We start from the raw sequence: 144,179 nt of genomic DNA on the forward strand, positions 1-144,179 counted from the left end.
ATTTTGATGAAACTCATTCAATATTCAAAGCTATAGAGATTTACTGCAAAATAATTTATGTTTTTATTCACACTTTTCTCCTGTTTCTCTTGAGTTTGTGACTGTATATGCTGAAAACTTAATAGGTTCAAAATAGTTTATTATGTGCCATACTACTGTGTGTCATCTGTGTTAAAAGTCATCAACAGGATTTCACAGTAGTTTACAGCTTTTGACCTCTAGTGTTGCATTACACGTCTGCTTTACACGCATAGAGAAGCTCATGATGTGAATATTCAGAAAGGGATTAAAAAATGTTTGAAGTAGGCATGCGCCTGTTCATTTGCAAACACAATACAATTGATTTATACAGGAGCACATTATTCATTATTAAAGATAAAACAACTCTGCCTCTTGTCTTTGTGTTTTTGCCTCTTGTTACAAAGGTTACACATATGACCTTTAATCTGCTGTCTGTTCTCTGTAAGTTTGTCTACTGTGTATGAATAAATTACATGTTAAGAAAAAGAAAGTGTACAATACAAAATACAATACAACCTATGTCCCAGAAGGGGTAATAGGCGTAAGTAAGTACAATACAATATCAGTTGCATACAGGATGAATAATTTATAAAATGGTTACATACAAAAAAGCAGCTTTTCTAAATCCTAATCTGCTTTTACATTACCATGTTTTATTCAGGTTTTGAATGTTCTTGTGATGGATCAAATAGTTACTGTATTTAAATTGAAGGATCCCATATTATTATGACAGAAAATACAAAATCTGAAAGGGCTTTCAGAAATTCACCCAATATTTCTCATCTACCGAGGTTGCAGTCCCATGGCAGGAGAACATTATTTGATGTTACAATATATGAATAACCAAAGAATAAACGAATCTGTAATATACTACAACAACAACGTATTACATTTTAATTTTACAACTTGTCTCATTACCTTATTTTCAAATTCAAAAATACACTTTTTAATTAAAACATGACAAAAAGTAAATAAAAAACAATAACGCAATAAAGTTTAGACTAAGGATATGAGTTAGACAATCCCCTCTGTCTCCACTGACTAACCCGCAACCCCCTCCCCACCTTACTCAAACTCACCTTTATAAAGAATTTGCTCGATTTTTATTTACACTTCTGTTTTTTTCTGCAGAGGAAGTCTTTTAAATGTTTCAACGAGCTCATGAAATAGAGTTTATTGTAGTCTTGAGGTTTCCTCAAGTCACTCAGAATGCTCTGCTGGAATTTAGAGAGGTTTGGCTCTGTGCTTCTCCTTCTATTTTCAACTGTGGGACATCTAGAGACCAAGGTGGCAGGTGTAGGACGCATAGTCCCGCAGAGAGAGCCCCTTTTGGTGCGGAAACATCCCAAAACTGGAACGAGAGTCAGCAGAGAGGCAACCCCACCACTGTGGGTCTCCTGAGTACATTGTCTGCTGGGTTCAGTATTGACGGGTTCGTACTGTCAGGGATTTGGACGAGGATGAACCCAAGTGCGGACACGGAGTACGGAAAACAGGAATTTATTAAATAACAGAAACAAAAACCCACGAGGGGGCAAACAAACAGAACAATCACTAATCAACACAGAACTACACTAATCATAACATATTAACAAAACACTAAACTTGAACTAGAACACACTACACTTAACTGGAATTGGAAACATAGACTGGTATGAAACACGTAGTAACACAGACAATCCCGTACTGGACAACAAAAACAAGGACTCTTAAATTATTACATACACATGAAAAGAATCACAAGTAAGGTGTCACAGGTCGGAGAAGCGGACCGCCCCTGTCGCGGGTCATGCTCCTCCTAGTTCCACCCCGAGGAGGTCCCAAAACACCCCAATGACCAGACAGACAAAGTATTAAAATTTGACAACTTTTATTAAATATTAAAAGGTAATAGGGGGATTTAAATATTAAAAAAAGAACATCCCAGTCCTCGGGCCTTCATAGCAGGGGGGGCAATTGTTTCTGTGTTCGTGGTTTCTCCCTCAGGTTCGTGCTGTAAGCAAAGATAAGTGTTACAAGTGTTAAGTGTTAAGTGTTAAGGTAAGTGTTACACAAGACTGGACTGTCTCCTCTTCTAGGTTCGTGCAAGTGTTTTGACTTACGGCCTCCAAGGACAGGGGGAAAAGTTGTCGAAAACAGCAGTGTAGAGCCGAATGCTTCCCTGGTTCTTCCTCCACTCACGGCGTCGGACGTATAGAACAGGGGCGAACCTTTGAAGAGGCTCCACACAAGGGTAAGTCTTTCCCACAGCCGTCAGCCCCACAGTCTCTTGGCACAAGTATTGATCGTAACTTGGTCTACTCACTTCAACCATCCAGATGCTTCACCACTGTCCTTCCACTCGTCGAGGGAAAGGGTTTCGATAACACACACTTCAGGGGATCTCTTTATAAGTGGCCTCAATCCACACTCCACCGTTCTCTACAGCTGAATTTTCCTTACGACTCCTCTGGTCTCGAAATGACTTCTATCAATTTAGACACAGCACAACACTGCAAGCTGTCAAGTGTACACAAATGAAGACAAAGACTCACCCACAGCACTGCACACACACTTCGTGGTTTACGGATGAAGCCAAACTCGACCCGGGCCCGCCATGTGGCTGGCTGAGCAATATTTCTTGGTGGAGGGGACGAGATGAAATCGACAAAGAACACGGGACCCCCCGGTGGCGACTCCGATGCTCCCCGGCAGGGACGGACTGGGGCTAAAAAACAGCCCTGGACTTTTTCCCAAATAGGCCCATCATCCGGCCATTCGCCCCTAGCCTTGCGCAGCAGACACAAGGATGTCCTGATACTATGCCACAATACTGTCAGACTATTAGACAATGATATTTAATATTTTGTCCATGTCATATTAAACTTTGATGTATAATAAGGCTGTGAAATAATGAAAATAGCTAGGCCTATTAATTTTGTCTGTACAGCTTTCACAAACAACCACCAGGTCTTTGCCAATTCCACAATACTAAACACAAATATGAAAGACTAGGAAAAACTGCACTCTGATGGAAGACAGACAGAAAGTGCAAGCAAGGATTTTTTTGGTTAAACTAATATTTGGTCAATTATTTAGCCCACTTTCTTAATAGCACGTTTAGAGTGGTTGCAATGCATGCCTGATATTTACCTGTTTAATTCAATACCTTAGTCTTCATTGTAGCAGAAAATGTGAGCTCACTACAACCTCTCATATACAATAAAGTCAACGAAAGAAATGAAAACCAATGCAATACGATGAATGTCCACCCACAGACTGTTTTTAAACGGGGTTGGATAAATATTTTTTGCTTTGATGTGTGTGATGTGTGGGACAGTTGTAGGTTACAGTTTGACAAGAGTTTACAGTTTGACAAAAGCAAAATGTTTTGTTTTATTGCGACTGTATACAAATATAAGCAAACACTTTGCCGTTTGAATTATGTCCCATATGAACAAAATAACGGAGTATGTATTGTTTTTATGTTTCAACTGTTCAATCGCGCCCGCGCCTCTCTCTCTCACACACACACACACATGCGCGCGCGTGCGCACACACTCACATCACGTCTTTCTCTAACACTAGTTGCGCATTACGTTAATTTTCACGCGAGGTTTATTTATTTTTATATCGTGTATATTATATTATAATGTCACGTGTCCTGCTACTACTGGCACTTAGCTCTTGCTGATGTGAAGTTAACTTGGTCTGTCCCTCATCATGACCTGTGGATGCTCAGGCTCGCAAACATAGACGCTCGCGAATTCCGGGAATCCGTGGACCAATCACGGCTAGTAGGCCGACTCTTCTTCCTTGTTTTTTACACGTAGCAGCATATAAGTGATCGTATTAGTGCCTCTGCTGTTGGCTGTTCATATTGCGTTATTAGACTTTTTTTTTGCCATCGGCCGGGCGACGGCCCTCCGTTGAACGGCCGTTCTGGACTTTTCCAGAACGCACAGATTGCCAATCCGTCCCTGCTCCCCGGCTCGCCCACGCCTCTCTCTTCCGTGGGGCCGCGACACTTCGTGACACTCACAACACAAGATCAGGTACTGCTTTAATATCCGCAAAGCATGTCACAAGCTGTAATACTACTCACATATAAGCTTTACTTCCAGGATGGCTCCTTCGGCTCGCCCACGTTCTTCTCTTCAATGGGGCCGTGACGCTTCGTAACACTTACAACACAGGATCAGGTAACACTTTAATATCCACAATGCACATCACAGGCTTTAATACTACTCACGTATAAGCTTTACTTCCAGGATGTCTCCTTCGGCTCGCCCACGCCTCTTTCTCTCTCCGGTGGGGCTGTAATGCTACGTGGCTACTCACAACACAAGATTAGGTGATCCCTTTGTACTCACAATACACACCACAGACTGCAATTGTTACTCACGTATATGCTTTGCTTCCAGAATGGTTCCTTCGGCTCGCCCACGTCTCTCCCTCTCTCCAGTGGGGCCGTAATGCTACGTGGCTACTCGCAACACAAGATTAAGTGATCCCTTTGTATTCACAATACACACCACAGACTGTAATTGTTACTCATAGGGCTGCACGATTAACCGTTTTTTAAACCGAAATCGCGATGTGATTCAAAACTATTAAATATAACAATCAACTAGTACCCAGTTTTTGACAGTTCGCTTCATGCGCATTTTACGTTTGACCAATAAACCAATAGAGTGCATTAACACTGAGGTGCTGACTACACGTCAGATAACACCATTTGGAAAACATGAACAAGCAGCAGTTCAACTCCTCAACAAAGTGTACGGCCATATGATTTCCGCGATGCGGAAAACACGGACAGAATCGCGAAATACATACAAATGGAATTAACTGCACAACGCAGAATGTCATGACGTTGGCAGATTTTGGATTCAGTCATTTTAAAAACCCATTATAACTCATTAACCGGCAAATAAAAGGACAGAAATGCTTGAAAACATTTCCCTTTTGTGTAATGTTGGACTTAAAAAAAAGGTGTATACACGTCCGTTTCTCGTCATGCATCGCAAACAATGACAAGCGCCTCATCAGACTATAAGCAGGTTTCATTAAAGCCCGGAACACAGTAGACGAAAGAGGTACATTATACTTTCTTGCACGTGCACATCTGCACCGCTTTGAATATTTACAGGCACGAGGGTTCATGAAGCGCGCACACAGAGAGCAGTCAGCACACGCGTGATCACTAAACTTAAGTTTTCTTTCTTGTCTAAGTGAACATAAACAGCTGGATGTTTATTATAAGTATATTGAAGCAGAGCAGTTTTAAAGCTGTCTTGTGTCTTAAAGTGACAGTAACCTGGGGCTTTCTGTGTCAGAAATGTTTATTACACACCAAAAATTAAAATCACTCCTTACTCTTTTATATGAACAAGCTTCTGCAGCTCCACATTTAAAATCCTACAGTGAGGACTGTGCAGTGTTTTATTTGTATTTTTTGCTTATGTTAAATCATAGATTTTAATAACTAAAATATTTACATTTATTACAGATGCCTGAAAAGTAAAACAAGATGAGTATAGTCTTTTGATTAAAAGAAAAAACTAAACATTTGCTTGTCAGAAGCATGTTGTAGTGACAGCCAAAATACATTGGCCTATATGTTATTTTAAATAAAACTTTTAATCCATTTTTGTTGAATTGGATTTTTTTTAATGTTCTTAGATTAAAAAAGAAGTTTGTCTGCAGAAGAGCAAAGTCCTGCAGACAACTTGGCACAATGTTTAAGAGGTTTCAAATAAACAGTAGCACAGCATCTTTCTTTGGTGCTATTAAAACCACCACAACAATCCTGGATGTAGCTCTTTTATTATATACTAACGAATCACACTTTAAATCGTAAATCGCAATTTTGATCAGAAAAATCGCAATTAGATTTTTTCTCCGAATCGTGCAGCCCTAGTTACTCACGTATGTGCTTTGCTTCCAGAATGGTTCATTTGGCTCGCCCACGTCTCTCTCTATCTCCAGTGGGGCTGTAATGCTACGTGGCTACTCACAACACAGGATTAAGTGATTCCTTTGCATTCTCAATACACACCACAGACTGCAATTGTTACTCACCTATGCTTTGCTTCCAGAATGGTTCCTTCGGCTCGCCCACATCTCTCTCTCTCTCCAGTGGGGCCTTAATGCAGCGTGGCTACTCACAGCGCAAGATCAGGTAATACTTTCAATGGTTAGGTTTGTTTACTCACACTTTCTGAGGTTTCCCAGCTATCCGTAGCGCAAACAGCAGCCGCCTTCCTTAGCTGTCCAAAAATGACTCGTTTCAGCAATAATCCTTCGCCTAGTCCTTCGTCTCCAAATCCTCTGTGGTAACCACCGTAAACTAGCACAGCACAAGATCGCCAGCAGAACACAGCGCGCTAGTACAGCAACCAAGCACACGTTCTCTTTCCTTTGGGGCTCTGCTATACAATACAGCCACCACTCCTTCCTTTACTGCCTCTCTTGGGCTCGCACTCTTTCCGTCCACTCTTAGAGCGATCCCCGGATCAACGGCGCCCTCGGCGCTTCACAGGAAGTGTATGTTGGTGGTCCGCCTTTGGCGGAGCAGAGCTCGCCCCGGAAATCAACTCTCTTCTCAACCGCGCTCCATCCTGTGTTTCTAAAGTTCCTTTTATCCTCCTCAGAGGGATAACATAGGTTTTATAGCAACTGGAAGCATTTTTGGAGGAGACCTGACCTGCTAAAGGTCAAGGAATTGCTATACTCAATGGCATATTTACCCACCACACAAACCACGCAACTGCATGAAGTCCCGCAGGCTTTGCCACAACTTAATTCATGATTTCTTTACATAGATACATGGAAAAAAATTCCTTTTAAGACCCAAAAATAAATCACTCATATTTGTGTGAGCGAGAGATGTGCGAGTATGCACGCAGAATAATATTTGCTCACGGAAAAGCATCCTGGTGAGGGAGCATATATAAGCTAGTTCGCAAGCGAAAAAGACTCCACGCTAAAGCGCATCTCTGTTTAGCGTGCACAAACGTAGTCACACATCTCATATTTAGTGTATGTCTAGTCTATATGCTTGTTGTATCTCACAGTAAGTTTGTTTCTGCAATATAAACATGAGTTATGTGATTCTTATCGATAAATCCAAGCAATAACCAACTTACAACGTTGTTTTGCTGGTGTTTGTTAGTTCAGTTTGTTAGATCAGTCTGAATCATAATCGAATGCTTTTTCCTCATTTAGAGAACACTGAAGTTGCTGTACTGTATTTATTATATTGTTTTAAATCCTATAAGGACTTTTCAAGCAAAGGATAAATCTGAGAGGGGCTTAAAACAAAAAGGAGGACCGGTGGAAAAAGTTTTGGAACCACTGGCTTAAGGTAACCAAGACCTTTATTATTTCAGAATAATTTTGAATAAGACAATGGGCACTATTTTTTTTAAACCAAGAATTTATGTCTTATTCCACAATGTAACAATTCTGTGTTGTCAGAATCCTGCCGGATCCTGTTGGTATTTAGATCTAGTTTAGCATGGCAGGGTTCTGACAGTACATATGTTCTATGTGGGAAATGTGTGGTTGTAGTATTGGTTTATTCTGACCACGCATTTCCCGGGTCTCGTCACTTTTTCCCCGATCCCTTACTCGTGATTATTTTCCAGGTGTATGTAATTTACTTTGTCCCTATTTATTGTCCTTGTGTTTGCTGTTCGTTGCACGTTCGTCTTGTCACATCTTGTCTCATGCCCTGTCGATTCCTGTAAGTTTATATTATATCCAAGTCTAGATCTGTTTTGTTTTTAAGAAGTTTATTGTGCGCAGCCAGCGCAACCCCAGCCGTGTGCGCAGCCAGCGCAACCCCAGCCAGATTTTGCCATTTTTTGCCATGAACCTTCCAGAACTCTCCCCAAGTTTACCCAGACTCCTTTCCAACCCTCCCACCCTGGACCACCCCCTATGAACTTTTGTGTTCCCCCTCGAAGGCGTCTAGTAGCCGCCTTTTGGAGGGGGGCGTACTGTCAGAATCCTGCCGGATCCTGTTGGTATTTAGATCTAGTTTAGCATGGCAGGGTTCTGACAGTACATATGTTCTATGTGGGAAGTGTGTGGTTGTAGTATTGGTTTATTCTGACCACGCATTTCCCGGGTCTCGTCACTACTGTCAGAATCCTGCCGGATCCTGTTGGTATTTAGATCTAGTTTAGCAGGGCAGGGTTCTGACAGTACATATGTTCTATGTGGGAAATGTGTGGTTGTAGTATTAGTTTATTCTGACCACGCATTTCCCGGGTCCCAACCTCCCACCCTGGACCACCCCCTATGAACTTTTGTGTTCCCCCACCCCCCCCCTCCCTTGTTTATTATTTTTATTGTCTCACCCCAACCCCACTGTTGTTATTGCCTGTTTGCCCTTGTTAGTCTTTGTTTTGTTTTCATGGATCATGTCTTGTATGCAGTCTGTCTTGTCCCATGTTTAGTGTTCCCCCTCGAAGGCGTCTAGTAGCCGCCTTTTGGAGGGGGGCGTACTGTCAGAATCCTGCCGGATCCTGTTGGTATTTAGATCTAGTTTAGCATGGCAGGGTTCTGACAGTACATATGTTCTATGTGGGAAATGTGTGGTTGTAGTATTGGTTTATTCTGACCACGCATTTCCCGGGTCTCGTCACTTTTTCCCCGATCCCTTACTCGTGATTATTTTCCAGGTGTATGTAATTTACTTTGTCCCTATTTATTGTCCTTGTGTTTGCTGTTCGTTGCACGTTCGTCTTGTCACATCTTGTCTCATGCCCTGTCGATTCCTGTAAGTTTTATTATATCCAAGTCTAGATCTGTTTTGTGTTTAAGAAGTTTATTGTTAGTATTGTTAAAGTTTAGTGTCAGTTTAGTGTAGTGTTGTTTCCCTTGTCTTGTTTTGCCCCCTCGTGGGTTTTGTTTTCCTGTTTTTCCCCTGTGTTTATAATAAATCCCTTTGTTGTTAACGTCCGCATCTGGGTTCGTGTTCTGTGTTCCCCAATTCCTGACATGTGTATGTTAAACAGTACAAAATAAATTAAATCTGATTTAGATATGTCTAACCTAATTCTATATACACAATATTACTGTTTGCAATGCAAATGAAAAACCTAAGGTATGTTGGGGCATGGGCACATCCTAGCAGATCATAACAACAAACAGCTTTCGGTCATCCTAGCTCCTACAGTATCTACAGAGCACTGGGCCACCACACAGACTTTCTTAATGAATTTGCAGAGTTTCTGACTGAGCTAGTAGTCACATAGGTAAAGCTTTTTATCATTGGTGACTTTAATATCCACATCGATAACCCAGAAGATACGTTAGGACTAGCTTTTATAGATATCCTTAACTCTCTTGGTATTAGACAAAATGTGACAGGGCCCACACATATCCATAAATGTCACAGGTAGGGGTGGACCCAGATGTTAATAAGGTCACGCCCCTTTCTCCACCTCGAGGAGGTTCCCAAAGCCACCCCAATGACCAGACACACACAGTAAGCATAATATTAAAATACTCTTTATTTAAATTACTTAAAATAAAATAAATAGGGGAGAGAGGGAGGGGAACTTAAAATAACGGCCTCTTCAGGCTCTCGTTATCTCCCTGGCAGGGTTTCACACAGTTCCTTTTTCAGGTCGTTCACTCGCACTCTTTCTTCTCTTTCCACAGGCATTGTCTTGGACACAAAAGCACAGTTACTCTGCTTTGGACGGTTCTCGCCTCTTGGCTGGGCTCAGCGTACCGTAAGTACAGGCTTCCTTGATTTCTCCTCAGATTATTCACTCTCTCTCCTCTTCTCTCCACAGGTATCGACTTGGACACAAAAGCACAGTTATTTTGCTTTGAATGGCTCTCACCTCTCGGCTGGACACAGCGTACCGTAAGTACAGGTCTCTTTGCTCTCTCCTCAGGTTATTCACTCTCTCTGCTCTTCTCTCCACAGGTATCGACTTGGACACAAAAGCACAGTTATTTTGCTTTGAATGGCTCTCACCTCTCGGCGGGACACAGCGTACCGTAAGTACAGGTTTCTTTGCTCTCTCCTCAGGTTATTCACTCTCTCTGCTCTTCTCTCCACAGGTATCGTAGCAAATTGGCGAAGCGTCCGCTGGGGTAAGTAGTCCCTACGTGCCGTCGGGGGCGAACCCTCTCGACTGCTGGGTGATGGCAGGGGGGTGGGATGGCAGGGGGGTGGGATAGCACAACGTCTCACCGGGCCGAGCGCTGCCCTTTCCTCGCTGCCGTCAGGCGTTCAAACTCTGGACAGGGGCGCCCCTTTGTAGAGGCCACGGGACGATGGAATCGCTTCACCTCTCTCTCTGCAACACCAATACTCATGCAATTTAAAGTGTCAATGATAATAGCCCCGAATCGTACTCACACCGCTGCTGTTTCCTCAGCTCTTCACCGCCACTCTTCACATCCGCCCAATGGCTAGACGGGGGAAAATCGTTTCTGGGCACCGTACTATTTCTGGAGGCCCGAAGCACGCTCACAACGTATGCTGTACTGAACTAACTACGCCAGCAGCCTCTTTGTCTTCCCTTGACGAAGTGCGTGAAGGCGGGGGTTAATCTGACAAAACATACAGCAAACCACAGCAACCCACAGCAATATACAGCACCACGTCAAAAATAAGGGTTTCCACAGCACAAAGACTCACCCACCACTCCAATTGTACGAAAAAGACACCCGTCTTCCCTCACTTCGCTTAGTTCAGTTTTGGCGATGGGAATATGCGGCCCAGCTAGTGGTGTCGTTATTGTGTCTGCTCCGGTAAGTATTTCCTCGGCTCACCCACCACGCTCCATGAGGGGTAGGGCCGTCCTCCTTCTCCTGGAAGGAGTTAACATAAGCCAGGTTAATACACAAGTCACTTTCAGCTTGATCTAGTACTCACAGCGATGCCGTTTTAAATCCCCTTTTTCACTTCGTCTCAATCCGTCATGTGTTCGTTCTCCTCACAACCTTTAAGGTTCGCGATGACCTCACAATCGACAATTCCAGCCTGTGAGAGAGAGAGAGTTAAACAGCCACAAACAGCGTACCAGCGGGCACAACACAGTGCTTCCACACACACCCAAAAGGTTCTTGGGGTGCTCCTTTAAAAAGATCCACGACTAGCCTTTCTTTCGCCTCCTGTGGCTCTGTCCTCTTTCCGCTGGCTTTCCTAGCACAGCCCGGATCAACAGAGCCTTCGGGCTCTTCAAAAGGTGCGTGTCTTTGTTCTGCCTTTGGCAAAGGAGCTTTCCCCGTGTCAATCGCCTCTCGTGTCTGACTCTCCCTTCTTTGTGTTTCAGCAGAGCTATTTATTTCACACTGCCTCCAATCACATTTCGCTTGCTTAATTCCTCTCACCTGTGGCTCGTAAAGCCCTGATTACGTTGTCCTGGAAACCAGGAAGTGAGAAGGTCCGTCCTCGAATGCAGCCCGGTGGGAAACCTTCCGGGCGGAACCAAACTTCCCTAACTTTGGTTCCGCCCTTAAAAAGATCGTCACCTTGTGACATAAACACAAACTAGATTTAATTCTGTCACTAGGGCTCAATATTAATGTCGAAGAAATATCACCTTAGAACAGTGCTATCTCAGACCATTGCCTTGTCTCATACACGGTACTTCTAGATAGGATCGATTGTCCCACACTATGCTATCCGTTAAGCAGAACAATAATTTCTACTACTAAAGATAGCTTTTTTATTAATCTCTCAGACCTGTCTCAAAAGAAACTTGTAGCAGATAACCGTGAAGACCTGGAGGCTGTGATAGAAACCTTGAACAAAGTTTGTTCCAGCACGCTGGAAGCTGTTGCTCCCATTAGATTAGAACATATGTGTGTTTGTTAGCATAAGTAAGTGGGTTTATTAGCTTCTGTCAACTGTTTGTACTGCTTGTCTGTGTTGCATATTATTAGTTTTGCACTTAAAATGTAGTTTCGATATGGGTGTCTGTGACGTAATTTAGCCTTTTGTTGTGCTAATTGTAAAGCTTTTTCCAGCTGTTTTGAATCAGCTATTGTAAATACACACCGCGTCAGCAGTAGAGCCATCTCTCGTGTGAAGACCCACAAATGCAAAGACCAGTGACTCTCCCTGCACAAATCCACCAAGCAAGGACATCTACAAGGCACTTGAGAATTTGTTTACTTTATTTCATTCTAACTTTATTTAAGTTTTCTAATTTCAGCTAACAATGTGTTTCCAGTAAATCTCTCCTCATCTGACAGGCCAAGGTGCACGCACAGGTTTGCTTGTTACCAATAGCTGGAAGTACACTCCACTTACTGCACTATGCACAAATAGCACTTTTGAATATCATGCTGTTAACATCACATCTCCTACTCAACTTCATGTTATTGTAGTTTACCTGCTCGATTTTGTTGACTTCAAGTAAAATAATAGAAAGTTTTCAAAAGATCCCCTGGGGTCAATGTGTTAGCATGACAGAAGCTTGAGTGGCTTACGTTTCTTCTAGGGTGACCATACGTGCCATTCTTCCCGGACTCATCCCGTCCAGGATTTCGGTGCATCTTCTGGAAGTCGTATTTGTTGACCTCATACGCCATTCAGTTTAAAACATAAGATATACAATCGTAGTTTCATTCTTACCTTAAAATGTAACGGCTGCTTTTCTGTAATAATAATAATAGTCCTCTATGACGTATGCGGTCGACAAATACGACTTCCGGAAGACGAACATAAAATCCTGGACGGGATGCTTCCGAGAAGAATGGTCACCCTAGTTTCTTCCCCACCACAGAAAACCACCACAGGTTTATCAATGCCATCAAAAGGATTATTTTGTTTTTGTTTGTTTGTTTGTTAATCATGAAATACAAAGGTTAGATGAGGAAAACTAGGATTCCGTGTGTATTCAACGCGCCACCATTGTTGTTTACAATGTGTGGAATGGTGCTGTCACGGTTTACAAATGCATTGTTTCCTTCTCGTCTAGTGTTTGTGTTGTGACATGTGCGTGTGTGTTTGTGGGCGTGTGTGTGTTCAACCACGCTGTCATCAGCTTACCAGCCACAGCTGATTCCACTCATCATCACCACCTGCAGCCGATCAACTCTCCCTTTATAAGCTCACTCATTTCTCATCTCCATTGTCAGATCGTTGTGTTGGTGTCTCCGTGCGTGAGCTGAGGCTGTGTTTCCCGTTCGGTGTTGGATTCCTGTGTGTCGTGTTCCGGTTCATTGTTCTGTGGATATTTTATCGTCTGGCTGTTTTTCATCTCTTCTCTGCTGACCATTGAAGCCCCTGCACCACCAGCCTGTTTTTTGACTTTCATATTTATTCATTTCTGTGTTTAATAAACTATCATTACTCGCACTTGCTTTCGCCTGTGTTTTCATGACAGAACGATCTGACCACGTCATGGAAGCAGCGAGTAATCAACCGTCTTCATTGGAGGAATTCCTTTGCAACAGTATTCACCGTATGGACTCTCAGGAGAGAAATCTCAGCGAGACGGGTCGCGCTTTACAGCTTGGTGGTGCAGGTGTCCGAGCTTACCCAGCAATAACAACTTCTGGGAGCTCCCGCTGCGCCGCCCGCGGTTCCTCCCACACCACCGGAAGTCCTTTCCCAGTCGGAACCTCGTCTGCCTGTGCCCGAGTCATATTCTGTTGAGCCAAATTTCTGCAGAGCCTTCCTGACGCGATGTTCTATCCATTTCTCTTATCAGCCCAGGACATTCAACAAGGAGCAGTCCAAAGTGGCTTTTGTATTGACTCTGTTAACTGGGAAAGTGGGACTCTGGGGAACAGCGGTGTGGGAGAACCAGGATCCATGCTGCTCGTCGTTCCAGACACTCTGAGACGTGTGTTCGATCGTGCCGTGGCGGGTAGAGAAGCGGCTCGACTGCTGGCTGAACTAAAGCAAGGAGATGGATTGTGTTGGACTACTCTATTCAGTTTCGGACCCTGGTGGCGGAGTGTCAGTGGAACGAGGAGGCGCAGTGGGACATGTTCCTGCATCGGTTGGCTGACCGTGTTCATCTGGAAATCTACACCATGGATCTTCCAACTTTTCTGAATGGGCTGATCGAACTGGCACTACGCGTTGATGCACGACTGGCCCGAGTGGAGAGACGAGTCATGACCGCTCACGCAGTGGTGGGAGCGGAGGGTCCACGCGCCAACGGCGGAGACACGGTCAGCCCCACTCACGACCACGAACCCATGCAGGTAGGGCGAGCTCGGCTTTCTCGGGAGGAGAAGGAGAGGCAGAGATCCCAGGGCCTTTGCCTGTACTGTGGGAAGGCTGGCCACTTCGCTTACAACTGCCCGGTAAAAGGCCAAGCCCGATAGTAAGCATGAGGCTACTATCGGGTGGGATTTCCGCCGAAAAGACCTCATCCAACGCTACGCTGCTCCCGGTAAGGCTGAAATGGTCCGTTTTCAACCACAACTGCAAAGCACTGTTGGACTCCGGGGCCGAAGGTAACTTCATGGATCAGTCACTAGCCCACAGACTTCAGATTTCCCTCAGATTACTCATACATAAGATTGCAGTGCACGCACTTCATGGCCAGGAACTACCCAACATCTCACTCACCACTGAAAAGATCACACTCGTCACGTCTGGCAATCACTCAGAGAACATCTCATTCTACATCATAGACTCACCCCTCACACCCATAGTTCTCGGACACCCTTGGTTTACCCGTCACAACCCTAAAGTGGACTGGTGCCATGAGACTATTCTGTCATCGAGTGATGAATGTTATATGTCTTTTCTTGTGTCTGCCTGTTCTTCTGTGTCTCAGTCTGTGTTTCAGGAGGCAGTGGATTTGTCTAACGTGCCCGGGGTGTACCACGACCTGAAGGAAGTGGTCAGTAAGTCTCGTGCTGCTTCTCTCACTCCGCATCGTCCCTATGACTGTGCAATAGAGTTAATGTCAGGTAAGACTCCGCCTAGAGGCAAGTTATATTCACTTTCTGCTCCAGAAAGGGAGGCTATGGAGAAATATATTTCTGATTCTCTAGCAACGGGGTTCATCCGTCCTTCCTCTTCTCCAGTGGGGGGGTTCTTTTTTGTGGGGAAGAAGGACGGATCGCTGCGACCTTGTATTGACTACCGGGGACTGAACAGCATCACGGTAAAGAATACTTATTCTTTGCCGTTGATGTCTTCAGCCTTCGAGAGGTTGCAGGGAGCGTCCATCTTCACGAAATTGGATTTACGTAACGCTTATCATTTGGTCCGCATAAGGGAGGGGGCTGAATGGAAAACTGCTTTTAACATTTTGAGTACTGCGTCATGCCTTTCGGACTATCTAACTCGCCAGCAGTTTTCCAAGCACTTGTCAATGATGTGCTGCGAGATATGGTTGACCAGATCATATATGTCTACCTGGATGACATATTGATTTTTTCTTCATCTATCCAGGAACATGTGCAGCATGTCAGATGAGTGCTTCAGAGGTTGCTCTAGAGGTTGCATGAATGCACTTTTCACGCACAGTCTGTCCCTTTTTTGGGGTACATCATTTCGACTGAGGGGGAGCGTATGGATCCTGAAAGGGTTAAGGGTGTGGTAGATTGGCCAAGTCCAGATTCTTGTAAGGCCCTACAGAGGTTTCTGGGATTCGCCAATTTTTACCTATGTTTTTTTCGTAATTTCAGCCAACTAGCCGCGCCTCTGACCGCTTTGACTTCCCCCAAGACTGTGTTCAGGTGGTCAGACACAGCTGAGGTTGTGTTTACCAAACTGAAAGGCTGCTTTGTTTCAGCCCCCATCCTAATTGCCCCTGATCTTTCACGTCAGTTCGTGGTGGAGGTCGACGCGTCAGAGGTGGGGGTAGGTGCAGTGTTATCCCAACGCTCAACCTCAGACGACAAGATGCACCCTTGCGCGTTTTATTCTCATCGTTTATCTCCTGCAGAACGTAATTATGACATTGGTAACAGAGAGTTGTTGGCAGTCAAGCTAGCTTTGGAAGAATGGCGCCATTGGTTAGAAGGGTCGGGGGTACCTTTTTAGTCTGGACCGATCACAAGAGTCTGGAATACATCAGAACCGTTAAACCGGTGGGCACTTTTTTCCGGTCGTTTTGATTTTACATCATCGTACCGCCCGGGTTCCAAGAACATCAAACCCAATTCTTTATCGCGCATTTTTGACCGTTCCGAACGCCCGTCTACTCCCAAGGGCATTTTACCCGAGACCTTAATTGTCGCCACACTCACATGGGGTCAAGACAGCCCTAGAAGGGGTAACGTCTCCGTCCGGGTGTCCACCGAATCGCTTATTTGTGCCGGAGGGATTACGGTCCGACGTCATTCGATGGGGTCATTGTTCCAATGTGGCTTGCCATCCAGGGGTAAACCATGTTAAGTTCATGGTTAAGCAACGATTTTGGTGGCCACTTATGGCTCGCGACATCCACAGTTTTGTTTTGGCTTGGTCGGTCTGCGCCATTGGTAAGACTTCCAATTGACCACCTGTTGGGTTACTTCAGCTGCTGCCGGTCCCTTCGAGACCCTGGTCCCATATTGCGCTAGATTTTATCACCGCCCTCCCGCCCTCTCAGGGCAACACAGTATTTTTGACTGTGGTGGACCGATTCTCGCAGGCGGCCCATTTCATTCCGTTGCCCAAATTACCCTCAGCCAAGGAAACAGCAGTGACTGTCGTAGATCACGTCTTTCGCTTACATGGCCTCCCGACAGACGTGGTCTCCGACAGGGGTCCCCAGTTCGTGTCCAAATTCTGGCGAGAGTTTTGTAAATTATTGGGGGCGAATGTCAGTCTGTCCTCTGGGTTTCATCCCCAGAGCAATGGTCAAACCGAGCGAGCCAACCAAGATTTGGAGAGAGTGTTGCGATGTTTGGTCTCCAAGAATCCTTCGTCTTGGAGTCAACAACTGTCTATGGTGGAGTAAGCCCACAATGCCTTACCAGTGTCATCTACGGGCCTATCTCCGTTTGAATGTAGTTTAGGGTACCAGCCACCTGTTTTTTCCAGTCTGGAATCCGAAGTCGCAGTCCCCTCCGCTCACGCTTTCATCCAGAGGTGCCACCGCACTTGGACTAGAGCCCGAGAGCGCACTAAGGGCCAATCTCATTTCTCTGTCTTACCCCTTCCCCTTTGTCTTCGTCTTCCCCTTGCCCCTCGAAACCGAGTGAAGGGGAAGGGGCAAGACAGATAGTTCGTCTAAAAAATGAGACACCACTCGATTACCGTTTGCGTCACCACCCCTTGCCGCTAACTGGCTGCTACGTAAACAGACAAGCGTTTACACAAACAAAGAAGATGCCGTCGTCTCAGGTTGTGGTATGAGCTGAGCTCACCAAATAGCGCATAACGTAGCTGCTAGCTAGCGCCTTAACTAGCGATTTAAATAAAAACATTACAATTAAAACCGCTTGAAACTTTTATTAAAAGTGTCATAAAACATGAGTGTCATAATATAATCTCAATTAAACTGCTGAAAAATAACGTTACTTTCATTTGTGCGACTCCTTGACAATTCAACGTTCAGCCGTAAAACATCTAGATGCCGGCTCTCCTGAGAAATTCCTACGTTAACGTTTACCCCTCTCTTTCAAGTGTGGTCCTTATCACACTTCGTTTCAAGGGCTATGTATCCCTACGCCTTGGCCCTAGCCCTTGATTAAATTGAGAATTGAGACGCCACTTCGCCTCACATGAACGCGCAAAACCGAGGGGTAGGGGTAAGGGGTAAGACAGAGAAATGGGACACACCCTAAGGCCAAGGCCGATTGCCACCGGTCGAAGCCTCCTGTATACGTTGTCAGTCAAAAAGTGTGGCTTTCTACCAAGAACATTTCGCTTCGTTCCGTTTCGAATAAGCTTGCTCCCAAATTCATTGGCCCATTGGCAGTCACTAAAATCATTAATCCAGTGACTGTCCGCCTTAATGTTCCTCCAGCGTACAGGAGAATTCATTCCATCTTCCACATATCCAAAATTAAACCTGTTTTTCGTTCACGCCTTAATCCGCCTGCCCCGGTTCCCCCCGACTCGACGTCTCTGTTTTTCATCTCTTCTCTGCTGACCATTGAAGCCCCTGCACCACCAGCATTTATTGGATTCGCAGAGGAGGACTGGAATTTATTGCGTTTTGGGAAAAAAGGGAGAAAAGATGACAGAATAACATGGCGGATATCAGACTTTACGTAAAATTAAGAATTAACTTTTTAACACTGACCAGATTCAATACTGATTTTGGTGGTACCTAATTTTTTTAAAATGTCATTTATGGTGTAACGGATCGCAGTTGATCCGTACAGATCACGACCCACGGTTCGGCTCGCATGCGATTCGCAGATTATTACGCAAATTCAAATAGGGTGAAAGTTGATCATTTGGACGTGCTTCAAAATCTTGCAAAGGTTAAGACATAAGTGATTTAAACAATTTAACCGCTAAAAGACACTGAAGTGAGCAAATTTTTGTACACACATGCGGTTGAATGTGTCCGGTCCAACTCCGCCCTTCAAAGATCAGAACTCTTGATGTTTTAACTTGAGAGAGAGTTGCGCTACTGTGTCTCATACTGTAGTCCGGCCATTCCCAAACTGTGGTCCGCGGACCACTAGTGGTCCGTGAGGGTACTGCAGGTGGTCCATGTAAAGGCAAAATAAAATATAAAATAATATTTTTTTTAAGAAAAAAATATATTTTTTAAGAATATGTTTTAAGAATCTGTAGTACTGATGTGATGACCAGTTATAGTTTTAGTGCTAGTAAGCCTATTTAGAGGTGCAGATAAATTCAGGACTTTGTGTAGACATATTTTATTATGAGTATGATAAGGTGGTCCACGAAAATTCTTGATTACAAATAGTGGTCCACACACACAAAAAGTTTGAAAACCCCTGCTGTAGTCCATTAAAATACATATGGCGAATAAAGCACTGAAAAACAACGTAATTTTCATTTTATGTGGAGTGACTGTTTATGCTGCCTCTTCTTCCCGAAGCGCCGTTTGGAATTCGTCCTCCATCTGTGTGTGTGTGCACGTGTTTAAGTGCACTCAATAAATGTAGGCATGTCAGAATTACAGTTATGCTGCTTACACAATGTAGCCTTTTTTAATTTTTGATGACAAGATAGAGACTTAAGCAAAATATTGTAGACTAATAATTTTATGTTTTTTAATGTTTTATGTCCTAATGATCAGCCTACTTATTTGTATGTCCCACAGCTGACATGGAACATTATTAACCGGTTCGGGAACTTTATTTTTTGTTCTAACCGGTCCAGGAACGTCAATTTTACGGTTGAACCGAAAACCGGAAATGTTAAAATACTGTTTCTGTTCGGAACGAATCAACTGGGAAAAAATTCTGGTTCACAGCCCTGGAAGACGGAGCTGCTTGTATTTCCAGCAAAACCCAAGATGAAGCATACTCTATCCATTCAACTGGGCAACACAACCAAACCTCTGTGTAATTTTTAAAGACCAACTGTCTTTCATTGAGTAAGAATGACACAGTTGGTGGGGGCTACGACGTGTGGGCAGCCTTGAAATACCAATCGTCAAGGCGGGACGTTTTGGGTGGGGGAGGTTGAGTCCAAGCTGAGATAGGACAGTTTGGGTGGGGGAAGTTGAGTCCACACCAAGCCAACCGCCGCTGCTGCCCAAGCAAGCATGGCCGCCAACAGGAGGAAGCAAATACGATTCAGCGTCCGAAATAAACGCCCTCCCCCCCGATGTTACGATGCCACGTTCCCATTAAAAAAATATTTATTTGGGCTTTTTACTCCCACAAGCTGTCTTCATCTGAACATAACTATGACGTGGGTGACCGGGAATTATTAGTGATGAAGACGACATTCAAAGAGTAGCGGCATTGGCAGGAAGGGGCTCACCATCCATGTTCTTTACCCAATTTCAATTTACCTACAGACCTGAATCAAAGAATATGAAAGCTGACGCACTCTCCCATCTCCACATTGATGTCAATCTACTTAAATCCACGGAAAGCATCATACCCGAAACACCGTCCAATGAGACATCATGACAGAGATAGAACAGGCAAATGCTCATTCTCTCCCTCCAGAGGCTTCCCACTGGACAAAACGTTTGTGCCCGAACTCTTACGCCAGAAATCCTTCGAACAGCTCCACACATCACCCAGCTCAGGTCATCTCACTATCACAGGTACGCTGTATTTAGTGCAAAATACATTTTGGTGAACCACTATGTCAAACGATACAACAAATTTTGTAAAAGACTGCTCCATATGTAATAGAACCACATCATCTCACCAACATCCAGCCAGTCTATTACAACCACTCCCCACCCCTCAACGCCCTTGATCCCACATTGCCATTGATTTCATAACAGATCTTCCCAAATCTAACAATAACACGGTAATTATCACCGTTGTGGATCGATTCTCAAAGGCCTGCTGTCTTATTCCCATGCCCAAGCTACCCACACCTTTTGAAACAGATGAAGCTTTATGTATTTACGTATTCAGATTTTATGATCTTCCTGAGGATATTGTGTCAGACAGAGGTTCACAGTTTACTTCCAGAGTTTGGTTGCATTCTTCTAACATCTCATTGTCAACATCAGTTTAACTTCAGGATTCCATCTACAGTCCAATAGACAAATGGCAAGACTCAACCAAAAACTTGTTTCTTGCATTCATTCTGTCACCAAAACCAAGCAGACTGGAGCAGATATCTCATGTGGGCGGAATATGCTCAAAACTCTAATCAAACCCTCCACTGGTCTCACCCCATTTAAATGCATACTAGGATTCCAACCACCATTCTTCCTGTGGTCTGGCAAACCCTCGGACCTACCTGTTGTTAATGACTGGTTTCTAAGAAGTGAGAAACTTGTAACTTAGCTCACTACCACCTTCAAAGAGCCATCAGAAAACAAAAGGAACAGGCTGATCCTCATCGCAGAACTCACCCTGAATATAACCCCTGAGAATGGGTCTGGATCTCCACCCAAGACATTTGCTTCAGACTGCCATGCAAGAAACTTAGTCACGGGTACTTTTGATCGGGCGTGAGGGGGCACAATGTCCTTGACTCCAGATGCCAGGGAGATAATCTTCAATCTTTAATATGTGGTCGATTGGGGGAGTACGGTCCAGAGGAACACTCTTGGGTGAGGGCGGGAGACATCCTCGACCCTTCCCTCATCACAGAGTTCCACAGAAAGCATCCAGATAAGTTGACCCCTCGACCCGCGGAATACTGGTGTCACACACTTCCTCGTGTCGTCATCCACTCGCAGGGGGGGCTCTGTCATAAATGAGGCTCCTGCTCCACTTCCTGATCACCACTAGAGGGAGCCATAACCTGATTATTGACTTTCGTTTTGGACTTAATTTCCCATTGGCTGTCATTTCTCAGCGTTTACCATTCCAGTGTTTTTGATTTTGATCTGTTATTTGCCTAGTCTATATCACTGTGTTTGCAGATGTTTGACCTTGCCTGCTGGATTTTGATTGTGTTTAACAAAAATCTGCAAATGGATCCTCAGCCTCAAGGTGCTTCATTACATTATTGCTGGTAACATACATTATTTTATTAAACTATAATAGATAGATAGATAATTGAGTTCAGAGTCTGCACCAGCTGGGGCCCGTCTCATCCCTCTCCATGGTTCTTTTTGTGAGTTTAGTACATTTCACCACCATTCAATCAGTCATCCATGATGCGCCTTTATCACCTTGTATTTTTTATATTTTTTTTACTCTGTAACAGATATTATTTAAAATGTAGCGAGTACAATACTTTAAACAAAACATACGTAAGTAAAAGTGAAAGTACAGTTTTTAAAAACTACTTAAAAAGTAGAAGTACACAAAAAACGACTAAATTACAGTAACATGAGATGATGTTTTATATAAACAAGGTTTGGGAGGAGCTGATCAGTCAATGAACACGGCTGGCTCTCGATCATTAATCAATGAACACGGCTGGCTCTTAATCATTAATCAATGAACACGGCTGGCTCTCAATCACCAATCAATGAACACGGCTTGCTCTCAATGATTAAGCAATGAACACGGCTGGTTATCAATCACTAATCAACACAATAACTTAGTACCTAAATAATCATAGAGTCCTTACCCTCATTCTACGGAATTATCGCAAACCCACCTCCACCCCTTCGCCTCACTACATACATTTAGCTCAGCACCGGGGATAACCCGGGTCAGGGCACGCCCCAGTGTTGTGTCCTTACTCATGTTACCGAACGTGACACTAACAAGAAACACTACTGTACTTACAAATGAATGTACAATATAAGTATTTAGTACTTTCAGGCAAGTGTGGGTTAATGACATGTACTTATATTATACATATATGATAACTAATAACAAACACTACTGATGTGCAATTTTTGTACTCCGTATTTTTGTCCTTTAATGTACCATTTAAACACAAGCATTAAATAAGGTACGCAGTAATTACTGGGTACATTCACTAGTATGTCCATAGTAACTGCATAAAAACAGGACTATAAAATAAAGTGCTGCATTTCTCACAGTTATTATACAAGACCTAAGATATAGTATACATATGCCACTGTGAGTTATACTAACTAGTAAGACCATAAAATAAGATGCATTGTTGTGGAGAGCTGGTAAGAATTGACATACTGTTTAAAGTGGATTGAACATTCTCACTAAAATGTTTGTTGACATAATATGTTATCAGGTTAGGGCTGTAAAATTATTAATTGTAAATGTTCAATCCACTTCCACAGTCTGTCACTGCTGTTTCTAAATTCAAAATGTGTTATGTAACAACAATTAAAGAGCACCAATTATGCTAATAAATTGGCACGTTAGCACGTTATTGTAATATCCCATAGTACATACATGTTATTAAAACTTGAACTAATGCACTGTGAGTCGTATAAATTGCTTACATACCTTTACCGATTTCTGCATGTCTGGAAGACGCTCGGATTTAGTTCCTGTCTCCGCCTCCCAAAATGTCTAGTGTATTCGGATTGGTCAGATGACTACTCAACTGTTATTGGTCAACTGGGTTCGGCGTGTGTTTGAAAGGTTACGCCCCTGACTACGCGTGGGTTTTCCGGTTCTGACTGAGAGTCACAGGCAACGTAAACAAGCGCTATATTTCTCTATAAAACGATGGTGTCTGTACTGCCTTACCACTTCAAGCTCGATCCAGAGAGTTCAGACGGCCGTTACGATATAAACGATCTCCGTCAATGAACGCGATTGGATTTAACTTTTTTAGGTGTCCTTAGCTCTGCCAGAATGCTAAACGAAGACGAAAATGTGTTGCAAAGACATCCAAAAGGTAATTATAACGTACTACATTACTTTGCAAACTATATGGAAACACCAAATGTAGCACATAGAAAGTATTTTTTGAAATGATTATAAAACTATTTCACTTGTTAACATTATTTTACTATAGTAAACTTTATTATAAAAGCCTGCTTACATACTATATTACTGTGCAAACTATATGGAAACACCAAATGTAGCACATAAAGTATTTGTTGAAATGATTATAAAACTATTTCACTTATTAACATTATTTTACTATAGTAAACTTTATTATAAAAGCCTGCTTACATACTATATTACTGTGCAAACTATATGGAAACACCAAATGTAGCACATAGAAAGTATTTGTTGAAATGATTATAAAACTATTTCATTTGTTAACATTATTTTACTATAGTAAACTTTATTATAAAAGACTGTTACATACTATATCACTGCACAGTAAAACTCCCAGTGTTAATTTAACACTGCTGGGAGCATATATGGTCCCACTCTAAAAAGTGTTAAATTTACACTGAATCAGTGTTAAAGTTAATGAGATAATGAAGTGATGATTAAGACATTAATGGTGAACACCTGCTGGTCATTTCATGTCAAATCAACTTAATTTTAGAATTGTTCCTGTCTCTAAGTTTTTATTTTCTTTTTCTGGAGAAAGTAATACTAACATGATAAAAAAGGTCAAAATATTAAATGCAAAAGATATATAAAAACTGCTGTGTGTATATATGATTCTATCTTACAGAGTTTTAAAAAGTTACACTGAAGCAGAGCCATCTTTAACTTTTGCCTCTCTATCATCATCTCTGTTTGAAACTTAAAGTTACAACTTGCTTGTAGAATTACATGGATGATAAGTTTAATCTTTATACAACAGCTGTATTTCTGGTTAATAAAGTGAGTCACCATTTTCCCGATTAGTGTTTCCATTAGTTGGGCACTTGAGTCTTGAAGATTAGAGTTGGCCTTCTTTTGTTTATTGTGTTTATTAAACACATTTGTTGGAGCAGAGGGAGGTGACACAGATGAAGTTATAAACTGTTGGTGTGCTACAGTAGTTGTTGAATATTGTGATTAACTGATCTCAAACAAAAAAAAAACACTAAATGTAAGTTACATTTTTTTTATGTTCAGTCAAACCTGTGATGTTCCTATGCTGTAAATCCATACCCTTAAGAGTTAATTTTTTTACACAAATCTAATCTGTGGTTTCAGTCGGACACCCTGAGACATCAACAATCACCCTATAAAACACAATCATGGTGACAATCAACAACAAAGGTTCATGACATCAACAATCAGCCTATAAAACACAATCATGGTGACAATCAACAACAAAGCTTCATGCCGCAATGCATGCTGGGTACCAGGATTGTAGAAAACTCTTTCATAACTCCCATCATGCATTGCAACATGACACAATTGTGCAACTTTCTTACCATTTACTCTCACCATTGTTGAGATTTGTATCCGAAGTCATGAAGTCTCTCTGAACAACAAAAAAAAATAAAACTAGAATCAAAGCACCCTTATCCTAAACTGTGCCATTTGCATAGAGAAACATTTTTATGCTTTTTTCTTTACCTTTCTCATATCATATTATATATTAATATTTTTAAAACAAGCAATTTTAGATGGGTTGATAGGATTTTTTCTACATCAAGCAACAAACAAGTGCTTTTATTGAAACACTGTTGCAATTGCTAATATTGGAGAGTTAGTTTAGTGAAGGTTAAGAGACAAACGCCTAACTAAAGGAAACACTAATCACAATAATGGTGACTTCAAATCTAAAACACAAACTGGAGATTTATTGTGATAATTTTTGTGATAAATATCCATTTGACTTGTGATTACATTTTATCAGAAAGAAGATTTGTCTACTAAGTCACATGTGTGGATGCTGGAATGCTGGAGCACTTTTATTTTTTTCTGACAACAGTTGTTTAGAAGTTAAACTTATCATCTTCTACAAAATAACTCTACAAGCAAGTTGTAATTTTAGGTTTGAAACAGAGATGATGGTAGAGAGGCAAAAGTGAAAGTTGGCAGCTTTTTACTCTGCTTCAGTGTAACTTTTTAAAACTCTGTAAGATAGAATCATATATACACACAGCAGTTTTTATATATCTATTGCATTTAATATTTTGACCTTTTTCATCATTTTGGTATTACTTTCTCCAGAAAAAGAAAATAAAAACTTAGAGACAGGAACAATTCTAAAATTAAGTTGATTTGACACGAAATGACCAGCAGGTGTTCACCATTAATGTCTTAATCATCACTTCATTATCTCATTAACTTTAACACTGATTCAGTGTAAATTTAACACTCTGTAGAGTGGGACCATATATGCTCCCAGCAGTGTTAATTTAACACTGGGAGTTTTACTGTGTGTGCAAACTATATGGAAACACCAAATGTAGCACAAAGAAAGTATTTGTTGAAATGAATGTTCTACATTATTTCACTATGGTAAACTTTTTTTATGAAAGACTGCTTACTTATAAGTCCTATGTTTTTACTTATTAGGTTTTAAGGAGAATGCAACATGTTCCAGGGCCTCTTACCTGCGTGATTCATCATCCAGGTTTTGCACAAATTGTCTAAATCCCTACACACAGAACATTTATTGTACCGACTATAAGCCTTTGAGGTGCAGGACTAGAGTAAGTTTTATTACATTTTTAAACCAATAACACTAAAGTATCATTATAGTAACAAAGTACCCAAAAGAACAAAAGATGTAACTTTAAAGAAAATATAATAGTCAGTCAAAAGTTTTTATTTATTTATTACAAATATATATTTAAATGTTAAACAATATACAAATAAACATACTTTAGTAACCATATTGTGCTCTTGTTTCAAAAATTGTTCAATTCATTTCTTACAGCTATCTATTCAGATAAATGGCATATCAAAGCTTTGTCAGCTGGTGCTATTTAAGACGACACTATAAGGTTATCATCCTGTCGTGTGTTGTTCTCCAGATACGCTTGGAGCTTCCTGATCAGATCAGTCACAATTTTGGCTTTCGACGACCCCTGCACTGAAGATGGCATGCAATCACGTCCTCCTTTGAAGGTCTCTCAAACTGTGATGCCAGGTCCATTGGAATCGGGGTTTCCTTCAGCTTATCTTCAAATACCTCATCAAACACAAGCCTGATCACATCATCCACATAACTGTAGAAATATTGCAGTCAATAAATCTTTTGTTTTGATCATTTATTTCCCTGCTTCATACATTAAGTTTTTAATTATGAATGTATTTGAAATAAAACATTACTGCTTACGGTATGTCACTTGTGTGTTTTGGGAACATAGCCTTGTACTTTCCCTCTCCTGCTTTTGTTACGGCTTGGTGACATTGTAATGGATGGCTGCAAGGTACAAATAGCTGTAAAATATAAACAAGCAATTAATTTATTGTAAAAGTAAATACTACTTTATTTAACAAAGTTACTAAAATACTTAAATACCTGCACAGCATTCCAATAAATGAGAAAATCAAAATTTTTTTGCTGCAAATCTGAAATCTCAGGCTACGGACGGCAAAGGCATCCACTGATGATGGTGATGGAAACATTGTGAAAAGATGCTACTGCGTGGGTTCCTATGATTATGCAGAGAAAAAAAACTTTGTCATCATCAGTTATACATTTAAGACTGGTAGTGGTTTCACTAGCTAAATACATCATATGTGTTACACACCTTTGCTCCTCATATGCCAGTCTGACTCCTTGTACTGTGTGTTATGATGTTGCATGTTTGCATACAGTGTAGAAGGATGTGTCCAGCTGCGAATCTAAGATATAGACAAATAAAACAAACATGTATTCAGTCAAAAAGACATATTATAACAATAGAGTACCATGACTATAAATCGTTAGACTATTCATTAAAACGTTAATGTATTACATATTACATGGCCCAACATTAGCAACACACATTACGTGTTTACTTCGTTTCAAAATCTAAGAAAGCTTCAAGTAAATACAACAGTAAAATACATATAACTTTAAACAAATCATCTGTACTTAGAGTTTCTTGAGTTTGATCATGAGAACAAATCTTACTGGTAACAGTTTAGCTGGCATTTGTATTTGTATTTAGCTTAGCAACTTAGCAAGTTTGTAAACATGTCTAAACCAACATCGATAAAAAAAACGATAGTCTGCATAATTCAACATACACGTGTGAAAATATGGTACGTTGTTTATGAAATACAGTATTACAACACAAAACAATTAGCTTGCAAGCTTAGCTCTACACGCACATTATGTTAATCTCCGGTTACCGGTTACGTAACGTACAGTAAAAGGCAAATAATAAACGTGAATACTTACAGCCTGTGATCCAGAAGTGCACAGTAATCCAACTTTCAGGAGGAGACGTCCAGCTTCGGTTCATGAGAAGCAGTTATTGTGAAAACTCCGTGAACAACTTCTGACTGGATTTTTCCGGAACCGTATTAAACATGATGTCCTCTGTGGAAGTCCATAAAGTGCTATTTTTCCCTCGCATCTAAAGAGACAGCGTCTACTCGAGAGATTTAATCGCTTAAACAATGAAACAGGAGTTTGCAAACAGAGTCAAAGCAGGGACTCACAACCTCCGCCATTTTAGCTCTCTTCTGACTCGGCGCTCCCCACCCTCGTCTTTGAGGGCGTACCCAAGCAAAGCAGAGAGGGCTGAACTATGATAATGTTGGTCTTATCTACGTCACTAATCCCAGGAAGTAAACTGTTGCCTACAATCCGAGTGTTTTTTGTAGTCCTCGAACGTTAGAGACGATAACTCGCGTCATCGTTTTCTTTGAGGTATGTACTTTTTGAATATCGTTAGCATGTACTAATGCACACTTACACACAAAAGGATGTTTAAAAACGTGTATCCCATAATAGGTGCTCTTTAATTATTTCCAGTTCTCCACAACAATGCATATTATTTTATGGTCTTACTAGTTAATAGTATTATTATGCTATAACTTAGTTATTACACAGGACCTAGAACCTGTGTAAAATGCAGCACTTTTTCAGTCCTGTTTCCATGTAGTTAATATGTACAATATGCAATGCTTGGGTTTAAAGCGTACAATAAAGGACAAAAAAAACTATCTACCAGAAGTCAACGACTGGCTTCTGAGAAGCAAAACGGTCTGGGAACAAGCTCACCATCATCTGCAACGTGCCATCAGAACACAGAAGGCACAAGCCAATCTTCATCGCAGACCCAGCCCCGAATTCCAAACAGGACAGTGGGTTTGGTTATCTTCCCGAGATCTGCGTCTCCGATTGCCTTGCAAGAAACTTACTTCAAGGTATGTGGATCCATTCAAGATTTCTACGAAAAAGAGAGCAGGAGGAGACAACCAGAATCCAGATCCCACCACCCCTGCTGATTGGCGGTGATCTCATCGATTCCAGACGCCGGGGAAACAATCTACATTACCTGGTCGATTGGGAAGGCTACGGCTCAGGGGAGCGCTCATGGGTTGAGGCGAAGGACATCCTCGACCCTTAAGAAATCCACAAAGCTCATCCAGAGAAGCCGCCCCCCGACCTCGTGGAAGACCCCGGCGTAACTTCCTCGTGTCAGTAGCCGCTTGCAGGGGGATCTGTCACGAATGTGACTTCCACTCCTCTCCCTAATCACCACCAGAGGGAACCATCAGCCTGATATTAAGACTGGTCATGAACTCTATTTCCCATAATCCCACATACCTGGACACTGATTCATGCTCCACCTGATCATCATTACACACACCATATAGTCCCGCGTTCTCATCATTCAGTGCAAAGTCTTGATTTGTCCCTACAGTCACTACTGAGCGTTTGTATATCTCTTTGTTTACCTGGGTTTGACCTGGATTCGTATTAGCCTTTGCCTGTTATCTGCCTGCCCCGATCTACTGTCTGTCTTATCATTCTGAGTTTGCCTAGCCCGTATTGGATTGTTTATTGGTGTTTGAACATTGCCTGTCTGACTACGATTGTGTTAATAAACTCTGCACATGGATCCCCATTCTATGAGTGCTTCACTACAGTACCACTGGTAAGTACAGTAATGATACCATTTATTTACCATGTAGATACTTAAACATTAGTAACACACATTTGTGTGTAAATACAACATATTTACCATATATGTATAAGGTAAGTACACATACTGTAAAATAAAGTGCTACCGAATATTTTTTGTTGTTTAATTGCTTTGGTAATATATAATATAATGATAAGTTTAATAAATGGACGGAAATATAAGTTAAAATTTAAAACATTGTCTTTTCAACTTTAAATAAAATTTAGAAGAGCTGATATCTTTATGTACACTTCACTTAATTTATTAAGTAAACTTAATTCAACCGGGCTTTCGCTCCTTTTCGTTTTTTTTTTTCATTACATGACACAATATAACATTTAACGCTGAAATTAACAAGTTTTACCTTAAAAGAACATGAGTTTATAATGTATATTAGTGGAACTGGATTAAGGGCTGGATTAAACATGAAACGCATCAGAACTCTGGAGCTGCTTTCAAAACGCTCTCGCAGTACTTTGATACCAAACATCAAACATGCCTTCAGGGCCAGCTCAAATCGGGCAAAATTTCTAACCGTCATGCACTGCTAAAAGTCAGGGCCGACTGGTCGGCACAACGTCGCATTAAGTCGAACACAGTCGAATCTTGTGAAAGGTCAGGAGCTGATCAGAGTCTAACACTTTTCATGCATCTTTCAACAATTTTTGACAAGGTTGTTAATAATATTTTGTATTGTTGTTATTGGCAGCAATAGTAACATATTTTGTTCATTATAATTTTTACTTTCACAATTATTTTCACTATGTCCAGGTCCCCAGAGCACAAAACTCCCAGTTTACACCACAGAAGTCTAAATAAAAAATGATTTTAAAATGATGTCATTACCTGTTTTAAATAATAAAGGTTTATGTTTATATTATTGTTACACAATTAATAATACAGACCCAGTAAACTTTTTATTTTTATTTCCTTTTTCTCTTAGAAATAAACTTATTTCCCATTTTTTACAGCAGCCATGACCACAGACATGAGCACTACACAACTGTGAGTATCAACAACAATCAATAATAGTATTTTTATTTTCTTGGGACCTTTAACAGTTCTGTCTTTCACAGGACTATAGTTGACTAGTGGATGGTTGTGTCTAGAAAAAATAATCCAGAATAAATAATCTTTCACTGAAGTACAGTATCACTAGAGACATTCTTCTCTCATTTCTCTCAGTTTTATGACTGAAAATTATAAAAACTTAGTTTCTTTTATTCTTTCTTTGGTGATTGTTTAAAGCTTATGTTTTCTACTGTACATCCCTGTTTTCACCATTTGCATTACGACAGATCATTACACTTGAATTCTGACTCTTGTCCTTGTGTTTTTGCCTCCCTTGTTACCAAAGTAAAGTGCACAAATAACATTTAATCTGCTGTCTGTTCTACCAAAAAGTGAGGCAAAAGCATAGTAGCAAATTGTGTTGTGTGTCAAAAAATATTAACATTATTTTAATTGACATAATACATAATTTACATGTTCCCATATCAAATAATACAGAATCATATTAAAATCTGGTGAGGATGTCTGCTCTCGCCTGTATTGCTGTCTCTACATGTTTTGACCACAAACACATGACCCCCGTATCTATCACTCTGTATTTTGTAGGGCCAAAGGGCAACTACATGTAGTGTTAACTTGTACGAGGAACTGTAAGCTACCAACCACAAACAGCAGGAAATAATTCTTATTAAAATTTAAAACAGTTTAGATCAAATGAAAATGTAAGATTTACCTGAAAGTAGCATCATAAAAGGTTTGCGTTTCTTAATAATGTCAAATTAATATTTATATCAAATAAATTCATATTAAAGTCTGGTGATGATGTCTACCGTTGCCTGTTTTACTGAGTCTACATGTGTGACTGCAAGCATACAACCATTATCTGCCTCACTTTGTCTTTTGTAGGACAAAAGGCAAAATCTGTATGTAGTGTTAACTCAAACAAGGAGCTGCACGCTACCAACCACAAACAGCAGGAAACTGTGTCAAAATCTTTTATTTTTTCATGAGGTGAAATAATTCTCATTAAAAATAAAAATGCATTACATTAAAATTTAAATAAAATCCTATAAGGTTCGCTATTCTTAATACATTTTTTTAAATTCATTTTGGTACTATTATCGCAAGTATGTGGTAAAACCTTACAACTGTTAGTGTAAAACTCTTAGCAGATCAACAAAAAGTCATGTAATTCCATGTTCAATTGACTAAGTACAACAAACAAAATGACACATTTACCTTTTCACCACAACTAATTAGTGTGTCATCAAAGAAATACCTTTCATTTGAAATAATTGTCTTTCACAATAAAATGCTCACAATACCTTTGATATGCTTCTCATCTGATTTGCGTAATCCAACTGATCTTAATGGTTAATCACTGAACCATTTGGTAAACCTTTTCCACAATATACAGTATATGGATTTTGAGAACTACAGAAATAAAATGTGTTTGTAGGAACATATAAATTACGTGTAACTAGGCTTGGGCGGTAATACGGTAATATGGTATACCGCGGGATCTAAAAATAGCAAAGGTATCAATTTCTATACCGCCATACCGGCCTTTAAAAAAAACCAATGAACTTATATAGCAGACAAGGATTAAATATTAAATTAGGGATGGCGAAAACTAAACATTTTCTTCACCGACCACCGAGCCATTAACTGATTAGTTTAAAACAAGTTACGCTGTTTGAAATAACAGCCATTTCGAGCCGCGCCTGCAATTTCGCAACTCTGTCGCATCTCTCTGCTGCTCTGCCTCCGGCTCATGCGAAACATGATTCCCGCAAACGCGTCGCCGAGGAGCTTGTATGCTGCTTGTATGTAATCAGAGGACAAATGACTCCTTAGTTTCAAAAGGGTTTTGGTAAGGTGATCGCGTGGAAAATAAAGGCGTTTGTCTTATTAGAAGCTCATTTGAAACACTGCCACGGCTTATTTAAGAAAATGACAGCTCCGAAGAGACGGCGCTTAAGTTTGAGGTAGTGCTCAAAATAATAAAGAAAGATGATGATCATCATCATCTTATCAGTTAGCACTAAAATGTAGATGTAATGTAATTCCAAATCTAAACCCATCTTATGCGGAATGTTGCCTTATAGACTGCAACATGATAAAACTGGCACCTTCAGAATGCATTAAAGACGCACCGCCAAGGCAGGTCTAACTGCCTTCTAATAACGACTAGAACAACTCTTTTGTATAATTATTATTAATTATTACTTTTTTAGTGTTAACTTCTGTTAAGTGCAACATGGACGATGCAATGCTTTGCTGATGCAAGCCACGAGAAAGCCCTTGTCTGTTTTAGAAAAATGCAGCAAAGATATTAAAAAGTTTCATTCATTTATGATGAGGTCCGTGCGTTCTAGTTAACAATGCAATGCAAGCGAACGCGCCGTGCCGGCGCCTCCATGTCACGGTTATTATATTATCTATTTGCTTTTAACTTATTAAATACGTGCAATTGGTTGATAAAACATTTATTAAAATTAAGACACAATTTATACAAAACGAAATTAACTTTAAAGAAAGGCTTTCTACAAAGCAAAACCTAATTAAGTGGTAAAAATGTCTAATGATTTACAAAAACAAAACTTAATCTGCACTTTACTGTTAAAAGACGTGAATGTTAATAATTCTGAATACCATCAGGAAAGACTTTTGTTTTAATTATTTTATTGCTGGATTTTACAAAAATATTTTTATTTTATATGCTGGAATATGCAAAAATAAAAGTTAACAGAAAGAGGACTTTATTTCATTAAAATATGGTGGAATGTGCAGAAATAGGTTTAAATGTTCAGCAATTTTCTTCAAGTCTGAGACTGTTGCTTTGATTAAATTTTAGCTTGATGCAACGCGAGTCCATGAAACGATGTGACCTTGCGCCAGAACCCAAATGCCATGACCTTGCGACAAATGTTTTTATTGGTTTATAGGTACAGGCGAGTTGTGAAAAATTGAGTGTGAGGGATTTGTTCACTTCACACAAAAAATCCTGGAAATTGGAATGAGATGGCTAACTGTAGTCGCGTTTAGTCCACTGTCTATAATAGCCTAATTTAGAGATCACTTTTTTAACCGACAACTGGTTCATTCTGTTTGACCTTTGTATTTAACATTTTTATAAACTGCTAGTTGTTGCTAATAAAATTTGTTAATATTGTTGTGCATGTTATTATTGCTATTGTTTCAGTATTAGTGTTTGGTATTCAGTTTCTAAAGGGTTTAGGCACAAGCCAACATTATAGTGACGCCGTCTGATTACGTCATATTTTTTTATTATTTTATACGGTAATACCGTATACCGGGGTAAAACAGAGAGGCGGTTTGATGGTATCAAAATTTGGATACCGCCCAAGCCTACGTGTAACCACACATGATAAAATACTCATTATTGCACTTAAATTGATTACACATAGTGGTTACCACAGTTGGTCATTAGACATACAGTATGTGTGTGGACAAGTGGGTCTGTAAACACTGGCAATTTCTTTCAACGTGGAGCAAGATAGACAGCAAGGAATAGGAAGAGCTTGTGGACAAGGGATCCATCAAAGAGGTGGGCATGGGCAGCAAGAGAGAGGTCAAAGAGGTGGGAATGGGCACCAACAGAGAGATCAGAGAGGTGGGCAGCAAGAGAGAGGTGAGAGAGGTGGGCATGGGCACCAACAGAGAGATTAAAGAGGTAGGCATGGGGCCCATCAAATGGTTGGTCATCAGAGAGAGGGAGGCAGAACGGTTGTCTCTGACGAAGTCCGGGCCATCATTGTTGATCATGTGGTTAACCGAGGCCTAACTATGGCAGAAGCTGCCAGTTTAGTGATCCAAATTTAAAAAGATCAAGTGTCAATTCTATCATCCGAACCTTTCGCCAAGAAAACCAGTAAGTGTAGAGGATGTTATTATTACATTTACAGTAAATTTTAATGCATGAAAATTAATCAGACATGTTACAGTATTCGTACAATGTGATCTATTGACAGTATATTCTGTTTTATGCTTAGAATTGACAGGAAACCCCATAGCCGTGGCCATGTGCTGACTGAAATTGTGAGGGTCAGGAATGATATAAAGCAGGCAATTGAGGAGAACAATGACACTTTTGCCAATGTGGCATCCATCAGCCTAGCAACAGTAGCCCGCCTTTTAAAAAAGCAGGTATCAAGAAACACATTAACCTGGTGCTTTTTGAGAGAAACAATGACCAGGTTAAACAACTAAGGGCTGAGTATGTTCAGGTACAGCACTATATTGTATTACTGTTACTATTTAATGCATCACCTATGTTGTATGCATATTGGAACACCACTGTAAAAAGAACTAACCAAAATATATTTTTTAGAGGGTTTTGCGGCTTGACGTTGATGTGAACAATTACAAGTAAATTTTTGTCGATGAAGCAGGCTTTAACCTGGCCAAAACTCGTCGCCGTGGACGGAACATCATCGGGCAACTGGCCACTTGCCTGGACAACGTGAAGGAAACATCTCCATGTACGCAGCTATCTCTGAAGAGGGTGTCGTAGGATGTAGGCCATTACCTGGCTCCTATAATGCTGCACATATTATTGAGTTTCTCATGAAATTGTGCCGCCATGTTAAGGTGAAGGGGTCACCTATGTAATTGTGTGGGACAATATTAGGTTCCACCACGCAGAGGTGGTTCAAGCATGGTTTTATGCCCATTTCCGAAAACATCAGTTTTATATTTGTCCTTTTTAAGTAGCGTTAAGCCATTAAAGAAACTGCAAGCCACCAGCCACAGAAAGCAGGGAATTATATTTTTGATGTAAAAACTGATGATGTTGCCAAACAATTACATGTCTATAGAAGTGAAAATGATACAACTTTTAATCATCCTGTATAAAAACTTCTCACAAGCAACTCTTAATGTGACATACAGGAAGTATGAGATGCTATAAAAATCTGACATACATCCTTTATAATGACAGATGACCTCCTTTAGTTGTACCTGTCTCCTTCAGTTTCATGTTTCAATTAAAAACTTTTGTTTCCTAAAACAAGTGATTGTTTCTGTTAAGCAGGAAAAGTGCACATGGACATAATGAAGATATGGAGAAAGGAAACATCACAGCTGTTTGACATGCAGACAATCAGATTGAAGTTCATTTTTGTTATTCTTTGTCTTATTACAGGTATGTGTTTGATTCAGTTCACTGATACTTGTTGTTGACGTCCTGTGTTGTGACCTGCTGTTTGTGTTTGTCTACTTTTAACAACATTATGCTAATCTATGCATACATATATTATCACCTCAATAAGAAACCAAAATGTGTAACTGCCGGAAAAAATGTATTTGTCAGACTGCAGAAAAAAAATAAAAATAAACTTGTTAAGGCAAAATGGTTCAAATGGTGTAAACAAAACAAAAATACTTTTTTTTAAATCCTATAATATACTGCATATTTCTTATCATTTTGTTAATAAAATTGGCAGTTATACTGTATTAAATACTAGAATTTTGGGAATCTAAAAAACTAACGTTTGATCATCAAACTTGACAATAAACTTGTTGAGGTAAAATTGTAACAGTAGTTTTATGATTTCTAGGTGATAAGTGCAGGACAGTAACTGTTCAGACTGGTGGATCTGTAATTATTCCATGTCATTATGAAAGTAAATACACACAACACAAGAAATACTGGTGTTATGATGCAAGAGCAGCTTACAATTACTGCTCTATTCTGGCATATGCAAATGAAACCAAAGGAGATGTGTCAGTAATTGATCATCCTGATCAGAGTTTATTTACTGTCACTATGAGAGACCTGCAGGAGAAAAACACTGGATATTACTGGTGTGCTGTGGAAATTTACATTTTCACGGATGTGGCAGAGTGGTTTTATCTCAAAATTCAATCAGGTATGAGATTTCTTTTACACTTAAACATTAGATTGCTTTTGTTTCTGATAAATGTCAATGACAAATATCATCTGTCTGTGATGACAGTTCCAGATCTCTCTGTGATGTCCAGCAATGTAACTGTAGATGAAGGTGGTAATATCAGTCTACAGTGTCTCTACACTTCTACATATAAGAATGAAAGCAAACAGTGGTGCAGATATAAAGACAAGAGATGTTACACAGTGGGAAGATCTGACACATCCCAGAATGCATCAGTTAAGATCAGTGATGATGGGAGAGAATCTTTGACTGTGATGATGTCTGGACTGATGAAGAGTGATTCTGGCTGGTATTTCTGTTCTGTGGGAGATCTACAGGCTCCTGTTCAACTCACAGTCACTGGTAAAACCCATTCAATTATCAACTGTTCCTGTTATATAAAAAAGTATTTTCATTATATCTGTGTTTAGTTGCTGTAAGAGATCTACAGGCGTCTGTTGAATTCACTGTTACAGAAGCAACATCAGGTAAAACAGACTTCATGTATACAAATGATTTAAATCTAGTTAGAGATTATTTACTGATAACTGTAATAAAGCATTTAATTGAATAACTTATTGTCTGCATTTCTGTTTGACAGCAGTGACTTCAGACAGCAGTTCAACAAGAGACATGTTAGTAGTCAATCTATCTTGCCTTGTAGTTTAATAATCAGATGTATTGTTGTGGTTTATTTTTTCTGTTCTTTGTTTCTTTGCAGACATAAATCTCTATCTACATTAATATCAATTCCCAATAACAGAGTTCAAGCACCAAGCGGTGAAGGGCAACAAAATAAGTATTGCATAAAGACGTTTATTGCTTCTTTGTAAAATCAAAACATATAATTTTATTACAAATTCTGCATATTTTCATAATTATCTTAAAATTATCTCAATATGCTCAGTAAAGTCTTTCTGTATGATTTATGGTAACATGAAGCATTGTTATTTATTATGACAGACAGTATGATCATCTAAAGATGTGGCTTCTACCCATCGTTCTGCTGCTGATTCTGGTTACTGTGACATCTGTAATACTGAGAAACAAACACAGTCAGTATTACATTCATGCGACCTACAGTGCATTTTGTATCAGTATTTCAGTTGATATTTATTGATTTCCATCTGGTTTTATGACTCATTTCTATGTTTCAACAGATTGTATTGATATATTAATACTGTTAAACTCAGAGCAACTGAAAATGTCTTCTTTTACTAACAGAAAGAAAAAACAATCACATTTCACATGAGAAAAAAGATGAAGTCAGTGATGAAGTGAGTATTTATTTGAGTATTTATTTGTTTATTTACTAGATGTTTAAATCCAAAGTCAGTTCAGTTGTGACTATTGTAACAAGATATTCATCCTATGTGGAGGCGATCACATCAGAAGTGATGTAGTGGTTACACAAGAGGCTGAAAAGTTTTGTGTGTGACAATAAAGTGAGAGACTGAAACAGATGTGTGTTTATTGACAGGACGGCGACGTTAATTCATCCTCAGTAAATCCTGAATGTGATGTGATTTACAGTTCTGTCAATAAACTTCCCAAGACTGACGCAGTAAGTGAATTCATAAGAATAAACACAAACACAATGAATCTCTGATCTCGGTACAGCGTTTTAGTTTATGTTACAGTAACATTTGTGTTATTGTCAATATGACTTTATATGATGTATTATATTTTCAGTGTGGATCAGCAGATGTAGAGGAAACTGTGATCTACAGCTCTGTGTGTGAATAGGTGAGATGTTACTTTTGGTTTATTTACAATAGACACACAATGTTGTACACACTGTAAATACTGGAAAGATCACTTTTCATTTGATCACACAGGTGTTTGATCTGGATTAAATACTGAACAAAATATGAACACAGATGCAAGAGCTTGCAAGTCACCAACACAGATAAAGTTGTTTTGAAAAGATGACATTATGAAATATTTCATTATATGAGATATCCGCCTCTAGATTCTCTACAGTACAATACAGTCTAAATAGATTTGGGGTTGTTTTGCATGTGCAAAAAGTGTTTGCCTGTAGTGACTGAAGTGTTTCCGAGTTGCCCAGTATTTGTGTCTGTGTGTGTTCATGACTTGCTGTGGGTGGGTAAAATGCAGAGACGATCATGTCTCTTTCACTTTTTCAAAATTGGTCACTTTGTGTTTGATCATAATAATCTGAGGAAAATCTGTAAAATAACAGTATTTGGGTGCAGAACTTTTAAAGAAAAAAACCTGTAAAAAATAGTGTTTTTGGACGTTATTGGAATTAAGAAATTTTACTTCAATTTTACAGTTTTTGTACACCCACTGCTGCCAGTCATTTAATTTTTTTACGATTTTTCTTCAGCATCATGTAATATTCACATCAGTGTTTTACTATATTAATAACATAGTAGATTGAGTAACTGTAATAAACAGAAGAGTTATATTTGGCTCTTAAAGCAAAATGTTGAATTCTCCCTATTTTGTAAGTTGGGTAAAGTTTCTGCAAATGAATAAATGTAAATGTATTTGGGTGTGGGGCAGCAATTCTGCCAAATATTTAATGACTTTGTAAAAAAAGGAAATAAAATCTTTTGAAGAACAAATATCTTATCTATACTGCAAATTATCTGCAACCAATAATATATTTATGAATTGACTTAAATCATTATTATGTTTTGAGACTTAAAAGACTTCTTGAGTACATCTAAGAAAAAGATTAAAGGAGTCATATGACATGATTTCATGTTTTTCTTTGTTTTTAAAGTGTTAAATGATGTCTGTGCACATAAAAGATCCTACCCAGTCTCATGTAGATGCGTATAAATAGCACGAAGTGTTAAAATCGTGCAATACATACGCCAAATTCCACTTTGGCGTGCATATGATATGCCAGTCCTTCCCATTCACTTAAATGGCGCATCTTTTTTGTCGTTTTATTTATTGGTTTCTCAAATTTTTTTTCAGTTTTTTAAACAATTTTCGCTTGGGTTTAGGGTTAGATATCAGATTTGCTTAAGGAGGTTTTTTAATATACAGGTTTTTCCATGTTTTTGTCTATATTTAAGCCATGATCGCTTGGAGTTGGGGTTAGAACTGGGGTTTGGGTTAGGATGTCATTTTTATATATTAAAAAGTTGTTCTAACCCTAAACCCAAGCGAAAATGGTAAAAAAGCAAAAAAATTACCGTAGAAACCAATAAATAAAATTACAAAAAAAGATGCGCTATTTAAGTGAATGGAAAGGACTGGTGTATCATATGCATGCCAAAGTGGAATTTGGCGTATGTATTGCCCATTTTACACTTCATGCTATTTATACACAACTAGGTGAGACTGGGCTCAAAGATCTGTAAAGTTGCAAAAATTAAAGTTTAAAATCCGAAGAGATCTTCTTGTTAAAAGTTAAGCCTCATCCACGCCTACCACAAACTGCTCGTTCAAACACGCCCATGCAGTTTGACTTCATACTGGTTTGAACATTTAAATAACACCGCCCTAATGTACACGCAAAGATAGAGGTTGGAACTTTCAATCACACTGTAGTATTGTTGCTGCCGCCATATGATGGAGACGCTGTGTTTTCCCCTGAGAAAGGGAAAACGACCTTGTTTGGCCTTCCAATAGAGTAAATATCAAGAAACCAGTGGTTAGGTTTTATTTACAACACTGTAAATAAACAAAATAAAGAGACATTGAAAAGAGCAGTGGGAAATCATTGTCATTTTGATGAAACTCATTCAATATTCAAAGTTTTAGAGTTTTACTGCAAAATAATTAATGTTTTTATGCCATACTACTGTGTGTCATCTGTGTTAAAAGTCATCAACAGGATCTCACAGTGGTTTACAGCTTTTGACCTCTACTGTTGCATTACACGTCTGCCTTAACACGCATAGAGAAGTTCATAATGTGAATATTCTAGCCTGACGTTGTCATACTCAATTCTAGTCAGAATTTGAGTCTGATACCGCTCCATTGAGCTAAAATTATGAGGCGTGTCTCAACCGAAAAATGCCTCTCCACTCAATTGGATAGACCTATGACCAATCAGAGCAACGGAGTGTGTGACGTATGTTGAAATGTCATCTTTTGCAGCCTGACCGAACTGCTAGTAATTTCGCTACAATGATACTAACATCATTGTGATTATACTAAGTCTGAGTTAGCGAACGTACATCAACACCTACTATGTTTACAACATTTAATTTATAACACAACATTAAGTATTTACTAAGTTATACAGTAAGACTATCTCTTACCATTTGTACGTTAGGTGAACTTCATCCACGACAATAGCTACCCATTACATTGGCTTGAAAAATATCGGAGCCTAGCATGTCCCTCCACTTATTCAGCAGTCACGATTCCGGGCTACCGAAAAGAAGCTGGCATTGACCGCTAATTATATCCATCTCGTCGTGCACGCCGAGTTGCATCGCCGTGAAACCCATTTCAGTTGCTTCTTTAACTTTGTCCTCCATAAGTGCGACCAACTTTTGCCGAATCCCGTAGGAAGGACGGCGAAAACATAAACAAATGCCTATCGCGTTTCTCTGTTCCTCTTTTTAAATCAATGCTCTGTTGATATCTTTTAGAACAGACTCAATGTCAGATTCCACACATATGAATTCTCCAGCGGCAGCCATTTCATTGTAAACAGATTGAACACACGCGCTCTTTGGTGACGTGGTTGATATGTTACTGTTGATCATCTGTCCATCATCGTATAAAGCCCGCCCTCACAATTTGATTCTTCGGCCAGTTTTGGGACTCGCATAGTAGCTCCTCAACGGAAAAACGCCAGACCCATCTTGCCGTTTTTCAAAATGTGGTGGGCGGGGCTAAGATCGGCTGGCACCCAGGCTATGAATATTCAGAAAGGGATTTAAAAATGTTTGAAGTAGGCATGCACCCAATATTAAAACATGACTTGTAACATATCTGCCTGTTCATCTGCAAACACAGATTTTTGAGTAGCAACTTACTGCAGCAGCGCGGCGCCAGATCAGGCACAATTGCTGATCAGTGTTGATTGAGTTCACATGCTCAGTCATCACAGCTTATTACTAGCACAGTGTGTCTGTTTCTCAATATGCGTTCTTCAGTGATCTTGCGTCTTTGTGTCCTCGCTCTACGTCATCATTAACCGGCAAAGGTCAATTCCAATTCTCAAGAACGCAAGTACAGAGGACGCATGAAAATATCCAGATGTGTTCTTGATATCGAGGATGCATCGAGTGCAGACTTGCACGTTGAAATCTGGGGAGGTCAGGTGACCAACTGGAAGATCGCACACATCTCAATTCTCCCAGGTGCGTTCTGTGTCCTCACGACCTTCTGAGTTCGGTCTTCCAAGGTCGCCTGGCAAGACCAATCTTCACGAGAACGCAAGTCTGTTCTTTGCGTTCTTGGAATTGAGAAACAGCCTGGTTCTCAGTTCCAGTCCTCGCCCCCCCCCCAGAATGTTTTAGATGTCTTCATATATAAAATACCTGATTCCACTCATTGGCTTGTTAGTGTGTTAATTAAGGAAACCTTTCAAACATTCTGGAAGGAGCCTGATGAGTGGGATCAGGTGTTTTATATAAGGAGACATCTAAAACATTCTGGTAGCGGGGGCCCGAGCATTGGAGTTGAGAACCACTGACTTAGCACATAGTTCCCACTCACCATCATATAGTTATTCAACATACACGTAGACTATGAAGAACTCTTTTATTGAAAAGGCATTATAAAACATGTCTCTTAAACAGAACTTAAATACTTGGGACATTATTAAAAAAATAAAGAATCAACAAATGGCATACTGTATAAAAATACTGTATAAATAACAGAAAAAAACAAATGACTTTCTATGTCTTTTAAACAGACATTAGACTTTATAATTAACTGAAAACTGCTATGTCACTTGGACTGATATCAAATAACAAATTAAATAAAATAAAAGCACTATCCGATTGAATAGTACTTGATATGAAAGTGAGTCAACACTCTTATTTTGGAGTTTTTTGCATGAAGACAGGGGCGCTCATATTGTTAGAAATGTAAGTGCCATGGAAAAGACTGAAAGCTCTATAATATAATTCGTTTGATGTATGTGTATGCACAAATTTCTGTGAACTGTGCACACTCTGCCCCCTTAAAAAAAAATTGGTGCATGACGCCCCTGGTAATCACAGACTCAGGTTTACAGAACGAAAGCAATATTTTTTGAAGTTGCAGTTCTAAAGTTGGAAGCAGGATATGTATACATGGCTCCTCTTTCTAAAGCATTTTGTTGCCAATATCAAAAATAGGTATGGCCCTCTGCAGAAAAAGTGCATAGACCTTTGACACAGGGTTGATGAGGAACTGAAGTACCTTTTCAGGTTTTGTTATATTCCTTTTCTCTTCTTTCTTGGTTTTTTCAGACTTGGACTTTTCTTTTTCTTTTGCAGCTCTCTTACCAAATTCCTTTTGCTTGAAGAGGAAAGTTGTCAAGTCAAACTGTGGCGCAATGTGTGCACGAGCCTTAACTTTTGGTTTAAACTACACAGTCTCACCCCATGGCGTCAATATTTGACGACACTTGAACATGCGTCAATATGTTGACGCGGAGGGTATACCTTTCGCGTCATTTTTTGACGAACTGGGGACTTCAATACTATTACGTCCTTTGCATTCTCTTTCCTATTTTCTTACCATTTTCGCGTCGGTTTAGGGTTAGATTACGCAAAATTAAACAGTGTACGCGAAATTACACAGTTGTCACCTTGCGTTGGGGTTAGAGTTAGGTTTGGGTAGGGATGTCATTATGTAAATCTAACCCTAAACCGACGCGAAAATGGTAAGAAAATAGGAAAGAGAATGCAACGGACGTAATAGTATTGAAGTCCCCAGTTCGTCAAAAAATGACGCGAAAGGTATACCCTCCGCGTCAACATATTGACGCATGGTCAAGTGTCGTCAAATATTGACGCCATGGGGTGAGACTGGGTTGGTTTAAAAGGCTGTGTTGCTTTAGACCTCTTGGCCGGAACAGGAGAGGATGTGGCAGCATAGGTAGGGTGGAAGAGAACAGCTTGAGCTGCACTGTTGCAGGATAACAGGTGGAGGGTGTGGCCTTGGGCATCTGGGCAGGACCAGGAGAGGATGTGGGCAGCATAGGTAGAGTGGCAGAGAACAGCTTGGGCTGGACTGTTGCAGGTAAACTGGTGGAGGATTTTGCTTTGGGCATCTGGGCAAGACCAGGAGAGGATGTGGGCAGCGTAGGTTGGGTGGCAGAGAACAGCTTGGACTGGACTGTTGCAGGATAACTGGTGGAGGGTGTGGCCTTGGACATCTGGGCAGGACCAGGAGAGGATGTGGGCAGCATAGGTTGGGTGGCAGAGAACAGCTTGGGCTGCGCTGTTGCAGGTAAACTGGTGGAGGGTGTGGTTTTGGATTTTTATCAGGACCAGCAGCAGACTTTGGCATGTTGGAGGAAACGTAGGTCTTCTTTTTCTTCCCTGCATTCACCTCATTTTCAAAGAAAACTGTGAGAGCATCCCACTGTTGCAAAAGACGGTTCACACACTGCCCCAAAGAGAGCCTTCTGGTTGAAGCCATCTTGAGGATCTTCCTAACCTCTGTATTACACATGACCTGAACATGAAGGAGATTTGACTTACTCTTGCTGCTTTTATCCAGATAGTAGTAAATGGTGATGAGGAGGTCTTCCACATTCACACAAAGCTCCCTGGATGCCCTTTCTGCAGCTAGGTGTATCAGGTGACAGGTACAACCCATTAAATAGATGCGCGGATAGTGAATATTTAGAACACCTGAATAAAAATTATTTTTTGTTTCTACAATATTTATTGAATGTTATGTGTGCTCATACAAACTGATAACCACACTTACAGTAAATTGCACATCCTATAATATAGCCTTAATGTTATATTTACAGAAACATATAGGGGACATTATAAAAACAACATGGTCATTTATGATAAGCAGCTGCAGCTTATATAGGCACACATAATGGCCTAATTTTGGGAAAAAAAGAATGGCCTAGGTATAGAAAAAGCATGTCTATGTAAGTAATATTATTATCTGTAGCTCCTTGATTACTAACGTCAAAATCATAATTGCACACTGTGCAAAACGCATGATTAGGTAGTTTAGGGGGCGGAGGCATGGCCATTGATCTTAATACTTTGTCAAGAACTTCTGAGGGGCATAGACTCGCTTCTTTTTAGATTTGCTTCCCTCTCTCTCTGTCAGTATTCTCATCTGACATCATGTGTATTATTAACTGCAAGGCACACACATACGTAAAACTTAAACTTGAGGCACAACACAGGACACTTGGGGACATGCCCCAGTAAAAGGGGTCTACGTCTCTGGTTAAAATGGATGCAATACACAATTCTTATACCCTGGTCATTTACCTTTGAAACGATGTTAAGAAACGCCCTCACTTGTACAAAACAGTCACTGTATGAAAAATCTTGAAGATGAACAGAGAGGGATGAAAACAAATTTCGTTTTGACGGATCTCCGCTTGTAACGTTGAAGAGTTTAAAACTAGCGCTATGATTGGTCGAATTATTTTTTTCCCAACAGGTTGCTGTCCAATGTGGTTACACCCATAGACAAGTTGCCTAGTGCGCAAATGCACAGACAGTTGAAATCAAATTCATCAAACGCTTTTTGCGTATTTTGAAGTGACAAATTGTAGCAGTGTAGTTTGATGTCTAAATGCGTATCTAGTACGCAAAATGCGTAAAGGTCGGCAGGTCTGCAAACACAATACAACTGATTTATACAAAAGCACATTCATTATTAAGAGTTTATAAACAGATAAAAAAATAAACATAGAATGAAACTTTTTCCTCATGTTGTTTGTTTGTTCATGACGTCAGGTGACCAAAATTCAATGTCAGAACAATGTCTACTCTAAACGTCAGTTTGATGTAGAATATGACGACAGATGATGTTAATATTTTGTTTGTATTAAGTCAGGATTGTAAGCAACCAATACCTATCTTCTGCTAAACGTCATAAGACTAACGTCCAAATAATGTCAAATTCTAATATCATTAAACGTTGATAAGCCAGGGTGGTGCCGGCAGAGTCAGAGTCCAGGGAGAAACTGGAAGCCAGGGTGGTGCTGATGGCAAAAGGAATCAGGGCAGAAGCAGAGGAGAGAGGCCATCTTGGCCAGGTTAAAGAGCACAGGAATTTCGGGAATAGCCATCTTGGGCCATCTGTGTAACATTGATGTAGAAATACAAAACACTGTGTTTGTTTATAAAGAAAGAAATGAAAAGTAAATATAATGATTTGTGGAAATCAAAAACTAGATATTAAAATAATAACTGAATAATAAATGACAAAATACATTTCTTTTAAAAAATCAGCAAAGAAACATGCAGCCATGATTGAAATAGCAAAAATGTATACTGGCCATTATAAGTTGTGCATTAAAAGGGTTGTTTTACAATTTTTTTTACAAAAAATAAGAAAGGAAAAAATAAAAATAAGGATGATACAATGAATTTTCTAGCAAAGATAAAGAAAATTAAAACTGTGTTGAGTTACTTTTGACCAATGTTGTGCATCAAAGGGTTAATTAAAGTCTGTTGTTGCCTGTATTGTTGTGCCTGTATACTTGATCACAAACAGCCAACTACTGTACAGTGACTTACCACTTAAAGGTTTATTTTTGTCCATTTGATAAGCAGTGTAAACCCATGAAAGATAATGCAAGCTATCTAAGCAGGAATTATTTTTGTTAAAACTGATTGTGTTGCCAAAAATTTGCACGAGGTAAAAACTTTGTAATTATTATAAGTTTATGCTATGTTTATAGACCTGAAGGCTGAGGCCACAAGCGACTTTAGGGAAGAGGAAGTGAGAGATGCCATAAAAATCTAACAATCACTATAATAACAGATTATCTCATATAGTTCTGTATCTCTGTTTCATGTTTCAATTGAAAACTTTTGTTACATTACACAAGTTACTGTTTCTGTTAAGCAGTAAAAGTGCACATGGACATGATGAAGATATTGAGAAATAAAACATCACTGCTGTTTGACATGCGGACAGTCAGTCTGAAGATCATTTTGGTTATTCTTTGGCTTACTACAGGTAGGTTTTTAACTTGACTCACTGGAGCTGATTAATTTTGTGATATTTGGCTCAAAAGGAGTCATAGCACAATGAAGTTGTGACTGTAAGTCTGTTAGACGCATACAAAGCTGTGACTTGATGCACGACTTTGCCGAAAATGTCTGTTCGCAAATGTATGTGGATCCAAATACGGAAAGAACTTTTAAATTATTCATCTGAGGTTCTGTCCAGGGATGTTACGCCACATGTCTGTAATGAGGATCCTTGCGGCACTGTGTATGTTATGGATGGGACGGTATGAAAATTTCATATCATGATTATAGTGACCGAAGTTATCACGGTTATCAGTATTATCATGGTTTTGTTAAAATGAGATGGAAATGTTAAAAAAGAACTGATATACACACTGAAAACATTAAAAAAAGTTTTATTTTGAAAATCACAAATTAATATTTAATGTCCCTGAAATTATTTCTGTGGTAAAAAAATTTATAAATATGTCTAATAAGTTAATTGTGAATGAATACAATACATTATTCCTTAAATGCCTTCTTGTGCAAAAAACTATGTATGTGCGCGCCTGCGTCAAACTGGTTCTGGCTGGACAGGATTCACCGTGAACTTTCAAAATCACGGTAATCAAATCCGGTTGTAATGATAATTAAATTTTAAACAAAAATACTTAACGTCAGGATATTTTATCATTGTTAATCGTGAAACTGGTAATCATCCCATCCCTAGTTTACACTAGAGGCTGACATTTTTTCGGGATCGGGAACAAAATCACTATTAATCACGGGATTGGGACGGGACAGGAAAAAATGTCAGCGGGAGTGGACGGGACCGGGATCGTAATAAAACTATGATACCCAACTTTATACACAAATATGCAGTTTCTATAAATAAACTTAGTTAATATATTGTTTGCGTGCGTGCCTGTGTGTGTGTTTGCATGTGTAAGAAAGGTTGCATGAATGTTCACGAATGCATCTCCCTGGTGCATAAGTGCTCCAACGCAGCCTGAGCGCTTATGAGAAAAGGGAACAGCAGCAAAGAGTATAGCGGCTCTGATCAAACGGAGAGATAAGTGTGTGACAAGAGTTGTGTTGCGAAGAGATTTCCTGCTGTTTGGATAGTTTCTGTGCTTTATTGTGTGCGTCAGTGCCGAATAGTTAGTTTTTTCTAGTTGTCTTTAAATTAGCAGCAAGATTACCGCGTCTTTTATGTTATATTGTCAGTTATCATTCATAATGTAAATGAAGCTGTTAGATAGCGCGAATCTTCTCATTAATAGTCATGGTACCCAGTTTATATTTGTGTTAGTTTATCTTGTACATATTTATTCAGTATTTTTCCTTATATTGGAGATTGTATAGTTCTAATACTTATACATAGGGGTGGGAATCGCTTGGACCCTCATGAATCGATTCAGAATCGATTCTTAGGGTCCCGATTCGATTCAGAATCGATTCTTGACGTACTAATTTGCATATCTGTGACGTCATTACGTCGCATTTGCTTTCAAAGCCAGGTTAATGTTTGCGCTTTTGCTAGTCTCTGAACTGTCATATACTGTACTTTAATGCAACTAGGGATAAATAATGTCATTCTTATATACATACATGTCCTGTTTCTGTTGTAAGACATTAAAACCAGTAAAAATATTAATTTAACGTGACATATTAATTCTATGTTAACCGGCATTAACTTCCACGAACGTTAAGCGTCTAATCATCATCATTATACACAGTGATTGGCAGTATTACTGTATTTATATAATGCAGCGCACCCAGAGACTGAATAACAAACTATGTGCATATTTTTACAGAAGTATATTCATGTTATATCTAAACAGTCTGCGGATGGTTTAGGGCAGGGGTGTCCAAAACGTCGATCGCAAAGGCAATGCCGGTAGATCGCACAACTGCTGCTCCACGCGCAAAATTGTCATTATGGTCTTTTGGAGTAATTGTGAAACACGCAGGTCTTTTTGAGTTGCTGCGCCTTTCTTCTCAAATGTGTTTTGCCATGCCACTGCAGCTCAGTCGTCTTTAACTTCCAAAATTCACATGGATGCGCATTCTTGCCTCACGCAGTTCCTGATTCACACGCACGGTGTGTGTGAGCGAGCAAACGAGAGGGAGAGAGAGGCAGCGTAGCGCTGATTTGTATGCTTCTGATACTGTTTGTTTCACTAAACCGCATCTCCGCTATTTTAAGGAGTACTCGACATGTACTCAAGGATTTTTTTTAAAACTCCTCAAAAAGAATAGAGTAATGGTGACAGCCCTAAATTCAATGTAGAGATACATGCAGTATAGTCCTACAAGCATTTAAAGTGTTCTTTCTCTTCTGCTCTTGTAAGCTCCGCTATGCGCTCTTGCAGGGCGCGCTCTCTTAAGTTGTCCGTGTGCATCACCGCTCCCCCAGTTGAGTTCCGCCTTTTGGTTCTGATAACGTGACGTTATTTTGTAAACTAACATTTAAGAATCGATTCTTGACATTTGTGAATCGATTCAGAATCGTCCCACGTCCGAATCGCGATTCATCTAAGAATCTATTTTTTTGCCCACCCCTACTTATACAGTTATTTAACAATTCTAACAAATATAGTTATTTACTGTATGTGTTATCTGATACATGTGCTAGTCACATTTTAGAACATATGACACCATTTCGTGGTATCTTGTATATTTTTGCATATTTTGAACTTAATTACAGCTGTTAATGCTGGTTATTTAAACAAATGTATATTAATGTTCTTTCATAAGGCTTTTATTCTTGTTTATTATTTGTTGTTGCAGAACCACACAAACACAGATACTTAAGTGCATATCAATGGAAGGTTTTATGCATACTGCAACTGTGAATTAAACACCCATAATCCAATTATTCGTCTGGTTCTTGTGTTCTGGACTCCAGACTTTGGGGTTATTAAACTATTGTAGACATGGAGTGAACTATGTATTGTTTTTCTTTAATTTGCTGTATTCCATTTCCTGGAGAAAATCTAGAAACCGGCTCAGCAGCTGGTCCAAAACAGGATGGAGAGCAGATTAAATCAAATTCTTTGTATGAACTTAACACTAGTTGAAGAAAAAAATATATGGGAGCGATACAGGAGCGGGAGTCAGTTTAAACAGGAGCGGGATGGGAGTGGGAGTCAATTTACCAGGAGCGGGATGGGATGGGATTATTTTTTAAACTTTGGTCTGGGAGTGGGACGGGACAAGATTTATTTCTATGGGAGTGGGACGGGACAGAAGTGAAAATCCACTCCCGTGTCATCCTCTAGTGTACGCGTGTCTTCTTCCCTGAACATCCATTAGTTCATCTTCCAGTAGCTGGCAGGGCAAACCGAAGCATGCAGCCAAGTCTTTGATTTTTTCCACAGGATAAGTGAATGGCTCTCTGATTAACTGTCCAGCACACTTACGTTTCTCGGAAAAACGAGCAATGAATTTCTCTTGCATTTGGCTGACTGTTGCAACAAATCTTTCTCTTTGTTTCGTATCTAACACATCCTCGCTCATATCATGTAGTAGTGGAAAGTTATTTTTTTAATGAGGGTGGCATATGCTGAGCCGTGCCTACATGTGGCTCGTGGGTTGAGAACCACTGGGCAAAATTGACCCTGATCTTTGCAAGAAATTAATTTTAGAATGCAGTGTTCAAGGTATTCCTCGATGAACTTGTTTTTGATTATCAAAGAATTTTTTTTTGTAACATTACCCTACATTTACCCTACTTCTCATACAAAGAAGTCTGGTTTCGAACGCTCTCGTGGTACTATGATGTCATTCTCCTGTCGGTTCCTGGACAGGGATTAGCTTAAACCAGGACTAGGCCTTAGTTTAATTGGGTAATATAACTAGTTTGAACAAACATGCCTTACTAAAAACATTACTTGTGTGAATTTTAAGGCAAAACAGAGGGCACTGATGTATTTAAAGATATGTCAGAGCAAGTTGTTTTCAGTTTGGACAGCTCTTACATTTATTTTAGTCTAGGACTTGTCTAATCCCTGTCCGGGAAACCACCCCAATATATCTCACTTACTGGGCTACACGCAATTATGCGTAATTTCAAATGCTCTGTGGCGTCTATGAAGGGAATTTAATATCGCATTAACCTTATGGAGCAATCCTGCTGTGCACCTTAAAACAGGAAGCAAAGGATGACGTGGCAGCATCGTGTGGTGAAATTTAAACTTACTGTTGTCTATTTTAGCAGGGCATCACCCACAGTTCAAAAAAATTTAAAGACCCCAGCATTCCGATCGCTGAGGGCAAATTATTGGACCCATCCACTTCACTCAATTCTTATTTAAATCGGTCTCTGTCCTGTGTGCAGTATTCTAATAAAGTGAAGATGTTCAGCTAAAATTGTCAACAAAACGCACTGCATTAATAAGGACGCTCTGTGCCACCCAAGCTATAAGACTTTTTATGATGCCCTTTTCTTGGGTTTAGGGTTAGAACTACTTTTTGTTATGTAAAAATGACATCCTAACCTAAACCCCAATTCTAACCCCAACTCCAAGCGACCATGGCTAACAATAGACAAAACATGGAGAAACCTGTATATTAAAAAAACTCCTTAAGCAAATCTGAAATCTAACCCTAAACCCATGACCAATGAAATGGTTTAAAAAAAAAAACAAAAAAAATTGAGAAACCAATAAATTAAATGACAAAATGATTTGGTTTCAAAAGGTTTTCAAACTTTGTGCTATTTATACACATCTACATGAGACTGGGTAGGAAATGACGCGATTAGATTAATGGCATCAGTTTTAAGAAGGTTGCGGTCATGACAGTGTTGCCCTTAAGAATAAATTGGCTTTTTTATTTGTCTACCAATCAAGCCCCTTGTCATAAATGAGTAAAAAAATGAACAAATAAATAATAAGGGTGCAAACTATTGTCCCACCCCTCAATGCTGCAGTGATAGCCCTCCCGGACAAACTGCCAAATTTTGCTCCCTCCATCTCAAGACATACATGAGAATGTTCCCTGTTTGACTGCCAGCGGGACCTACCCATCTGATACCATGAGCATCCCAGCTAAAATCCTCTTTGGATGCTGCAATGGTCTTCCCAGTCGAGGGCCTGTTTTCCCTCTTTAAAAATCTCACCTTTCACATGAGCACTTCCCGCTTGACTGGTGGGTTTCCTTCTGATGCTGTGAGCATCTCAGCCAAAGGAGAGCCCTCCCGGCCAATTTGCCTAACTCGCCCAATCCCAATTTCAAACTGTACTATATGCTAGTGTGCTCCCTGTTTGACTGTTGGCAGATCAGCTAAAGCCCCCGTTGGATGCTGAGAGGGCCGTCCCAGTTAAATCAGTAGTTTCTTACCATTTTCCGTAGTTTTTTTTTGGCACTCATACTTATTTGGGATGTTCTTCTGGCTGCTGTCTGTCATTTATGTGGTATTGTTTGGGAAGTTTTTTGGGTACCCTATTGATTACATGTTAATTTGTGAAATGAAGTTTATTTAACTAAATTCAGGAGGAGCAGGGTTATGTATTCCAACCAAGCAGTGTTAAGATCTACAAGCGTCATTAAAAATGTATAATTTCTTCAACAATTTATATACTCCGTTTTATTAATTCATTCATTACATTTATATAGCACTTTTCTGCAGACCTCAAAGCGCTTTACATATGAATGGGGGAATCTGCTCGACCACCACTAATGTACAGCATCCACCTGGATGATGCGACGGCAGCCATATTGCGCCAGAACTCCCACCACACAGGCTTATTAGTGGAGAGGAGACATATAGCCAATTAGTAGATATGGGGATGATTAGTAGGCCAATGGGCAAGTTTGGCCAGGATGCCGGGGCACACCCCTACTCTTTTTCGAATGACATCCTGGGATTTTTAATGACCACAGAAAGTCAGGACCTCAGTTTAATGTCTCATCCAAAAGACGGTGCTTTTTGACAGTATAGTGTCCCCGTCACTATACTGGGGTGTTAGGACCCACACAGACCGAGCACCCCCTGCTGGTCTCACTAACACCACTACCAGCAGCAACCTGGTTTTCCCAGGTGGTCTCCCATCCAAGTACTGACCAGGCTCAGCCCTGCTTAGCTTCAGTGGGCAAGCTGTCTTGGGCTACAGGGTGATATGGCTGCTGATTTTATCCATTTTTGATACAAATGGCAAATAAACTGTGTAGAATACAAACATAATAGGTTTAGATTTATAATTTGACCATCAGTTGTGACAAAAACCTGTTTAGCTAAAATTGTAAGAGTTGTTTTGTTTATGATTTATAGGTGATGAGTGTCGCACATTAACTGTTCAGACTGGTGGATCTGTTATTATTCCATGTCATTATGAAAGTAAATACACCCAACACAAGAAATACTGGTGCTATCATCCATTAGGATCTTACAGTTCCTGCTCTTTTCTGGCATATGCAAATGAAACTAAAAGAAACGTGTCAGTAATTGATCATCCTGATCAGAGTTTATTTACTGTCACTATGAGAAACCTGCAGGAGCAAAACACTGGAACTTACTGGTGTGCTGTGGAAATTAATAGAGACTGCGATGTGACAGAAAGGTTTTACCTCAAAATCCAATCAGGTATGAGATTTATTTTACACTTCATCATCAGATTGCTCTTGTTTCTGATAAATGTCAATGACAAATATCATCTGTCTGTGTGATGACAGCTCCCGATGTCTCTGTGATGTCCAGCAGTGTAACTGCAGATGAAGGTGGTAATATCAGTGTTCAGTGTCTCTACACTTCAACATATAAGAATAAACACAAACAGTGGTGCAGATATAAAGACAAGAGATGTTACACAGTGGGAAGATCTGACACATCCCAGAATGCATCAGTTAAGATCAGTGATGATTGGAGAGGATCTTTGACTCTGGTGATGTCTGGACTGATGAAGAGTGATTCTGGCTGGTATTACTGTTCTGTAGGAGATCTACAGGCTCCTGTTCAACTCACAGTCACTGGTAAAACTAAGTAAAATAACTTGAAATGTTGTGTTCAGTTGCTAAAATCTCTGTAGAAGATTTACATACTCCTGTCGAATTTACTGTTACTGATGCAACAACAGGTGATACAGACAATTACTTAAGGTAGAAAATACAAATGACTTACAGTGACCTGCTGGTCAAGATTAAATAAAAATTTTAAATGATCACTTGTTTTACACATTAAAATAAAATTTATAAAATATATATGAATATAAATTGTATTATTTTTATTTTTACAGCAGTTGTGACCACAGACCTGAACACTGCACAACAGCTGTTAGTATATCAATATATTTTCTCTCTTTTTTTATTAGGTTACAACTTCCAAAAATCCTTTTTGTTCTTCAAGTGTGGGTTTGATTATTTTTTTAAAAATATGAATGTGGCGTAAATTTCATCAATGCTGATATCTGACTTGACAATATGAAATAATTTTAAATATTTGTATAATATTTATTTTTAAACAACAATAATACATGCATACATACAGTACATCTGAACATAAATAATGATAAATTATAAATAATTTGTCATTTAATTGTTTGATTTTCTAGATGGGACCGAAAACAGTTCTGTCTTTCACAGAGATGACCTAAAAGATGTTGTGTCAAGAACATTCACTGAAGTATGACTTTAAACACTCCTCTCCTGTTTCTCTTTACAATATAGTTTAAAAAATGTGTCATACTCTGTTTAAAGTCATCATGAATGTGAAAATTCAGAAAAAAATATATAATGTGCAAGCAAAATAAAGATGCATGCCAAATGAAAACATGTTAGATTCTGTATTGCATTTTTTAAACAAATGTCCTTTAATTCTTTATCTGTTCTTGCCGATCTAAGAGCCTTTTGGCTTCTGTGCCTGAACAATATGAAGACATGACAATGGAAGTGTATAAGTTATTCCAGTCACAGTAAAAACGGGAAGATAAAGTAGAAAATATTTTGTAAAGCAGCTCTTTTCTACCCTAACCCTTCTTTGGTTTTGTGTCATTTTGAGTGTTTGAAGCTTGTGTTTTCTGCATCCCTCTTTCCCCATTTTGTATTATTAAAGATGACTTTTGCACTTGAATTCTGTCTCTTGCTCTTTTTTTTTGCATGTTGGAATGAAAGATAACAGGAAGAGTACATTATTGAAACATATACACTCCTATACTCTAATATGATTTTGGCTCATTTTAGCAGATTGTTGTGCTATTACAGATATTATCTGATCCTAGAGTTTTATGTAAATAATGCTGTAAGGCAGGGTTCCCCAAATCTTACCCTGAAGGGCCGGAGCACTACAGAGTTTAGCTCCAACCCTAATCAAATTTACCCACCTGTGATTTTCTAGTGATCATGAAGACCTTGATTAGCTTGCTCAGGTGTGTTTTATCAGGGTTGGAGCTAAACTCTGCAGTGCTCTGGCCCTCCAGGGTAAGATTTGGGGAACCTTGCTGTAAGGTATAAAATGCTGTGCTGTATCATGAATAAGTCTGAAGAGTAGGGTCAGATTGCGCCTGCAGCTGTTTCACCATACAGAAGCCTCGAGTACCTTATTGCTTTTATAAAATCGTTACTAAACAATACAAATATTAAAGCAACACAACTATTAGAATCAATTTTAACTAACCATTTTATGAGTTAAAATATGATAATTTAAAATAGTCTCTAAGAGTGTGTTTTTTTTGTTTTTTTTTTGTTTATTTGGTCCGCACCTAAAGATAGTGAACCTTAATGCGTAAAAATAATGTCCCTGCCTGAAGGGTCGGCTTTGATGACCAATTTTATCACCAACTTCAGTGGTTTTGGTTCACTTGTTTAGTGCACACCAAAGTTGTAGTGGCAGCATTCACATTTACTCAAATGAACCTGCATGGGTCCATTTTTGGAGACCCGCTCCCGCCCGTACCCGCAAAGTTCAGCACCAGATCCGACCCCTCACCCGTGATAATATCAAAATTAAATCCACCCGTTTAAGACACTTATATGCGCATACCCGCGAATACCCGACCCGTTGCAGGACTCTGATTGCACCAGAGTTTGTTTAAATCTAACCAAATATGACATATATGAACACATCCTTACTGTGGACTCTGAGTGGTGTTAATTCATGGTGTATTTTAAGTAATTTCATTTTTTTTTACAGAGCATGAAGCACAACTGTACAGTACATACTGTTTTTGTTGAAAATCATTCCATCATTCTGGTTCTATCTGCCTCCTCATTGTCCTCTTGTTTGAAACATTAAAATATGTTCACCCTAAAGGGTCATTCACATTATAATGTTAACTATAACGATAACTATATTAGCGTCCACATTATAACGATAACTTTATGCTAATTCGCTCACGTGTGGGGCATTCGCGCAAATACTTGCCTTTCATGACATTAACTTGTATTGGATATTTGCAATTGTTTACATGTCACTGAATATGTAAATATGCTGTTCTTGTAGCATTTACACAGCGAGTAACCCAACAGATGTCCTCAACACGCTGCATTTCATGTCTAAACAGTGAATCTAGTTTGTGTAATCTAAGTTAATATCTTACCTTTTGGCGTAGTCAATGTGGTAGGAAAAAAGCATTACATAGTTAATTTCACAGCAACTGCATCAGCGCTGGATACCTGAGGTAATTATATGTTATCCCTGCTGAAAAAAACAGCATCAAACCAGCATGGACCAGCATGGTAATTATGCTGGTCTATGCTGGTTTAGCTGGTGGTCACCAGCATACCAGCACCAAAACACAACATATGCTGGTATGACCAGCATGGGATGCTGGTGCTAATGCTGGTTTAGCTGGTGCTAATGCTGGTTTGATGCTGGTTTAGCTGGTGTTCACTAGCAAACCAGCACCAAAACACAACATATGCTGGTCTTGCTGGTATGCTGGTTTTTTCAGCAGGGATAGACTTCCGCATTGATCTTTTCCACTGTCATTTGCATGTGCACTTGAAGTCCAAATAGATTTGATTGGCTGTCAATGGTTTATTGTTCATCAGGTGGGGAAAAAGCGCTCAGAAAGTGATCCCAACTGAATTGTTTGTTGTATCTTTATCGTTATAGTTATGGTGTGAACTCAACTCTTGTCTATCATATAAAATGATTCTCAAAACTATATATTTTTTTATAGTTATCATTATAATGTCCCAGGTGAAAAAGAAATATATTTAAATAGTATTTTTTGGGACATACTTAATATATTTAAAAGCTACTATACTAAATGCATATTAAATGTATTATATTGAACCCACTTCAAATATATTAAATGCATTTCAAGATATATTTAAAGTCAATTTTAATCTATTTGCATTATATTTAATATATTGAAATTGTGTTAAATTGGAACAACTTCAAATATATTTAGTGCAATTTAAGTGTACTTCTTTAAAATTCATTTGAAATGCACTTCTCATACACTTAAAAATACAGTTAGAATACATTTAAAGCTTAATTTAACTGTGCTTTAAGAACACTTTAATAGTACTTCAGCATATTAGAAATATACTAGCATTACATTAATAGAAATGTATTAGCATTACACTACTATTTTATTATAAAGCTGTTTTTAATATTTAAAATGTTATATTAAAATCATTAAATATTAAGACACATACACAGATTTTGAATACAGAACAATTTAATATACTTGATATTGTGATGTGTACATTACAAAAATATCTAAAGTAAATTAATCAAGCACAGAGACATACATAATCTCTTGACCAAAGAGAAACAATAGACCCTTTGCACGTGACGTCACGGTCTACTTGCGCGAATTATGGACGCCATGACGGACGGCGGAAGTGCTATATTGTAGACGGACGGCAAGCCGAACAAGTACGTGTTTGTGTTCGTTAGGGTCATAAAATGGTTATTTCGTGTTGCTATGATGCACCTACCATTACAGAAAAGTGGCATAAATACATTATTTTTACATGAATGTTATTGTTTAATGCTGCAGTGACACCATAAATCATAGCTGCTAACTCCCACGCATCGCAATTGACCCCATTCTCACGCCACACATCCATATTCACGATGTAAGTAGCTAAACCAGTGCTCGCAGTACTGACACTTTTATATTTAAGCGTACCTTCACTGTCTTTTGCGTGCCACCACTTCTCATGTTGCTGGTACTTTGCTGCAAAGAGCATTTCACTTTATGTGGCGCTGCGCAGGAAGTTCGGCAGCGAGGACATCAGAGTACTGCGAGAGCAAGTCGAAATGTTACAAAAGGGTCCGCCTTTACCTTTGCTCTCGCGTTACTCTGATGTCATACGCCGATCAGTCAGCTCCGCACCAGTCGAACACACAAAGCGTCAAGGTCTGGATGAAAAGCAGAGACCTGCCCGGATTCCACGCACGCAGATACCCTCAGAAAACAGCAATTTTAAGCAACCATCACTTGCGTGTGCATGTTTGCAAGCAGTACAAGCCTGCGTGATGTTTGCGGTGACAGGTTTTAATAAAAAAAGTCAATTGATATTTGACATCTATAAACAATAATATATACGAAATATAATTATATGGTCTTGACATACACATTATCTGTTGCTTTAGTTTAATATAAACTACTCATTTGGTTTATTTGATTTTGACAGTCCCTCTATCACAAATCATCACTTTACGCTTCTCTTTCTCAGTGGATAAACTGAATCAAAGCTGCTGTTATCTGCAGTTATACATTTTACAGAGACCAGTAGCCCATTCATTAGATTTTATCAGAAGAAAAGCATAATAGAAGTGTATAAAATAATAGTAAAGACTCTAATCTCAGGCATTTAAACTCAGTAAAAGCTTTTATTTCAATTTAATTTCTAAAATATGATTCGATTTGTACTGTGAACCATTTTACCGCAGTCTTTTCCAACTATTTAACACAGAAATAGCTAAAATCCACACTATTATCAATTGGCAAATGGTTAGGACTCAGAAGTTGGCAGCTCTGCAGACTTTTAAAAGCCTTAAGATCAGCACCAGTCTATGAGGATATCCCGTTTACCACATAGTGGTACAAATCATGTGGGCTGAAGTCGGGCAGATTCGGCGATTTAATGAGGTCCGTGAAAATTGAAGGAGGAAGAAGGTAAGGGTCGGTATCCAGTCCCGCTATCTCTAACTTCTCTAAATAGCGCTTTTTGTGAGGACCTACCAAATGCCCTACCTCGACCGATAACGGAACAACAACTTCCTTAATATAAGAAGCCATGTATTTTAGTGTAATATATATTTAAACTGTTTAAAACTAATCAAAAATCCCGCTCGTCTATTACTAATCAACCTAGTGCGCCAGTGATTTTGCCGTCCAGCATGGCGTCGTCACGTGGTCTAGGTCACGTGTTTGCAAAGGGTCTATATAAAACAAATATCAGAGAAATGCAATTACAGAGCTACTTCTATCAAATTGTACAACATTAACATTAAATGTATTAATGAAAAGTACACTATGAATATGCAATCACTAAATATTCATAAGCAATGATTATATAATAATCATAATGTAATTCTCTGCATAAAAAGTTACTGAAAAAAAAAAATGTTTTAAGTGCAATTTAAAGACGGAGTGCACAATGTTTGAAAAACGCTTTGGAAAAGGAAATTGGGCCGACTACCAACCTATGTCTACTAACCGACATCCTTGCCGGGGTTGCGTATGTGTGTGGTGGATCCATCAAAAGAAGGTCCAGATTCTATTGGGTAGTTTGTTTAGGTAATTTCAAATGTTAACATTGGCTTTCAAAAATACTGCACTCCGCCTTTAACCAACTTAAGATAAACCTATAAAAAGCTGAACTAAAACACAAAACAGTTTAGATATCACATGTTTAAGTGGAGGGTGACTTCTTGCAATTCAGACACCGTAGTAATTGAAGACTGCTTTATCACAAGGTCTGTGAAAAGGAAACAAAATATACCAATCAACCAATAATGAATGAACATTTGGCTATCCATGTTTAAAATAAATTGGCATAGATATGCATGTATGGAAGTTTTGTTAACTTCTCAGTTTACCTTTTAAAGCTTTGACTGTGTCCCCATCAAGTGTGTCAGTTTTATCTGTCAGAGCACTCTACAAGTGGGAATGAAGATAGGATTAGAACAGGCTCATGAAATAAAGCAACCTGTGTGTATTACAGGATATGTTTTACATTGATAATTGTGTTTTAGATCATTTTCCATTGTTTGTCTATTGTGGTCTTGCAAACTTAAGGTTCACCTCTGTTTAAGGAGATTTAAGGAAATCAGAAATGATGCCAAACAGGGCTCCAGACTGCTATCAAATGGTGGCCACCAAAATTTGAGAGTGTGCCACTGAATTTTACATCCGGTCGCACATGTGTGACCAGCAAATGTGACCTTTTTTTGTGATTTGACACTGAATTTGAAAAAGTACATTGTACTTTCTGAATCTATAATAAAAAGTATTTATTAGTAGTACAGTATAAATTAGTAGACATGTAAATATTTGGTTAACATGTTGTTTTACCGTGTGTGCCCCTTAATTTTCTGGTTGCGCCCCTAAAATTTTCAGTTGGGGGCCACTGTGCTCCTAGTAAAAAAAGTTAGTCTGGTGCCCTGCCAAATGGTATATGCAAGGATGACTAGGCCAAGTCCCTTACAGCTTTACAATAAAAACAAACGGTTTTTACAAGAATAATTCAAAAGGAATTAGCCACCTGTAATGGATGTGTTGCAAATGTTTTTCTTCCAAATCACTCCACAATTGTCCCAATTCAAAAATGTCAATAGCAGTTGATCTGAAAAACAACAGGCAGGTAAATGATGATTAATGATATGTTTTCGTTTTAAGAATTATTTACCCCGAGTACAATATATTTAAGACAATATAATATAATCAAACCCAGCCTCGGCAGTTTTACAATCTCTAATAAAAGTATCCCTTCTTACAATGTCATTTTTGTGTCCATATGTAATTAGAAATACATTTAAAAATAAACAAAAAGACAATAAGGTTGTCAAGATTGAACTGATATAAACATTAGCCATTGAACATTACTGGAGTTATAATAACCATATGGTCATATCATGGTATTTTCAGGTAAGACAGCTCAAACATTTATTTTAAACTAACGTTAGCGTTGCAAGAGAAACATTAGAAAAACTTAAACGTGAAAACAAATAGCAACAACAAACTTACCACCAAGAATAAGTCTTTCTATGCGCTATATCTTCATTTTTTCCTGTCTACTTGGGATCTGGTTGGTCATATTTATGTCGCTGTGCTAAAAAAAAAGAAAGGTTTTAATGATTTCTGAAATGCTTAAGAGAAATGCCGAACGTTAGTCAGAAAATAAAGATGTTCAAAATACCACACGCAATACAGACATAACGTTACATAAAAAAGCTGGGTTAAATGTAATGTAATGTTTACTTATTTAATAGTTAACTTAATAAAGAAATGCGAAAATCTGTCATCACTTACCCTCGTGTTGTCTCGTTCATCTCCAAACAAAAAGCGAAATACTTTTTCCCTCAACGTCAGATCCACTAAAACTGCTCACATTTTAAATCGAGTTGTTTTATCTTAGTCCTCTCGTGAAATACGATCGCCGATTAATTAAATAAATACGTTTAATGCAGAGTCGCCATCTAATTTAACAGTTTATACGTTTAACGCAAGCAACCGCATGCAACTCGTGAACTAAACTCACTGAACAACTACAGCTTTCAAATAGCACCGTGACGTGTTACTATGACAACAACCAATCAGGTTTAGTCACGTGTGTCACGTGTGTTGTTTAAAAATATACACTAGCAAACGTAAGATTTTAAGCAAATCTTTGAAAAAATAGTTTATTATGCAATCGGAATGATATAATGTTGAAATGCTTGAGGAAAGTTCAATGTTAGCTTATTACAATTAATGAATCATGTTTTGAAAAAAGTATGTTTTATCCAAATATACTAAAACTTCACTAGAAGTACATTTATGTTAAGCATATTTCTTAAAAGTGTAATGATGCATATATTTATTACCAGCATACTTCTAGTACACTTAATATAAATACATTAAAAATATTCTTAAGTTTAGCATATTTCTTAAAAATGTAATTATGCATATATTTATTACCAGCATACGTAGTACACTTAATATAAATACGTTAAAAATATTCTTAAGTTTAGCATATTTCTTAAAAATGTAATAAAGCATATATTTATTACCAATGTACTTCTAATACACTTAATACAAATACATTAAAAATATTCTTAAGTTTAGCATATTTCTTAAAAATGTAATAAAGCATATATTTATTACCAATGTACTTCTAGTACACTTAATATAAATACATTTAAAATATTCTTAAGTTTAGCATATTTCTTAAAAATGTACTTAAGTATATATTTATTACAAGTGTACTTCTAGTATACTTTTAAAAAATACGTTTAAATGCAATTTAACGTATTTTTAATACACTTCAAATAAGTATGTTGGAAATACAAATGTATTATAAACATACTATTTGTATTTTAAGTATATTTTTAATACATTAAATACTACGTCTTTTTGACCTGGGGTGAACGGCCCTTAAGTAAGGAGCAGTGCAAGATGCTAGTGGCAAAACAACGTTGTTGGCAAACCACCATTTAGTGTGAAGCAACACTTAGGCTTCTGTATTTACACTAAATTGGAAACGATATTTTTTTTTAAATACAATGAAGCACAAGGCTTTAGAAAACAGTTCACTATTGCTTACTTATATACTGAGTATTTATTTTAATATAGTCAGTGGTGAACTAAAGTGTGAATTAAATAAGGTATGAAACGCCAGGGCTGAAAATAAGCCCCGCTCCGGCTACCAGCCACAAACAGCATAAAACATGCTTTTGCAAAAAATGCAGAAGGTGAAATGATTCTCATTAAAAATTAATGATATTGCAAAAAGTGCATAAAGTAAAAATATAAGATTATGACTTTGTAAGATATTGTGCATTATGTTTATCAGCCTGTTTGGAAACTATTGTTACAAGCAACTAAAGATGAGAGATGCAGGAAGCGAGAGGTGTTATTAATATCTAACACATTTTGAGTAGACAATGTAATGACAGATGACCTCCTTCAGTTCTGTCTTCTTTAGTTTCATTTTTTCATTTATAATTTTTATACACAAGTGATTCTGGTGAATTAACAACAAACTAATGAAAATCCACACTGACATGACGAAGACACTGAGAAATGAAACATCACAGATGTTTGGTATGCGGACAGTCAGTTTGAAGTTTATTCTGGTCATTCTTTGGTTATTACAGGCACAGTAGGTGTTTAATGTGATTAACTCATATGTGTTGTCGAAATTTTTCCTGTGGTGTGAGCTGCTATCAGTGCCAGTGCCAGCCGAGCGCTGATTGGGGGGGATAACATGAATGCATCTCATTTTCCCAGCTAGAAAGTACATATAGCTGTGGTACGTTCCTTAAGTTTAAAAGCGTTATAAACAAACATCTCTGTAATACAACCTCAAAAACTGCAGCAATAATGAGCAACGTACAGAGCTCTGAAAAATCGTACTATATACAACTACAAAGAAAATGCACACCTACATTAGCACAACACTGGAGCTCAGACCCAGAGGTAATGGCAGTTGCATTAGTTTCTTTTATTTTAATCCATCTTCGAATGTCAATGTTGAAATTAGTTTAAAAAAATACAACTTTGAAATCATGTAATGTTTGTAGCTTTCGTGTTTGCTTTCCATAGTGCAAGACATTTTACGTAATTTTATTAGGGTGGGGGAGCACGCTTAGTCAAGCGGTCCTGAAGTGCCAATGTCCTGCAGAGTTTAGCTCCATCTCTAAACAAGCACACCTGAACAACTAATCAAAGAGTTACCTGAAAACTACTGGTAGGCTCGGTTGTATCAGTGTTGGAGCTAAAATCTGCAGGACATCGGGACTCCAGGACCAACGTTGCCTATCCCTGCACTAGGCAAATGTGATTTTTAATAGCACATTTTATCATTAAAATCCCATTCAGCATTAATGGTGATCTGAGGGGGCGGGATAGTGCCGGTGAGGGGACGACATTTTATGCTTATTTTGTGTTGTAACAAACTGATTTGTAGTTAATGTGTTTAAAACTGTGTATCAAGGGTTTTTAGAGACCATATCAGCATTTTCTGCAGTAATTTGTATAAAGAATCAGCGCAAAACCGCCAGTGTTAAATTAAACCAGCAGGCACACAACGTCATTAGACATTGCAATTTGATGGAATATAGGTTCTGACGTAAGGTGACCACAATTCAATGTCAGGACAATGTCTAATGTAAACTTCAGTTTGATTTAGAATATGATGACACATGATGTTAATATTTTGTTGGTAGGAAGTCAGGCCACCAACAGCCACCAACACCCATAATGTCAAATCTTTATCTTTACATCTTTAACAACTTTACCAACATCTTCATACACTGATATTTTGGTTGGCTTTAAGTCATGTTTTTACGTAACCAAAACCCAATGCCCCCAAATGTCATAAGATTGACATCAAATCAACATCAACACTACTGTGGCTTCCTCTTCTGGCCACTAGAAGCTTTTCTCCACATTACCTCAGGACTCCATTACAGTGATTACTACCACACATGTTACTCATTACCTGGACTATTTAAACCCTATTCACACACAAACTCTTTGCAAAGTATCGTAAGTTAAAACATATCAAGTGTTTATTCCTGTTTACTATGTTTTCAGGTTTATGATCAGTGCCTGTGTTTTGGACTATTCTGAGCTTGTGTTTTTCCCTGTCATTTCTTGTGACCGTTGGGTGTCCAATTTGTCATTTTTGGTTTGAATAGGGTGGTCATGGGTCACAGCAGACTTCTTTCCGACATTACATCATGAAAGTGCGGACTAGTAAGACATGAGGTTTTTGGGTGGTTTTCATTTCACCACTGCAGATGCAATTTCTTCATTATTTCACTCCAAACTATGCTCTTACCCTATGATTTGGAGAACTTCAACATTTGAAAAATTTCAACATTTTCTTTTTAGCAGCATTTTTGCTAGTGTCTCCTTTCTCATTACCCAGGATACCCAAATGAACATGAATGCAATATTATTCCTTTCCCTGACTGGTGCTGTATCATTAAATAAAATATCATAAAGCAGGCCCTGATCATTTCATTTCAACTGTGCCTGTTTTAATGCTCGCAAGAGCAGATATAGAATCACTACATATTACATAAAATGTTTGGCACTGTTTTCTACAATCAATTCGTGCAAAGATGGCACAAAACTCTACAGCATGGATACTTAAATAGTCAGAAGTTCCTAGGCACAGTCACTCCTAAGCAAATGGTTATGACAGGAAAATCGGAGAACACAGGCTCAGCTTCCATTCCCATGACAGAAAGCTCTGGGTACTCGGGTTCATCATTGCTGGATTTGATTGTTGATAATTTTTCTTATTTGTCTTTATGCTATTTGAAAAGTTTTAATGTCCATCCATAAGCTTTTTATTTTTCAATCTATTTTATTAAAGTGCCGATCTTTTGACTGATTTTCCACAAGTTAAATAGGTGTATGAGTTCCATAAAACATGTTTCAGCAGTTGTTTGCTCGAACTAGCTTGTAGGAAAAGATTGTTACCCATCTCTAGTAGCCTCTGTTTCAGTGCATTTCAGATTATGCCGTTTTGAGGTGATCCTTACATATTTATAAGCTGCTGCTCCTTTGGCCACCCCACTACTAACGTCATGTGCGCATGCGCAATGGTATTGCGAGCAGTACAGACTGTATTATTGTTTTTATGTATTATTATTATAAACGAGTTATTTATGTATTGCCAACAGACAAATCCAGCAAAAAAGTATCACTAATAAGTACATTCCAGGAGAAGAAACTCATGACACACAATGATTCCAGAGTAAATTGTGATGTGATATACTGTAGCACTCTCAACAATACACTTGTTTTGCCCTGGACAACGCTAACATATTCCCATTTTCAAACATATTTACTCACAAATTACAGAAATTAAGACACAGCAGGGGATGTATACTGCTTGTGGACAGCATGCTAATTGCTAGAAGCTACCGGGAGGTCCGCTGTATCTTGGGAAAGTGATAGAGACTTGGGGGTACGTTAGGCTTGTCGAAAAAGCTGGGTCGGTAATGACCGGTCTTGGTTAGTTTGGCAAAACACTTTTAGTTTGGCAAAACACTATTACTTAGTAAGTTTTGTCGGAACAATGAGATTACACTTTAGTTTCCAGTAAACACATAAACACGTGTTAAAACTTTTTTTAAAGTAGGGCGGGAGTATAATACATAATATCCAAATAGCGCTGTTATTTCCGTGAGACATGATGACAATGTAGGATATCAACGATGATAACGGTAAGGTATGGAGTGTTTTTGCGAGTGACTGCTCTCTGTAGCTACCTGGTGGGTGGAGACCTGGGTAGTGGGCGGGAAAATTCAAACGGAATGTGACGACAAGGCTAGTTACATCACAACAGAGCTGATTTTGAAACATTCAGAAACCTGTATCTCACTAAAACAACATGGATCGATTTTTTCCAAGTTTGTAGGTGTGTGGAAGCACCAGAGACACAAAAGAACACCACAAAACCCAGAAAAAGTGAGTTTTTCATAATATAGGCACTTTAAGATACAAACAGAAAATACAGGGGCCGGCTGCATAAACTTCTAAGACTAGTCTTAAAAGTAAGTCATTAATTTTTTTCTTCAAGACTGATCATAACTGTTTTAAGTATGTTACATAGGAGGGTAGATTGGTCTCATTTAAATCCAAATAATAATCTTGATTAATCCTAACTAACTGCTAGTTAGTCAGAATCATTCTTAAGACGCAGTCTTAACATCACGGCTATGTTTATGCAAACGGCCACAGGAAATATGTACAAAAAAATTTCTTCTAAAGGCATTGTAAGTGTTTAGTGTGACCTCTCTTTGGTGCGAAAAATCATAAACAAAAATCTGTAAATACATCAATATTTTTTATTTCTTTTTTGGCGGGGGTGTCGGATGTTCTATATACAGTTCAAATTCACATTTTTGCATTTAAAAATACAACCATTTATATCAGTGTTCTTCACTCCCAACCCTGGAGAGCCGGTGCCCTGCAGAGTTTAGCTCCAACCTTAATCAAACACACCTGCAAGCTAATCAATTACTTCATGATCACTAGAAAATCACAGGTAGGTGTGTTTGATTAAGGTTGGAACTAAACTCTGCAGGGCACCAGCTCTCCAGGATTGGAAGTGAAGAATACTGATTTATATTTATTTTTTATCTTTGATTTATAAAGGAAAAACGCAAATGGACGAATGGACACAAAAGTACACGGACCTAACATACATTTAAAATGAAACTTTACATTTTAATTTTGTAACTTTTATTGCTTGGGAATGAACAAAAAGCCTTTTAATAAAAAAAAGTTTTCAAGTTTGCCTTTTATTTTTAATACTGGCAGTCTTGCCTTGAGATTGTATTGAAAATAACATTTCAAATCATCAATTGCATTTTATTTTTCAATTTGGCAGGAAAAATGCTTAAGCATCCTTATCACCTATTTTATTTTTCATTTTATTAATTAATTTAAAATTGGCTGAAATTAACTTATATCAGACATTGAAGATGCAGGGTTTTATATTCTGCTTTTTAGGTTGTTATAAACAAACAAAACAGCATTTAATTGTTTTAAAAGAGACTTAAAGTACTTCAATCCTTGACATGAATAATAAATATATCAAGATTTTTACAGAATATTTTGCATTATGTAGTGTGATTTTCTGTACAAAAACAGCTTTAGCTGGGTTGACAAATTCAGCATCATAAAAATAACCTTCCATCAATAGCGTACTGCAGGGGTTAAAAATATGAGCGTATACTTGGCCATTAACAATCACAGCGTGGCTGATCAGTGTTTCTACTGTCGATATGTATTGCCTTTTCATGCGGTGCACGAACGCGCAATGATCTCAGATAATTAAATCCTGTCAAACAAATCATCAACAGCAGGGGTGTTCAAAGAACCGAATAAGCGAGATCATAATTAGCGAGATCTGAAACTTCTTGGATGTCTCTTTTAATCTCAGATGTAGTAAGCGACTTACGAAGAATGGACCCCTGTGCCTAGAAGCAGTCATCTTGTCCGCTGACACTGTTGAGGCGGCCATCTTGTGAAGACGCTCGGATGTGTTGGCCATCTTGAAAACAGGCTCGAGTGTGAAAGACAGGGCTAGGCAGCATTGGCGTGGTGCACAGAGGCTCCTGCAACCGGCTTGGCTCCACAGCCTGCAGAGCATGGTGATTACTGCCCCCCCAAAATTTTTTAAGGGGAGGCATAATCCTCTCCTAAAAACTGCTGGATCTTGGTATGGCGAAGTCTTCTGTAATGTTCTGAGGCTTGAGAGAGTTTGGATCCAATTGCAGTTTATTTGAGGGACATTCCATAAACATAAATCCAGAAACAGGCATGGTCATACACATATGAATAATCCAACACTAGTAAGTGAGCAGAGAAGCCCTTACAAAAATTAACAATGGTTTTACTACAGTTAAACCAAAAAGCACGGTTAGTGTAGTACAACCATTGTTTTGCTGATAGTAATCAATACACCAAAAAACTATGGTTACTGCACTTTTACTACAATAAAACCATGTTAAATTTTTGTAAGGGAGGACACAGCAGGAATATAAAATACAGGGCAATGGCGAAAACATGGTTCACACTAAGAATTGCAGACAAAATGAATAAGAATTTGCAGTGAGTGATTGCGCTAACAGGGTATAAATAGGCTAGATAATGAATAAACAGGTAACAGGTGTGACAATGATTTGTCCAGAGTGGTGAATCATGGAAACTTAAGTCCTGAGGGCAAAGGCAGCAGAGACTCACAGAACGAGACACAACGGATATCATGACAACTACATTGTTACTTTTCTTTAAAGGACAAGTTCTGTATTTTACACTTAAAGCCCTGTTTTCAGATTGTTTATGGTTTTGACTGAAATTTCGACATTTGCGGCTGCCCTGAGAATTTTCGCGTGTTTGTGTTTCACCTCACACCTCTACAATGGGTTCAATGGTGCACTGGAAAAATCCTTCCTAAAATGCATTAAACTTTTGTTTACAAAGACATGAAACTCACCGAGTGGTCAGGGGTGTTCACTGATGTGCTCACACAAAAATTGCAGCAAAAGATGCTTTCCAACAGCTGTTTTAGCATTTGTTGTTAAATTTGTGGACCTATTTTTCCAAACGACTCACACCCGTATATTCTTCCGCTTAGAGCTTGAATAATAGACACTACAGCCCAGGTGGTGGCGCTAACCCGCCTTTGCAAATTGCAAGAATAGAAACAAAGTTCGCGGCGCAGAGTAATACCGTACCTCACAGGACATCTAATACAAGACAATGGAGTTGGCAAAAACTACGATAAAACCTGTTGGAATGCGTCTTTTGTGTGAGCATATCAGTGAACACCCCTTACCACTCGGTGAGTTTCACGTCTTTGTAAACGAAAGTTTAATGCATTTTAGGAAGGATTGTTCCAGTGCACCATTAAACCCATTGTAGAGGTGTGAGGTGAAACACAAACACCAGAAAATTCTTGGGGCAGCCGCATATGTCCAAATTTCAGTCAAAACCGTTCTATTTCATCATAAACAATCTGAAAACAGGGCTTTAAGTGTAAAATACCAAACTTGTTCTTTAATAATAAAGCACTCAGATCATGTACAATTTTTTATCTTTATTTTTATATTTGTACCTATATTTATTGCTAGAAAATAGGCAAAAATGTAAACAGAAAGGCATCTAAATCATTCAATCATCAATGTTTAAAAAACCTGTTTAGGTAAAATTGTAAGAATTTATTTGTTTAGGTGATGAGTGTTGAGTGTAGAGTGTGTTGAGTGTGTCCTACACTCATCACCTAGAAATCATAAACAAATCAACTCTTACAATTTTACCTAAACAGGTTTTTTAAACATTTTAGTAGCTTCTGCAGCTGATTCTGGTTACTGTGACATCTGAAATACTGAGAAACAAACACAGTCAGTATTACATTACATTTATATTACATTCATGCAACCTACAGTCCATTCAATGAACACTTTATATATCAGTATTTGTGTTGGCTGTTGATTTTTTTATGATTTCTAGTCAATTCTGTGATTCGTTTGTATGTTTCAACAGTTTGTATTTATGTTTAAGTCTAACAGAGCAATGAAATATGTTTAATTTCACTAACAGTGAGAAATAACATTCACATCTCAAACAAGAAAACAGACAAAGCCAGTGATGAAGTGAGTCTTTATTTGTTTATTTAGTAGATGTTTTAATCCAAAGAGACTTTAATCAAAAGTGATTCATCCTATAGACGATCACTTCAAAAGTAATGTAATAGTTACACAAGTGTCTGAAAATGTTTTATGTTTGACCGTAAAGTGAGAGACTGAAACAGATGTGTGTTTATTGACAGGACGACTCAGTAAAATTCATCCTCAGTGAATCCTGAATGTGATGTAGGGTGGCCATTCGTGCCAGTTCCGCCGGACACGTCCCGAACATGTTTTCGGGTTCGTTCTCCGGAAGTCGCGTTGGTCGACCGCATACGTCATCAAGGTTTAATATTTCGGGTTTAATTTCAGAAAAGCAACCGTTCCATTTCAAGGTAAGAATGAACTACATTGATTGTATGTCTTAAAAGAAATAAATCTTAATTTTCTAACCTATTTTAACTGAAATGTGAGAACCTCGATGACGTATGCGGTCGAGCAACGCGACTTCCGGAGACCGAACCCGAAAACATGTTCGGGACGTGTCCGGCGGAACTGGCACGAATGGCCACCATAATGTGATGTGATGTACAGTTCTGTGATTAAACTTCCCAAGACTGAAGCAGTAAGTCAATTCATAACAACAAACACAATAAATCTATGATCTCAGTTCAGTGCTTTAGTTTATGTTACAGTAACATTTGTGTTATTGTCAGTATGACTCTATATGATGTTTTATATTTTCAGTGTGGACCAGCAGATGTAGAGGAAAATGTGATCTACAGACCTACATGTGTTTAGGTGAGATGTTACTTTTGTGTTAATCACAATAGACACACAATGTTGTACACACTGTAAATACTGGAAAGATCATTTCTCATTTTATCACACAGGTGTCAGAGATGGGGACTCGAGTTTGAGACTCGGACTCGAGTGCGACTTAAGTCGCACACACAGTGACTTCAGACTCGACTTGAGACTCGACCCTCAAAGACTTCAGACTCGACTCGGACTAGAGCCGCGCGACTCGTGAACAATGTTTATTTTTAGGAAACGTCTGATGAGCTCGCTGTCATAGCTCCCTCCGTTACCTACAACCTGCCCACGACGTAACACGTGACGTATTTGCTCCGCGCGCGCGGCCGCGAACATACATGTCGACTGTACCTGCAGGCAGCTGCTGCTGTGGCATTCATCTGAAGCTATGGGTAGTGCTGTGACGGATCCGCGGTTCAGCTCGCATGCGATTTGCGGATTAATATGCAATTTAAATAGGGTAGGTTTATCATTAACGTGTTTCTAAGGCTTGCAATTGTTTAAATGGTTAAACAATTTAACCGCAAAAAGGGGCTCAAGTGAGCAGATTTCTGTACGCACATGCGGTTCAGTGTATCCGGTCCGGCTCCAGTCAGGTCCAGAGTTGCGCTACTTTGTGTCATACTGTACCTGCCGAACTGCGCGATTCCGATCGGCGTATGAAATCAAATTAATACTATAGCGGATCTAGAGTGACTGGGGAGCAGACTGCTGTGGCGCCACAAGAACCCACAGGCGAGTGACAACAAAGTACCGCGAGAGCGATTTCAGTTATCACATGGAGAAATCTGCTTTGAATCGCTCTCGCGGTACTTTGACATCACCAAGAGGTCTGCTTAGCGCCAAATGAACTCGAACCTGCAGTGTAGCTGCTCACGCGACACTGTAAACAAACAGGAATTGTCCATATGGAGAAGTGAACGAGTGGAGCAGTGCTTCAACATGAAATCCGAGAGTTAACAACGCACATGTGAGTAAACAACATTTAAATCATCAGTCCAGTTTAATAGATAAGGTTTCAAGTGCAATAAAATAAGCCCGTGATTATATCCTGATGGTTTTTAGCTGCCTTCAGCATGTTTGCTTGTGCTTCACAGTGTTAAACTTCCCTTCTCTGTGTTCATTTATATATCTACGTTCAAGATGTATATGATCTTAAACTTCTGTGAGGAAATTCATGTCTGCGTTGATGTTCAGTTCAGACTTGCAAATTAAATATCATTTTCTTCACTTTGGTTTGGGTGTCTAATATTAGGCTACACGATGGTCTTGTAATAATAAAAGTAAAAGCCTATTTTCATTTTTAGACAATGCTTGTATTATATGCAAAAAATAAGCTTTTTATATCAATGACTATGCAAATTAGAGTTAATTCATGGTCATCTTAAATGTGTATTAATTAAAAACATTTACACCATTAAATTACACATGGTAATGTTATCAATAGTTGTCAGATAATAGCTATTGAAAGAGTGGATATTTTTCTTCTTCAATGCGTGTGTTAGCCACGGATTGAAGATTGTAAACAGTTTATTTAATTTTAATTAACAGTTGAGTAAGTTTTGGCCCCGAGTTAGATGTTAATTAACACTAAACCAGTCTAAAAATCAGTCCAGTTTCCCCAGCTGTAAACCCATTGGCTGTTAAACTCTTTTTTTTTTTCTTATAATAAATTGACATGTTGATAACACATTCAGTTTATGTGTTTATGAGTACACTTTCAGAATGCTCTGTTACATGAAGATCCATACTGTATGCACCTGTGAGTGTGAGTGGTGCGTTGCGCTGGGACGAGTGTCATAAGGGTGAGAGGGAAAAATCACAGTATACTCACTACAAAAATCTAGACTACACCACTGACCTTACTTAATGTGCAACTTTGTTTTTTTTATAAATGTTTATAATTTCTTTTTGTTATTAGAGTTTTATTTGTTACAACGAGACTTGAGACTTGACTTGGACTCGAGCCCAGAGACTTCAGACTTGACTTGGACTCAAGCTCAAAGACTTCAGACTTGACTTGGACTCGAGGTCAAAGACTTCAGACTTGACTCGGACTCGAGCTCAGAGACTTGTGAACATCTCTGACAGGTGTTTAATCTGGATTAAATACCTTAACAAATATCAACACAGATGCATGAGCTTGCAAGTCACCAGCACAGATAAAGATGTTTTGAAAATATTTGACATTATTATTTAATTATTTTACACAACCGCCTCTAGATTTACTGTACAATACAGTTAAACTATTTGGGCTTGTTGTGTCCCTTAATGTGCTTAATAAAGCCCCCAACCTAAAAATTGCACTTTTATATGTAAATGTTCTATCAGAAAATGAGCCAGTGTGTGTGTTATTTGTGTAACCTCCTTTAAACTGCAGCAGTCACACAAAACAGGCTGTTGGGGATCCCCTATCAATGCATGTCACATTGATTACCCCCCTCTTGCATCCATCGAACTTGTGAGTTTTTGGAGAGTTTCTGCTTGGATTTCTTTGCAGGATGCCAGAATAGCCTGCCAGAGCTGCTTTTTTGATGCAAACTGCCTCCCACCCTCATAGATCTTTTGCTTGAGGATCCTCCAAAGGTTCTTAATAGGGTTGAGGTCAGGGGAGGATGGTGACCACACCATTAGTTTCTCTCCTTTTATGCCCATAGCAGCCAATGACACAGAGTTATTTTTGCAGCATAAGATGGTGGATTGTCATGCATGAAGATTATTTTGCTACGGAAGGTGTACGGTTCCTCTTTTTGTACCATGGAAGGAAGTGGTCAGTCAGAGACTTTATATACTTTGCTGAGGTCATTTTCACACCTTCAGGGACCCTAAAGGGGCCTACCAATTCTCTACCAACCAACCACCCACTACTCCATCCATCTAGACCATCCAGGGTTGCACGGCACTCATCAGTGAACAAGACTGTTCAGAAAATTAGTGTTCATGTATGTCTGGGACCACTGCAACCGTTTCTGCTTGTGAACATTGGTTAGGGGAGGCTGAATAGTAGGTTTATGCACAACTGCAAGCCTTTGGAGGATCCTACACCTTAAGGTTCGCAGGACTCCAGAGGCACCAGCCGCTTCAAATATCTGTTTTCTGCTTTGCAATGGCATTTTAGCTGCTGCTCTCTTAATACGATGAATTTGTCTGACAGAAACCTTCCTCATTCTGCCATTATCTGCACAAACCTGTCTGTACTCCGAATCAACCACAATTTCATTCACAGTACGATGATCACGCTTAAGTTTTTGTGAAATATCTAATGGTTTCAGACCTTGTCAAAGGCATTCCACTATTTGACGCTTTTCGGCAGCAGAGAGATCGTTTTTCTTTCCCATATCCCAAGTAATGTGTAGAAGATCCACAAAACTGTTGCCCTTTATATTCCATCTATGATGAGTTAAAACAAATGTTGTGATCTGACCCCAAAGTCACATGATCAGTGCATTCTGACAGCTTGCTAACCACTGCCTGTGACACAAAGTCGAAAGTGACAAAAGTAAAGAGACGTCGAAAAGACCAGAAAGAAAACATTGTCATCTTGATAAAAGATTATGGTTGTCTTGAAGATTATTTTAATTTTTCTTTGGCTCTTAACAGGCAAGTAATCTTGTTTTCATTTCATTTGTATTGCAAGACTTTTTTACTACATACTGTAGAGCCTATAGTATGAACATGAATGTTAAAGGGATAGTTTACCACAAAATAATATATAATTGTGTCAGTACTCACCCTCATGTAAAACCTGTATGTTTCTTTATTCTGGTGAACACAAAAGAAGATATTTTAATAATAGATGGTAAGTACGCAGTTGACAGGACCCTTTCACTTTCTGTACTTTGTTTTCCTACTATGGAAGTCGATGGGTATCATGTGTGATAACAATCATTTATCAAAATATCTTCTGTTGTTGTTAAACATAATTTTAAAAACTCATACAGGTTTTAAACAACATGAGGGTGTGTAAACGCTGACCGTAGTTTAATTTTTGGGTGAACTGTCCCTTTAAAGGCATAAATATATTACCATCCGGTCAACTGCAATGGCAAAAAAAAAACATGTAAAATAAATTAAGAATATTTTATGTTTAGGTGAAATCATAATAGTTATTCTCTTTGTACAGGTGATGAGTGTAGGACAGTAACTGTTCAGACTGGTGGATCTGTTATTATTCCATGTCATTATGAAAGTAAATACACCCAACACAAGAAATACTGGTGCTATCATCCATCAGGATGGTACAGTTTATGTTCTCCTCTGGCATATGCAAATGAAACCAAAGGAGACGTGTCAGTAATTGATCATCCTGATCAGAGTTTATTTACTGTCACTATGAGAGACCTGCAGCATCAAAACACTGGAGATTACTGGTGTGCTGTGGAAATTAAAGGATTTAACTATGATGTGACAGAGAAGTTTTATCTCAAAATCCAATCGGGTATGAGATTTATTTTACACTTAAACATCAGATTGCTTTTGTTTTTGATTAATGTCAATGAAAAATATCATCTGTCTGTGTGATGACAGCTCCTGATCTCTCTGTGAAGTCCAGCAGTGTAACTGTAGATGAAGGTGGTAATATCAGTGTTCAGTGTCTCTACACTTCTACATATAAGAATGAAACCAAACAGTGGTGCAGATATAAAGACAAGAGATGTTACACAGTGGGAAGATCTGACACATCCCAGAATGCATCAGTTGAGATCAGTGATGATGAGAGAGGATCTTTGACTGTGATGATGTCTGGACTGATGAAGAGTGATTCTGGCTGGTATTACTGTTCTGTAGAAGATCTACATGCTCCTGTTCAACTCACAGTCAATGGTAAAACTCATTCAGCTATCAACTTTTCCTGCTATAAAGAAAAAATATTTTTTAAATTTTCTTTATTATATCTGTGTTTAGTAGCTAAAGTCCCTGTAGAAGATATACTTGTTCCTGTTGAATTCACTGTTACAATGGGCTTGTTAAGTCTTGACGTAAAGCTATTTCCGGGTCTATTTTCCTCCTTGCTTCACATAAAACTACCACCTCAACAGTGTTCATGAGCACTATTTATTCATAACACACATTTAAGCTATTTAATAAACTTGTGGTTTATACTACATTCTCCAAGCTCACGGCATCCCAGACACAAACACTTAAACACTTCATTGAAGATTCATTACTTTCTGTCCATTTCAGTATGTAGATAAAGGTTGGGATTGTGATTGTTCTGTAGTTTTCCACAGCACTGTGAGTGTGTATTAATATAGTAAAGCGTTTGCTTAAGTCATATGATGAAGCCATTAGACAGGGAAGTTGTGGTTTGCGGCGTACGTCTTAACAAGTCAATAGGAAGAAGAGTTAATACAGTCTTGATGCATACAAATGTTTTAAATCTTGTTGGAATATAATGATAACTGTAATAGCAAAATGTTCTCTTCAAAATGCCCATTCATTTTTTTTTATCATTTTTTGGGCCATTTTTTTGCCTTTATTGATAGACAGTAGTTTGAGAGACAACAGGAAAGTAGAGGGTGGAGAGAGGGGTATGGGATTGGCAAAGGACCTCGAGCCAGGATTCGAACTCGGGTTGCCGAAAGTGCCATATGTCGGAGCGCTGCCCATTACACCATCGGCTCTGACTCCCATTCATTTTTTTCCACATAGACTTTTGGATTATCGCAAAAATAAGCTCAGTTTTAACAACATTTTATGACACTTACACGTTTTGTCCAACAAGTTAATCTTTACAGATAAAAACAACTTTATGATTTTTGAAGTATAAATGCATTAAAAATTACATTAAAAAATTCATAAAAGTTGTGTTTATCAAAAGATGATCTTTTTGGGCAAAACGTGCCTCTTGCCTATGCTTTTAGTTTAGTTATTTATTAAAGTCTTTCATTAAAAGCTGTTTGGACTTGGTTCTGTCATCCCCACACATGAGCTTATTTTTGCAATAATTTAAGAGTCTGAAAAGTGAACGGGCTTTTAGCGAGAGAAAGAGTGTAATACTAACTTCTTGGGGTTGGTCTACAAAAATACATCATCCCTGCAGCACTCTATTAATAACTTAATGTCTGCATTTCTGTTTGACAGCAGTGACTACAGACAGCAACTCAACAAGACACATGAAAGACATGTTAGTCTATTGTAAAAATTTCATATACTGTCTATCTGTCTGTCTCCTGTCCTATCTTGTACTTTAATAAACATATGTTTATTTTATTTCATTATATTTATGCTAACATGAAGCATTGTTATTTATCATGAAAGCCCATATGATAATCTGAAGATGTGGCCTCTACTCATTGTTCTCCTTCTGCTGCTGATTCTGGTTACTGTGACATCTGTAATACTGAGAAACAAACACAGTCAGTATTACATTAAATTTATATTACTTTTATATTACTTACATTGCATTCATTGTACACTTTATATCAGTATTTGTGTTTGCTGGAGTTGATTTTTAATGATTTCAAGTTAATTATGTGATTTTTATGTTTCAACAGTTTCATGTTTAAGTATAACAGAGCAATGAAATATGTTACCTTTCACAAACAGGGAGAAAGAACAATCACATCTCAAAAGAGAAAACAGACAAAGTCAGTGATGAAGTGAGTATTTATTTCTGTGTACATTTGTTCACTTAGCAGATGTTTTAATCCAGAGTGATTTCAGTTTTGAGGAATGTAACACAAGAGATTTATCCTATATAAAGACAATCACATCATAAGTGATGCATAGTTACACAAGTGGAAAAGTTTAATGCGTGACAGTAAAAGTGTATTAATGACTTAAAGTGAGAGACTGAAACAGATGTGTGTTTATTTACAGGATGACTCGGTTATTTCATCCTCAGTGAATCCTGAATGTGATGTGACGTACAGTTCTGTGATTAATCTTCCCAAGACTGAAGCAGTAAGTGAATTCATAACCACAAACACAATGAATCTCTGATCTCAGTACAGTGTTTTAGTTTATCTTACAGTAACATTTGTGTTATTGTCAGTATGAATCTATATGAGTGGCCTCCAATGGTGCCTGCATGCAGCAGGTTGCCCGCACAGAGTCCGCACAGTTGCCCGCCAAAATTATTATATTAAAGTGCCAGACAGATCCAATATCGAAAATGACCTGTATACGAAGCATGCTGAAGTTAAACTACTGTTTGCTGTTGAGCTGTGGCCCAGTTAGCTTACATGCCTGCTTACATGAGTTTAAAAATTTTAGTGTCTGTCTTTGTTTTTATTACTTGGATTAAAGATGAATTATGTGTATTATTGATTGTTTTCAAACTCTAGGGGTGGTTTCCCGGTCAAGGATTAGCTTAAGCCAGGACTAGGTCTTTGTTCAATTAGGAAATGTAACTAGTTTAACAAACATGCCTTACTAAAAACATTACTTCTGTGCATTTTGAAGCAAAACAAAAGGCACTGATATATTTTAAGATACGTGTGCTCCGAGTTAAGACAGATTGCTGTGCAAAGCGAGTGGCCTCACTCAACACACTTCACATCACTCAGTCTGTCCCCCTCGCTCTGCTGCTCGTGTGTAACGGTGCATATTGTGAGCGGGGTTGAACGTTGTGCATTGAGTTTCGAGACGGATCGCTCCTCGGGGCGAGGGCCCACACTCAAAGTTATCCAGTTCCCTTTCTCTCTGCCACGTGTGTGTGACGGGCACATTGAGGGTAGGGCTGAGCGCTGTGTTCTGAGTTTCCTCCATCAGAGCTGTATATTGCTATGTACATATATTGGTCTCTGTCGGCACATAGTGGAATGAGGACATGTTGCAGAGGAAATATGTGTCATCAATATCCAGGGCACTGAAATATATTGTGCTTGAGTCGGTCGTTTGCTGCCCCTCAGCGGCCATTGGACACAACATGTGAGAGCCTAAGCATAGCCAACACAGATTAAACAAATGGAGGACGTGAAGGGGTGCGATGTGTGTCGTGGCCCCATCACTGTTCATACGAAGAGCAATAAATGCAGCCTGAGTCACAGGCACAAGTATTACTTTCTATACTTAGCTGAGACCCAAGCTACAACAGCAGACCCCTGTGTACATAGGACGCTATGCAAAACATCTGGCCGAAATGCTCGCCAAGTGTAGCCGTGCCCAAGGCAGGAGACGTGGTAAGCCTGAGGAGAGCATGTGCTATGCTAGGCCAGTCGTTGTGCTGAAGGAGCAGTCTGTTCAAGTGCGTTAAATTACAAGGCTGAAGCGCGCTATATGATCATACAAGACAAACACATATGAGAGGGTCCCGATTATTGTGTGAAACTGTACTGTGCACACTGTGGCATATTCTGGACTGTGTTGGTGGGAAAAGGACACCTTGTGTCTGTCCTGCACCCACAACCTCTGAATACCCCGGGGGGGGCAAATGGGCACCTAAGCACTTTGTGGGATATCCTGGGTCTGTGCATGATTTCAAGGTCCTGTGTATGCTGGCAGCCTTTTTCCATGGAGTGAATTTTGTCTCAAATTTAAACAAACAATTCCAGTAATTCTGGAGTTAAGGCAGACTGAATCTTTGAACGGCTTTGCATGAATTGTTTGGAGAAATTTAAAAAATGACAGTGTTTTTTTTACGTTGCATGCATTTAAACCACCTTTACAATATTAGGGAGCCTAGAAGTCCTGACTGGCACTTTAATAGCTTTAATTTGAATATTTATTTATTATTATTTTTTTATATTAGCTTGTTCCTTTTATGTATGTTAAAGGATTGGTCCATTTTCTTAAAAACAATCCAGATAATTTACTCACCACCATGTCATCCAAAATGTTGATGTCTTTCTTTGTTGAAAAAAACTGTTAAGTGTTGAGTTAACTGTTAAGTGATGGGCTCTATTACAGTCCATTAAAATGAGAAAAATCCTGGAATGTTTTCCTCAAAAAACATAATTTCTTCTTTATTGAACAGAGTTTCAAAGGACTATAAAGGATCCCAAACGAAGCATAAGGGTCTTATCTAGCGAAACGATTGTCACTTTTGACAAGAAGAATAAAAAATATGCACTTTTAAACCACAACTTCTCATCTATCTCCGGTCCTGAAACCGCCAGCGCGCGACCTCACCTTAATTCGTATTGACGTAGAGAGGTCACGTGTTACATATATGAAACGCACATCTGCGGACCATTTTAAACAAAAAACTGACACAAAGACATTAATTTGTATCATTCCACATACAACAACGTCGGAACGGTCCTCTTTCTCACACTTGTAAACACTGGGGCGTAGTTTCGCGTTCGTCCTCTGTGACCTTTTGACGTGATGAGTTCGCGGTGGCGCATCACAGGACCGGACCTAGATGAGAAGTTGTGGTTTAAAAGTGTACATTTTTTATTTTTCTTGTAAAAAATGACAATCGTTTCGCTAGATAAGACCCTTATGCCTCGTTTGGGATCGTTTAGAGTCCTTTGAAACTCCATTGAAAAAAACTGTTAAGTGTTGAGTTAAGTGTTGGGTTCTATTAAAGTCCATTAAAATGAGAAAACAAAAAAAATAATTTCTTCTCGACTGAACAAAGAAAGACATCAACATTTTGGATGACATGTTGGTGAGTAAATTATCTGGATTTTTTTTTATAAAATGGACTAATCCTTTAACATTGTAAGCAATAATAAAACATAAATAAGTAAAACCAAAAAGTTCTGAGTAGACTACATAGTGAGTAGACTGTTTTATCCATTGTGGTAGCCCATTCTCATGACAAGGTTGTAGACCCCTGCTCTCTATGATGTATTATATTTTCAGTGTGGACCAGCTGACGTAGAGGACAATGTGATCTACAGCTCTGTACACATATAGGTGAGATGATACTGTTGTGTTAATCACAATAGACACACAATGTTGTACACACTGTAAATACTGGAAAGATAATTTCTCATTTTATCAAACAGGTGTTTGGTATGAATTAAATACCTGAACAAAAATGAACACAGAAACAAGAGCATGGAAAACAGAACCACAGATAAAGTTGTTTTGAAAATATGACATTATGAAATTATTTTATTATTTGACTGCCTCTAGATTTACTGTACAATACAGTCTAAATTTTGTTTATTTGTTTTGCATGTGCAAAAAAGTGTGTGCCTTAATGTTTCATAATTAAATATACTGTGATTATATTTAATTAATATGCATTTAATGTGTTTAATAAATATTATTTAATAACAAGCATGCTGTTGTTTGTAAATAATGGTAGGTTGTGATGTGTTTTGTCATGCACGGTGTACACAGGTAAGATCCAAATGCAGGTTTATTGTGAGAAATCCACAACAGGCAAGGGTCAACAACCAGGTAAACAGTCACATCAAAGCAATCCAAATCAGTATCCAAATCCAGGCATAGGTCAGGGCAGGCAGCAAACAATCATAAGTTGTATACATGCAAGGGTCAAAAACAACGCAAGATATGGAACAGAATGACTGGTAAACAGAGTAAAGCTTAGTAATGCAAACAGTGTAAACAAGACTTGCGTTGCGAAAACTGTTTGCGTGTGAGCATGGTTAAATAGTCCAGATAGTTTGCAAACAGGAAACAGGTGTGATGCTGATCAGGCTAGTGCAAAGAATGATGGGTAATGGAGTCCTGAGGCAGATATGTAAATGAAACCTCTGAAGGCCTGCAGAGGGAGCCATGAAAGCAATCATTACATGTTTGCTTTTAAGTGTAAAAGTGAAATTTCAAAAGAAACCTCAAAAGACAAAACTTGCTTCTGATTTGACCACCAGCCATTAGATTGTTCTATCAAACTCCTCCCAGGCACTTCTCCGCCTAAAGGTAGACTCTTTTATTTGTCTGGTCCTGAGAGAGAGGCTATGGACCGTTACATTAATGATGCCCTACGTGCCGGACTCATCCGTCCCTCCACCTCTCAGCAGGGGCGGGGTTTTTCTTTGTTAAGAAGAAGGACGGCTCCCTCCGTCCTTGTATTGATTATAGGGGCTAGAATTACATTACTGTTAAGAATAGGTACCCTCTTCCTTTAATGTCTTCAGCTTTTGAGGTTTTGCAGGGAGCGCAGTTTTTCACCAAATTAGATCTGCGCAATGCCTATCATTTGCTGCGCATAAGAGAGGGCGACGAGTGGAAGACAGCATTTAACACCCCTACTGGACACTTTGAGTACTGCGTTCTCCCGTTCGGGCTCACAAATGCTCCCTCTGTCTTCCAAACTCTGGTTAATGATGTGCTGAGAGACATGATTAACAAGTTTGTCTTTGTGTACATAGATGATATTCTCATCTTTTCTCCCTCTATGCAGGAACACACTCAGCATGTCCGCCGAGTTTTATACTGGCTGTTAGAGAACAAACTTTATGTGAAGGCGGAGAAGTGCGAGTTTCATAAGAGGTCGGTTTCGTTCCTGGGTTTTGTGGTTGCTGCGTGTGAGATTTGTCCTGATCCAGCCAAGGTCAGAGCGGTGGCCGAGTGGCCTGTTCCCAACTCCCGTAAGGCACTACTTCGTTTCTTGGGGTTCGCCAATTTTTACCAGTGATTCATCAGAAACTTTGGTCAGATTGCTCAACCCCTTACGGCTCTCACCTCCACTAAGGAGAGGTTTGTCTGGGGTAAGGAGGCTCAGGAGGCCTTTGATAATTTAAAGTCCTGGTTTATCACTGCTCCTGTTCTTTCTATTGCAGATCCTACCTCTCAATTCATTGATGAGGTGGATGCATCGGATGTCGGGGTTGGTGCCGTTCTATCTCAGCGATCTTCTAAGGATGGCAAGGTGCACCCTTGCGCTTTTTTCTCACACCGGCTTAACCCAGCAGAGCGAAACTACGACATAGGGAATCGGGAGCTACTGGCCATCAGACTGGCTTTGGGTGAGTGGCGTCAATGGCTGGAGGGGACCTCGGAACCCTTCCTGGTTTGGACGGATCACAAAAACCTAGAATATATCCAGTCAGCCAGGAGGTTAACATCTCGTCAAGCGCTCTTCTTTGACAGATTTAACTTCATCCTCTCATACCGGCCGGGTTATAAAAACACCACACCCGATGCCCTCTCTCGCTTGTTCGAGGTCTCCGGTTCCGAAAGGGACGAAACCATCCTCCCGGAGGGGCGGATGGTGGGTGCCCTGCGCTGGGGAATCGAACAGCGAGTGAGGGAGGCCGGAAGGAGGGGGAAGTGCCAGAAGGGTGCCCGGCGGGTCGACTTTGGGTTCCGGAATCGCTCCGTTCTGAGGTCATCCGGTGGAGCCACGAGTCCAGGTTGATTTGTCATCCCGGGGTTCAGAGATCGCTGGCTGCCGTCCGTCAGCGGATTTGGTGGCCCTCTATGGGTCCCGAGGTCAGACAGTTTGTGTTAGCCTGTCAGGTTTGTGCCTGTAATAAGGTCTCTCATCAAGCCCCGGTTGGTCTGCTTAAAGCTTTATCTGTCCCTTCCCGTCCTTGGTCTCATATAGCCATTGATTTTGTTACCAATTTACCTAGTTCTAGAGGTAACACTGTTATTTTGACCATTGTCGACCGCTTCTCTAAAGCGGCGCATTTTGTCCCTCTGCTCAAGCTCCCCTCTGCCAAGGAAACGGCTCAGATTATGATAGAACACGTCTTTCGCTTACATGGTCTGCCTTCTGACATAGTTTCTGATAGGGGTCCTCAGTTTATTTCCCGTTTTGGCAAGAGTTCTGTAGACAGATCGGCTCCACAGCCAGCTTGTCTTCAGGTTATCATCCACAGACCAACGGGCAATGTGAACGGGCTAACCAAGATCTCGGTCGTGCTCTCCGCTGTCTGACATCTCAATATTCGAGCTCCTGGTGCCAACAGTTACCCTGGGTAGAATATGCCCATAACTCTCTTCCCGTATCGTCCCTTAACATGTCCCCATTTGAGGCTTCCATGGGTTTCCAGCCTCCTCTTTTCCCAGGCCAAGAACCCGATGCGGCGGTTCCGTCTGCGCTAGCCTTCGTTTGACGTTGCAGTCGCAACTGGAGGAGGGCTAGAATTACTTTACTCCAAGCTTCCAGAGGAACCAAACCCGCGGCAGACCGTCACTGTAGACCCGCGCCCCACTTTATCTGTGGGCAGAAGGTATGGCTTTCTTCCAAGGATCTGCCTCTCTGAGGGCCATCTCGTAAGCTGGCACCTCGCTTCCTTGGGCCATACAGCATTGTTAAGGTAATCAATCCGGTGACGGTCAAGCTCAGATTGCCTCCTGCTCTCGGTCGGGTCCACCCAGTATTTCATGTGTCTAAGCTTAAGCCTGTTTTCTTTTCTCCCCTTAACCCTGTTCCCCCTGCTTCCCACCCCTCCCACCCTGCAGCTTTTAGATGGTTCCCCTGTTTTTACTGTTAAATCCCTGTTAGATGTGCGCCATCGTGGCAGGGGCTTTCAGTATTTAGTGGACTGGGAGGGCTATGGTCCGGAGGAGAGGTGTTGGGTACCGGCCCGGTACATCTTGGACCTTGACCTGATTTAGGACTTCCGTCGGCGACGAGGTGAGCCCTCCCATGGACCACCTGGTGGCAGTCGTGGGGGGGTCCTGTCATGATTTCGGTCTTACCGGCCGCTATGTTTTGTTTCCCGTCTTTGTGTTTTGTTTTGACAGCTTCACACGTGCGTGTCTCTCACATGGGTGTCATCAGTGTGATTTCCTTCACGTGCTTCACTTCACAGCTGCTCCTCATTTGATGGCCAATCTTTTGATTTGATTTAATCCCTGCGTGTTTTGTGTCTCGTTGCAAATTCGTCTTTGTATATGCTCGCCGGTTTCTAGCTCGTCTAGATGTCCTGTCCTGTCTTGTCTAGTTAACCTTTCTAGTCAGTTTAAAGTTATTTCCCCGTTCATCTGTGCTCTCTGCTGCCCGTAAGGATTTGTTTTACCGCTGCTGATATCATCTGCAATCCTCTGTTTTCTCCTACGCATAAAAGACTGCCTATCTCTCCATCTCCATGCAGAGGATTCTCGCAGCGGCTTTGCCGCTGTCCAGCAGGGCATCTTTCACCTCACTGTCCAGCACTCAGCACCTCTAACGCTCTCTCTCTCTCTCTCTCTGTCCGCCACAGGATCACTCCCCTCGCCTGCTGAGTGTGTCGTTGTGCCCAGGCGAGTTGTGGATTTCACTCGCTCTCCAGTGTGTGTTCTTACATCTCTCCCACCGTCCGTTGAAGTGTGGCTGGAGCCCGGACGTGTGTGTTTCTCGCTCTGACCCAGTGTGTGTTTCTTATATCTCCCTCGCCGTCTGCCTAGTGTGGCCTTTGTGCCCGGACGTGCTGATTGACTCGAGTGTTTTCTTTAATAAATATTCTGTTCATCTGCACTGTGGGTGCAAAGCCCTATTGTTTTTGCTCAGTTTAGTATTTTTCTCTGAAATGAATTTTATAACATTAATACTACAACATCAGTTTAAAGTCTAATAAAATATACCTGTACATGTTTTTTTTCTCTTTAAAACCACATTTACACAACTAAAAAGTCCTATCGTTTAGCACTACAATGATTTTAATTGGTATAAACTTAATAAACTCCTCATAGAGATTTAATCAGATCATCATCATATGTGGTCAATCTCATCTAAAGGTTTTGCTATGCTAAAATGCGGAGATCTTGACTTTTCGTTGGAGGGTGTGTCTGTGGTGGCCTGCCAAATTTCACCGTTTTGCCATGAAACAGGAAGTTGTTCTAACTCATGCTTAAAATGTCCAATCTGCCTCACGCTTGACATGTTTGATAAGTGTCCTGGCCTGAACACATCAGCATGGCCTAAATAAACATTTACCTAAATGATTGTTATGTGTAGATAAATAACAGACAGGTAAACCTCATTTTTTTAGTCTCTCGTAAGATCTACAACTGCAGTTACAAAGATTAGAGGTCAGATATCTCTGTCAGGCTGCATGCTGGAAATAGACAAGGGATCTAGTAAAATCAAATACAAATAACTTCTTGGTTTTGTATTTAACCCTTGTGAAAGAAGGAAACTGAGACATCATGTTGATGACTGACATATTGAGAACTCGCTAGAGAAACCTAGCGTTCAAAGAGCACAAAAAGTGAATGTTGATATGCAGTATTTGCGTTTGCCGGCACCACTGTGGCGCACAAGTATAAATGAGAGGCAGGTGTACTGCATAATCAACTATTTTCTCTGAGAAAGCTGAGCACATAGCACTCAGCAGTGGTACTGCAAGCCACAGCGACGTAACGTCTCTGTTCCCTTCCTTCAGGGAACTAGGGTTACATACTTAACTGAGATGTGTTGGGAATCCCTTGCAAAGGATCATGGGTGCTGCGTCTTCCAGTGCCCTGCATAAACATTCTGACCCTTGGTTTTAGAGTAGGTGGAAACAGGGTGTTATGCAGAGGAGGCTGGCTAATAATTATTCCTTAACCCGCTAGAGTAACTTTAGATAACACCGGTAAATGTACATACCTGAACGGATGTTGGGAATGCTGGGCACATCCCTTGGCGATTACAAAATGGAATAACCAAAGAGGGTTTTACTGCATATTGAGGTCTCTGGGGTGGTACTGACTGTACATGTTCCTGTGTAAGGTGTGCATTACTGGGATAAGAGATCCCCTGCACGAAGTAGAGTTTGCCCTTCTCCCAGTTGACCCAAACACCTAGACGGACGAGTTGCCTGAGCACTGGGTCCCTGTGATTGCATAGCTGCTCTTGAGTGGTCGAGGTAGTTAAGAATGCGAACACTGTGTTCTCATAACCGAGTCTGATAGAACTAAAGGCTCCAAAGATGTACCTACAGTGGGGCAGCCCAACAGAGCAAAGGTGCCCACCGTGATGTGCTCTGTGGCTGCACAAGGGGGGGGGGGTGATGTGGCACTCACCTGGCCCCACAGTTAGACTGATAGATCGTGAAAATACCGTTGGGAAGATACCTTTGTATCGGTACAGATATGCATACATTTGCTACCAAAATATACCTTTGACATACTAAGATGAACTCTTTAGATACAAAGTGAACCTGTCCTCCAAAATGAAACGTATACATATGTTGTGTGTGCGAAGAGCTAAAATCGACCTATAGTTGTGTCTCTGTAGTGTGTAGCAGTGACAGCTAATAGTAGGGATGCACCGATACCACTTTTTTGGAATACGAGTACCAGTATCGGTATATCCCTAGCTAATAGCTTTCAAAATGTGACATGCAGTCAGGGATGGGCAGTATTTCAGATACATGTTTTTAAAATACGTCTTTGAAATATAAAATAGTATTTTAAAGCCTTTGGAAAAATCTAATGTAATTTGTATTTAAATACATATAAGATGAGTATTTTTAAAATACTCAAAATACTTTGAGCCAGTCAACCAGTCAGGGTGATGTTTTCATGCATCAACTAGTTCAGACCAGACATGCCCCTTCGCCCCACCCCAACATTCATGCAGGTGAGCCGCAGCTGTACAGCCCAGCCTTAAATCAGCAACTTTTCTGGAATAAGGTGAGGATGTGCTACTTGTTAATTAAAATAGCTTGTCAAATGTGTTTAAAGCATTAACGTTACTGCATGTTAGGGATGGGTGATTTCATATGACAATAAATATCGTAGATTGATAGACTAGCAATGATATAAATTGTGATTCGTTGGAACTTTTTCTAAATAGTTTACATAGATACGCCTATCGGGGTAAGCAAATATATCTGTACAGCTTTTAGTGGGCAGGAATAATTGAAATGTTGGAGTGGGAAAAAAGCAAGGGGCAATTGAGTTATTGGGTGTGATGTGATTTGTGTTATTACAACTGTCGCAAAAGGAAATTCAAATTCACACTTGCACGCTGGCAGGCAGTTTTTTGCGTGCCTGAGACGTGGAAGTGTTTGGTGGCTTCTAAATTTTTCCCTGTTTGGATCCTAAGGAATGAATGGCACTAGGCTAAATGCTAACACATTCATGACACACTGTGTAAAGACGAAGTGCACACATTGAAAAAAGATGAGTATGTATTTATTCTTCTAAGTTGAGGTAAGAACATAGTAAAATATTGAACAACGGTAATGTTTTCCTTTAAAGGCCCTTTCACACGTGACGTGGCAAGTGGTGGAATCAGCACACAGTTACTGCTTTCTCTTTAGCTTTGTGCAGTTGAAGCCTTGTTTACACTTTTGCAATTCGCATTGGCTCTACTCTACGGCGTGAACCTGCGGGCTCCTCAGTAAACCTACAAGACTTTTATGCTTGAAGTGCTCTCCGTTGTATAATTCAGTGAAATGACAGAGGGCGACTCGTGAGTAATTGTTCTTAAAAAGCATTGATGAGAGGAAGTAGTTTGCCGAACAATTTGTGAAACACTCGTCTCGTGAGAAGTTTGTAAATACATGGATTTCTTTACATATACTGATTAGGATGTGGGTCATTTTGACAACAAGTGAAAATTTTTTATGATGTTTTTATAAAACATCACTTGACTTGAATGGGTGTTCATAAGGCTGACATGACACCTTCATTATCATGACGTGACACGTGTCATGAATATGAAGGAAATTTTATGCACGTTTTTGACAACTGTCAATCATTAAGTGTCATTAAAATGTCATTAACTCTTTCCCCGCCATTGACGAGATATCTCGTCAATTAAGAGAAAACGCTTCCCCGCCAATGACGAGATTTTCCGTCTTTCCGCAATACCGCTATTATCTGCAACTTTATCATTAAACTTTGGTGAAAATCATGAAAAACGCTGGCGCTGGCTGGCAACTTTTTTTAAAACGCTGGCGGTGAAAGAGTTAAGTGTTAATACTCTATTAAATAGTTTTATAACAGCATCATGAATATTCTTCAGTTCATAATGTTTATTTGACCGAGTATTAATAATATTTGACATAGTAGTAACACTTAATGACATTTAAATGACAGTTTAATTTAATGTTAACCCACAAAGCTAGGTAGTTTCTTAACTTTTTCACTGCCAGCGTTTTTTTTAAAAGGTGCCAGCCAGCGCCAGCGTTTTTCATGATTTTCACCAAAGTTTAATGCCTTCCAGAAAATTTTCTTCTTTAAATATATAAACATACAATATACCAAATGAAAGAACAGACCCTCTGCTTTCAAACAAAAAAAAAACCCGTTTCATCCTACCTTCAGTGGTTCTTTTGTAATCAGCTTTTGAATATGGGTAGGTTTCTGCAAAAACACCACATTTTGAGCAAAAAGCAGAGATAATTCCATTTTTATGACGGACTTTTCATAGAGATCCCATTCAGAGTGATCTTTAAAACAGACACGGACATGCAGCCGCTTGCCATAGGGCAATACTTCCTGGTGGATATTAGCGGTTTTGCTGAAAGACGGAAAATCTCGTCATTGGCGGGGAAGCGTTTTCTCTTAATTGACGAGATATCTCGTCAATGGCGGGGAAAGAGTTAAGTTTGATAATTATTCTTTATGACAGATTTATAACAAGTTGTGTTGTATTGGTTTATGTCAAGTTGTCATAACAAAGATATCTCAAACAACGTCATCTTTGCATTAAAAATGACATAATTGAGTAAATGACACTTAATGGCAGTTGTCATAAAGTGCATAAAATCTTCTTCATGTTCATAGCACATGTCATGTCATGATTATGAAGGTGTCATGTCAGTTTATGCACACCCCTTCAAGCAAAGGGTTGCCAAGGATTTTTTTGTAGATTTTGTAGTTTAATTTCCTACAGGGCAGGGGAAGGGAAGAGGTATATAAAATAAAACGAAAGTTTCTAAGCAGTTGCACACATCTAAATGCTTTTTGGGATTCAGAAAAAGACCCCGATAGATTTCAGCCTAATAGGGATACTTGCACTGAATTACGAATTTCACATGTATTTTGTGTATTTTCAAAATACTGTGTTTGTATTTAAGGGTGTTTTCACATATACACTGTTTAGGTCGGCCCAAATGACGTGTCGCTCCGAGTACGGTGCGTTTGGGTCAGTGTGAACACAACAGCCGCACTCGGGTGCGCACTAAACGACCGCTCTAAACAGGTTGTCTCGGAGCGGCTGTTGCCGAACTCTGGGGCGACCCACCTGTGGTGTGAACACTGCTGGACCTCGGGCTGAACCAAATACAGGAAGTTCTCCACATGTTTGAGCAACTGGGCTTTCGTTGTGACGTGAGACTGGTGTTATATTGTGGGTTAACAACAAACAAGCCAATCCTGGTCCGTTGCATAGAGATTCGCTGTCTCCTTTACGTTTGAGCTGATGATTTTATAAATGCATAGCTGTCCTTCACACACAAATAGTGACATTACGGGCTTTTAGCAAACGGCTCCGTGAAAAAGGCTTTAATAGAACAGCTACGCAATTTTGCGTTAAAGCAAAGAAACTTCACAAAGACGTGCATCGTTTATCTCCACATCTTGATAGCTGCGCTCTCTCTGTCAAGCTGGTTGTCGTGGAAACGTGGGGGTGGTCATGAGACGGTAAGAGCTGTCAGAGACCAATGACAGCGCTGACCGTTGTCACATGGTGTACGGTGCGGCATTTCGAGTAAAGTAAAAAATATATATATGTGAACACGGACCGCACTAACTGAAAAATGATACAATGTATTTTGGTGCGCTCCGAGGCCGCACCACGGTGCGCACCAACATATGTGAAAACAACCTAAAATATTTCTCCATGCAGTATTTTATATTTGTATTTGAAATACATTTCCATGTATTTATGCCCATATCTGCATGCAGTATTACATTTACACTATATTATCTCTGTTAAAATGTATAAATATAATCTCACAGTGGTTTCCTGTTTTTGACCTCTAGTGTGCTACACACATAGTTGAGCTCATGAATGTAAATATTCAATTAAGATTATGCAAAATAAAGAATTATACAAATCCACACACATGCATGACAAAAAAGGAAGTGTTGGCTACAAGTTATACTTCAGTCACAGTTAACAACTTAAGAAACAGGAAGATATAATTGGGAAATGGGGAAATTTCACTGATTTACACATCAGCACACACAACCAGGCAAAAGTTTAAAGGCACTTGATATAATGAATATCACAAATGTAAGATTGGGAATTAAGTTTTATCATTTTATCATCTTCATTGTAGTCACCCTTCATGAATGTTCTCTTTTCAATTTTTATCAAGCAGCCTCTTAAGATCGCACCCTGAGAAATTATTTATAAAACAGTAATGGCTAAGAACTAAAATGTAAATTTACTGAGATTACTAAAGAAACATTTTATTTATTTAAAAAAAAATTGTTAAGAGTAACACACCAGCAGCTAAACTGTGAAATGAAAGCTATTGCTTGCAATGATATGCTCTGAATCATTTTCAAATGAATATGTTGATGTGCAATATTTAAATTTGTAAAGATTCCTTTCCCATAGACTCAGAGTATCTCATTTTGATAAAATATAAGCTTCTGTGATACTAACAAAAAAATTCTTGGCCTGTCTTTCCTGACTCGCCGATGGCACAATGTCTCTGAACATTTTGAAAATATTACAAAAGACATGCTTGACACAAAAAGGAAGTTTATATATAATACTTCAATCACAGTAAACAACTTAAGAGTTCACAAGTAGGAAGATAAAGTTGAGAAATGGTCGCATACGGGAAAGCAGCTCTGTTGTACACCATCATCTGGTTTTGCCTGATTTTAGGTGAGATTTTTAATGTTCAGTGCTATTTCTAATGTTACCTGAACATCTATAGATAAACATTGAAGTGTATAATTACATTTTTATTTCATATGATGATGATATAATATTGTATTGTTACAGTGACATTGTCATGGTACGGTAACTTGTACGTATTTTACAAGGTGTCTTATTCATATAACTTCCTAAGACCACATTTGTATATTTTTGTATAATTTGCTTTTGCCCCTGTGACATTTTGTTATTTTGTTATTTTTATAATGATATAATAATCGTATGTTTTGTATAATTTACTTTGATGTGCAACAGCATGTCAAAATCACACAGGGAGCAAATGTTTCATGTAATCGATTAAAAAGAATGGTGTATGTGTACAGAAACGTTCAGTATGCCACAACTAACATCTTAAAATTTGTAAGAGTTAATAAAGGAAACTTTAAAAACAACGTTTTAGGAATGAAGTAGTTTAAAAAAAGGTCGTAAGTAGCAGGGACATAATTTTTAAAGTTTCTCAAAGTTTCTAATAATACAAGCTATACAGTTTGGTCAAGCATTTCTGGTCTTATTTAAGCCAGAAGGTACATATCTAGAAAAGATATATTCTTATTTTTGCCATTTTTAAAAAATAAAATGTTATTGGTGTGTGTGCCAGCTCATATATACAGTATATGTCACTGCCTGCCAAAACTAAAGTCTAAAACCTTATTGTGAGATAAAGAGCATCACAGTTTGATTTCAAGCATTAATTTCACCATGATTTCAATCGCTGACAGGAACTTAGTCAATATGAATCAAGTTTTTATTTTTACAGAATGTTCTTCTTTACATTGTGTAAGGTGATTTACTCTAGAAACCAGTCAACAAATATAATTTTTATACATAGTCTAGTAGTATATTCTTCTAAAGTGAGCTTGAGTTTTGTTATTTTGTAATATACGCAGGTTGCACACAATGCGTTGCATAACATTGCACATAAAATAAATAGCACCTCAGCGGTGCCTCTTTTGTAAAATAATACTTTGTTGATTAGGTACAGTCATTTAATTTACAACTGTCATTATGGTTAGAGGCATCCTGTGCAAATTGTACACGAGTTGCTCGTTCAGGGTTTATATTCATACATACTGCATTAGAGCTGTGACTTTAAGCTGTTGAACAGAGTCCTTCATTATTCGTTTATGTGTACTAAATAATATGATTTTCAAATTTCAGTAACACTTTTCAAAAAGGTTGTATTTGTTCACATTAGTAAATGCATTATATAACAGGAACAAACCATGAAAAATATATAAGCATTTATTAATTATTGTTTATGTCACTACAGTAATTGATGTAAGTTTAATTTGCATTAACTAATGTTAACAGTTTATACTTTGATTTTTAAAAAAAATATTAGTAAATGCTAAAATTAATAAGATTTACAATTAATAAATAATTAATAAAAAGATTAATTAAAGGTGGTGATATTTTCTTTTTATATAGTGAGTTATTTAGCTGTTTCACCTTTATCTGAAATTATTTGCAAGCTACAGCTTACAGAATCTATTTTTTTATTTTGTCACAAGTAGATTAACATGATGGGATAACGTTTTTAACCCTTAGTGCAGGAGTCACAAGTGTTTTGTTTTAGACAGATATTAAAGGTATTGTTTCAACTAAATGACAAAATTAACAAACTATTAATAAACCTATCATATGTTGTAGGCATAAGAGTTATAAATTAAAAAATTAGCTATCAATTTGACAAACGGCTTTTGTCAAAATGATAGCTAATTTCCGAATTGTAATGTGATGTGAATGTAATGTGAATGCTTTAAAACAAAAGAAAGGATAACCACAACACATCATTAAATAGCAACCATATAAAATACAAACATGTACAGTGGATACCAGGGCTTTGGACCAGTTTTTTCCCAATTGGTTCCATCCGAACAGAAACAGTACTTTTACGTTTCCGGTTTTCAGTTCAACCCTAAAATTTATGTTCCTGAACCGGTTAATACATATCAGCTGTGGGCCATACAAATAAGTAGGCTGATCATTAGTAAATTAAACTTAAATTATTAGTCTACATAATTTTCCTTAAGTCTCTATCTTGTCATCGAACATTAAAAAAGGCTACATTATGTAATCGGCATAACGGTAATTCTGCCATGCCTACATTTGTTGAGTGCACTTAAACACGCGCACACACACAGACGGAGGGCGAATTCCAAACGGTGCTTCAAGAAGAAGATGCAGCATAAACAATCGCTCCCCACTCAATTTAGTGCTTTTTTGCGGTTAAATTGTTTAAAATCACTTAAGTGTTAACATTTGCAAGCAATGATCAACTTTCACCCTATTTCAATTTGCATATTAATCCATGAATCGCATGCGAGCCGAACTGTTGCTCATGATCTGTACGGATCACGGATCAACTGCAATCTGTTACACCACTAATTAGCATTAAAAAAACAAACATCTTGAGATACTTGGTAGCCTATAATATTGACCTCTTATGATTGAGCATTAGAGACTTGGGCTTGAGAAGACTACTTGCTGGTGGCAAGCTTCCGGTGAACCGGTTCAAAGCCTTGGTGGATACACATCTTAATATTTTCTATCGTTGTATTGTGTTGACAGAAACTCAGTTTAGGTAAAGTTGTAAGAGTTGTTTTGTTTATGATTTATAGGTGATGAGTGTAGGACAGTAACTGGTCAGACTGGTGGATCGGTTATTATTCCATGTCATTATGAAAGTAAATACACACAAAACAAGAAATACTGCTGCTATGAAGGAAAAAAGTTCTGCTATGTTCTGGCACATGCAAATGAAACCAAAGGAAACGTGTCAGTATTTGATTATCCTGATCAGAGTTTATTTACTATCACTTTAAGAGACCTGCAGCATCAAAACCCTAAAATTTACAGGTGTGGTGTGTCAAGTAAAGATGGAGATGTGGCAGACTCGTTTAAACTCACAATCCAATCAGGTATGAGATTTATTTTACACTTCATCATCAGATTGCTCTTGTTTCTGATAAATGTCAATGACAAATATCATCTGTCTGTGTGATGACAGCTCCTGATGTCTCTGTGATGCCCAGCAATGTAACTGTAGATGAAGGTGGTAATATCAGTGTACAGTGTTTCTACACTTCTACATTTAAGAATGATCACAAACAGTGGTGCAGATATAAAGACAAGAGATGTTACACATCCCAGAATGCATCTGTTGAGATCAGTGATGATGGGAGAGGATCTTTGACTGTGGTGATGTCTGGACTGATGAAGAGTGATTCTGGCTGGTATTACTGTTCTGTAGGAGATCTACAGGCTGCTGTTCAACTCACAGTCAATGGTAAAACTCATTCAATAATCAAGCTACAGTATGGTTCGTAACTTTTGCCTCTAAGATATAAATCAGGGGCGCAAACTTGTCACATTTCTGCAAAATTCGCCTTTTGGATCCAAAATAGGTCATACTTGTGATTCATCTAGATCCGATGAGTTTTTGAAAATGAGGGGGGTCTGCGACAGGGTCTCAGTGAATGAAAATATGAAAATCATGTCCAGCTGGTAACGATGTCAAATCACTAGCCAGTTTGGCAGGTTATGTTTTACAATTTATAGTCACCTTATTTGCTGCCGAAGTTTAAGCAGTCTGTGCAGATTGAGCGCACACACTTAACTCGTAGTATTTTTTCAATGAAGGTTAAAGGTAGGGTAACTGATTTGATACAATGCTAACTTTAGCATGTTAGCACCGATTTCACGACCCCACCCTCAACTCAAATCATCATCCAAAGTCACGCCTCCTCCAAACACATGAACGCGCACACAGACCAGACGCTGTTTGAATACGAATGTGCCATGGCTTATTCACGTGTAAGAAAACTTACAAACACATTACTAAAAAAACATTACTACAATAACGAACATAAACTACCGTTTAAAAGCATAACTAGATGACGAACATTTTCGTTTGTTGCTAGCGTAACACGTCACTGTAATATATATTTTTTGCATGGCAGGGTTTAGACGAAACATTTCATAGCTCTGACGAAGAGCCAAGCACGTCGTCTGACGTGAGCATACCGGCGAACAGAGGCCGGGGTGTCCGTACTAGGGGTCCGATATCGCGAAGGGGCAGAGGCAGGGGCTGCAGACAACGGGGCGGTCAGAGAAAGATAGAAGGACGGTTATCCATCACACAGGACGACGCAAGAAGAGTTCAAAATCTCCAAAGTAGACGAATAGCAGATGAGCAGGTATGTATAAAACGTCAACAGTAACTATCTTAGAGCGTGTACAGTTATTGTTTTATTATATATACATTTTACTTGTCATGCACAGTGGACCCAGATTCATTTATAAAAAAAAAATCATTAAAAATATCTAAATGTTTTGATGTTTTGCTTCGCAGACCAGAATTCAAAGACTAAGTTTAGAACAGAGTCATCAGATTTTGGAGACTTGTCTGACCCGGGATCCCAGTCTGATGTTTGACGTCATGCGATTAACAAGAGATGCTACCCCACCTCCATTCTCCATTCATCCTCTCTCCAGTCAGCTTGCGTGGTGTGTCTGCAGTAACTGCAGAGAGATGCCATCTGATTTAGAATGCAAGTGTTGTGGGCAACAACAAGAGTACTGCATCTCAAATCTCCCACATATGGAGGTCTATATTTTACAAGAGGGGGTACTGAGGTTAGCCAAACGTATATGGAATGATATCAGGGCTGTTACTGACACTGCTGAGCCAGGTGAGAGCAATAGACAGTTCCGTTATGCTGCTTACCGTCAGTTTGTTGTGTGGCAATACGGGTCACTGGGTGAGGGCCAAAGGGTAGTCATTCCTAGCTGCTGCGTTTGGAAAATAAGAGATCGTTTTCCTGATCCCCATGGACAGTACAAGGGTTATGTCCCTCGAAGACTGTAAGGCTAAGTAAGTGTTATTTGTTATTATTGAAAACCCTAAAGAAATTCTTGTGTAATACATAGTTTCAAAAATTACTTTTATTTCCTAATACAAGTGCACTTTTCCATATTATTTTTTACTTGTAAGTTATTGTACCAAAGAAGACTTTCATTGTTTACTTGTAAGTTATTGTAATGAAGCAGTTTTGTTATTCTCACATATCAATGAAAACTATAAGCATGTACATGCATAAAGATAATAACAAAAATACAATAAATGTTAACCAATGTTGATTTATTGTAATGAATCAAATTCACTTTTCCATATTATTGTATAATTGGATGTTATTTTAATAAAGAATAATTTTGTTGTTTACTTGTAAGTTATTGTAATGAAGTACAGTTTAGTTATTGTCACATATCAAAGAAAACAATATGTATTTACACGCAGAAAGATAATTCCAAAATGTATTTATCAATGTTGATTTATTATAAAGAATCTTGCACTTCTAAATAGAAAAATAGAGTAGATCACACACACACACACACACACACACACACACTAATATACACACGCTAAACCAGGTATGCAGTCATGTAAGTTGGATTCAACTTTCAGTTGAACTCTGCAGGAATGTAGATCTAGAAGGTTGGACGATTGACCAAGTTGTCCATGTGTGCTGTTTCGATCTACTGGTTTTGAAGTGATTGCCCTTTAGGAAGAAATGTAATAATTACTATACATATGAGTAAATAAATACACATTTCAAAGACAGACATGTTGCCGACATATGTGACACCATTATACAACTGGCTAAACAATATGCTATCATACAAATGTTTGGATTTCATGAAACACTTCATGACATCCAAACTAAATAAGTAAGCTTACCTGTCCCTCTGCTCATCTGTGTTTGCAACATCTCTTGTGTAGATGGGGCTGGGACACCACTCAGAACACCGAGCAGACGTGGATCACCTGGCTTTGGGGGTCTTCTCTGTTGTACTCCCTCAGAACTCGATAACCTTTTCATAAGGATAGCACCCTGCAAATCGGCAATGTAGCTGTAGTCTTTCTCCTCCTTCAGCGTGTATAACCTCCACCTTCTTGACCTTTTGTTGTAAACCTTTCCATACCTGCAAAACAAGAAACATTGTATTAGAAATTAGAAATTATCACTCACTAAATACAATGCAGACAAAATTAAGTTTAGCAAAAACATTTTTTTTAATTTCGAAACTGCATAATACAGAAAGGTAAGGGTACATGTGAATTTTAATCAAGAAAAGCTTGAGCAGATGTTTCTTTACTTGCAGGGCTAAGGTATGTAGTATTTAAACACTGTTTTGTTTGCTGTTCATATTCATCCACAACTGCAAAATAATTTAATTCATTTAGAAGTCAGTTATACAACATACTGTATGGAGCCATCAGCTTTTCTCCTAACTGGTCTGTTAACGTGGTGATTGTAGTCCAGGCCAGCAAGCATGGTGCGTGCTGCGTATACAGGAGGGGAAAAACTGAAGCGCTTGCTAGCATACATAAGTATGTGATTATGGAACGACTCCAGTTCAGAAGTTGACCTGTTGACATAAATGAGGGAAAGGAACGTTTTTCAGTGTTATTCATATGGGATTTCAGGACACAGTAATGCAGTCAATTCTCACTGTACTATCTGCATAGGTAAAAGTAAGCATTGTCTACAATTGCACAAACCTGAAAGGTAAGAACTTGTGCACATTTTTCAGCCATCGTGTATCCAGAATAATGCGCGTCAGAGTCTGATGTGCCTTGGAACCTTTTTCAAACCACTCCTTGTCTCTCTGCTCCAGCAAGGGACCATGGTCACATGCTCCAAGGGCCCACGCATGTTCTCCTGTAACATGGTGCAGGAGTCCTACCCATTTGTCCTGTAGCAAAACATTTTAAAAAATTTAGTGATTTTGTAAATGAAACCAGAACAGTAATGAGTGTAATGTATTGAGAATATAAGTACTGATTGTATTACTTCAAACAAACCATCTACATAAAACATGTATACGAATATGGATATAAAAAAATACTTACAAAGAAATCCTCATAGGTGTCTGCTACCTTGCAGCAATACCAAAAGTGGTTGCATATGTCCTTGTTCCAGCTCTGTAAAATAGTACAGTCCTTCTGCTGCCCTGCCTGGACATAGTACAAAATAAACTGAAGTTGTGTGGAATTTCAGGGAATGAAGCCATTGTCTATTTGTATAGATTGACATTCAATGACATACTAAGTTTTATACTAACCGTATACATTTTTTTGCCTTAGCATTTCGCACCATGCCATATGTCCAGTGTGTGCATGACGCCACTATCTTTGTATTTCCCTTTGTCTATTGGATGAAATAAAATAAAAAGATACTTCATGCATGGTTTATGGAATAGGCTAATAATAGTTACTGAATAAGCTAGTATAAGATAGTATTATTACTGGAATAAGCTAGTAATACTTACTGAAGAGGGCAGATATTTGGGCATGTGCATCTGTGCAAAATTCTGAAACCTGGAGCTCATGACAGAGAGTTTCAAAGCTGCGAATAAAGCCTTCCTTTTCCATTATCACCGAGTTCCTCTGCGTTTCCCGTTTATCAATGTTGACCATGCAGATTATTTTTTTGGTCTCGTTGTCCATGGAGGAGTACGTGCAATATTGTGCACAGAACCCTGGACTGTCCATCCTAGCATCTCCTACAGATGTAAATGAAAATTATTATGTCAAAGTACAAACAAAGGCATGATTTGCACTTCCTTGGTATTAAAAAAACATCATAGAGTGGATGCACTTTGGACTAATAATTTGCGTAGTAAATATCAATGTCTGTAATAACACTATAATTTTTTTATGTGTGTGTGTGTGTGTGTGTGTGTGTGTGTGATTACATCAACTAACCTAGTACTACTACTGATTCTTTGGACTTTAACTGGTTTATGACTTCAGCTCTCTTTGAATGCCAGAATTCTTTTATGGTGTCTACGCAGTAGGTGTCCTGTACCTTAAAGAAAATTGGCTTCTTTACCATGCCCATATTCATAAATTTGAAAAGCAGTGATATTTTGGCATAGTTGTTGCCTGAAAGCAGGATGTTTGTGGCCAACATGAAGTCCCCAACTAGCATGCCGTATTTCATAGTGGGCTGTGAAGACCATTTCCACACAGTGTGACCAGAAGAGCATACCTGAAGTAGACAAAAGTGAGAAAAAACAGAATTAACAATAAGTAACATATAAATGCTTAAAAACATTTGAAAAAGACTGTGTGCTTATACATACTTACCCATTCAATAACAGCAGCTGTGCCCCTGGATGTCACACTGATTTCAAATGGTTTAGATGCTCCACACTCTTTAGCTTTGCATCTTTGGATTGGTAAATCAAGGTATTGGGCTAGTTGCTTCAGAGAGTCATGGTAAGCTATGGATGCTGGATGTCCTATTACATCATCCACAACCAGGACTTTAAGTGACTCTTTGGATGTAGGCGTCTCAGTGATATGTGGCTCATGGGAATCCAAAGCATCGTGGACTGTATCTTCCATGCTGATAGGCTGAATGTCATCCAAGTGAATGGGCATCTTTGAAGTAGACCTAGACCTTTAACAAAGAGTAGTGTTATGTAAAAACATTATAGAATTAAGAATACAGTTAAGTCAAGTAAACCATACTGTTTTTAAACATACCGGACACAAATGCGTGGACAGTAGTCAGCATCACTGTCATCAGAATCAGAGTCGATTTCTTTGGTGTCATATTCTTCTGAAGATTCTGAAGTCTCTGTCTCCATATCTGGATGCCATGTGTCATCGTCCCAGTCAATACTATTAAAATGCAAGACAATCAGACTTTTTAATGTCTTCATAAATGCCAGTTTTCTTAAAGTAGAAGAATTCTGTACAGCCACTTACATTGTATTGCGAATGTCATTAAAGTCATCAGCGACATCTCTTTCAAGTACATATGTACTACAGGGACAGAAAGAAGTCAATTAGTAAATTTACTGTCATATATAGCAAAACAATATTGACATGTAAACATGAAAACATGTACTTTAAACTAAAACATGGGTTAACCAATAACTGTTATAGTGCTGCGAGTACTTCTGGCATAGGTCTATCAAGCAATTGCAATAGCAATGCTAATCTAGGATGTGATTACAAATTTACAATCACCTACACATGATATAATGACAACAACATTCAATTGGACTCATTATCTTGATTACTTTAAGTTTGAGACATAAAACATAACCCTGTAATATTATGTGTCCTAAATCATAAATCTCTTAGGAAAGGCCCATGGATTGCATGTTAAAAAAACTTTAAATCATTAAACTACATACAGAACTATAAACTTTTTAATTACATATATAACTTTGCATAAATATGGTAAACATTCAGCTTACTTTGTATCCAAATCATGACTGCTGGCCTCTTCAGATTCGCTGCTTTCAAATTGCTGTATTCCAGCGATATTGAAATCAGTCCCACTGTCAAATATATAAATATATATATATATAAATATAAAACCAGCTTAGCGACGTAGAGCACAAAATAAGCCACGTATGATTTACAAACACAACAGTAATAGGCTTGTTTTTATTTTTCTAAATTACAATGTCAAGACAAAACACACAGCTATTTTAAATGTTAGGGACATCATGTACAAACACAATACACCGGGTCTTTTCATTGGAAAAAAAAACATTACTTTTTACTCACTGTTTGTATGTAGACTCGGAAAAAATTGTAGAAACATCCGGCGCTGGTGGCCTCGCGAATCCATGCACCAAAGGTGTAGACGTAGTAGTCTGCTCGTAACTTTCAAAACATGTAAATATCGTTAGGCTACTTCGTAACACCAAATAATGCATTACTATCTAAATCAATCCTAAGTTACCTGTCAAAAAGAAACAGTGCAACCATGGCATCGTCTTGTAAACACTTTGCCTCACGCAGTTGCCTCCATCGTGGAAAGGCAGTAACACCGATATTAATTCGAGTTTTTCCCCTTTGTTGATCCAGACGTTTTTTGTTCATCACTTTATCAAAAACATGTTTTCTTTTAGTTCCGCTTTTTGCAGGTTCAGCGGGACAGTTTGGTTGCTGCTGTTGGTCTGACATTCTCCCTTTGCTTGCACACAGCGCAAGTGCACGTGCACGCGCTGATGATGACGTTTATGTGGTGGCATTCAAATTACGCTTACGTATCAGGTACAAAAATGGTAACGTCCGTTCGGACCGAAATCTATGATTGGTTGAAAATTTTTTGGTTTAACGCCTTTCACAGATTAAATTAATTTTTACAAATAAATTTGAACAACTTAACATATTAATTGCTATCAGGATGTGAGGAGACTTTTAACCAGCATAACTAAAAATGTTTTTGGATCAAATCAGTTACCCTGCCTTTAAGCCCCCACTTCACATTGCTATGCATTGTTTAAGCACTGCTGTTTTAAATTAAGTGATTTTAAGCCGTTGAAACACAAAGTACAGTGCTATATGCACGCGCTGTTTCTGTATGAGAGGAGCGTGCAAGCCGCGCCGTGCATCATTCTCATTGAGCTTGTGAATATTTTTGCTGCTTTATTGGCCTTAAATACACATATGCGTCAAAAATCTTGTCTTTGCAAGTATCCTCATAAACACGACCATTAAGGTCTTAAGAGAAACAATCTGCTAAAAGAGAAAACTCACATGTCCGGACTTTGGTCTTAAAGGGGAAGTTACCTAATTTTGCTCCTGTCTGTCACTCCTGTTAATTGAACAGCATTGAGAGACAATATATGTGTGTGTGTGTGTGTGTGTGTGTGTGTGTGTGTGTGTGTGTGTGTGTGTGTGTGTGTGTGTGTACCTGGTAATTATCACGTGTGTGTGTGTGTGTGTGTGTGTGCGTGCGTGCGTGTGTGTGTGTAAAAGCTTATGTCTTTTTTTACCTTTTTCACCCCTGATGGGTTTGCACCCCTAAAAAATAAACTAAAATGTTTTGCTTTTTGTTTGCTTTTTCTGATGTAATAAATCCTACAAACTCAATACAGACTTGTTTGGTTCCCACATAAAAATCTTTTATTTTATTAATCAGTGCTTATATTTGACTATTGACAGTGTTTTCTAACATTAATTTCTCTTATATGTTTGTTTGTTTTATTTATTTAGTTGCCACATGGGCCATTTCTGTCTGTCTCAAGCCCAGATCAATTCAAGGATGATTGAATTTGACCTTAAGGATGATTAGATAAATAACAGACAGGTAAACCTCATTTTGTGAAGCTATTATGAAGGTAAAATGAGGCCTAAAATATTTGCATGTGCATGATAAAATTTGTGAGAGGGTATGTGAAATTGCAAGCGTAAAATACATTTGCATGTGCAACACAGTTGTAAATGTAAGGTGTAAATTAAGTTGCAAGCGTCAGAAAAAAAGTTTTGCAACATTGTACTGGTAATCGTTAGTGTAATTAATGTCTTGTAAAACTGAAACTTCATATTAACGCTAAACAAGCATGAACTTTAATCATCTGACCTCATTTACCACGCTTACCTTTTTGGCACGGTTTTTGCACAGAAATACTGCAAAAAGCATTGGGAGGGTGTAAACAGTGGCATGCAATCAAAAACACAGTTTCATGAACGGGAAATACAAATTAACCGCCCAGAATCTGACACTGTGTCTTAAATAAACCAATTTGAAATGTGTAAATAACGTACGGAAGGAAAAAATATTTCCTGAAATAACCCGACATCTACTGGTCCCACTACGCTCCCAGTTTTGTCACGATTCTCTCACTCATTTGAGTTTGCAAGCGCTGGTGGGAAGGCGGGGCTATGAAATGAGGCTCCTGATGATTCATGGTTTTCTCTTTTCTGATTGGTTCAATAACGACAGTAGTTGTCTCAGTATCGTCCTCAGCAGAAGGCTGCAGGAATGCTACTGTAATACACATTTATTTTGAGCTGTTTTTTCATAATATATAATAATGTAATATATATGTTTCAGAATCAGCAGGTTCTCAGCACACTCTTCTGCAACGAGCACAATCCAGAGTACTTATTCACCATCACCTGTCCCTCATTATCAGCGCACGCTACTTATGCTTCACACTCCCTCACAGTCACTGTCTGGTCATGTTGACATATACCACTCATTGCATGTGAATCATGGATACTTACCTTACTTTTCTTACCTATCTGAAGAACTGAAAGTCCATTCATTGTCCTATGTTCTTTATTGTCATCATCGTCTGTCTACCTGTAAGAAAGGAAAGTTGTTTGTCTCTTATCTTTGGCTGTCAAGCGTGTATTTGTGGTGTTTGTTATGATCTTCCATATCCTCTGCAATATCCATTTCATCCTAATGTTTTAGTAAATACTTTTTATACTAATTACTTTTATATATGTGTCTCATTCTGGTCTGTGGTACCCTAAGAATATTGAATTCTATTTTATTTATGTAGCACTTTTAACAATTGTCCAGCGTGCCAAAGATAACAGAGAACGGGAAAGAACAACAAAGCATGGCAGTTTTTTAAGTAAATAGTCTAGGATGTGTCATTTTTATTAGGTAATGTGTGTTTTATTATGGATTAGTGATTTTAACTGCTCCACAAATGAGCAGTGTAATGCATTTCTCAATCTTTTCTCAATTAAAATTGGGAATATTTATAATATGATTGCCTGTGAGAATGCCTGTGAGGAGTTTGTTGAGGTGCATCCTTCTAATTTCTCGGGGATTCCTTTTTCAAGTTTTAGTGTTGTTGATTCTAATTGTATTTCCAAAATTGTTTTGTCAATGAACTTCACCACCTGTATACTTGATCCGGTACCTACGACTGTTTTTGTCTGCCTGCCGTAACACCTCACATTACTACTATTGTAAATAGTTCACTAAATTCAGGGAATGTCTCTTCTGCTCTAAAAATAGCCGCAGTTACGCCAGTTTTTAAAAAACCTGAGAGTGATATTACTTATTTTTTCATACTATCGACCTATTCCTAATCTACCTTACCTGGCAAAAGTGCTTGAGCGTGTGTTTGTTGGCCACCTCCATACTCACCTTTGCACAAATAGCCTATTTGAAAGATTTCAATCCGGGTTTAGATCTGGACACAGTACAGAGACCGTGTTGGTCAGAGTTCTCAATGATCGCCTCGTTATTACTGATTCAGGGGGTTTGTGTCATTTTGGTCATGTTAGACCTTACTGCTGCATTTGATACACTCGGTCACAGTATATTGGATACATTGCCTAAGTGGACCGGTCTGTCTGGAACTGTGTTAAATTGGTTTAACTCTTACCTATCAGATTGTTCCTAATTTGTTTACCTGGGTACTAACAGATCTCAGATTGCTCCTCTGTGGCAGGGTGTCCCTCAAGGGTTAGTTTTGGGTCCTGCCTTATTTAGTATTTATATTAGCTCTCAGACTGATTTTAATTCCTCCTCCTCCCAAATTTCTGACTGTTTGCTAGAAAATAAAGGGTGGATGAAACTAAACTTTTTAAGATTAAATTGCTCCAAAACTAAAAGTCTTATTAATTGGCACTTCTTTGAATATTATTAAATGTTATGGATTTTACAATCTCAGTAGACAAAACTGTCCCCTTCTGGTCAGGTTAGCAATTTGGGAGTGATTTTTGATGCCCAGTTAACTTTTAATTCACATTTTAAAAAATATAATTAAGGTTGCTTTTTTCCATCTGAGGAACATAGAGCGAATTACACCATTTCTCTCTAGGCCTGACGCTGAGAGGCTTATTCATTCTTTCATCATGTCAAGGCTTGATCATTGTAACTCTTTGTGCTGGTTTACCAGCAACCTCCATTAATAGGTTAAAATATATACAGAACTCTGCTGCACATGTTCTGACTCACACATCCTCACGCCATCACATTACACCCGTGCTCCAACAACTTCACTGGCTTCCAGTTAAGTCCCAAATTGATTTTAAAATATTGATTTTAACTTATAAAGTAGGTAACTTTTAAAGTAAGTAATGGAGGTATTTATTATTGTTAGTAGAACAGTGTAGCATATAATTTCAATTCCAAACTATGTACTAGTATTAACCTATTTACTAAATAAGTTATTGGATAAGATACTATTACAGAATAATCAAACAACAACAAAATCGCTACAGTTATGAATGAAACCTTATTAATGTGTAATGTATTAATAAAGGTTCTAAGTAAAACATCTTGGTTATGTATGTAACCAGGGTTCCATGAGAACAGGAATGAGATGCTGCATCATGAAATGACACTTTGGGAACATGTTGAACTTTTGGTTCACTTTCACTTTTTTAAAACGAGGCACCGAGATCTGTGTTCTGATTCGGTCCAGTAAATACCGGCCATATAAGGCACCATATTGACACCGGGTTTCGGTACACAACCCTATTCCTGCTTGGCGCTTTGAGGATGAATATGTAACCGAGATGTTCCCTTTCGAGGGGACTTTAATGCTGCGTCATGAAATGCCACTTTGGGAATGACAATGCCCACTATGCCATGACAATGCCCACTATGCCATAATGAAAATGTGTCTGTCCTATGGTGAAAGTGAACCACGCACCAATTCAAGACATAAGAACCTGTGAACCAGGCAAAGATTTGAGGTCTAACCTGTAAAACCTCAAAAATGTGTGATGGGAAGACCACCCTGCGGCATCATCCACATCTTGCATAGATACCCCAGACAAGAGGGCCTGAGATGAAGCCATACCCCTGTTTAAATGTGCCCTAACTAAGCTTATGAAATAGCCTGTATTATATATTTACTAATGGATTGTTTAGAGGACGATGGAATAAAACCTCTTTGTGAAAATGAGAGATGTAATCCTCGAAACATCTCTCATTAAGGTAATTTCTGTTTGGAGTATGTTATTGTGTTTTGTAAATAATAAACAAAAACACCTCTTCTGATATTCTAATTTGGAGTAAAAAAAAAAATCTCAGCATTTAACCAGATACTCAATAATAAAAATCTGTTGTCTTCTTAAAATAATTGATCATACTGCACACTGACATTGTTTTAAAACTACAGTTATCTAATTCTTTGATTTTCTTATGTTTTAAAATGCATATGTAAAGTGGGGGAATGTTCAAACCTTCCAAAATTCATATTTGGACCTCGATATTTAGAAAATCCTGGGTACGGCCCGTTCTGTGTAAATGGCGATTTTATTTACAAAACTAAATAAGTACAGACACATATAAGAAAATTGCTAATTATTAATTAATTATTGTCTGGAATAAGGATATATATACTGTGTCTGTGTGTGTTTTCATTTCAGTTTTTTTTAACATGAAGCTTATAAAAGATTGCTGTGATCACATTTTTTTTTAAAGAACATGAAAGATAAATTAAACTTAAGAGGACAAAAATTGTGACAATTATAGTAAGCACAAAAATCTCAATATAAAAAAACACGGGCACATTCCCAAAAAAGATTTATCCACAGAGTTTTCTTATGAGGGAACATGTTTATGTTTTGAAGGTACATGTTTATAAATGTATTTAATAAAGTTTGAAAGAGTTGTCAGAAGCTTGGTGGTGATGTTGGAGTCGAGCAACCATTGCGTTTATAACCTCATAAATACATTTAGACTTCAAAGTTTCTAAAGGTTGTGCTGATTTTTAATGATTAGCTTGACCGTGTAAGTAAACTATTTTCAAAATTTTCAAATTTGTGTCCTTTAAAATTTACCATCTGTACAGATATGCATACATTTGCTACCAAAATGTACCTTTGAGATACTAAGATGAACTCTTTAGATGCAAACTGTCCTCCAAAATTAAACATACACATATGTTGTGTGTGCAAAGAGCTAAAATCGACCTATAGTTGTGTCTCTGTAGTGTCTAGCAGTGACAGCTAATAGCTTTCAAAATGTGACATGCAGTATTACATTTACACTATATTATCTCTGTTAAAATGTATAAATATAATCTCACAGTGGTTTCCTGTTTTTGACCTCTAGTGTGCTACGCACATAGATGAACTCATGAATGTAAATTTTCAATTAAGATTATGTCACAGGTCGGAGCGGACCACCCCTAGCATGCGTCACGCTCCTTCCTCAGTTTCCACCTCGAGGAGGTCCCAAAGTGCCCCAATGACCAAACAGACAAGAGAAGTCTAAAATATAACAATGTTTATTGACTTAAAATAAGGGAACAGGGGAAGGGGAGAAGCGCTTAAAATAACGAGTTCTCTGGAACTCAGGGGAACGGGGATCCAAGTCGCTTCTGACTCTTCACGTGGCTGCAGGTAAGTCTCCTTGACTTTCTCTCTCTCTCTTCGTCTCCACGTGAACTACAAATAAGTCTTTCCCGCTTCCTCTCTCCGTGCCCCACAGGTGAGTTACAAGTGAATGGTTCCAGCCTCTTTTCCTGGGCTCAGAAGGGTAGATACAGGTAAGTACACTGGTAAGTAAGCAGGTAAGTACACTGGGCTTGCGGCTTTGGGCACACAGGGAGTTATCCAGATGAGTACGCTGGTAAGTAGCTTTTAGCTTTAGGCGTACAGGTAGGTATACAGGTAAGTTCACTGGTAGTAGCTTCTAGCTTCGGGCGTACAAGGAGGTATACGGGTGAGTACACTGGTGCGGGTCCTTGGGCGTACAGGGAGGTATACAGGTGAATACACTGGTACGTAGCTTTTAGCTTTAGGCGTACAAGGAGGTATACAGGTGAGTAACTTTTAGTGAACTTACTTTTAGTATAGAGCTTCCGGATGAGACTGCTTCAAGATTTAAATGAACACACCCACCGGATGGCATCGCAGAAGTGGACAACTGGAAGTAGAGGGGTTGTCCAATACAGTGTACTGCCAGAGCGGAGCCAACCGCTTCGGATGTTCTTTTCCTTCAGGCAGCGGGACAAAAGATGTAGACATGGACTGCCATCTGGAAACACTCAACAAGTGTATAGTTATGCACAAAGGACAGCAGTACACTTCTCCCACACAACAGGCGATTACGCTCTCTCCTTCTTTCGGTATTAGACACAGTATTCACATCCAATGCTTACGTGAAACAGTCGTTGCGCCACCACCAGGCCGGGACAGGAGGTTAACAGATCTCAGTCGTGTATAAATAAGGGACAGCCGCCCAATGCCACCACTCCGTTCTTCTGCAACAGGGCTCTTTCTTCAGCCTACGAGATGATCACTGAAAACACTGACAACAGCACAGCACGACAATTGTCCAAGTGTACACACTTCAAAGAAAGCACCCACCGCACTCCACAATCTTACAGTGATATAGGGTCAGGGTCACAACGTGGAGCTGGGCTCGGAGTCTTGAATAGACGAATAACTGGGGCCGAGGACAACCACATGCAGTGTCAAGGCCACGACACTTGAACTCCGTCTTCCTTTTCTCGGCCGTCTCCACACTCCCACGGGTCTTCCAACGAACTGGGTAGCCAACACACTTAAACGGGTAAAAAGAGATGTACTGGAGTAGCAGTATTAGCAATCTTGCACACAGTAAGACAACAGCAAGACGAATTCCAATGTAACACACTGTTCCTTTAACTATTGGATACTTCCCTCTTCATGGTTGATGTTTCTTACACCCGAATCCTAGTTTCCACACACTACTTCACAGTATACAGTCAAATCAATGACAAGTACTGCAGTATGAATGATCAAACACTTATCTTCGTTGCTGTTCCAGCCTAATTCTCCAACTCCGCTTCGCCCAAGCCTGCAAATCCACACCGAAACGTCTCTCCACGTACACCGTAAACCTCCGCCTAACTCACAGCGCCTGCCAGAATAAACTCCTCTTTTCGGTTTTCCTGACGCCTTATTTATGGGCCTCTTCTTCCCCACATGTCCAATCACTGATCGCCACGTTCGCTAAGCGCACCTGATCACAATAGCATTTGATTTGTTTGCCCGGAGTTGGCCGGAACGGCCAGATGTTGCAGTCAAGTTGGTCCAGGCAGAACTATTTCCGCCATTTTGGTTCCGCCGGCTTAAAAAGTCCCTCCATGACAATTATGCAAAATAAAGATTCATACAAATTCCCAGTGTTGTGCTTGAATGAGTTTATTGAACAAAAATTCATGAACTCGTTCATATTTCGGGCGAACATGAACTGAACGTACTGTATTACTGCATGATGAACGTTACTGTGAACTCGTTCATTCTGGTGTTTGTGAACGCTCTCTCAGTTTAACGTCGTTCAATAGGGTGCCAGATTTCTATAGAGTCTTCCAGGCGAAAACCCGGCTGAAACACACTGTAAACAAACCTTAATGTGTACACCCAATCTGCGTTTCACGGCTTCATGTGTCATCAAAACACAAAGAAGCATGGAGGTGACTCACGGATGGACACTGCTAAAATCCCTGCCGCGCCACTCACATAGTTTAACATTAAATAACATCATATTTGTCCCAAATCGTTAACGATTAACATAGGCTACTAACGCATATTTTGGATCTTGAAATAGACTATGACTAATTTCAAGCTATTAACGTGCACGTGCGATACCTGCGAGTTGTCCTATAAGCGACATAGCGCTTTTCGCCTGGTGTGCGACCCCCTTGAAGCACCCGGCTAGCCTTTCAAGCAAATACAAAAATTAAAAGACAGTCAATGCTAATGTAAATCCTGGGTGGATAAGGATTTAAAGTTCATTTTAAAAAATGATATGGGAAAAAAGAAATATAAATTAGTTCATTTTTATATTAATATTTCTAACTTTTGAAATATGAGCTATGAACTGAACTGGTTCATTTTAAAATTTGTGATCTGAACTTTGAACTAGTTTATGTAGAAAGTTAACTTTCCCAACACTCCACATGCATGACAAAAAAGGAAATATAGGCTACAACTTATACTTCAGTCACAGTTAACAACTTAAGAAACAGGAAGATATTGGGAAATGGGGAAATTTCACTGAATTTTACATCAGCACACACAACCAGGCAAAAGTTTAGAGGCACTTGATCAATCACAGTTAATGATTTAAGAGTTCACAAACAGGAAGATAAAGTTGAGAAATGGTCGCATACAAGAAAGCAGCTCTGTTGTACACCATCATCTGGTTTTGCCTGATTTTAGGTGAGATTTTTTAATGTTCAGTGCTATTTCTAATGTTACCTGATCATCTATAGATAAACATTGAAGGGTATAATTACATTTTTATTTCAGGTGATGATGAGATAATATTGTATTGTTACAGTGACATTGTCAATGGTACGGTAACTTGTATGTATTTTAAAAGGTGGCTTATTCATATTACTTCATGCATTTTTTTTATTTTAACTCTTTCACCGCCAGCGTTTTTAAAAAAAGTTGCCAGCCAGCGCCAGCGTTTTTCATGATTTTCACCAAAAGTTTAATGCCTTCCAGAAAATGTTCTTCTTTAAATAAATAAACATACAATATACCAAATGAAAGAACAGACCCTCTGCTTTCAAACAAAAAAAAACCGTTTCATCCTACCTTTAGTGGTTCTTTTGCAATCAGCTTTTGAATATGGGTAGGTTTTTGCAAAAACACCATATTTTGAGCAAAAAGCAAAAATAATTCCATATTTGTGACGGACTTTTCATAGAGATCATATTCAGAGCGATCTTTAGAACAGACACGGACATGCAGCAGCTTGCTATAGGGCAATACTTCCGGTTTTAAAAAGTTGCGGAAGGGCGCCACCTGGTGGATAATAGCGGTATTGCGGAAAGACGGAAAATCTCGTCATTGGCGGGGAAGCGTTTTCTCTTAATTGACGAGATATCTCGTCAATGGCGGGGAAAGAGTTAATCACACAGGGAGCTAATGTTCCAAGTAATCGATTAAAAAGAATGGTGTTTGTGTACAGAAACGTTCAGTATGCCACAACTAACATCTTAAAATTTGTAAGAGTTAATAAAGGAAACTTTAAAGGAATTAAGTAGTTTTCAAAAAAAAGTCGTAAAGAGCAGGGGCGTAATTTTTACTGGGGACGGGGGGAAATTGTGATGAGACAGAAATGCAACAAAGGCTAAACTAGTCCAGTAATGTATATTAAAGCTTCTCACTTTGCAACAGCTTTAAGAAATTAATCGAAACATATGCTGTAATCTGCTATAGTTGTCCTCTTTGTTTCATTCAAGAACATAAAGAGATAAAGAGCATCACAGTTTGATTTCAAGCATTAATTTCATTATGATTTTAATCGCTGACAGGAACTTCCTCAGTCAATATTAATCAAGTTTTATTTTTACATAATGTTATTTGCATTGTGTAAGGTGATGAAATCTAGAAAACAGTAAACAAATATCATTTTTATACATAGTCTAGTTGTATATTCTTCTTAGCAGAATTTATTAATTTATAATTAACTTAATTATTTCCTGTATTTTGTATCACTATAGTCCCTAAATGTATGTAAATGCAAGAAATGGGATTCAAGTCGAAAACAGTTTCCCCATTTTGTGTCCCCCCACTTCTCAAACCAAATTGACACCCTTGTTAATATCCTTATTTCATCAGTGACTGTTTATCTTCAGTGAGCTTGAGTTTTGATATTTTGTAATATACGCACTTTGCACAGAATGCGTTGCATAACATTGCACATAAAATAAATAGCACCTCAGCGCTGCCTCTATTGTAAAATAATACTTTGTTGATAAAGGTACAGTCATTTAATTTACAACTGTCATTATGGTAACAGGCATCCTGAGTAAATTGTACACTAGTTTGACTCGAGTTGCCCGTTCAGGGTTTATATTCATACATACTGCATTAGAGCTGTGACTGTAAGCTGTTGTGTGAACAGAACAGACCCTTCATTGTTAGTTTATGTATACTAAATAATATGATTTTCAAATTTCTGTAACACTTTTTAAAAAGGTTGTATTTTTTCACATTCATTTTTAGGTGATGACTGTAGGAAAGTAACTGTTCAGACTGGTGGATCTCTTATTATTCCATTTCATTATGAATACACACAACACCAGAAATACTGCTGCTATCAAGCAGAAGCAGCTTTCAAGTTCTGCTCTGTTCTGGCACACGCAAATGAAACTAAAGGAGACGTGTCAGTAATTGATTATCCTGATCAGAGTTTATTTACTGTCACTATGAGAGACCTGCAGAATCAAAATACTGGAGCTTACTGGTGTGGAATGTCAATTAAAGATGGCGATGATGTGACAGAGTTGTGTTTTATCACAATCCAATCAGGTATGAGATTTATTTTCACTTCATCATCAGATTGCTTTTGTTTCTGATAAATGTCAATGACAAATATCATCTGTCTGTGTGATGACAGCTCCTGATCTCTCTGTGATGTCCAGCAGTGTAACTGTAGATGAAGGTGGTAATATCAGTGTACGGTGTCTCTACACTTCTACATATAAGAATGAACACAAACAGTGGTGCAGATATAAAGACAAGAGATGTTACACAGCCCAGAATGCATCATTTAAGATCAGTGATGATGGGAGAGGATCTTTGACTGTGATGATGTCTGGACTGATGAAGAGTGATTCTGGCTGGTATTACTGTTCTGTAGGAGATCTACAGGCTCCTGTTCAACTCACAGTCAATGGTAAAACTCATTCAATTATTAAAGCTACAGTATGGGTGGTTAACTTTTGCCTCTTAGATAAAACAATTCGGTGAAATTCGCGTTTTGGATCCAAAATAAGTCGTTGTTGTTAGGCGGGTCCTCTCTCACCGTGACCAGGGTTGAGGTGGACGCCGCTCCTAAATATTTTATGGGGGGCAGTAGGCATTGGGGTCCGTGGGATCGGAGCCAGAGCAGCCACGGACGCCTGAATGCACTACGTTAATCCTGTCTAGTCCAGTCCTTTGTACGCCAAGTCCCGAGCCTGTTCACAAGATGGCTGCCGCCAGTCCAGAGTCAGTTTACAAGATGGCTGCTATACCGGTAAGCTCAGTTGAGGCCTGTGCGAACCAGTTAGTCTCAAGCCTGGCAGATACCCCGATGGTGTTGGTTCGGGCGGCCAGCATCCTTAAGCCACCTGTCTCCATGACCGGGCCGATCGCGTCAACGGAACCAGCCAGGCTGATCATGTCAACGGAGCCTGCCGGGCCGATCGGGTCAGCCAGGTCGGCCGGAATGACGGAGTCAGCCAGTTCAACAAATTTTTTCATTTTTTCAACTGATTCGTCCAAATCCCCCGATTCTTTGGAGTCACCTGAGCCAAACGAGTCATTTGAATCTTTTAAACTTTTGGAATTTTCTGTGTTTACTTTGGCTTTGTGGTCTGCTTGGTCTGTTTTTTGTTCTGCTTCACAGGAAGTCACTCAAACTCATGTGCCCAAATCTCCTGAACTCCTCCTCACGGCTGGAAGGTTCGAACCTGTGTCACCTGCACTCTCTATTACGACTAGATGGTTCAAACCTGAGCCTCATGTACTTCCTGTTACGGGCAAATCGTCAGAGTCAAGTGAATCGTCAATGCTAAATGAATCACCAGAATAAGTGAATCGCCAGAGTCACTAAGGTCACGTGAGTCTTCTACACTTCCTGTCATGGCTGAGAAGTTTCCATTTGAGTCCCCTGAGCTTTTTTCGACCAAGTTAGCTGAACCTGAACCTTTTGAATATGTTGTCCTGAATCTGAAGACTGTTTTTGAATTTCCTGAGTTTCCTGTATCCTGTAATTCAGGCATTATGGTCACACCCAAGCTCCATAGACTCGCTGCCCTTGCCAAAATGGCTTTGCATGACTCTGATGAACTCTCTGCCCTGTCTAAAATGGCGGACACTAAACTTTCTACCTCATCCAAAATGGCTGACACTGAACTCTTTGCCCTGTCAAAGATGGACAATTCTGAACTCTATTTAACTATTTGAACTAACCAGCCTATCTGCTCTGTCTGGCTTTAGTTTGGTTTCCCTGGCTTTGCCAGCCTCTCTCTCTTCTGTCCTTATTTACAGGTCCAGAGTGCCAGGGGCGCCACCCTGGGTTCCAGTGCCACCTGGATCACTACTGTCCTTAGCGCCACCCTGGCCGCCAGCTCCATCATGGTCTCTGGATCTGCCTACAGCACCACCCTGGCTTTCAGCTCTGCCTGGTCTTTGGCTCTACCTGCGGCACCACCTTGGTCTCCAGCTCAGCTCTGGTTTTAACCTGTGGCACCACCCTGGCTTCCAGCTCTGCTCTGGTCTCTGGTCCCACTTTCGGCTCCACCCTGGCCTCCTGCTCTGCCTCCACCACCTTGGCCTCCTACTTTATCCACCATCCCATCCCTGTTGCGCCTGGACTTTACTCTTTACGGCCCTGGGAGCGTCTGGAAGTCGCTCTTGGGGGGGGGGTGTTCTGTCATGATCCGGTCTGTGTTTTGCCCTGCTGTTGATTGTTTGCTCCACCCACTTGTTAGTTGCCATGGACACTCATTAGACTCATTCATTCCCTCTTGTGTGTTGTCATAGTTACTCATTGTCTCTGCTTTGTGATTGGTTCCTGTCTGTTATATCTACACTGTTTGTTCACTTCCCTGTTGCTAGTCGTTGTTTAATGTTGTTTAATGTCACCTGTTAGCTCAGAGTTCTGCCTGCCTGCCTGTCTGTTTACTTGTTTTATGTTTTATATTAATAAATACTTTACTTTACTGGATTTGGATCCTCACTCGCCTCTGCCTCCACTCGCAACAACATCATTAAATAGCAACCATATAAAATACAAACATGTACAGTGGACACACTTAATGTTTTCTATTGTTTTATTGTGTTGATAGAAACTCAGTTTAGGTAAAGTTCTAACAGTTGTTTTGTTTATGATTTATATGTGATGAGTGTAGGAAAGTAACTGTTCAGACTGGTGGATCTGTTATTATTCCATTTCATTATGAAAGTATATACACCCAACACCAGAAATACTGCTGCTATCAAGCAGGAGCAGCTCTGTTCTGGCACACGCAAATGAAACGTCTCGGTTACGTATGTAACCCTCGTTCCCTGAAGGAAGGGAACGGAGACGTCACGTCGTGACCGACAAATTGGGAACCGCTCCGCTGCGACCTATCTACTTCAAGAAACTATAAAAACGCCAATGAACTTGGCATGCAGGTATTTGCATAATGCAGGCGCTTTTGCCAGGTGCGTATATAAGCCGCAGGTGCACAATACCAAATTAGCTATATTATTGCTGAGAAAGCCGAGCAGCAGTGCCCGATCTACTGATCTAAAGAGAGAACCCGAGTGGAAACCGGCTCGACACGAACACTATAGAATCTTGTGAACGTATTAGCCCAGCCTGCAGCTCTACAAATGTCCGTTAGCGAGGAACCGCGAGCCAGTGCCCAAGATGATGCCACACTACTTGTAGAGTGAGCACGTAAATTAAAAGGACAAGGCCCGTCTTGTTTTTGGTATGCAAGGGCTATAGTATCCACAATCCAATGGGACATCCTCTGCTTGGTGACAGCTTTCCTTTCTGCTGACCACCGTAACAGACAAAGAGCTGGTCTGAGGTTCTAAAGCTTTGTGTTCTGTCTATATGTGACCAGTCACGGAAAGTAGGGACACAAGTCGGATCTTGTGCATTTTGAGTTATTCATAGATTCTGAAAGTGCAGTTTCTAAGCTTTCTAACGATGTGTAACACATGGAAATCTGATAAGATTTGGAGAAGTTGTGGCCATTTGAATGTAACACATTCAAGAAGGAGAATGATGAGAAATTTGAGAAAGAAAAAAGTTAACACTTTCCCTTTTCCCTGGCTGGAGAGACAATAGGGCTCATTTACATCTCATTTAGCTAAGCCATACCCTCTGTAAAGCCGTTATGAGATAGGCTACAGATGTTCTAGCATCATATGTAGTATTTTATTACAGAAGTCCGAATGAACAACATGCAAAAATAAACGGGACTTTTACCTTTGTGGGGATCACAAGTCGAATCCAGTCTGTTTCAGATGTGTGAATCATCCAATGATTTTTGTCCACAAATGCGTATAATCCGTGATATATATATAGTCTATTAGTACATCAGATTTCGCATGAACTTCTGGTAATACAATATAATATAAAATTTGAGGACTATTTACATCGTATCATGTAAGGGTATATCAGATTACAGTCCGGTATTTGCGTTCCGTTAAACACATGAACCCGCCTTCAAATTTTGTATTTAAAATAGGGTCTCTGTGTAACTTATGAGTTTGACTTCATGCTGCGCTGCAAGACGTCAAAGTACCGCGAGAGCGAGTCGAAATTAAACTACTCCTTAAGATTTCTTGAAGAGCTCTCACGGTACTTTGACATCATCCGACTGCGGCGCCCCATAAAGTCAGTGACGCGGCTGTCATACGATGCGGCTGACTGTTATTTGTTCCGCCCCAGCTTCTTTTATCTTTCTTTTGTTTTGTGCGCCCGAGCTTCATTTACAGTCTGGGGAGACGCACGCTATAAGTTTGAAAAAAAAAAATAAAACTAAGCAAACATGTCTGAGGAACAGGGCAGCGCGTCACTACAAGTCACGTGACTTCACGCTCGAGCCGGAAGAGAAGACAATGCTGAATAAAGTCGTAATTCTTGCTATTTTTGGACCAAACTGTATTGTCGATGCTTCACCACAATCTCACTGACCCACTGATGTCACATGGACTACTTTGATTATGTTTTTATTACCTTTCTGGACATGGAAACCGTACATAGATTTTCAATGGAGGAATAAAAAAGCTCTCGGACTAAATCTAAAGTTAAAACATCTTAAACTGTGTTCCGAAGATGAACGGAGGTCTTCCGAGTTTAGAACGACATACGGGTAAGTCATTAATGACATTATTTTCAGTTTTGGGCGAACTATCCTTATTCAGTAGTCACGCTGTTCCCTGTGGGGTCGGAGGCAAAAACATAAGCTTATACAGTATATAAATATACACACAGACAATGACGCCCCCCGCTGCACGCTAGAATCTCTGGAAAAACTAGCCTATTATAACCGCAAAATGTACCCTTTTAAATATACATAAACTGCTATCTCAAACATGGAGAGGCTTCTTCGTGATCTCAACTAACAGATTCTGCAATAAAACGAAAATCACAAATTTAGAAAAAAATAACTTTGATTCTCATTTTCTCGAAACTTGTGCTGCCGACTTGTGCCCCTGGTTTCCGTGATGGGTCACATATACACACGTAGTGCACGGAGAGGGCACAACAAAGCCATGGCTGGGTCTGCCTCCTCCAAATGCAGCGCTTGCAGGTTCACCACCTGATCTCTGAAAGGAGTGGTGGGAACTTTAGGCACGAAGCTGGGCCGGGGACAGTGTTACGCTGGATGCAGCGGGCCCGAACTGAAGGCACGAATCGTTGAACGAAAATGCATGAATATCCCCTATCCTTTTAACCGAAGCCAATGCAAGGAGAGTTAGAGTTTTCATAGTAAGAAATTTAACACTCACACTATGCAGAGGCTCAAATGGAGCTTCCTGGAGAGATTTCAGCACCAAGGACAGGTCCCAAGGAGGAATAGAGGGAGGACAAGAAGGATTAAGCCCTCGAGCGCCTCTGAGAAATCTAATGACCAGGTCGTGCTGACCCACTGTCCTACCGTTTACGGGTGAATGGTGAGCTGATATCGCAGTGATATCGACCTTAATAGTGGAAGGTGACAGCCTATTCTCCAAACGACGCTGGAGATACAACAGAAAAATACATTCTCGGGGGTTTTCACGTTGGGAAGAACACCAGTCGACAAACAGGTTCCATTTAAGCACGTAAGCCTGTCTCGTAGACGGCGCTCGCGCTGCAGCAATAGTGCTAGATATCTCTTGTGGTAAATCACTCAAAACCTCCATGCCCCGTCCAGAGACCACACATAGAGGTTCCAGAGGTCGGGGCGCGTGTGCCATAATGTGCCCCCTTGTTGAGAAAGAAGTGTCCGAGGTATCTGTGCATACTATTGCATGCCTGGAGACCTGTCTCAGAGGCACACCGGCTCGTAGAAACGCACGGTCCGACCACGGGGCGAAAGTGTGACGACACGCAGGTGTAATGATAACATGGTGAATCCCGCACAGCCACGCTCTCCTCTGGACTCGGTCGTGAAGCCAATGCTGAAGCAGTCGCATTTGAAGCAGCCCGAGCAGTGTCACAGCCGCAGCTTCTGCCATATGCCCCAGGAGCTTCTGAAATTGTTTCAGCGGGGCCGCGCTCTTGCTCTTGAATGTATTCAGGCAAGTCAGTATCGACTGTACACGCGCTTCTGTTAGACGAGCTGTCAAATCGACCAAGTCCAGTTCCATCCCGAGAAAAGAGATTCTCTGCACGGGGCAAAGCTTGCTCTTTTCCCAGTTGACCCAAAGACCCAAACGAGCGAGGTGTTTTAGAGTTAAATCTCTGTGATCGCAAAGCGTCTGACGTGTTTGAGCTATTATGAGCCAATCATCTAAATACGCGAGAATGCGCACACCTTTCTCTCTCAGGGGTTTTAAAGCGCCCTCCACTACTTTGGTGAATACACGGGACGAAAGGGAGAGCCCGAATGGGAGGACTTTGTACTGATATGCTCGCCCCTCGAACGCAAAGCGGAGAAACCGGGGGAGAATTGATACGTGGAAGTATGCATCCTTTAGGTCGACAGATGCGAACCAATCGTTTGGACGAATGCATGGAAATATAAGTCAGCATCTTGAACGGCATTCTGTGAAGTGCACGGTTCAGCGAACGCAGGTCCAGGATCGGTCGCAAGCCACCGCTCTTTTTTGGTACAATAAAGTAAGGGCTGTAAAACCCCGACCTCATCTCGGCTGGAGGGACCGGCTCGATCGCATCCTTCGCCAATAGAACAGTGATCTCCGCACGGAGGACGTTGACTTCCTTTTTACACCCTTTGAATCGGGCTGACCAGGCGGGGCGGACTGCTGACAACCAGTTCCTCACTTCTTCGAAGAGCCCCGGGGAGGAACGGGGGCGGCCGCCGCAGGACGCCCTCGGTGAGGGGCAGACTGAGGTGCTGACGTGGACGGGGCAGGCGCAGGACGCTTCCGACGTGACATGATCTGAGAGATGGCCTCAGTCTGCTTCTTGGCCGTGGAGAATTGCTGGGCAAACTCCTCGACCGTCTCGCCGAACAGGCTGGCTAAGAAACCGGAGCATTCAGGAGCCGGGTTTTATCAGCATCCTTCATGTCCGCCAGGCACAGCCAGAGATGGCGTTCCTGGACCACCAGGCTGGACATCTCACGACCAACGGCACGTGCGGTGACCTTGGTCGCACGAAGCGCCAGATCAGTAGCCGCACGGAGCTCGGAGAGCCTTAGCCTGGTGAACCTGCAGCAATGCCATGGCATGCAGGGCTGAAGCTGCCTCCCCACAGGCTTTGTAAGCAGCGCCGGTTAGAGCGGACAAATATTTACAGGCCCGTGAGGGGAGAGTAGGCTGGTCCCGCCAGGAGGAAGCGACACCGGCCAGACACAACTGCATCGCTACCGGGCGCTCCACTGACGGGATACCAGTGTACCCCCTGGCATCTCCACCCTCGAGAGAGGTGAGAGGTGAAGGCTGAAACGGCCGGTTCAGGGAGGAAAACGGGGTTTTCCACGACCGCGTCAGCTCTTCATGCACCTCGGGGAAGAAGGGCACCGGGGGCGAGGACTGAGAAGCCCTGGCACCCCCAAAGTACCAATCATCGAGGCGGGACGGTTCGGCTGGGGGAGGTTCAGTCCACTTCAAGCCGACCGCCGCCCGAGCGAGCATGGCTGCCAACTCGGGGTCGAAGGCAGGTCCCGCAACCCTACCCGAAGGCGGGAGTGGGTCTGGATCAGCGTCCGAGGTTGACAGCTCCCCCTCCGATGCTACGGTGGACAACGTCTCTGGTGGAGGCTCGACAGAGCGCGAGGACACCGTAGAACACGGGCCGCTCGTCTCCATCGGGACCGACCCAGCACCGTTATGCGGAGATCATCCTTCGCAAGCCTAGTAACTGCACTCTTAGTAGCATTAAGACACCCGTCTCCGCAAATCCGCCATAGACATGCCCTCACAGATGGAGCATGAACTATCATGGAACGCTGCCTCTGCGTGCTGGAGCCCCAAACATGAAAGACAACGCTCGTGGCCATCTCGGGGAGCAATGAACACACCGCATCCAGAAACGAAGCACGGGTGGAATGCCATCTTTAAAAAGACGCACCCGACCGTGACACGAATGAGTGGCTGTCTTTAAAAAGACACAAAGCTCAAACGTGCTGCTCTCTTAGAGAAATCACTCTTTTGTGCAAGCTGGTGAAGCACACAGGGAGAGGCAACGCACTCACTCGAACTCAAATCCTAAATTAAGAGATAGAGAGAGAGAGAGAAAAGGTGGAGAAAACACTGCGAGCCTCCGCTGAGGTGCCTTGGTCCGACCAACTTCAGCAAGCTGAGTATATTTTTCTCTTCAGAAAAGGATCTACGAAGATCAAAATGCGCTTCTAATTTGGTATTGTGCACCTGCGGCTTATATACGCACCTGGCATGAGGGCGCCTGCATTATGCAAATACCTGCATGCCAAGTTCATTGCCGTTTTTATAGTTTCTCGAAGTAGATAGGTCGCCGCGGAGCGGTTCCCAATTCGTCGGTCATGACGTGAAGTCGTAGTGACCGACTGAAAGGGAACTAAAGGAGATGTGTCAGTAATTGATTATCCTGATCAGAGATTATTAACTATCACTTTGAGAGACCTGCAGCATCAAAACTCTGGAGGTTACTGGTGTGGTATGTCAATTAAAGATGGTGACGATGTGACAGAGTTGTGTTATATCACAATCCAATCAGGTATGAGATTTATTTTACACTTCATCATCACATTGCTCTTGTTTTTGATTAATGTCTATGACAAATATCATCTGTCTGTGTGATGACAGCTCCTGATCTCTCTGTGATGTCCAGCAGTTTGACTGTAGATGAAGGTGGTAATATCAGTGTACAGTGTCTCTACACTTCTGCATATAAGAATGAACACAAAAAGTGGTGCAGATATAAAGACAAGAGATGTTACACAGTGGGAAGATCTGACACATCCCAGTTGAGTTGAGATCAGTGATAATGGGAGAGGATCTTTGACTGTGGTGATGTCTGGACTGATGAAGAGTGATTCTGGCTGGTATTACTGTTCTGTAGGACATCTACAGGCTCCTGTTCAACTCACAATCAATGGTAAAACTCATTCAGTATTAAAGCTATAGTATGGGTGCATAACTTTTGCCTTTGCCGTTTCTAATGAATCATACAAATTCAATACAGACTAGTTTGGTTCCCACATAAAAATCTCTTCTTTTATTAATCAGTGCTTATATTTGACTATTGACAGTGTTTTCTAACATTAATTTCTCTTATATGTTTGTTTAATTTATTTAGATACCACATGGCCCATTTCTGTCTGTCTCAAGCCCAGATAAATTCAAGGATGATTGAATTTGACCTAAATGATGATTAGATAAATAACAGACAGGTAAACCTCATTTTGTGAAGCTATTATGAAGTGAAAATGATGCGTAAAAGATTTGCATGCGCAGGATAAAATTTGTGAGAGGGTATGTGACATTGCAAGCGTAAAATACATTTGCATGTAACACAGTTGTATAAAGGTGTAAATTAAGTTGCAAGCGTCAGAAAAAAAAGATTAGCAACATTGTGTCATGATCCTGTCTTCAGGTCACAGTTGTCTAGTCATAGTGACAGGATCATGGCAGCCCAATGTTTTGTGTGAGAGCACTGGCTTTGTTTTTTCCTAGCCATGTGCTTTCTGTCTCGTCTCCTGACCCCGCCCCCTTGTTTCCTCGTTAATATCCCATCATTGTTTGAATCATGTCACCTGTTCCCTTCTTGATTTGTTCCCTTATTTAATGCCCTTGTGTTTGCTGTCCTGTGCTCGTTCGTTTTTTTTGTACCAGTCCTGTTGAAAGCGGTTGCTATTGTTAAGTCCTTAGTCTAGTGTATTCTTGTCAAGTTTATCTGTCAAGTTTATTGTTAAATCTAGTTTGTTTAGTGTTTGTTTACCTAGTGTCTTTTGCCCCCTCGAGGGTTTTGTTTTTGTGTTTCTTGTTCAAATAAATCATCTGTTTAACTGTCTGCACTTGGGTTCGACCTCTGTTCCTGACAGAACGAACGAGCCACTATTGAACCCAGCAGACGGTCATCATGCATCGGACACAGGATCCCGAATGGTGGAGGTCCATCACCTCTCAGACCCTTGCGGGCAAGAGCCCGTTTCCTCCCCAGAGAGGACTCTCCCTGCAGGACTACGCCCTGGCCGTAGAGAGCAGCAAGGGAAACTATCCCGACTTCCTGGCCAGTGAATACTTTATGGCTGGTCTCAACGATCCTCCACCGGTTCCAGAGCGGGAGAGCCTGGTCTCCCTACCCTATTGGGAGATGGTTAACCGTGTCGCTCAACTGCAACAGCCCCGGCGTGAGAGGGGGTCATCCCAACCCAAGGCCAGACCCCTACCGTCTATTCCAGAGGGTCGCATCAGTGGGGTACTGTTGCAAGCGGACTCAGCGCTCGCCACTCCAGTCCCTGCAGGCTCTGTCCAGTCCCCTGACCTCAGAGGTAAACGAGAGCGTAGGATCTCATGGGAGTCGGCCTCCGAGGGGTCCTCCGCAGAGCCTGTCACGTCCTCTGCAACGTCCACCTCTCCTGCCTCAGTCTCGGCACCCCGGCCTAAGAAGAAGAAGCGGAAGAAAGGATCCTCGGCGCAGCCAGCCCAGCCGCCGCTGCCCTTGGCACAGCCGGCCGCAGCGCCCCCTGTCATGGTCCCTGTCTCGTCTCCGCTGCCGGCTGCAGCGCCCCCTGTCATGGTCCCTGTCTCGTCTCTGCTGCCGCCCGCAGCACCCCCTGTCATGGTCCCTGTCTCGTCTCCGCTGCCGGCCGCAGCGCCCCCTGTCATGGTCCCTGTCTCGTCCCCGCTGCCGGTCGCAGCGCCCCCTGTCTTGGCTCCTGTGTCTGCCCCTTTCCTGCCCGGAGACCCTGCCTTGTTCCCCATTGTGCCTCCTGTCCTCCCTGCCTCAGCCTTGCCTCTGTCTGCCCCATCTGCACCAGCCTCACCAACCAAGACCCCCAAGCCTGCCCGGACTCCTCGTCCCAAGTTCTCTACCTCCTCCCCAGGACCCCTTGCCCTCACAGCTCCAACCCACCTGGACTTCCTCATGTGAACTTTTTTGTTCCCCCCCCCCTTTAATGATGTTTTTGTTATGTCACCCCAATCCTGTTATTGTAAGTTGTTGTTTGCCATTGTGTTTGTGTATTATGTTTTATTGGTTTTTCTCTGTTTCTCAGTATGTCTTGTCTCGTGTCTAGTGTGTTCCCTTGGGGGACGCCAGGTGGCGTCCCTTAAGGGGAGGGTCCTGTCATGATCCTGTCTTCAGGTCACAGTTGTCTAGTCATAGTGACAGGATCATGGCAGCCCAATGTTTTGTGTGAGAGCACTGGCTTTGTTTTTTCCTAGCCATGTGCTTTCTGTCTCGTCTCCTGACCCCGCCCCCTTGTTTCCTCGTTAATATCCCATCATTGTTTGAATCATGTCACCTGTTCCCTTCTTGATTTGTTCCCTTATTTAATGCCCTTGTGTTTGCTGTCCTGTGCTCGTTCGTTTTTGTACCAGTCCTGTTGAAAGCGGTTGCTATTGTTAAGTCCTTAGTCTAGTGTATTCTTGTCAAGTTTATCTGTCAAGTTTATTGTTAAATCTAGTTTGTTTAGTGTTTGTTTACCTAGTGTCTTTTGCCCCCTCGAGGGTTTTGTTTTTGTGTTTCTTGTTCAAATAAATCATCTGTTTAACTGTCTGCACTTGTGTTCGACCTCTGTTCCTGACACATTGTACTGGTAATCGTAAGTGTAATTAATGTCTTGTAAAACTGAAACTTCATATTAACGCTAAATAAGCATGAACTTTATTCTGACCTCATTTACCACACTTACCTTTTTGGCACGGTTTTTGCGCTGAAATGCTGCCAAAAGCATTGCAAGTCTGCAAACAGTGGCATGCAATCAAAAACACAGTTTCATGAAAGGCAAATTCAAATTAACCTCGCAGAATCTGTCTCTGTGCGTAAAATAAACCAATTTTAAATGTGTAAATAACGTACAGAAGGAAAATCTATTTCCTGAAATAACCCGACATCATCTGGTCCCTCTGCGCTCACAGTTTTGTCACGATTCTCTCACTCATTTGAGTTTGCAATCGCTGGTGGGAAGGCGGGGCTATGAAATGAGGCTCCTGATGACTCATGGTTTTCTCTTTTCTGATTGGTTCAATAATGCCAGTAGTTGTCTCAGTATCGTCCTCAGCAGAAGGCTGGAGGAATGCTACTGTAATGACTTATACACCTTTAAGCTGGCTGACATGTGTTGATTCTGAATTTTGAGCTGGTTTTTAATAATATGTAATATATATGTTTCAGAATCAGCAGGTTCTCAGCACACTCTCCCGCAACGAGCACAATCACCAGAGTACTAATTTAACATCACCTGTCCCTCATTATCAGCACACGCTACTTATGCTTCAAACTCCCTCACAGTCACTGTCTAGTCATGTTGACACATACCACTCATTGCATCATCTGTCTACCTGCAAGAAAGGAAAGTTTGTCTCTTATCTGTGATTGTGGAGTTATTTGTTATCATCATCCATATCCTACAATATCCATTTCATCCTTCTGTCTTATGCTCATATTTTAATAAATACTTACCTTTATATGTGTCTCATTCTGGTCTGTGGTACCCTAAATAAATATTTAATTCTATTTTATGTATGTAGTGCTTTTAACAATTGCACATCATGCCAAAGATAACAGAGAAGGGGAAAGAACAACAAAGTATGGCAGTTTTTTAAGTATATAGTCTAGGATGGAGTCTTTGGCACTACAAGGAATCATTTCTTATTATGTAATGTAATTGATAGTACTCCATTCCTTGCCATATTATTATGGTCTAGGATGTAGTACATGCAGACATGGGCAGTGTTTCAATTAAATGTATTTTAAATACGCATTTAATTACTTTAGTGTATTTTGTAATTTGTATTATGCAGGTGTGGAAGAAATAATGTAGTTTGTAACAAAATATTTTGAGGGAGTTTATTTAGAGTATTTCAAATAATTAAAGGTAGGGTAACACATTTTGAAAAATGCTAACGGTAGCCGCCTAGCAATGAAATCCTGATCCCACCCTCAAGTCAAATCGCCATCCAAAGTCACGCCTCTTTCAAAACACATGAACACACACAGATCAGACGGTCACATCTCATGTCTCATTCACCAGTGAGAAAACTTTGCAGCACACGTTCGGTTGTGTAGACGTAGTAATTGTTACGCTAATCCGTAAACGAACACAAATTTCATAAGCAACACAATGTTTAATCAAAGTAGAATATCTGAATCCATCTCAATACAAACATATCGCGTACCTACCTTACCAAAATAAACAGTGCAACGACCCTTTCAGACCCTTTGCCTCCTGCAGCTGTTTCATCTCGTGGTAAAGCAGTAAAGTTACCGATGTACATTTTGGTTTTTGCTCTTGCTGATCCAGGCAGTTTTTGCTGTTGTTGTTATAAAAGATGCCTTTCATTTTGTGGCTCCTGTACAGGTTGTCAATTCAGCAGAAAAGTTTGCTGTTTTTCGCTGTTTACAGACAGGAGGTGAGTGCACGTGAGGTGTCTGCGTGGACTCGCTGCGTGGATGTGAGGAGACTTTTAACCAGCATAACTAAAAATGTTTCAGGATCATATCTGTTACCCTACCTTTAAGAAATCACCATGCTTATAGTAAATGATTTTGCCATTTTCAGTCTGATGTTAGCATTGGCCATGTCCAGGTTAGATGCATGAAAATCACGTGACTGTCAGGAACCGATAAGGGACTTAAGCGCAAGTAGTGCAAAAAATAACAGTTTATTTAGAAAAGGTAGGTGAGATAAAGTAGCAGGGCAAAAACCAGCATAAATAAAACCCAGTAAATGTCCAAATGAGTAGGCTGCAGATGAAGGGTGAAGCTATGTCCAGATGATAATGAAGTCCCAAAAATCCAGACCCAGCTACAAGGCCAACTGGGAAGACCCAGTGTATGGCAACGTCAGGTGAATGGGGACAGAGAAAGATTGTCACTCTAAGGGTATCTGTTAAATAATCCAGCCGAATGGGCGGCTACAGGATACACCAAGGCAGAGCAACCACAGGAGAACAGACTGGACAGCTGACAAGATGAATGGGGCAGGAGGCAAGTCAGTACACTGTAAACCCGAATAAGTTGGGAAAACCTAATGGATCCTAATTTTAATTATGCAGAACTTATACGTTTTGAGTTTCTGGTTCTCATTTATGTCATACATTTATGTATGTGAAAAGCATACAGGAATCCAAACAAGACAAGAAAGGCATCTGGAAGTTGGTTGTGGGTGGTGACCAATTCGTCCTCAAGAACAACAGAGACATTCACTGGGTCATAATGCATTTGGGCATTAGAGCTGTAACGCACAACCGTAAATAAAGCCACTGGAGCATTCTCAATATGCACTTCAGAATCTTCAAGCTAAAAAAAATCAGGAACAAAAAAGATTAAGAACATGAAAATGATGCTGCCAGTATTTAGTACATCACTTATTAGGAATTATCCGTTACATGGCTTCTACACAGGAGCTAATAGGAGTTGAGGATATTCAAATGCTTATGTAAACAGCACACTGCAATAAGGGAACAGGTATTAGAGACAAACAAACACGCTGAGTTTCCCTCGATCAGTGTATTGTTCTATAATATTCAGAAACACAATATACAGAACATTCACAAAATGCCTGTCAAAGTACATATCAATCACATTTCGTTTCCTCTGATATCTTACACTGTAGAAATTGACCAAAATAATAAATTAACTGCAGTAAACATTGTATACACCCCTTTTGCACGCAGCAAAACACTTCATAAAAGGATACAATTAATATGATAAGCAACTGAATATAAATTAATAAATGCAATGGTTCTTTATTGAATATGCACAAAAACAGATGTAATATTTCTCTCATAAACACTTATAAACGTAGCAAATGCAACAATTCTCTGTCATTAAAACACATACATTGACAAATGCAATATAATGCATATTAATAGTATGCATATGTGTCTCATTTTAGGGATGCTCATTTCGGTTAATTTTCCCGACCGACAACCACCGCTCGTTATCCGAGTATTAACCGTTAACTGATAAGATTATAATATTTTATTCGCATAAAATAAAAATAACATTGGAGAGCGTTTTTATGTTTTTTATCATGGGTTTATTTTAACGTGCAAACAGCAGCATACAGAACAGATCAACAACAGAACCTTCAAATATTTTTTACAGCAAATAAAACTGTACTTTTCTGACAGTGACATTTCTGACAGTGACAACAGAAGAAAAACTGAATTAAATAATATAAATAATATAAATAAAAACAAAATAGGCCTACCCTAAATATTCTTTTGACTTAAATAATTAGAACATTTAAATGACAAAAAGAAAACGGACTCCGTTTGAAAACCGGCTTTTTTTCCTTTCAGACAAAGTTTTTTCGTAAAATAAAAATAGCAGGCCTACCTCAACACGGACCTTTTCTAGTTTTTATTTAAAAAAAGTAACATGTCTACATGCTGTGGCGTTAATCTGGAGCGCAGCCTGTAAGACCCGCGGCAGAAAACACCCTCTCCGATGGCACAGATGTCCCGGGAATACACAGATAACGTCCGTATATGTATGTACAGTATGTATATATATATATATATAATTCTTACTTTAAATAAATCAAAACACTACAGTTGTGTTAATTAATTTCCAATTGTCTTTTTATTAATGTGTAATATGTATAAATTGTTATACCACTGTCATGTAATGTATGTGGTTCTGTGTAGAAACAAGTTTTTGTTCTTAATAATTATTTTGTATTTGTGTCCTGGCAAAGATTGCTAATGTTGACCAGTTATGTAAGGTAATAAAGGTTCTTACCCTCTTTTATTACACTTTACAATAAAGTTTACAAATTCCTTTAATAAATGCTTTGTTAATGATAAGTCATGTCAATAAAGGGTCTACAAATGCTAGTATCACATCAGTTAATGTTAAATAGATTACACTTTACAATAAGGTTCACAATTTCCATTAATAAATGCTTTGTTAATGGTAAGTCATGTCAATAAAGGGTCTACAAATGCTAGTATTACATCAGTTAATACCAAATATATATATTAGAAATATTTACCCTTAGTGTGTAAACTGCTAAGTAAACTAATGTAAATATGTACAGTAAGTTAACCTTAAAACATTAGGCTATAACCTAACCCTAACCTAACCCTAACCCTACAGGCATTAGTTCAGGTTAACTAATGCATTCATGTTAACTAATTGTGAGGTTAACGTGAATAGATGCATTAATATATGTGTGAGTTAACCTTAACTATTTTCCTTGCGTTTTGTAATGTCAATCCATATTAAAATGATATGCAGACCACATTATGCCCAGTAAAACTAAGGGTTATACGCTCCATATATGGTTGTTTCGGGGAGGAGATGGGGCGGGACACACGTATGCACAATCTTCCGCTCACTGGTATTTATGAATGGAATTTTGCGCAGTTTCTGGAATACGCATGGTTTTATAAATCTGAAAACTTTTGTGCGTACGCAAATTCTGCTTTATGTGCGTACGCACACTTTAAGGATGGAATCTACGCAAAGTTTTATACATGAGGCCCCAGGTACGTATTGCTACAGTTTCAAAACACAAACGTCCACTGGGGTCGCTAAAGAGAATAACTGCATGTGACATTACGATCGACAGTCAGAGAGGTATCCCATTATCCTAAAGCGGTCTGTGTAAGTGATTTGTTTTAATGAAACATGTTGGCTCTAATGATAAATGTTAAAATCTTTTGAGTGTTCATGATGCCAGTAGAACAGATAAGCAAATGCTTGGGTGATTTATCTAACGTTAACGTTGTCTACTTTCAATTAACGTTACGTATTCTGCTGTACGTAACAAACTTAACATCCAAATTAGCTGAGTAAGTTAATGATGTAAAATGCAGTCTTCCTTTTTTTAATTTAGCCTGTTTCTAAACTGAGGGACATGTTTGATATTACACAGTTAATAAAAGCCTGTTAATCCGCGAAAGAGACACTGGCCGTTTCTCAATCTAAAGGCTGCAGCCTGCGGAGATCGCATATGCAGGGTGAATACGCCTGCTTTATTTAAGTTACCTGACCATTACATTTGCACGTCATAAGCATATTACAACAATTTACAATTAACTAAGAATAACAGTCAACTTTATCATTGTTAATATTCTGAAACTTCATGATGTGTGCGGCCTATAAAAGCAACTTCCGGAAGCTGCAGGCTTCGCATTGATACAAGGACACTGTTCCCTAGACGACCTCCTGAGCATGTGCGCCGAGATGGAGCGGAACGCGCATGTGGGGTTCAAGCGAATAAAAGGTCAAATAGCCTACACACAAATAACTTATGTCTGAATTTATTTGGTAATTATCATCGTAAACACAGTCACTTATGTCTTATGTCAATGTAAACATTTGAGGAAGCATTTTTGATTCGTGTAACAGTACGCTATATGGATAGACCCAACAGCTAATCAATTAATAAAACGTTTCGATTTTATTCATTTTACAAATGTAATGAACATTTTCGTAAGGACTAGATGTGTTGGGATATTTAACATGTAATTTTAATTATATTATGCTGAAATGAACGAAAAGTTTTTTTCATTTTGCTGCACGAGACTCAAAGATCGAGTCAGTAAAATGATCCGAACTTCCCACTACTAACTTAAAGTGACAGTAACAACATGACTGCTGCAATCATTAATGTTAATCAAACAAGAAAATACACAGATAAAAATCACTCATTGCTCTCAAATGAATAACTTTTGTATTTCTAGATAAATATTAGTTTATATTTAATTTATACAGCATACAGTGTTAGTTTGATTCTTCAATTTCTATTAAGAATCTATTACTTAGAATATCACTGTTATTTCATCTTCCTGAAAAACGCTTAAGTTACTCACGTAACCCCGGTTCCCTGAAATAACGGGAACGAAGCATTGCGTCAGTTTGCTGACGCTATGGGGGAAACTCCTGTTTACTCCGTGATTGAAGCCTATTGGTTAACGTCTGTAGAAAATACAGACCAATGACGTTTGAGCCCGCGCGGGGGCGTGGCACACGTCCCTATATAAGCCGGTGAAATACGTCAAGAGCTCATTATTATTCGACTGAAGAGCGCAGCCGAATAACACTCGCTGCGTAGACGTTTGTAGCACGGCCAGCGACGCAATGCTTCGTTCCCGTTATTTCAGGGAACCGGGGTTACGTGAGTAACCTAAGCGTTCCCTTTCAATACGGTTCACTTCGCATTGCGTCAGTTTGCTGACGCTATGGGGGAACGTAATCCCATCCCGCCGTGCATACACAACGGACTGAGGTGCCCTTACCGGAGAGACACTGCATGTGGCCCTAACCCAGCATATACATAGCTCTAGCGAGCGCAAGTGTAAGCACCATATATGAGACAGTAATACGCATACAGTGAAGTTTCTAAACGCACCATGATGCATATACAATAGAGCACGAGACGGCGGGTTCCCTGAGCGCGCCGCGAGCTGTGCATGAATTATTAATAGGTAGCCATGACGGTGAGCTAGCAACGCACCGTGAAGGCATACAGAAACGCAGTCGCGTGAATCATCAAGCCGATAAGACCTGTGCTTGTAAGGCAGGTACATCCAGGCTATAAAATCTGACAAACGTAGACGGCGAGGACCAGCCGGCCGCGTTACAAATGTCAACGATAGAAATCCCCGTAGACCAAGCCCAAGATGAAGCCATACCCCTCGTGGAGTGAGCTTTTAAACCAACTGGACAATGTTCATTCAGGGAGGCGTAAGCCAAAGCAATGGCTTCGACGATCCATTTAGATAGCCTCTGTTTAGTGAGCGGCATACCTAAGGAATGTTGTGCGAAGCTTACGAACAGCTGATCTGACTTGCGATATGAGGCAGAACGGTCCGTGTATATTCTTAACGCTCTGACGGGGCAGAGCGTGTTCGGGGTTTGTTCGCCGTCCGCCGTCGGAAGGGCGAGAAGTGAAACCACCTGAACTCTAAATGGCGTGGTCAAAACTTTAGGAATGTATCCCGCTCTCGGTCTAAGGATCACTTTGCTATCGTTAGGACCGAATTCCAGACACGACGGGTCAATTGAAAACGCGTGTAAATCGCCCACTCGTTTAACCGATGCCAACGCCAGGAGGAGAGCGGTTTTAAACGAGAGAGCGCGCAGGTCAGCCTGTTCGAGGGGCTCGAAAGGGGGACCGCGCAGCGCTTTCAGGACCGTGGACAGATCCCAAGACGGGACCGTGTTAGGTCGCGGTGGGTTTAGTCTGCGAGCGCCTCTAAGGAATTTAATGATGAGATCATGTTTTCCCACGGTGCGACCGGCGATAAGGGCGTGATTCGCCGTTATCGCCGCCACATACACTTTAAGCGTCGAGGGCGCGCGACCGCTGTCCAGCATTTCCTGCAGAAAGGAGAGAATATGCTCCACTTCACAGGTGTTTGGGTTTAAGTCTTTCGTCGTGCACCAGTCAGAAAAAATAGACCACTTTTGAGCGTAAAGGCGCCTGGTAGATGGGGCCCTAGCTTCAGTTAGAGTATTTAACACCCGTCCTGAAAGGCGTGATGGTTGCCGTTCAGAGACCAAACGTGTAGATTCCATAGCTCCGGCTGTGGATGCCATATCGTCCCTCTCGCCTGAGATAGGAGGTCTTTCCTCAGCGGTACTGGCCATGGTGCTGATGTTTTCAGCTGCCATAGGTCGGGGAGCCATGGTTGATTGTGCCAAAACGGGGCGACCAGAATTATCGCGCATTTCGTCTCTCTTATCCTCTGAAGGACCTGTGGTAACAGAGCCACCGGAGGAAAAGCATACAGAAGACACGCCGGCCATGCTTGCGACAGGGCATCGTGGTGTCTCGAGAAGAAGATCGGGCAATGCGCGTTCTCGTCTGACGCAAACAGATCGATCTCCGCCCGGCCGAAGACGGTCCATATTCTCTCGACCGTCTGAGGATGCAGTCTCCATTCTCCCGGCGGCGGACCGTTGCGCGAGAGAATGTCTGCACCCGTATTGGCTACACCCGGTACGTGAGTCGCTTTTAACGAACGTACGTTTGCGTGAGCCCATAATAAAAGCCGTCTCGCCAGCCTGGATAGGGAGCGAGATCTCAGCCCTCCTTGGTGGTTTATGAACGAAACCACCGTCATACTGTCCGACCGCACTAGAACGTGTTGATGTTGGAGTTTCGGTCGAAAGTGTCGTAGCGCCAAGATAACCGCCCACATCTCGAGGTGGTTGATATGTAGCTGAGACAACTGGTTGTTCCACGCACCGAAGGCGAGCTCGCCGTCGCAGTGAGCGCCCCAACCCGTCGCAGACGCATCCGTAGTCACCACTTTCCTCCTGCTCACGGAGCCGAGCTCCGTGCCCGAGAGGAAAAGGTGAGGGGATGTCCATATCGAAAGCGCTTTCACGCAGCTGTACGTGATTTTGATTAATAAGCGGCCCGACAACCAAGCACGGGGCGGAACTTTCGCTTTCAACCAAAACTGAAGCGGCCTCATGAACAGCATTCCCAACGGTATTAGTGGGGATGCTGCTGCCATCAGACCCAGCATTTTTTGGAATCGTTTGAGAGGGAGATGTGAACCCGCTTTGAACGATGCCGCCTCGCGTCTGACCGTGAGCGCGCGTTCCTGTGTAAGCCATGCCCGCATCTTTAATGAGTCGAGCGTCGTGCCTAAGAACACGATTCGCTGCGTGGGGGTGAGCAAACTCTTCTGGAGGTTGATTTTGAACCCCAAATTCTCCAAATGCTGGAGTACAACGGTCTTGTGCGCAGTAATTTCCCTCTCTGACTGTGCTAGAATAAGCCAATCGTCGAGGTAATTCAATATGCGGATGCCGCTCTGTCTGAGAGGGGCGAGAGCCGCATCCGCACATTTGGTAAATGTGCGTGGTGCCAGAGATAATCCGAAGGGCAGAACTTTGTACTGGTATGCTGTCCCGTCGAGCGCGAATCTTAGGAACGGCCTGTGACGTGGCGCTATCGGAATGTGAAAGTAAGCGTCTTTCAGATCCACTGATACGAACCAATCGCCCGGTCGAATTAACGCCATGATTCGTCTGGCTGTAAGCATTTTGAACGGCCGTTTGGCAAGAGCGCGATTCAAAACGCGTAGATCCAATATCGGTCTGAGGCCGCCGTCTTTCTTCGGAACGAGAAAATAACGACTGTAAAAGCCTGATTCGCTTTGATCCGCCGGGACCGTCTCTATCGCGTCTTTTAGTAATAAAGAACGCACCTCTTCCCTGAGGATCTGCATACGATCGTCTGGGACAGTGGTGTAGAGAACGCCGCGAAACCGGGGTGGTCTCCGTGCGAATTGAAGTGAATAACCGTGTTGGATTACGTTTAGAATCCAGCCCGGCATACCGGGGGTGGATTGCCAAACGTGAAATTTGACGGCGAGCGTCGATATGCTTATGGACGTTAAGCCGTGTGTGTGTGTTTGTGTGTACAGAGGAGGAAATTTGCTCTTTTTGTGAAAAGGTAAAAATTTGTGTTTCGCTGTTACAGCGAGGGTGTGTCCAGCGCCCGAGGGGACTGAAACACGCAGAACTTTCGAGGGCGGGCCGGCCGAAGCGGGACCAGAGCCTCTTTTCCTCCTCAGACTCTCTTCAGGGAGGCGGCGCCGGCGTCGGGTCCAGCGTAATCCGAGGACGGGGACCGCGGCGTCGAGGCGGGCCAGCCGGTCGTGCAGGACGCTGGCGCTTGACCTCCGGTTCAGCTCTCTGCTGGGGCTGAGCTGGTGCTGGCTTAGGGCGTTGAGCTGGCGGCGGTTTTGGGCGGCCGGTCTCAGACGCTGAGGCAGATCGTTTTGGTAGAAAATGCCGCATAGCCTGCGACGATTTCTGTGCCTCAGTGAAGCGCTGGGTGAACCCCTCCACAGCGGAGCCAAAGAGCCCCGACGGTGACACGGGCGAGTCAAGAAGGGCAACCCCGATCCGTGTCCTTTATCTCCGTCAAGTTCAGCCACAGATGTCTCTCCAGAACAACCAGGCTGGCCATGGCTCTTCCTACAGCCTGAGTGGCGACTTTAGTGGCGCGAAGGGCCAGATCAGTCGCGCTGCGCAGGTTCTGAAAGGTCGACGGGTCCGGACCTGTCTCGTCCATGTCACGGAGGAGTTTTGCCTGGTATACTTGCAGCACCGCCATCGTATGGAGAGCGGATGCAGCGTGGCCGTCGGCGGCGTAAGATTTCGACGCCAGGGTCGATGTCAGGCGACAGGGCTTTGACGGATGGTTCAATTTAGCCCTCCATCCGCCGGCTGAAGACGGGCAGAGATGGGCGGCGACAGTTTCCTCGAGCGGCGGCATCTTGGAGTAGCCGTGTTCATCAGCGCCGTCCACTACGGAGAGGACGTGGGAGACGGCGCTCTGAGCTCGGGTGGAGTGGGGAGCACGCCAAGATTTGGTGAGCTCCTGGTGGACCTCAGGGAAAAACGGCGCCTGCCGTTGGCGGGACGATTGACGGCGCCCGGGCTGCAGAAACCACTCGTCCAACCGGCTGAGTTGAGGCTCTGACGGCGGCGACCACTTGATGTTGAGCTCCGTCGTAGCTTGTGTCAAGATGCGGATGAGCTCAGAGTCGTGAGGACGCGACTCGGTAGGTTCATCAGCGGCGGCTGCGTGGGCGTCGTCATCCGAAGCCGCCCAATCCTCTAACTCCTCAGAGGATGACATCACTTCCAAGTTGTCACCGGACCCAAAGGAAACCATGCCGCTAGCACTCGGCAGGGGGCGTAGGTCTTCATGGGCGAAGGTGACAGGGTGACGGCGGGGAGACAGAGCACGCGGGGGATGAGCCGGCGTGGACTCGGTCTCAGGGCGTCTTCCAGCTTCACGGCTCCGCTGCTGTTTAGGCGGGAGAGCACGGGAAGCCTTCCGTTTAAAGATCTCGAGGCGGGAGCGCAGCACCGCGATAGGAAGGAGCTCGCAGTGGGCGCAGCCCGCCTCGGCGAGTACGGCCTCGGCGTGGGCAGGACCCAGACAGATGACGCACTCCTTGTGGAAATCCTCCACAGGCAAAGGGGCTCGGCAGGAGCCGCAATGCCGAAGCGACATTATCTCAACGCGCTTCTGCTCTTTTAGATACTCTCTTTAGGCTCACCGGAAAGCGGCAGGGGAACACGCTGGTGTGTTGTAGTCCGCTGCAGTGCTTGGATCGACGGCGAGTAAGGGCTTCTTCTTCGGAGCAGCGAGAAGGTTCGCGCTGAAGGAGAAAAGTAATGAGCTCTTGACGTATTTCACCGGCTTATATAGGGACGTGTGCCACGCCCCCGCGCGGGCTCAAACGTCATTGGTCTGTATTTTCTACAGACGTTAACCAATAGGCTTCAATCACGGAGTAAACAGGAGTTTCCCCCATAGCGTCAGCAAACTGACGCAATGCGAAGTGAACCGTATTGAAAGGGAACCTAAAGCACTGTTTATTTTTTATTTTTTTTTTTGTTCTTGTCGGTTTTGTTTTTTAATTAGTTTCTTTGTTCTTGTTTTATTGCTGACTGTTTACTTGTCTTCTGTAACTGTTTATAAATAGTATTGGCTAAAATAATCGTGATTATGATTTTAGCCATAATCGAAGAACCCTGTCCTGTAGTACGTTTTGTAGCTTTTTGTAGGTTAGTGAGCTAACACTGAACTGTCTGAACATAATATATTTACACATACATTCAACAAATCACCAATTTTGAGCACATCCATATGTGCAAACGAATGCAAGATATATTGCATTACTTTCAATGCATCAAGGTTAATCTGCGTTTATACTTTAAGAACTACAGATCCCATGAAGCTATCAACCAATTAAGTAACGTTACGTGTTGCCATACAGTGTTGGGAGTAACGCATTACAAAATATAATATATTACAGTAATATATTAGTTTTTGCTGTAACGCAGTAATATAACGCATTACTAATAAAATTTTGGTAATATTTTACTCGTTACAGTCTTAGTAACGAGCGCGTTACAACAATGCATTTCAAAAATAGACGTGTTATTTTATTTTTTTATTTTTGACTAATGCACGCGACCAGCATCCACACAGGAAAAAGCTGCGGGTAAAATAGTAATGTCTGCGTCCCAAACAGCATACTTCCATACTATATAGTAGGCGAAAAGCACTACTTCTCGTACTCTTTGCCTACTATATAGTATGGAAGTAGGCGGTTTGGGACGCAGCGTATGTCTGTTTCCAGGTGCTGTATGCAGCATGTTCATTCTTACTTTAATTTTGTATTTGACGTGTTTCTTAAAGAGCCGAATCTGGGAAGTCCGCGGCTGTATAAGCATTGACTAAAGTGGTCGCAATCAGGTCCGGTAGCGCCGCATACGCAAAATTCTGCGAATGAGAGCACTAAGTAAAAGCAACAGAAAGTTTCTATCGGTCTCCTGTGCTGCTTGAACCTCAGAAGTAAAGAGACTTTTAGAAATCTTGCCAGTAAAATCCATTTCACCACACCAGCAATGACAAGGTAAGCTAACGTTGCTATGGTTACAGTCCATATACATAAAAGATTGCTAGGCTATTCCTATGCTATCTACAGTTTTATTACAAACAGAGCAACCTAAACTACAACATAACATTAATGTAGACTTAAACATGGTTATTTAAATAGTACATTTAAACATCACTGGTTAAAGTTTTTACCAGCCTTTGTATGGGAGCCTATATTCATTGTTTGGCAAAAAGCAGTGTTCCTCTGTTTGTCTGTGTTTTATTAAGCAATTATATGTTAACCTACATGTAATCCTTATATTGTACTGAAATGAGCTGTATTTCTTGAGGCCTGATCCTCCAATAGCACTTTTTGATAAGTTGTGTCGACCCAGTGCATGCCAGGTTTGTGCTGTGAATCTGAATTAAAAGTGAATTAAAGAATAGAAATGAAAAGAGGTTGCGTGTCTTGCCATGTTATTAGTCTATAGGTTGCATTATAGTGGGCTCTAGCTTTATTGTGTTTGGTATGTGTACCATCATTTACCAGACTTTTACCAGATCATTTGTCCATATGACTCTGACAGTCATTGTACTGTTTTTTGCCATAAGTCTTCACTGTGCCTATTCAAAGCTCGAGGGCCAACACATAACTTCTAGATTTATAAGCATCAATAAACTACATTTTAACATTTTATAATGCCTAGTCATACTTCTGTTATTTTGATGAAAGTAACTCAAAAGTAACGCAAAAGTAGTGTAACTCATTACAGTTCAGAGTCAGTAATATTGTAATGTAACTAATTACTTTCAAATTACAGTAATTTGTAATATATAATGTATTACACTTTGGAAGTAACTTGCCCAACACTGTTGCCATAATACAGTGTGTCCAAACGTGTAAGCTTAGGTTTTTTTTTGGGGTGTACAGTAAAAAACTACATTACATGTAACCAAAAGCCTTACATCACCAAACACTTTTATGTGTGCTTGCAGGTTCACGCTAGCCTGGTATAACCAGACTCTCGTACATTCATTTCATTTGTACAGAGAGTCTGGCCACGCTCCCTTGCAAAGCGTTACTTCCGTTAAGGAGGGTCCATTGTTGAAGTTTAAAACTATTGGATCTGCCCAGAGTCACTCAGGATCTGCCAAAGCCAATCGCTAACATGTGGTTGTGACGTATATCATTCACCGAAACCATCCGGAAACAACAAGTACGAATAATCAGACAAACAAAAGTTAGCAAACCTGGTTCTTGCTCCGGCTTTAACTTCTGTATATTCGGCAGTTTTGCAACAACGGACCGAATAGCTTTTCTCACGTCTTTCTCCGCTGCCATTACTGAACTACAACTCAAACTGACGCACGACCTCAACGTCATCGTTCTTAGCCATCCCCATCTGTTCGCTGATTGGTCCTGCAGATTTTTGCAGGAGAAAACGAAACTCTATAGAGCCATCCCAGACGTACTGCTGAAGCGAAATGGAAAATAAGCGGAAGCACGTAGGAGGGCGGAGCCAGGCTAGGTTCCCGCCACATCTAAGTGAGTGAATTTTCATCCAAATTAAGGAACCACAGGTTAGTCTCTCCATGAAGCACCAACTTATGCCATAGCCATGTTTGCATATGAGAGCATATTACTACATTTATTTATGTATTGTACATGCATTTTAATGTAGCAGCTGCACCTACCACCGAAACAGTGGAGCTTGAGCCGATGAAACCTGCCCATGTGGCTAGGCTAGACAGTAGTACCCCCCTTTATAGTAACAACCTAGTTTAAAAAAAAGTTGTAATGTTATAATTGTGCCTCTTGTTAATGGATCTTGAGTTACAAAAACTAGTTGTATAAAGGTTTCAATGTCTTTTTATACTTTATTTTAGAGATGTCAAGAAGCACTCCATGAAAGTGACGACATACCTGCACTACTTTATTGGGGGTCTCTACCGCATGGATAAGCACACAGGTTCCCAAGTGTGCTTATCTATGTAGTAGAGACCCCCAATGAAGGTGTGCATGTATGTCGTCACTTTGTAGGCCAACCGACCTATGAGGATTTTCATATAGGCTTTTGGATTATTGCTAAAAACAAGCTCTGTGATCAACAAAAGTTAAAGGGGACAGAGAATGAAAAAACATTTTTACCTTGTCTTTGTTGAATAATGGTAGTCTACCCGCATTCACGAACATACAAAAAAGTGCTAGACATGCTAAACATCTCAGTCTCATAGAAATTCCTCCTTTAGAAATATCAGCCAGAAAACGGCCCAATCTGAAAAACTGATGCTTATGACATCACAGGCATCTCACTGCCCCTCCACTTTAAAATAATTGGCTAAATTTTTTGAGTAGCAGCAAAGTCAGCCAATTAGTAATGAGATTGCAAGTTAAGCCAGTAGGGGGAGCCAAATAGGTGCAAAACTACTTGTTTAAAATCCCCCACCCTAATAGAGCTATCTGAGAGAGGTTTTTAGGGAGCGTTTAAGGCATTACAGACCCCCCCAAAAAATTTTTTGTCTACATGTCACATCACAGAACAAGGATAAATACCCCGTTCAATCATTCTATGTCACCTTTAATGATACTTAAACGTTTTTGTCCATCTATAGTTTTCACAGATAAACACAACGTTTATGAATTTTGAAGCCTAAATGCAGTCGCATTAAGTGAAAGTCCATAAACTAACTACACCATGTTCACACAAATTCAATGTCACCATCACTAAGCTTCCGACAACTTTTTTTAGTCTTTATCTTAAAACATTTTCCCAGAATGGGAAGTTCTTATTTGAGCCATTTAAACCCTGTGCAAAAAATCCATTGACTTTAGGACAAAATGCTAACTCGCTTCTGAGTTTTGGCCTAAAACACCACTATATTTACAGTTTCAGCAGTAACAACATAAACAAATGGCTTTTGTGGAACAAATGTAACTTCTGGTAAACTCTACAAAGAATCAAAAACAACATTTTACAGTCTGATAACAAGGAATACAGTTCCAAAAATGAACTAATTTATAGTTATTTTTTTCCCATATTATTATTTTATATGATTGCCATTATAGCCCATATAGAACCACCACAGACAGCAATTATTTGATCAGTTTTAACACTGAAGCTAAATGCGTCAGATTTCATCTTCATGTCCAACTTTAAATCCTTATCCAGCCAGGGTTTACATTAGCATTGACTGTCTTTTAATTTTTGTATTTGCTTACACATACCTTAAGAAGGCTAGTCGGGTGGGGGTCGCACCCCGGGCGAGAAGCACTGCGAGGTATGACAACTAGCAGGTATTGCACACCACACGTGCACGTTAAATAGCGTGAGCTTAGTCAAAGTCTATTTCAAGATCCGGAATATGCGTTAGCAGCCTATGTTAATCATTAACGATTTAGGACAAATATGATGTTATTTAATGTTAAACTATTTGAGTTGCGCGGCAGGAATTTCAGCAGCGTCTGTGTTGTTGTGATGACGCATGCAGCGTGACTGGTGAACACCGAGTGGTGGCGGTGTTGCCAGATTGGGTGTTTTTTCCGCTACACATTAAGGACTGTTTACAGTGTGTTTTAGTCGGGTTTTCGCCTGGAAGAATATACAAATCTGGCACCCTATTGAACGACGTTAAACTCAGAGAGCGTGCCGTTCACAGGCACCAGAATGAATGAGTTCACAGTAACGTTTATTAGGCAGCAGTACACGTTAGCCCAAAATATGAACGAGTTTGTATATTAAAATATACATATTCTTATTTTGCCTTTTCACGGACCACCTGTAGTACCCTCACGGACCACTAGTGGTCCGCGGACCACAGTTTGGGAATGGCCGATATAATGTATACAATGTTAACTACAGATCAGCTACCAAACCTCCCTTTACATAGCGCTAATCCATGATCGCTGTCTCCCCTCGTCTTTAGAAAACCAAAACATTTGTTATTTTTGACTTGGTATTTGTTCCAGAGTTCAGTGTAGGAAATAAACTTCATCAAGGATGCCTCTCGCCATAACCATGGACGTTAACCCTCCAGGATGTAGAAACCACTACCTATATTTTTTCCTTTGTTTTTATGGGTACTTTGTTTTTTGTGGCCTTTCAGGTTTTAAAAACAAATGGCTGAGAAAGGGTCATCTGATCAGCCTACACCAGAGACAACTATGGAGGAGGATTTATTCCGTGATCTTGATGAAATAATGGAAGATTTGGATGAGATACAGGTATCTTGTATAAAATAAAGTATGATCCATGCATTCTGCATCAAGCAGTATTTGATGTTTGTATTTTTGTAATGTACTTTTTTAATTCTGATTCGTGTGTTTGTTCTACCTCTTAAAAATGTATATTCCGAAGTCATTGTTCTACCTTTTATGTTTGAGTTATACAGAGGGAGGAAGCAGTCAAAACACCACCTAAAAACAAAAGATCAAGACGACTGATCCAAAACTGCGGTGGAAAAAGAGAGACCAAGAAGGATTCTTGGTCTATGAGAAGCGCAAACCAAAGACTGGTATGTTCTGTTGTTTTTGATCCTTTCATTTTCACTAAGTATTGTGTACCGTAATAAAAAAATATGTTTTTTTTTTTTTACTCTAGACCCATGTGGAAGACAAGTGACCTCAACCATTGCCTCTGCAAGTAACCATCAAGAAGTTGAGCTTGGTAAGCAATATTTGTTTTTGTTGATTCCATGTACCATCAAATGTTCAACCAAATACTGTATATCTTTGACATGTATACCCTGAAGTACCCTGAAGTCTATACTAACAGGCAGGTCATTTTGTAAAATACATTTTCATATGAGCTGCTGAATAGTGGAAAATATTTCCCCCTTCCATTGCCTAGAAGTAATCCCATTTTGTGTTGATTTGCATCTGTTCTGTTCTTTGTATGCATGATACTGCATTAAAAATGTATAATTCTAGGAACTGCAAGCACATCTGAAGCCTCAACTACCGAACAACATTGTGGAGATTGGTAAGTTTACCTTAAATGTTTTACCCATTAGAGCTGTATCACTTCATAAAGTCCCTCTGAATGAATAAAACTGCCAACATTTTATGTTAAATGTACAAATTTGCTTCAAAAAATGTAGGTGTAGCACTTGTGAGATTACTTGTTATGTCTTTTAAACAACATAAACTGAGTTTGTGCTCTTGGTTACAGTTGAGATCAGTAATGAAGTGAGAGGATTTTTGACTGTGGTGATGTCTGGACTGATGAAGAGTGATTCTGGCTGGTATTACTGTTCTGTAGGAGATAACATTCTCCTCTTGAATATCTACAGGTTCCTGTTTAACTCATAGTCACTGGTAAACTAATTCAGTTATCAAAGCTACAGATGTAGAACTTTTCTGTTGTGAAGAAATATTAAAAGTTTTGCTTCTTGTTTGTTGTTTCTGAAACAATGATTCATACCGACTTAGTACAGCCTTTTGCATTGGTAAACTGGATCTGTGTGCCCTGCCCTTGCGAAAATTAACCATGGTTTAATTGTGGTAAAAGTGTAGTAACCATGTTTTTTTTTTTTGTATATTGATTGATTGCGTTTTTCTTCCATATAAATCTAATATGTCTGGACATCTAGAGATGGTCTCTGAGCTTAATCTATGGGGGTCTATGGTGTTAAAGGCTGAGCTATAATCTATAAACAGCAGCCTTACATCATTTCCTTTGTTGCTGTCGATTTTTGTAAGAGTGCTGTGCAGAATATGTGAGACAGCATCCTCGGTGGATATATTGGGACGTTATAAATTTAATTGTTTTTAAGCACAAACATCTCAAGATAATGGTAAATGGGCACAATTCAGTGGTGCCTCATGACTGCTCTTCCGAGGATGCGCTTATTCAAAATAAGTGTTCGGATGTCACGTGTGTGGTTCCCTTTTCCAAAATGTGTCATGCGTGCAGAGATCCTGTGTGCATCACGTGTTTTTTCTTTTTTAAATGCTATGACATATGTAATGTTATTTAATCCAAAACATAAACAATAAATCAATTAAAATGTGTTTCTTTGAGCACCTTGCGCCCTGCTTAGCGGGCCTCAGCAAACTTCAATGGCTAATTTCATTAGTTGATACATTTCCACCCAACACCACTGTCTGATGAGTTTGAGCGTTATTTTCCATCTGAAAAAGACTGTTAAATGCTGTTGAAGTGATTGTCTTTAGTGGTTCTGGAGAGATTTGACAGGTACAATGGACTGGTATTTACTAGGGGTGACCCCGAATAGTCGAAGATTCGATGCATCGATAGGAGAAGCCTGATTCGACTACCAATCTCACAGTCGAATCGTCGCAGATGTGTTATGAAATGAGGATCATTCAATTTTGGCCGTATATGAGTGCACACATTATCTGATTTCACATATAACAGCTTTCTCACAATATATTAATATACTGCATATTATGATAATGCTGCAAATAATATGTGAAGTAACAGCTTTCAATAAATATTTTTAAAATGCGTTAATAAATCCAACATCCCCTGTGACCGGGCTACACGGAGGTTTCTTCGTTAATAAACCATTGCCTCTTTGTTTGTACATTTAAAAGACAAAGCTGGCAATTATATTATGACTATACTTTTCTATTCTTTTAATAATTTATTTTATTTTATTTATAAATCACTCTGGGTTATCTGATTTAACTATTTGGCTTGTGTTTTGTTTCTGTGCACTTGAGGCATTTTGCATATTGGTTCTGCACTTTGTTACTTCTGACCTTATTTTATTTAAAAAATGTATCTATTATAAACGTAAATTCTGATCTAATTTAAGTCTGTAAATTTTGGATAGCTTTTCGTTGTATCAATGTTGCGCTATTGCGTGCTGGCCATGCTTGCGCATGTAATTTAGCCGAACGGGCTAGGTGCTCTGCGTCTCATATTTAGGAGTTCATCAAACTAAACATTAAAAAACGGATGTTTTTAAAATGTATTTATCATACATTTTGGTTATCTTGTCAAAAGTTAAACTACAAAACAGGTAAGCCGGTTTTTTAAATTTCGGTGATAAAACGGAAACTATCTGCACCGAACCTATTTCTGCCTGACACGAATGTCTTTCTTGTGATTTAATATTATGGTGGGTCGGTGTTCACTTTCAAATGATAGCAAAGAGATTCCTGAAATAAATAATATCATCCGGTCTTTCTGTATCTAAAGTGAATACAGAGATGATCAAAGTCAGAGCAAGCAAGCAGGTATTTCTGTGCTAAATTATAACGCATAGTGTCTATAAAATCATTAATTTCAGTGATTTTCATGTTATAAATTAACGTTTAATGAATTGTAAATAAAGATTAGTTTTTATCATTTACAGTCACAATCACAAATTATTTGTCATTTCTCATTTGTCTGGTTTTTTTTGGTCATGACTGCTTTGATGTAGCCTGACGTTGTCATACTCAATTCTAGTCAGAATTTGAGTCTGATACCGCTCCATTGAGCTATAATTATGAGGCGTGTCTCAACCGAAAAATGCCTCTGCACTCAATTGGATAGACCTACGACCAATCAGAGCAACGGGGTGTGAGACGTATGTTGAAATGACGTATTTGCAGCTTGACCGAACTGCTAGTTATTTCGCTACGACACACACTACAAGTCTGAGTTTGCGAACGTACATCAACACCTACTA

The 144,179-nt window shown here is 40.0% G+C and overlaps 3 protein-coding genes, 2 long non-coding RNA genes and 1 pseudogene across 6 annotated transcripts; 4 read left to right on the forward strand and 2 right to left on the reverse strand.

Moving 5' to 3' along the window:
* The first annotated feature begins 25,816 nt into the window (after nt 1-25,816).
* On the forward strand, nt 25,817-26,583 carry LOC135764937 (uncharacterized). Its single transcript, XR_010540361.2, has 2 exons — nt 25,817-25,955; nt 26,280-26,583. It is a non-coding gene; the product is annotated as an uncharacterized lncRNA (long non-coding RNA).
* A 190-nt stretch (nt 26,584-26,773) lies between these two features.
* Nucleotides 26,774-28,201, reverse strand: LOC141282334 (uncharacterized). 2 transcript variants are annotated; one of them, XR_012336933.1, is made up of 3 exons: nt 27,638-28,201; nt 27,003-27,096; nt 26,774-26,904 (listed from the first exon to the last, which is right to left on the reverse strand). It is a non-coding gene; the product is annotated as an uncharacterized lncRNA (long non-coding RNA). The 2 variants fall into 2 exon arrangements; XR_012336934.1 differs by having other exon boundaries at nt 26,897-26,928.
* A 7,155-nt stretch (nt 28,202-35,356) lies between these two features.
* Nucleotides 35,357-38,771, forward strand: LOC135767106 (uncharacterized). The gene is made up of 11 exons (XM_065276735.2): nt 35,357-35,550; nt 35,966-36,277; nt 36,365-36,661; nt 36,730-36,786; nt 36,900-36,933; nt 37,020-37,097; nt 37,262-37,353; nt 37,523-37,575; nt 37,779-37,862; nt 37,991-38,044; nt 38,137-38,771. Exons 1-10 carry the CDS (start codon nt 35,451-35,453, stop codon nt 38,042-38,044), a joined length of 1,161 nt encoding a protein of 386 aa, XP_065132807.1. The 5' UTR covers nt 35,357-35,450; the 3' UTR covers nt 38,137-38,771.
* Nucleotides 38,772-46,305: 7,534 nt separating this feature from the next.
* Nucleotides 46,306-80,566, forward strand: LOC135767307 (polymeric immunoglobulin receptor-like). Its single transcript, XM_065276947.1, has 9 exons — nt 46,306-46,405; nt 52,676-52,987; nt 53,077-53,373; nt 76,559-76,601; nt 76,736-76,833; nt 77,024-77,076; nt 77,297-77,380; nt 80,231-80,284; nt 80,377-80,566. Exons 1-8 carry the CDS (start codon nt 46,306-46,308, stop codon nt 80,282-80,284), a joined length of 1,041 nt encoding a protein of 346 aa, XP_065133019.1. The 3' UTR covers nt 80,377-80,566.
* On the reverse strand, nt 52,419-52,535 carry LOC135767521 (5S ribosomal RNA; annotated as a pseudogene).
* Nucleotides 80,567-90,989: 10,423 nt separating the features above from the next.
* LOC135767115 (polymeric immunoglobulin receptor) lies at nt 90,990-124,593 on the forward strand. The gene is given in 6 exon segments (XM_065276745.2): nt 90,990-91,052; nt 111,856-112,161; nt 112,250-112,528; nt 120,799-120,961; nt 120,963-121,090; nt 124,334-124,593. Coding segments are annotated over 6 exon segments (993 nt in total). The 5' UTR covers nt 90,990-90,991; the 3' UTR covers nt 124,390-124,593.
* The last annotated feature ends 19,586 nt before the right edge of the window (nt 124,594-144,179 follow it).

The sequence above is a fragment of the Paramisgurnus dabryanus genome, chromosome 6 (genome assembly GCF_030506205.2).
Source record: "Paramisgurnus dabryanus chromosome 6, PD_genome_1.1, whole genome shotgun sequence".
Classification (NCBI taxonomy): Eukaryota; Metazoa; Chordata; class Actinopteri; order Cypriniformes; family Cobitidae; genus Paramisgurnus; species Paramisgurnus dabryanus.

What these genes read in the sequence shown, in the direction of transcription:
- LOC135767106 (XM_065276735.2), top strand. Translation starts at nt 35,451, where the DNA reads ATGGACATAATGAAGATATGGAGAAAGGAAACATCACAGCTGTTTGAC. An exon ending in GGTGAAGGGCAACAAAATAA is followed by an intron (nt 37,098 to 37,261) that starts GTATTGCATAAA and finishes TTATTATGACAG; the next exon opens with ACAGTATGATCATCTAAAGA. An exon ending in AACTTCCCAAGACTGACGCA is followed by an intron (nt 37,863 to 37,990) that starts GTAAGTGAATTC and finishes TTATATTTTCAG; the next exon opens with TGTGGATCAGCAGATGTAGA.
- LOC135767307 (XM_065276947.1), top strand. Translation starts at nt 46,306, where the DNA reads ATGGACATGATGAAGATATTGAGAAATAAAACATCACTGCTGTTTGAC. An exon ending in TATTCTTTGGCTTACTACAG is followed by an intron (nt 46,406 to 52,675) that starts GTAGGTTTTTAA and finishes TATGATTTATAG; the next exon opens with GTGATGAGTGTCGCACATTA. An exon ending in ATCTTCCCAAGACTGAAGCA is followed by an intron (nt 77,381 to 80,230) that starts GTAAGTGAATTC and finishes TTATATTTTCAG; the next exon opens with TGTGGACCAGCTGACGTAGA.